Source organism: Xiphophorus couchianus, chromosome 3 (assembly GCF_001444195.1).
Source record: "Xiphophorus couchianus chromosome 3, X_couchianus-1.0, whole genome shotgun sequence".
In the NCBI taxonomy this organism is placed as follows: Eukaryota; Metazoa; Chordata; class Actinopteri; order Cyprinodontiformes; family Poeciliidae; genus Xiphophorus; species Xiphophorus couchianus.
The window spans coordinates 10,418,401-10,535,345 of NC_040230.1; the positions used below are offsets into that span (position 1 = coordinate 10,418,401).

At 40.0% G+C, this 116,945-nt stretch overlaps 5 protein-coding genes across 9 annotated transcripts; 2 read left to right on the forward strand and 3 right to left on the reverse strand.

Moving 5' to 3' along the window:
* Window positions 1–11,083: 11,083 nt before the first annotated feature.
* On the reverse strand, window positions 11,084–49,564 carry LOC114141815 (B-cell receptor CD22-like). 2 transcript variants are annotated; one of them, XR_003594912.1, is made up of 9 exons: window positions 38,086–42,346; window positions 37,124–37,453; window positions 36,691–37,002; window positions 33,385–33,648; window positions 32,768–33,076; window positions 32,612–32,690; window positions 32,424–32,499; window positions 31,806–32,285; window positions 11,084–11,986 (listed from the first exon to the last, which is right to left on the reverse strand). XR_003594912.1 is itself a non-coding variant. In XM_028012653.1 (9 exons), exons 2-9 carry the CDS (start codon window positions 48,378–48,380, stop codon window positions 42,354–42,356), a joined length of 1,761 nt encoding a protein of 586 aa, XP_027868454.1. In that variant the 5' UTR covers window positions 48,381–48,452; window positions 49,099–49,564; the 3' UTR covers window positions 39,017–42,353. The 2 variants fall into 2 exon arrangements, 1 of the variants encoding a protein (XP_027868454.1); XM_028012653.1 differs by lacking the exons at window positions 11,084–11,986; window positions 31,806–32,285; window positions 32,424–32,499; ... (3 more) ...; window positions 36,691–37,002; window positions 37,124–37,453 and adding exons at window positions 42,785–42,866; window positions 43,062–43,140; window positions 43,231–43,539; ... (3 more) ...; window positions 48,335–48,452; window positions 49,099–49,564 and having other exon boundaries at window positions 39,017–42,695.
* Window positions 49,565–50,613: 1,049 nt separating this feature from the next.
* On the reverse strand, window positions 50,614–69,272 carry LOC114141814 (uncharacterized). 2 transcript variants are annotated; one of them, XM_028012651.1, is made up of 22 exons: window positions 68,308–69,272; window positions 68,128–68,182; window positions 64,550–68,042; window positions 64,035–64,104; window positions 63,349–63,681; window positions 62,918–63,223; window positions 61,374–61,703; window positions 60,955–61,260; window positions 60,105–60,434; window positions 59,636–59,941; window positions 58,799–59,128; window positions 58,399–58,701; window positions 57,557–57,886; window positions 57,158–57,469; window positions 56,388–56,693; window positions 54,788–55,093; window positions 54,109–54,411; window positions 53,383–53,688; window positions 52,687–52,989; window positions 52,170–52,248; window positions 51,833–51,890; window positions 50,614–51,747 (listed from the first exon to the last, which is right to left on the reverse strand). In XM_028012651.1, the coding sequence occupies exons 4-22, from the start codon at window positions 64,078–64,080 to the stop codon at window positions 51,652–51,654; spliced, it is 4,989 nt and encodes a 1,662-aa protein (XP_027868452.1). In that variant the 5' UTR covers window positions 64,081–64,104; window positions 64,550–68,042; window positions 68,128–68,182; window positions 68,308–69,272; the 3' UTR covers window positions 50,614–51,651. The 2 variants fall into 2 exon arrangements, with proteins under 2 accessions (XP_027868452.1, XP_027868453.1); XM_028012652.1 differs by lacking the exons at window positions 58,799–59,128; window positions 59,636–59,941 and adding an exon at window positions 55,512–55,814.
* Window positions 69,273–75,113: 5,841 nt separating this feature from the next.
* Window positions 75,114–84,410, reverse strand: LOC114141817 (NLR family CARD domain-containing protein 3-like). The gene is made up of 7 exons (XM_028012656.1): window positions 82,001–84,410; window positions 81,010–81,093; window positions 80,400–80,450; window positions 78,115–79,921; window positions 77,830–77,916; window positions 75,913–76,080; window positions 75,114–75,814 (listed from the first exon to the last, which is right to left on the reverse strand). The coding sequence occupies exons 1-7, from the start codon at window positions 82,326–82,328 to the stop codon at window positions 75,496–75,498; spliced, it is 2,844 nt and encodes a 947-aa protein (XP_027868457.1). The 5' UTR covers window positions 82,329–84,410; the 3' UTR covers window positions 75,114–75,495.
* Window positions 75,614–88,545, forward strand: LOC114141816 (sialoadhesin). Of its 2 annotated transcripts, XM_028012654.1 has the most exons (9): window positions 75,614–75,693; window positions 84,390–84,458; window positions 85,094–85,495; window positions 85,708–86,019; window positions 86,100–86,363; window positions 87,059–87,331; window positions 87,597–87,705; window positions 87,792–87,957; window positions 88,075–88,545. In XM_028012654.1, the coding sequence occupies exons 2-9, from the start codon at window positions 84,416–84,418 to the stop codon at window positions 88,228–88,230; spliced, it is 1,725 nt and encodes a 574-aa protein (XP_027868455.1). In that variant the 5' UTR covers window positions 75,614–75,693; window positions 84,390–84,415; the 3' UTR covers window positions 88,231–88,545. The 2 variants fall into 2 exon arrangements, with proteins under 2 accessions (XP_027868455.1, XP_027868456.1); XM_028012655.1 differs by lacking the exon at window positions 88,075–88,545 and having other exon boundaries at window positions 87,694–87,705; window positions 87,792–87,924.
* Window positions 88,546–90,000: 1,455 nt separating this feature from the next.
* On the forward strand, window positions 90,001–116,608 carry xrcc1 (X-ray repair complementing defective repair in Chinese hamster cells 1). Of its 2 annotated transcripts, none has more exons than XM_028013332.1 (17): window positions 90,001–90,475; window positions 90,551–90,643; window positions 92,487–92,594; window positions 92,728–92,886; window positions 93,265–93,339; window positions 94,567–94,690; window positions 94,909–95,015; window positions 96,526–96,688; window positions 96,759–96,999; window positions 98,813–98,929; window positions 109,035–109,116; window positions 109,210–109,309; window positions 112,393–112,450; window positions 113,698–113,828; window positions 114,100–114,190; window positions 114,311–114,386; window positions 115,593–116,608. In XM_028013332.1, exons 1-17 carry the CDS (start codon window positions 90,425–90,427, stop codon window positions 115,698–115,700), a joined length of 1,884 nt encoding a protein of 627 aa, XP_027869133.1. In that variant the 5' UTR covers window positions 90,001–90,424; the 3' UTR covers window positions 115,701–116,608. The 2 variants fall into 2 exon arrangements, with proteins under 2 accessions (XP_027869133.1, XP_027869134.1); XM_028013333.1 differs by having other exon boundaries at window positions 112,396–112,450.
* The last annotated feature ends 337 nt before the right edge of the window (window positions 116,609–116,945 follow it).

The window sequence follows — 116,945 nt, forward strand, 5'->3', positions numbered from 1 at the left end:
GTGCTCAAGGGTACTCACTTGAATTGGAGCAAAAAGTGAGTTGGGGTTCGATGTGTTGGTCGAAGAGTTAGATTCCATGATGTCCGATGGTGGTTCTTTTTGGTTCCGGTGCTGTCGGCAGCGGCGGTGAAGGTTGAATGGCTCGTAGGCACACGAGAGCTCTCTCTTATGCAGAAGCAGGCTCCTCCTTCGGAGGGAGGGGCTGGTACTCCCTCTTTTTGCAACGACAAAGTGCTTTCAGCCACACCTCCAGGACGATTTTGCCAACGATTAAAGCCACGGCCACGCCCAGTAGGCCCAAGATGTATGGCCACAGCAGGCTCAGAGCATCTAGCAGCCACTGTCCGACGATGTGGAGGCCTCCCTCTACAATGTTAGCAACGCCTTCCACGACGTCGGTAAGGGTGGTGACGATAGCTGATCCCAACGTCTCGAACCAGTAACAATCATGTTGGTCAGACCCTTTTCCACATTTTTCCCAAATTTCCTTGGAGATTTCGCAGGTGAGATTGGAATACAAAAGGTTAGGCCCGACCCAATCAAACCCTGGGTCTGTGTGCCCATCACACAGATTCTTGCGGAAAGCATGTCCTTCGGCGATGGCCACCAGGGGATTTGGGATGAACAGAACAGGGAGACCCAGAATGCTCTTGCGCTTCTGGAGATGGTATCCCAGAATTGCGTCGGTGCAGGTCCGTCCGCTCACTATGGCCCTCCGCCAAGTACCATTGATTTTGCGCCAAGTAACTTCAGAAGAGTGAGTGTCATACTCGTCGGCATAATGTTGTTTGCAGTAGCTTTCCCAACCTCGGACCTCGTGGCAGGGTCTTCTGGCCAAACTGATGACACATTCAAGGACTTGTCGTGTGTTGTTTTTACAAGTCATGCGCCAGGGTCTCGGGTTGACGTAGTTTTCAGGTCTCCAAAAAATTCCAGGCCAAATCGCGCGGTCCTTAGAATAAACTGTGGCGAGGTACTGGTACTTGATCCAATAATTGGTGGACTCACTAAGACATGGTATAACCCAGGCTTGAAGTTCTTCCTGTTGGAGTCCCCACCATTCCCATTCGCAATCTCGATAATAATCCTCATAGCAGGCTTGTAGAGCCCATTTAGCGGTAGGAAGGGTTTCGGGATCAGGGCAGTGATACTTCCATACGGAAAATAAAGTATGGCTTTCTTGTAAGAGGTCACATCGTGGTGAAGATAGGGTGTTCCTCCAATAAGTATCGTTGAGGCTGTCAAAAATCCTCTTGTCGACACACTTATCAATCTTTGCAAAATCACCCTTAGGAGCATGAAGAAGATCTTCAGGAGTTGGAAGGCGTTGGGTACGCAAGTTGGCAATGTGTAGCTCCTCTAATCCAGCAGGAGAGCGAACCGCCCCCTCTGGGAAGTCTCCCACAAAGAACGTTTGGTCCGTTGCTATATATGTCCATGGGAATGTGTTATTCAGCCAGACTTCAATTTCTGTACGTACTGTGCGTACAGAATGCCATAAATCCGTCCAGTATTCTTCTACAGCTGTTACAATGTAATTTTGGCCCCTGCATTTGACGAACTTATTCCAGAGGCAGGCATTCAACCACCTAAAGTGGTGCGTATAACAATGTTGTTGGTCAGCTTGGTACATAAACCGTGTCGGACCTTGTCGAATCAGGAAAGCCGTAATATTAGCCAAACTATTGTTGGGGGGCGGCCTCGTGACCCAGTCACGAAAGTCGTTTCGGGAGGTTCTGTTGATCCGCGCTCGCTCTGTGATGTTGGCATCTTCTCTGCAATTTAGGTGATAGTCTCCCCAAAACTCCCCTCGTGGGAGCCAGGTTCGACAGCCTGAGGACCTGTGCGGGGCCGGGTATATAACTTCGGTATCCCAGTATCCCTGTTCAGGTAAAAGTAGTAGCGACCGACAGGCCATATTGCAATGCCATTGTGGAAAGCCTCGATCCGGATGAATCCAATTGCATCTCACGGTCCGTCGCTCCTGGCGCTGTAGAACCCGTATCCAGCAGAGCGCTCCGGTGTCGAGGAAGTCATAGGCGTAGATCTCCCAGGTCCGATTCAAGAGGTCGTCTAGGGAGGAGTCGTTCAATTTGTAGGCTCGGCGTTCCACATACTTTTTGCCGTTGTCTTTGGCGAATAATGCGGTTCGATTCTGGGCAGAAGTTTCGTTGTCCCATGGCATAAAAATAGCCGTGGTGCTTGTATTCCAGCAGTTGAAGGTGGCATACTTGGAATGTCCATAAGTGACCTTTGTATGCGTAAGGTACCACGGTCCAACTCCGATGAAGTAGAAGATCGTAGCGAGAACAGCAGCAGCAAATAGCAGAGCAAGAAGCGTCAGCAGCCCTTTCAGGCAAAGGGATTTTCCTGTTATCGTAGTCGTTTTCCGTAGCAAAGGTTCGTTAGAGGTGTCCGAGTCGTCGTCAGTGTCAGAAGAGCTGTCCGAATCCGATGTTGAGTCCAGCCAACCCTGGTCTGTAGGCTTGCGCCTCATGCCGATAGCATCCATTCTGGCCAGATTAGTGATTCTCTGGGATCCGGTGCATCAGGCTTTGTACAAATTTTTCTCAAAGCCTTGATACAGCCTTGGTGAGCCGGGTTCTTTGCAACCCGTCTGGTGGCTCTTCTTTGTTGCAAGGCTGTAAATATAGGAGAGGGGTAGGGTAAGTCGGGCTCCAACCCCCTCCACACCCACTTCCAGTGGAACACCCTCCAATAGTGCGGCCGAGGAAACGGGCCTTGGGCGGTGCCGTTTTTCAACGCCTGGTCATACCAAGATTCGTGATTGTACCCTATTGGGGCGGGTACTGAGATGTAGGTGTATAAAGGTTGCCCATGCAAAGTTAGTCTGGTGCGGTACCCCCAGGTTGACGGGGTAAAAATCCTCTGGTGTGGTGGGTTGGGGTAGACCCTGTCTATTTCCAATTTCAATGGAAGCCTGGTGTTATTAAATATATAACATTCTGGATTCATTTCCCTCTTTACTATGGTTTTTGCCATACTTGGTGATGTGGTCCAAATAATCATGTCATTAAGTGAAATCTCACAATACAGTCCTTGCAGTGGTTCAAGGTAATGGGGACCCCACCTTATCCGTAGTTCGATCCCCTGTACCCTGTGATACACTGTATTAAAAGTCCATGGCAGAGATCTTGGGCTCATAGGTGAAATTGATGCATAATGGACCGTGTTATTGGACCCTCGTCCTTGCCAAGCAGGCGGTGCGGTGGGGATGAATAAATGTGGCTTCGTTGGAGGGGGTGACGTGTACTCTTCACTTTCCCCCACCTGTTTGGTGTTCTGAAAATCAGTGGGTCGAAGATATATGAGGTACTTGAGAAAATATGCTTCGGTGAGCGGATTGGAAGGAGTGAAATCTTCTCTTGGCATATCCAGGAGAATAGAGGTAGTAGGGAGTCTCAGGAACGGACCTTTATCTGATAGTCCCGACGAGACTCCAGCTCCTACTTTGAACATTTTAGTTACAAAAACCTGTGTACCTGTCCGTCTTGTGGGTTTTGATTGACGTTGGGACTTGACGACTCGTTTTCCCCCTTCCGGTTTATCCGTTAGTCTTGGTTCTTCTTCCTCCATGGAAATGCTGAAGCGAGCTTCTGCCAGGCGTGGGTCTTGGGTTTCTTCTTAGGAGGCTCCGGTTCGGTGTAGGACACGGTGGCGTAATTCTGCTCGTCTGGCACCACTTTGATGGCTGCTCCGACGGAGTAGATTCCTTTAAAGGGGACGGTGATCATGCGCACTGACAGCTGAATCTGGCAGGAGGTGCTAGGATCGGAGGGCGTACCCGCTCTGTGGGCCACTCCTCCCGGGTGTTGCAATACTCCATCCCGAAACTGGGACTCCGCTGTTATCCAGTACAGGCAAGACTTTTCCTTAGGTCTTACCGCATTGCTGCCCCACCCGTCCACCTCAGTGGTGTAGTAATACATATCTGAGCAGCGTACTCCATCTTCCCTTGGCACGTCCGGTAAATCCACCACAGGAATTGTGCAGTCATTGATGACTTCCAAAATCAGATGTGACCATGTGGTCAGCTCCCAGGGGCCTGTCCAACCCCCATTAATGGCTTGGTCTCTGGCATCATCTGGGGGTGCACTTAGCCCCTCAGCTGATGGTTGGTACGCGTGAGGACGATGTACCCGGAAGATCACAGGGGAGTGGCTGGTGTTCAATGGTGGAAATGACAGGGAGGTTCCGGCAGCTTCATACGGCCAGGCAGCATGAACAGAATCCCACAGGACATCCTGGGGCCCTTCTTCCCTCCTCCACACCCATGGATCCGCTTCTTCTGGGGTGTTTGGGGGAGCTGAAGGTCTTGGTAATATTATTGGTATGGGGCTCCCGTGATTTGGTTGTACTTGTCCATATGTTCTGTAATATCGCAGCGAGCTGTAAAACCTCGTCACCTGCCATCCCTCAGCCTGACCTGTCAAAGTCAGTTCTCCTCTCCCCAGCTGGTCTTCGCAAGTAGAACAGTGGTGGAGATCGTCCCCATCCCAGACGCAATAACAGCTTTTTGGTTCTTCATTCTGCCAGCTCCATTGGGTCTCCAACTGAAGTCGGGGCAGGTAACCTACCCGGCAGTTCCCACAGATGGTGTTGTTCAAAACCGTAACCGGAGAGACGCGGAGATGTTGTAGTATCTCTGCGGTGGCTCCTTGTTGCCTGGGTTTCTCACGGCCCGGTCCCTCCCAGGTGATGGGGAGCGGGTTGTTTACTAAACAAACCGGACAGCGACTTTTAGCTCTTGCCCATATCAGCATCTCTCGCTCCTCCGACAGGACTCCCTTTTTAGCCCAATCCAATTTCTTCAGGGCTCGTCCTGCCCAAATCCCTGAAGGTGTTCTTCTAATTATAACCACCCCTTTCACGGTGGCCAGTCCGATATAGGGTGGAATGGTACATGATTCACTGGCCATTTCACCGGCTTCTGTTTCACTTTAGTCAGGAACTGGCTTGAGCTGCTCAACTCCTTGAATCCCTTTTCTTTTCAGCAATACTGTGTTCCTATCCAGTACTTGCTTGACGATGTCAGTGGTCTCAAACTTGGGTTTTACTGCTGCATTTACAGGTTGCTCTCTTGCTTTGACCCACACGCGCTGTCCCTCTCGGAATGGCACTCTGGGCGTCGGCTTCTCCTTTTTGTCGCTGGAGCTCCGCCCCACTTCCTTCGTGGTGAACGGCCGTTGGTTGAGCTCCATTGCAGGGGCGGGCCTCTCGGCTCTGCTTCTGTCGTTCAGGGCCTGCCCTATTTCCACCGCCTGTGTGCTCCAATTGTTGGTGTTAGCATTTTTAGCTATCCAGCTTTTCACTAACCCTATGGCTCGTTCTACCACTCCGTTAGCTTGTGGGGTATAGGGTGGAGAGTAAACTCGCATTACTCCAAACTTTTGGCACCATTGGTCAACCTGTGAATTACGGAAATGAGTCCCATTATCCGTGCGCAGCTCTTTCGGGATTCCCAGGGCACTGCATACTTGTTCCAGCATGCCGACAACACTGTTGCCGTTTGCTTTCCTGGCTGCTTTTGTAGTTACAAACCCCGACATAGAATCCACCAGCACTAAGAGGTACTTCTCACCTCTTCTTCCTGTTATCCCCATGGGGCCTGCAACATCCATGCAGACTGAACCCCAGGGGACCGTGCTTTTGATGGATAACCCCTCCATCCGCTGCCCTCGGCGACCTGCGTTGTATTGTCCACATACTTCACAGTCCCTTAGCACGCGTTGGACTTGTTTCACCGGGATCCAAAGATCCTGCTCCTCCAGCTCCTTACGGGTAGGTCGTACGCCTGCATGTCCAAGGGCCTCATGCACGCTCCGCACGACCTCAACCACGTACTCCTCTGGGACCTCCCGTCCTCTGGGAGTGCTGTCCCACTTCTCGGTACCGACAAAGACGATCTTTCTTTGCTGGACATAACAGTCCACTTCATCATTCCCACGCCAATGAGCTCCCTCATGCGTGTGTGCTTTTTGATGCTCAACATCTATTTCCAGTTGTAGTTTTAGCTCAGCAATCTTTTTCCACAAGTCTCTGTGTGCCACTGGCTTGCCCTTCGCTGTCTCGAAACCATTTTCTTCCCAAATGGCCAAGTCTTCTCTAAGGGCTTGAGCGCAGTAGTAACTGTCGGTTACTAACCTGGCATTCTTGATTTTCCTTTTCACCAGCTCCAGCAATCCTTCCAGTACGGCCGTTACTTCTCCGGCTTGAGCACTACCGGGAGCTTTTCCTTTCTGACGGCATTTTTCCTTGCCGTCTTGCTTCAGAATAAATCCCCAGTATGCCGACTGGTCGGACCCCTTTCTGGATCCATCGGTGTAGATTGTCCATTCCGGTTGTTTTGGCTTCTCAGATGTCTCTGGCGGTTTCTTCTTACTGGTGGGTTGTGCTGGCCCAATCTCAATCTCCGGGTCCAGCAGGATGTCTTCCCATCTTCCCCACCGTGTGTTAGTTGCTTTAGTACTTTCCACGGTACCTTTTCTTAGATACTTATGAACTTGGCTCTGTGTGATGACTTTAACTGGTTGTCCTTGTGCTAGATCCTTCAGCACACCCCAGTAACGAGCTAACACCGCTAGCTCTTTCTCTTCCTGCGGATATTTCCTCTCAACAGAAGTCAGGGTGTAACTCCACAGGGTAACCAAGCCTCCATTTTCATTACTTACTTTGATCATGGCATCGTCATTCTCACAGCTGATCTCTGCTACCAGTCGTTCTGACAAACTTCTTGGCTCCAGTCTCACAGCTGCTTGAATGGCTTTTCTCAAGTCTTCCAGGTTCTGTTGATTCGCTGCTGTCCAAACCCAGGGTCTTTTTCCATCCTTCTCGTCCTCCTCACTCTTTCTCAGGCATTTGTACAAAGGCTTGGCATACTTCTGATAATTGGGTACGTGGTCCCGGACGTAGTTGCATAGTCCTAATATTTTCTGTAAGTCATTCTCTGACTGAGGTGGTTGAATGTTCGTCAGCTTTTCTCTGTACCCGTCTGAGAGTCCCAAGTCCGACGTGACTTGGAAACCCAGATAATTCACTTGGAACTGTCCAAATTGACATTTCTTGAGGTTTAGCTTCAAGCCTGCCTTGGTGAGGTTTTCTACCACTTTTTGTAGTCTTTGTAGGTGTTCTTCTTCTGTGTCATCAGCAATAAAGACATCATCAATGTACACAGTTGCACCTACGTCCCCCAGTACTTCCATCACTGCTGACTGGAACACGTTTGGGGAGTTCTTGTATCCCTGGGGTAACCTTTGCCACACATAGCTCTTGCCTTTGTGGGTGAATGCAGTTTTACCTTGCGATTGTCTGGCGAGGCGTAGAGAGAAAAATCCATTGGCTAGGTCGATGCATGACTTGAACTTCTTGACTCGAAGAGTTTTCAGCGCTCCTTGGGGATTGATTAGACTGGCTCGGTTTGCTATTGTTCTCCGATTCAGGGCCTTGAAGTTGATAACTGGTCTCCAACCCCCCCCAGCCGATTCAGGTTTCTTCACCGCCTGGATGGGGCTGTTGGTGATCGGGTTGAGCTCCTCTCTGATGATTTCCATGGCGCTCAGCTCCTTCACTATCTTGTCCATCTCCTCGACTGCTCCCGGATTCAGCGGGTACTGCCGAACAGGTGGATGAACCCCACCTTCGATGTGATGAACAAACTTTGGACCCAAATCCCCACAATCGTTCTTGAACCGTGCCACTTGTGCTGTAACGATGATCTCACGCAGCTTCTCTTTCCCAGCCGGGGAGAAGTCACTCTCTGCGATCTTCTGTTCTGTCACCGTCGGTATGTCAATCGGTTTGTACCAGTCCTGCTGTCCGGATCCGGTTTGGGTCGGGCCGACTTTCACCAACCTTGCTTTCAAGCTCGTCAGCCTTCGCTCTAGTCGGCGATGTGTGCCTTTCTTTTTACTGAGTTCATCTAAGTCTTTTACTGTGAGTAGATTGTAAGGACCTTTCACCCACACTACTCCTTTCCATGTCCCGTACGGCATTTCTTCTATTTTTCCATTAGCAAACTGAACCTTCAGGTGTCCTGCTGTTCCTAGGTCTTTGCGGGTCATAGACACCTCCGCTCCGGTGTCCACCAGGTAGGGTACTCCCTCCACTTTGGCGTAGATTTCGTCCCCTTCCCAGTAGGCATTTTCTAAAATGACCCGCGACCTGGACGCCATTACTTTGGTGACCCTCCGGCCCCGGCTTTACGGGACTCACGGAGGGCCGTCCTTTGTTCTGGGCTCAATTTCCTATATTCCTCATCCGTCAGGAACTGACCTTTCCCTGGCTGATTTTGTGAAGCCGGCGGGTTGGTCGGTCTTCCTTTTGGTCCTGGTGGTTTCTGCTGGAACGGTCGGTTTTGGAAGTTGGATGGTGGTGCTCCCTGTTGAAACGGCCGGCCCTGGAAGTTGGGTGGCTTTGTGCCCTGCGGGAACGGCCTGTTCTGGAAGTTGGATGGCTGTCTGATGTTGACCCTTCCAGGTGGCTTGGCTGGTTGGCTAGCCTCCTTTTTCCTTTTGTCCTCGTAGTACTGCTGCTCCAGGTCGAATCCCTGCACTGCCACATCCATCTGGGCCACGGTTGTGCTTCTCACTGGTAGTTTCACAAACACAATCTCTCCTCTTCGTCCCTTTGTCACCTCACGCAGTACCTTCACATACCTCGCGGGAGAGACGGTTTGCTTTAGTGTGTGCCAAAGCGGTTCCAACCGGCTTCCTTTGTCCAGCCGTCCTCTAGCCCTCTTCACCTGGGACTCTTCGTCGTCCATGTCCTCCAACACTAATCTCTCATAGTTGCTCTGTGCTGACTCTGTTCCAACCATCGGGTCCGCAGTCACGCTGGTCAGCCACAACTTTTTGGCCCCTTCGTGGTTAGTGGTAGATAGCACAGTTGGCCAGACATCTTTCAAATACTCCTCATTATTTTCGTCTGCGTTTTTACTCCGAATCACCAGCCTTAGATTCTTTAGTTCTGCGTATGCATCTTGTCCGGTAGTAGTGGCCGGTGGCTGGGCTGACACTCCTTGTGGTCCCCGCGGGATCTGTGGTCCTGGCTCTGAAGACGTCGCCTGCGGCTCCTCTTCATCAGCCGACACCTCGTCTAGCTTCTGTCGAGTCTCCCTGGAGTACTTGTAGGCCGCTTTCTTCAGTCGTCGCAGCATCACATCATACATAATTCCCATGTATGCGTTCCTGAAGTTGGTGGTCAGGGAATAGTGTGCTGTCAGGGTAGAGCAGGATGGTGTCATCAGGATGTTAGCCCACTCCCCGACTGTCGCTTCTACCTCGAGCAGCACCTTGTCTCCCAGCCTGCTGGCCCATCCCGCTGGAATCTGGTACTCTGTCTGACCGACCTCTGGTACATACGTACGCCGTCCGTCTTTAGCCTGTACGGGGCCCCAGGTCACGTCTCTCGCCAGTCTTTCAGAAGAACCCTCGATGTCAAAGGTTTCTATTTCTTTCTTCTTTCCTCGGTGCTGTCCTGTTCGGAGTGTCTTATGCCCTGTCGGTGGTTGCTTTGGGTCGGAGAAGATGCTGCCGTGATCACTCTCTTCTTCTTCTTCTTCAGAATGTTCGATCTCCTGTTGCTCTTCTCCTTCCTCCGAGTCGCTGATGTCCTCATACTGTTGTTGTCGAAGAGGTTCCCTCCTGGGGGAGTTCAGCGGTTGAATCTTGGCTGGTTTCATCGGTCCTACTTCTCTCTGGACCGTCAGCTGCTCATCCTTGACTCTGTCCGCGTTGGGTTGCCTCAGTTCACTGCTGCTTCCCTCGAATGAGAATTCTTTGACGTATCTTGCTGCGTGGGACTCTGGCCCGACTGGTGCTTCCCTTAACTTTATCCGGAGTGGCTCCATAACCTTGGCCTTGCCGGTCTGGGTGGTGTTCGAAACTCCACTCTGGGGTATTTTTAACACTAGGATTACCAGGATTTTGAGAATCCCGCGGTGGGTGAGAAGGGAATTTTTTTAATTTTATTTTTATATATATATATATATATTTGATAATTTGCTCAATAAAGTTAGCAAAATAAAAAAATAGGAAATAATAATAATAATAATAATAATAATAATAATAAACAGAGACAACATGTAGCATGTAAATATATTTTAGAAATCATTCTCAGGACTGGATGCCTCTGGAAAACATATTTTTCTTCATGATTTTCATAACAAACCTCTACGTATTTGTACAGTTTTACTGAACAGTAGAAAATTAAGACAAACTGATTTAAGATCTGATATGAATGATACTGTAATTTTATTATGGATTGCACCAAAACAACATTTACATTCCATGTTTATTTCAAAGCTTGTGAGTGGCAGCTACAGTGGCTTGCAAAAGTATTCATAACTCTTGAATTTTTGATATTTTGTCACATTGCAACCATAAACATAAACATACTTAATTAGAATTTAATGTGGAATATCAACACAAAGTGGTATATAATTATAAAGTAGAAGGAAAACTATGATTGAAAACATTTTTCACAAATAAAAACTGAGTGCAACCAATTGCCTGATGAGTGTTTATAACTAAATAGTGTCCAACTCTAATTTCAGCACAAATCCCACCTAAACAAGGTTAAAACTTAGTGAATGTAAAAGACGAAATAGGTCTTCAGATATATACTGAGTTCAAGAAAATTGTGCTGGAAAATAATGATCTCTGTTAAAACCCAAGTAAATTTCATCCAAAATGAACAATTCAACTCATATAATAGGAATTTTGAAGTGTTATAAGAGAACAAATAAACTTACATAAAATATCTGACATTAAACTTGTGGTAAAAGAGCCATCTGGACTTTTATTTTGTTTCTTGAAGGCAGCAGTACAGGAAATAATTTACCCATTATGGCAGTGAGAAGCAGTGAAGTTCAGAACAAAGGTCTTAAATTTAATTTTGACTTGATTCACCTGAAATGTTTCATGAGTGTCCCCCAGTGAGGGAGTCTATGTCAGAGCTGGAATATGAGACATGGAGACATGGAGACATGGATCATATGACATAACCTAATCAAAATGTCATCTAACATAAAATACAAAAGAAAACTAAAAGAACTAGTGAAAAGTACAATCTCTTCTCTTTTATTCAGTATGTTAGAAAAATGTGGTTAGCATAAATAAACAAACACAAGAACTCCAAACATTTCCTTAAACATTTGACTGCATTTTTATTTACATTTACAAAGGTAACCTTTTTAAACAAGTTTGTAATTCATAATCTCCAAAAACAAGCGCAAAGTTTAACATTATATGTGGACACGCCTCACCTCAGAAGAAATCTCTCACAACTCCTTTCCCTTTTCCTTCTTAAATTGTAACACTTGTTTAAATATCTGTGCACTAATAACCCCAGGATTCAAATGCTCAGTAAAGAAGTCATCTTGCTTTAAAGTGAACTTACCATATTTTTTAGAAGCATCAGAAAATGTCTTAACAAAGGAGGAACTCATTTAAAAACTGACAAGTACAAAAGAACATGTACATGAAAACAGTTGGGAACAGCCCTATATTTATTTTCTCTCTGTGATCTCAACTTAACCATCAGTTATTTACTTAACCACCAGAGAAGGTGAGAACAGAGAAAAAGACTCTGCAAGCAATGGACATGCAAACCTCATTCATAAACATCCCAGCTCAGGTCTTTTGATGTTAAGTTGCAAATTATTGTGACAATATTAGCTCCAAAAAATCACACAGGGCTTCACATGCTTTTCAATGTCCAAGTGACCAAACAACAGGAACATCTCCGTCATGACAGACCTCATACCAAACTCACATAAAGCATACTCCATGTTAACTTTCGCTGCTTTCTGTATGATGCACCATTATATTTTTTCTGTTGTGTACTTAGGAAACATTTTAACAGAGAGTTTTATGATCCTACATGAACTATGAGTGCATTTTAGGATCATACCTACGTATGATCGTACCCCGAGCATACACATCTAGTGTAAGTCTAGATGTGTATGCTCGGTGTCCGTTATCCTGCAATAGCTAGCCCCGCCCACTTCATCACAACCCTCCGGGGCTGACTACTGACCAGTTCTCTGTCTAACAGGTCCGGAAAATCTCTAAGACCTGGGTATTACCTTAAAAGAGATCTATAAGAGATAATCTATTTAAACTGGTGTCGAAAGCGATTCGTCTAGCTCTAACTACCTCCAATCCAGAAGTTACGACCCTTTTCAGTTAAGAAACAGTCAGCTGAGTAGCCCTCACAGCTGCGTAATTCCAATAACCACTCCTGTTAACGGTAGCTCACTTTCTAAAATATAACTTGCTCTTGGAACCGGCTAGATTAAATTTAGTGACTTGGATGTAAGTCCCTGGGTCATTATTTTACTCTCGCCAAAGGAAATTATGAAGCCTCCTCTTTACTAGAACCATGTACCTTAGTTTTACCTTTATTAAAAGAACTAAAAAATGATTAAATGACTCAATTAATTCCAATGTCCACCAACCTCATTAGAATTTTAGAGTAAGAATTTATTAAGCAAGCTTAAGCAGGGATATGTGACATACAAATCAATAATCAATTGTATACAAGTCAAGAGCAGTGTAATAAGATCAACATGTATAATCATACCTTCCTGTCTCTTTCCCTAACCTATGTCACAGATTCTGAGATAGCTTTTTAGGAAGCGAGTTCAACTCATACCCAGTTGGTGGTGGATCTTTGGCAACAGGATCGTCCGAAAACCTTGGTCTGAATCTTTATCCTTTGTGTGAAAAAATCCTCTTTAGAATGGAAGCAAAGTAGAGAGGGTTCAATTGCTTTTGAAAACCCAACTCTTTTATCCCTCCGGGACCTTTGTCCTTTATCCAAGTCTGTTGCAATGTTTGGGTTGAGGTGAGACCGACGATCGAATCAGGAACCCGGGTTGGACGATTGGAACTTGTCTCCCTTTGGTGGCACGAAGCTTCAGCTTTCCCCGTGGCTCCAGGGTGTGGTCTGCTCGATCTGCTTCTTCTGTTAGCTCTACTTTGGTGCCGCAGACAAAGAACAAGAACTTCTCCTTTTCCGTCTGCTTATATACAGTTCTCTGCCATATATGTGTATGGGGAGTGTTAGTTTACGTGGTTTCGGCTCCTCCTGTCTGCTGGCTGGGATGGAAAGTACCGTCCTTTCCTCAGCGTGTTGTTCTTAGCCAACCATACTGCCCCACCCATCCTGTGCGTCTGGCCATCTGTTCAGAACTGCTTGCGACAGCAGGAACTCACAAGTTCCCCTTCTGCTTTTTCCCTTTTTCTTTTTAACATTAAAACCTATGTGCTTTCCTCTGATTAACTTTTAAACACAGTCAAATATTAAAAACTATGTGCTGATTTCCATTAAGCATTAATCACCTCTTTCACTTATTATAAATCATCAAACCTTAATCATTTCATTGTTGTCATGTTATTACAGATCATGATTCGTACACTTCAGAATCATTCAGTGAATCATTCAGTGATTACTTACATACAGTCATTTTACCTATTGTATTCATCCATGTTCAACTTAATCCTTATCAAAACACTCAATCATTATAAATCAAAACACAAGATTGCTTTATTTCCTTCAGGCTTTCATGCACCTTTTTCTGTGTGTACCTGGATAGATCTCAAACCTCATACCAGTTTTCTTGACACCCCCTCCTTGAGATCGGACGGTGCATCGCAGAAAACACAAAGTCCGAGGTCAAAAGAGGTCAAGTCCATCACCGCAATCAGCAGTCAAGATGTCCTGTTCGTAGCAGGCAACCGGAGATGATGATGGTGTCCAGGTATCCACAACCTCATACTCCGTCAGATTGGACGGCGGAGAAATCCAGCACTCGGCGTCCAACTGTGGAGGAAGTGGAGATCCTGCTGATCCGGGAGGGCTAATGTCCTCCAGGGAAAATTGCAGAAGCGAAGACAGATCCATCTCAGAGTCTTGCAGTGTCGGTGGGTTGTCACAGAATCCCTCCAACTCAGTCAGCAGATCCTGAAAATCCATATCGGTTGAAGGCGGATCCGGTGAAGGAGATGACACGAAGAGGGTGTCTTCTGTCTGGCACGCTTGGTGAGATGAACTGAGAATCTCAGTTTGGGTACCTTTTCTGTGAGTCGCACTGCTGGTTTGGCATCCGACATCGATAAACATATCCGGCGACACGGGACACGCTGGTGGAAGGTACTCGCCCACTGCCACAACTCGTCCATCGAGAAGGTGTAGAGTTGGCAGGCATTGTCGAGTAAGCTGGTGCTCCCATAATTTCTGGATCACGGGCAGCAGGAGTCCCGTGTGCATTGGAGATGTTATAAGGTCGTCGTCTTCTTGGCCAAAGGCAGAGGTCCACACTATTTTGTGCACCCGTTCCAGGGATCGAGATGTGGAGGCCGCTATGTAAGGCAAATCTCCTTGCCCTGTGGCGCAGAGAATTGCCGTTACATCGGTGATACGGCTGCTCACGCAACGGTGACACCAGCGGGAGGACGATGCAACCCATATGAATCCATAGGACTCTGCGGCGATCCCACATCCCACACAGCGGGTTGGTGCCTGAGAAGAAACAGCAACCTAGGTAACTTCACGATTAGGGGTTTCGGATTAACAATAACACAACAAATATGCAAAAGCGAAAGCGGAGAGTGTAGCTGGTTTAAGCTCGTGTGCCTGCTTGGGCTGCCAGCCAGGGAGAATTAATCACAGGAACCGGAATGTCATGATCTGGAGCTGGTTCGCCCCTATCATAGACATGAGCGGAATCATGGAATATTGCAGCATAGGTCATCATCCATACAACGATTGCTAGGTCTGAGGTTTCCTGAAGCCAGTAGAGGACCACCAAGATCCCCCAAACCGTTGCCCAGAGAGCCAGAACTATCCACTTTTGCAGCCATATGCGCCTGCCCCGACCTTTGATGGACAAGGCTTGGCGCGCTAAGTAGACGAGGATAGATACTGCGAAGAGCCCTTCTAGAATAGCTGTGAGGATCTTAAGTGGGGCGGTTCGAGTGGCTTGACGACCCCCAAAGACCAACTCCAGTATCAGGGCTGTGGTGTCGGTGACGAGCCATAGGCAGACCACAACGCCCCTGCGCCAGTTGATGCGGGTACGGCCCATCAGGTAACAAGCGAAGAGGGATGAAGCTAACCCCCATTTCTGGAGGATGATGGGTCGTAGGATAAGCTTCACATATCCTTGTAGCGCAACGAAGATCCTCATAGGATGTCCCCTGGGCCAGGAACCAGTGTGGCAGTAGAGTACCCAGGCCAGGGTAACCCCTAAGTGCTCAAGGGTACTCACTTGAATTGGAGCAAAAAGTGAGTTGGGGTTCGATGTGTTGGTCGAAGAGTTAGATTCCATGATGTCCGATGGTGGTTCTTTTTGGTTCCGGTGCTGTCGGCAGCGGCGGTGAAGGTTGAATGGCTCGTAGGCACACGAGAGCTCTCTCTTATGCAGAAGCAGGCTCCTCCTTCGGAGGGAGGGGCTGGTACTCCCTCTTTTTGCAACGACAAAGTGCTTTCAGCCACACCTCCAGGACGATTTTGCCAACGATTAAAGCCACGGCCACGCCCAGTAGGCCCAAGATGTATGGCCACAGCAGGCTCAGAGCATCTAGCAGCCACTGTCCGACGATGTGGAGGCCTCCCTCTACAATGTTAGCAACGCCTTCCACGACGTCGGTAAGGGTGGTGACGATAGCTGATCCCAACGTCTCGAACCAGTAACAATCATGTTGGTCAGACCCTTTTCCACATTTTTCCCAAATTTCCTTGGAGATTTCGCAGGTGAGATTGGAATACAAAAGGTTAGGCCCGACCCAATCAAACCCTGGGTCTGTGTGCCCATCACACAGATTCTTGCGGAAAGCATGTCCTTCGGCGATGGCCACCAGGGGATTTGGGATGAACGGAACAGGGAGACCCAGAATGCTCTTGCGCTTCTGGAGATGGTATCCCAGAATTGCGTCGGTGCAGGTCCGTCCGCTCACTATGGCCCTCCGCCAAGTACCATTGATTTTGCGCCAAGTAACTTCAGAAGAGTGAGTGTCATACTCGTCGGCATAATGTTGTTTGCAGTAGCTTTCCCAACCTCGGACCTCGTGGCAGGGTCTTCTGGCCAAACTGATGACACATTCAAGGACTTGTCGTGTGTTGTTTTTACAAGTCATGCGCCAGGGTCTCGGGTTGACGTAGTTTTCAGGTCTCCAAAAAATTCCAGGCCAAATCGCGCGGTCCTTAGAATAAACTGTGGCGAGGTACTGGTACTTGATCCAATAATTGGTGGACTCACTAAGACATGGTATAACCCAGGCTTGAAGTTCTTCCTGTTGGAGTCCCCACCATTCCCATTCGCAATCTCGATAATAATCCTCATAGCAGGCTTGTAGAGCCCATTTAGCGGTAGGAAGGGTTTCGGGATCAGGGCAGTGATACTTCCATACGGAAAATAAAGTATGGCTTTCTTGTAAGAGGTCACATCGTGGTGAAGATAGGGTGTTCCTCCAATAAGTATCGTTGAGGCTGTCAAAAATCCTCTTGTCGACACACTTATCAATCTTTGCAAAATCACCCTTAGGAGCATGAAGAAGATCTTCAGGAGTTGGAAGGCGTTGGGTACGCAAGTTGGCAATGTGTAGCTCCTCTAATCCAGCAGGAGAGCGAACCGCCCCCTCTGGGAAGTCTCCCACAAAGAACGTTTGGTCCGTTGCTATATATGTCCATGGGAATGTGTTATTCAGCCAGACTTCAATTTCTGTACGTACTGTGCGTACAGAATGCCATAAATCCGTCCAGTATTCTTCTACAGCTGTTACAATGTAATTTTGGCCCCTGCATTTGACGAACTTATTCCAGAGGCAGGCATTCAACCACCTAAAGTGGTGCGTATAACAATGTTGTTGGTCAGCTTGGTACATAAACCGTGTCGGACCTTGTCGAATCAGGAAAGCCGTAATATTAGCCAAACTATTGTTGGGGGGCGGCCTCGTGACCCAGTCACGAAAGTCGTTTCGGGAGGTTCTGTTGATCCGCGCTCGCTCTGTGATGTTGGCATCTTCTCTGCAATTTAGGTGATAGTCTCCCCAAAACTCCCCTCGTGGGAGCCAGGTTCGACAGCCTGAGGACCTGTGCGGGGCCGGGTATATAACTTCGGTATCCCAGTATCCCTGTTCAGGTAAAAGTAGTAGCGACCGACAGGCCATATTGCAATGCCATTGTGGAAAGCCTCGATCCGGATGAATCCAATTGCATCTCACGGTCCGTCGCTCCTGGCGCTGTAGAACCCGTATCCAGCAGAGCGCTCCGGTGTCGAGGAAGTCATAGGCGTAGATCTCCCAGGTCCGATTCAAGAGGTCGTCTAGGGAGGAGTCGTTCAATTTGTAGGCTCGGCGTTCCACATACTTTTTGCCGTTGTCTTTGGCGAATAATGCGGTTCGATTCTGGGCAGAAGTTTCGTTGTCCCATGGCATAAAAATAGCCGTGGTGCTTGTATTCCAGCAGTTGAAGGTGGCATACTTGGAATGTCCATAAGTGACCTTTGTATGCGTAAGGTACCACGGTCCAACTCCGATGAAGTAGAAGATCGTAGCGAGAACAGCAGCAGCAAATAGCAGAGCAAGAAGCGTCAGCAGCCCTTTCAGGCAAAGGGATTTTCCTGTTATCGTAGTCGTTTTCCGTAGCAAAGGTTCGTTAGAGGTGTCCGAGTCGTCGTCAGTGTCAGAAGAGCTGTCCGAATCCGATGTTGAGTCCAGCCAACCCTGGTCTGTAGGCTTGCGCCTCATGCCGATAGCATCCATTCTGGCCAGATTAGTGATTCTCTGGGATCCGGTGCATCAGGCTTTGTACAAATTTTTCTCAAAGCCTTGATACAGCCTTGGTGAGCCGGGTTCTTTGCAACCCGTCTGGTGGCTCTTCTTTGTTGCAAGGCTGTAAATATAGGAGAGGGGTAGGGTAAGTCGGGCTCCAACCCCCTCCACACCCACTTCCAGTGGAACACCCTCCAATAGTGCGGCCGAGGAAACGGGCCTTGGGCGGTGCCGTTTTTCAACGCCTGGTCATACCAAGATTCGTGATTGTACCCTATTGGGGCGGGTACTGAGATGTAGGTGTATAAAGGTTGCCCATGCAAAGTTAGTCTGGTGCGGTACCCCCATGTTGACGGGGTAAAAATCCTCTGGTGTGGTGGGTTGGGGTAGACCCTGTCTATTTCCAATTTCAATGGAAGCCTGGTGTTATTAAATATATAACATTCTGGATTCATTTCCCTCTTTACTATGGTTTTTGCCATACTTGGTGATGTGGTCCAAATAATCATGTCATTAAGTGAAATCTCACAATACAGTCCTTGCAGTGGTTCAAGGTAATGGGGACCCCACCTTATCCGTAGTTCGATCCCCTGTACCCTGTGATACACTGTATTAAAAGTCCATGGCAGAGATCTTGGGCTCATAGGTGAAATTGATGCATAATGGACCGTGTTATTGGACCCTCGTCCTTGCCAAGCAGGCGGTGCGGTGGGGATGAATAAATGTGGCTTCGTTGGAGGGGGTGACGTGTACTCTTCACTTTCCCCCACCTGTTTGGTGTTCTGAAAATCAGTGGGTCGAAGATATATGAGGTACTTGAGAAAATATGCTTCGGTGAGCGGATTGGAAGGAGTGAAATCTTCTCTTGGCATATCCAGGAGAATAGAGGTAGTAGGGAGTCTCAGGAACGGACCTTTATCTGATAGTCCCGACGAGACTCCAGCTCCTACTTTGAACATTTTAGTTACAAAAACCTGTGTACCTGTCCGTCTTGTGGGTTTTGATTGACGTTGGGACTTGACGACTCGTTTTCCCCCTTCCGGTTTATCCGTTAGTCTTGGTTCTTCTTCCTCCATGGAAATGCTGAAGCGAGCTTCTGCCAGGCGTGGGTCTTGGGTTTCTTCTTAGGAGGCTCCGGTTCGGTGTAGGACACGGTGGCGTAATTCTGCTCGTCTGGCACCACTTTGATGGCTGCTCCGACGGAGTAGATTCCTTTAAAGGGGACGGTGATCATGCGCACTGACAGCTGAATCTGGCAGGAGGTGCTAGGATCGGAGGGCGTACCCGCTCTGTGGGCCACTCCTCCCGGGTGTTGCAATACTCCATCCCGAAACTGGGACTCCGCTGTTATCCAGTACAGGCAAGACTTTTCCTTAGGTCTTACCGCATTGCTGCCCCACCCGTCCACCTCAGTGGTGTAGTAATACATATCTGAGCAGCGTACTCCATCTTCCCTTGGCACGTCCGGTAAATCCACCACAGGAATTGTGCAGTCATTGATGACTTCCAAAATCAGATGTGACCATGTGGTCAGCTCCCAGGGGCCTGTCCAACCCCCATTAATGGCTTGGTCTCTGGCATCATCTGGGGGTGCACTTAGCCCCTCAGCTGATGGTTGGTACGCGTGAGGACGATGTACCCGGAAGATCACAGGGGAGTGGCTGGTGTTCAATGGTGGAAATGACAGGGAGGTTCCGGCAGCTTCATACGGCCAGGCAGCATGAACAGAATCCCACAGGACATCCTGGGGCCCTTCTTCCCTCCTCCACACCCATGGATCCGCTTCTTCTGGGGTGTTTGGGGGAGCTGAAGGTCTTGGTAATATTATTGGTATGGGGCTCCCGTGATTTGGTTGTACTTGTCCATATGTTCTGTAATATCGCAGCGAGCTGTAAAACCTCGTCACCTGCCATCCCTCAGCCTGACCTGTCAAAGTCAGTTCTCCTCTCCCCAGCTGGTCTTCGCAAGTAGAACAGTGGTGGAGATCGTCCCCATCCCAGACGCAATAACAGCTTTTTGGTTCTTCATTCTGCCAGCTCCATTGGGTCTCCAACTGAAGTCGGGGCAGGTAACCTACCCGGCAGTTCCCACAGATGGTGTTGTTCAAAACCGTAACCGGAGAGACGCGGAGATGTTGTAGTATCTCTGCGGTGGCTCCTTGTTGCCTGGGTTTCTCACGGCCCGGTCCCTCCCAGGTGATGGGGAGCGGGTTGTTTACTAAACAAACCGGACAGCGACTTTTAGCTCTTGCCCATATCAGCATCTCTCGCTCCTCCGACAGGACTCCCTTTTTAGCCCAATCCAATTTCTTCAGGGCTCGTCCTGCCCAAATCCCTGAAGGTGTTCTTCTAATTATAACCACCCCTTTCACGGTGGCCAGTCCGATATAGGGTGGAATGGTACATGATTCACTGGCCATTTCACCGGCTTCTGTTTCACTTTAGTCAGGAACTGGCTTGAGCTGCTCAACTCCTTGAATCCCTTTTCTTTTCAGCAATACTGTGTTCCTATCCAGTACTTGCTTGACGATGTCAGTGGTCTCAAACTTGGGTTTTACTGCTGCATTTACAGGTTGCTCTCTTGCTTTGACCCACACGCGCTGTCCCTCTCGGAATGGCACTCTGGGCGTCGGCTTCTCCTTTTTGTCGCTGGAGCTCCGCCCCACTTCCTTCGTGGTGAACGGCCGTTGGTTGAGCTCCATTGCAGGGGCGGGCCTCTCGGCTCTGCTTCTGTCGTTCAGGGCCTGCCCTATTTCCACCGCCTGTGTGCTCCAATTGTTGGTGTTAGCATTTTTAGCTATCCAGCTTTTCACTAACCCTATGGCTCGTTCTACCACTCCGTTAGCTTGTGGGGTATAGGGTGGAGAGTAAACTCGCATTACTCCAAACTTTTGGCACCATTGGTCAACCTGTGAATTACGGAAATGAGTCCCATTATCCGTGCGCAGCTCTTTCGGGATTCCCAGGGCACTGCATACTTGTTCCAGCATGCCGACAACACTGTTGCCGTTTGCTTTCCTGGCTGCTTTTGTAGTTACAAACCCCGACATAGAATCCACCAGCACTAAGAGGTACTTCTCACCTCTTCTTCCTGTTATCCCCATGGGGCCTGCAACATCCATGCAGACTGAACCCCAGGGGACCGTGCTTTTGATGGATAACCCCTCCATCCGCTGCCCTCGGCGACCTGCGTTGTATTGTCCACATACTTCACAGTCCCTTAGCACGCGTTGGACTTGTTTCACCGGGATCCAAAGATCCTGCTCCTCCAGCTCCTTACGGGTAGGTCGTACGCCTGCATGTCCAAGGGCCTCATGCACGCTCCGCACGACCTCAACCACGTACTCCTCTGGGACCTCCCGTCCTCTGGGAGTGCTGTCCCACTTCTCGGTACCGACAAAGACGATCTTTCTTTGCTGGACATAACAGTCCACTTCATCATTCCCACGCCAATGAGCTCCCTCATGCGTGTGTGCTTTTTGATGCTCAACATCTATTTCCAGTTGTAGTTTTAGCTCAGCAATCTTTTTCCACAAGTCTCTGTGTGCCACTGGCTTGCCCTTCGCTGTCTCGAAACCATTTTCTTCCCAAATGGCCAAGTCTTCTCTAAGGGCTTGAGCGCAGTAGTAACTGTCGGTTACTAACCTGGCATTCTTGATTTTCCTTTTCACCAGCTCCAGCAATCCTTCCAGTACGGCCGTTACTTCTCCGGCTTGAGCACTACCGGGAGCTTTTCCTTTCTGACGGCATTTTTCCTTGCCGTCTTGCTTCAGAATAAATCCCCAGTATGCCGACTGGTCGGACCCCTTTCTGGATCCATCGGTGTAGATTGTCCATTCCGGTTGTTTTGGCTTCTCAGATGTCTCTGGCGGTTTCTTCTTACTGGTGGGTTGTGCTGGCCCAATCTCAATCTCCGGGTCCAGCAGGATGTCTTCCCATCTTCCCCACCGTGTGTTAGTTGCTTTAGTACTTTCCACGGTACCTTTTCTTAGATACTTATGAACTTGGCTCTGTGTGATGACTTTAACTGGTTGTCCTTGTGCTAGATCCTTCAGCACACCCCAGTAACGAGCTAACACCGCTAGCTCTTTCTCTTCCTGCGGATATTTCCTCTCAACAGAAGTCAGGGTGTAACTCCACAGGGTAACCAAGCCTCCATTTTCATTACTTACTTTGATCATGGCATCGTCATTCTCACAGCTGATCTCTGCTACCAGTCGTTCTGACAAACTTCTTGGCTCCAGTCTCACAGCTGCTTGAATGGCTTTTCTCAAGTCTTCCAGGTTCTGTTGATTCGCTGCTGTCCAAACCCAGGGTCTTTTTCCATCCTTCTCGTCCTCCTCACTCTTTCTCAGGCATTTGTACAAAGGCTTGGCATACTTCTGATAATTGGGTACGTGGTCCCGGACGTAGTTGCATAGTCCTAATATTTTCTGTAAGTCATTCTCTGACTGAGGTGGTTGAATGTTCGTCAGCTTTTCTCTGTACCCGTCTGAGAGTCCCAAGTCCGACGTGACTTGGAAACCCAGATAATTCACTTGGAACTGTCCAAATTGACATTTCTTGAGGTTTAGCTTCAAGCCTGCCTTGGTGAGGTTTTCTACCACTTTTTGTAGTCTTTGTAGGTGTTCTTCTTCTGTGTCATCAGCAATAAAGACATCATCAATGTACACAGTTGCACCTACGTCCCCCAGTACTTCCATCACTGCTGACTGGAACACGTTTGGGGAGTTCTTGTATCCCTGGGGTAACCTTTGCCACACATAGCTCTTGCCTTTGTGGGTGAATGCAGTTTTACCTTGCGATTGTCTGGCGAGGCGTAGAGAGAAAAATCCATTGGCTAGGTCGATGCATGACTTGAACTTCTTGACTCGAAGAGTTTTCAGCGCTCCTTGGGGATTGATTAGACTGGCTCGGTTTGCTATTGTTCTCCGATTCAGGGCCTTGAAGTTGATAACTGGTCTCCAACCCCCCCCAGCCGATTCAGGTTTCTTCACCGCCTGGATGGGGCTGTTGGTGATCGGGTTGAGCTCCTCTCTGATGATTTCCATGGCGCTCAGCTCCTTCACTATCTTGTCCATCTCCTCGACTGCTCCCGGATTCAGCGGGTACTGCCGAACAGGTGGATGAACCCCACCTTCGATGTGATGAACAAACTTTGGACCCAAATCCCCACAATCGTTCTTGAACCGTGCCACTTGTGCTGTAACGATGATCTCACGCAGCTTCTCTTTCCCAGCCGGGGAGAAGTCACTCTCTGCGATCTTCTGTTCTGTCACCGTCGGTATGTCAATCGGTTTGTACCAGTCCTGCTGTCCGGATCCGGTTTGGGTCGGGCCGACTTTCACCAACCTTGCTTTCAAGCTCGTCAGCCTTCGCTCTAGTCGGCGATGTGTGCCTTTCTTTTTACTGAGTTCATCTAAGTCTTTTACTGTGAGTAGATTGTAAGGACCTTTCACCCACACTACTCCTTTCCATGTCCCGTACGGCATTTCTTCTATTTTTCCATTAGCAAACTGAACCTTCAGGTGTCCTGCTGTTCCTAGGTCTTTGCGGGTCATAGACACCTCCGCTCCGGTGTCCACCAGGTAGGGTACTCCCTCCACTTTGGCGTAGATTTCGTCCCCTTCCCAGTAGGCATTTTCTAAAATGACCCGCGACCTGGACGCCATTACTTTGGTGACCCTCCGGCCCCGGCTTTACGGGACTCACGGAGGGCCGTCCTTTGTTCTGGGCTCAATTTCCTATATTCCTCATCCGTCAGGAACTGACCTTTCCCTGGCTGATTTTGTGAAGCCGGCGGGTTGGTCGGTCTTCCTTTTGGTCCTGGTGGTTTCTGCTGGAACGGTCGGTTTTGGAAGTTGGATGGTGGTGCTCCCTGTTGAAACGGCCGGCCCTGGAAGTTGGGTGGCTTTGTGCCCTGCGGGAACGGCCTGTTCTGGAAGTTGGATGGCTGTCTGATGTTGACCCTTCCAGGTGGCTTGGCTGGTTGGCTAGCCTCCTTTTTCCTTTTGTCCTCGTAGTACTGCTGCTCCAGGTCGAATCCCTGCACTGCCACATCCATCTGGGCCACGGTTGTGCTTCTCACTGGTAGTTTCACAAACACAATCTCTCCTCTTCGTCCCTTTGTCACCTCACGCAGTACCTTCACATACCTCGCGGGAGAGACGGTTTGCTTTAGTGTGTGCCAAAGCGGTTCCAACCGGCTTCCTTTGTCCAGCCGTCCTCTAGCCCTCTTCACCTGGGACTCTTCGTCGTCCATGTCCTCCAACACTAATCTCTCATAGTTGCTCTGTGCTGACTCTGTTCCAACCATCGGGTCCGCAGTCACGCTGGTCAGCCACAACTTTTTGGCCCCTTCGTGGTTAGTGGTAGATAGCACAGTTGGCCAGACATCTTTCAAATACTCCTCATTATTTTCGTCTGCGTTTTTACTCCGAATCACCAGCCTTAGATTCTTTAGTTCTGCGTATGCATCTTGTCCGGTAGTAGTGGCCGGTGGCTGGGCTGACACTCCTTGTGGTCCCCGCGGGATCTGTGGTCCTGGCTCTGAAGACGTCGCCTGCGGCTCCTCTTCATCAGCCGACACCTCGTCTAGCTTCTGTCGAGTCTCCCTGGAGTACTTGTAGGCCGCTTTCTTCAGTCGTCGCAGCATCACATCATACATAATTCCCATGTATGCGTTCCTGAAGTTGGTGGTCAGGGAATAGTGTGCTGTCAGGGTAGAGCAGGATGGTGTCATCAGGATGTTAGCCCACTCCCCGACTGTCGCTTCTACCTCGAGCAGCACCTTGTCTCCCAGCCTGCTGGCCCATCCCGCTGGAATCTGGTACTCTGTCTGACCGACCTCTGGTACATACGTACGCCGTCCGTCTTTAGCCTGTACGGGGCCCCAGGTCACGTCTCTCGCCAGTCTTTCAGAAGAACCCTCGATGTCAAAGGTTTCTATTTCTTTCTTCTTTCCTCGGTGCTGTCCTGTTCGGAGTGTCTTATGCCCTGTCGGTGGTTGCTTTGGGTCGGAGAAGATGCTGCCGTGATCACTCTCTTCTTCTTCTTCTTCAGAATGTTCGATCTCCTGTTGCTCTTCTCCTTCCTCCGAGTCGCTGATGTCCTCATACTGTTGTTGTCGAAGAGGTTCCCTCCTGGGGGAGTTCAGCGGTTGAATCTTGGCTGGTTTCATCGGTCCTACTTCTCTCTGGACCGTCAGCTGCTCATCCTTGACTCTGTCCGCGTTGGGTTGCCTCAGTTCACTGCTGCTTCCCTCGAATGAGAATTCTTTGACGTATCTTGCTGCGTGGGACTCTGGCCCGACTGGTGCTTCCCTTAACTTTATCCGGAGTGGCTCCATAACCTTGGCCTTGCCGGTCTGGGTGGTGTTCGAAACTCCACTCTGGGGTATTTTTAACACTAGGATTACCAGGATTTTGAGAAATTCCTATCTCTACCAAGAGGGGCCAGATTGGGTATCTTCTTAGAGCTACCGAGAGAGGGCCAAACTGGGTTATTAGCATCCAAATGTGGCCAAACTGACGACTCTGAATGGTCTAATTAGCATCCCTGTAGATGAGCAGGGGGGAGGAGAGCCAAACTCACTACATCAACTTTCACGCTGATTGTCCTTGGAACAGGATAGAAATTTTGAAAATAACTACTTCTGGTGGTTCCCAGATCTGGGAGACTTTGTACATGCAAATTTGCATGCTGCCTTTTGTGCTGTGGAGTATAAATATCTGGACATTCACTCAGCTTTTTAGTTTGCAAGAATCAAGATGGCGAAGAGGACACAGAAGCTGATGAATGCTGAAGAGGCTTTGGAATTACTTATGCAGAATTCATCCTACAACCCTGGTCGACACATCACTGTTGATGAACAGCTTTTCCCCACTAAAACCCGCTGCTGTTTCCTTCAATACATAGCAACAAAACCGGACAAGTTTGGCATCAAGTTTTGGGTGGCTTGCGACTTGAAATCAAAGTACATCTGCAATGTCTTCCCATATCTTGGCAAGGACCCCAGTCGTCCCAGCGGGGAGAGACTGTCCGAGACTGTAGTGATGAGGCTGATGGAACCGTTCATGGACAAGGGCAGAACTGTAACCACGGACAATTTCTTCACATCACTGTCACTTGCGCAACGACTGCGTAGCCGGAAAACCACCATCCTCGGCACAGTCAACAAGTGTCGCAGGGAAATTCCACAATCCACTAAACGTAAGGATCGCACTGAATTCACCACTCAGGTGTTTTCAACCTCTGATGCCACGCTGACTGTGTATGTGCCCAAAAGGAAGAAGGTCGTTTACATTCTCAGCAGCATGCACAGCGTGGTTGAGACTGAGGATACCACCAGAAGAAAGCCAAACACCATCAAACAATATAACAAAGCAAAGTGCGGTGTGGATGTGATGGACAAAATGGTGCGGGAGTACAGCGTGCGTGCAGGAACACAGAGGTGGCCAGTTGCCGTGTTCTACAACATGATTGACATGGCAGCACTGAATGCGCATGTGCTGTATCAGGCATGCACTGGGGTGCAGGAGAGACGGGTGGACTTCCTGGTGGAGCTCGCAAAAGAGTTGGCTAACTCTCATGTGAGTGAGAAGAAGGCGTGCAAGGAGCAACTGCTTTGCCAACAACCTGCCACACCCAGCCCAGGCAAAAGGGCGAAGTGCCAAATCAACCGTCGATGCATTAAAAATAGTACAAATAGGAGATGCGTTGACTGCTTCAAATACGCATGTGGCAAATGCAGCAAGCCCATGAACTGGCAGTGCCAGATGTGTGCCGACAGTGCAGACAGTGCACAGAATGAGGGCTGAAATGCCACTGTGCCTATTGCAAATAATTGCGGAATTGTTTTATTTCTTGTATTTTTTTTATTGTTATTAATGACAAAAATAAAAAGCATTCAAACAAATAACAGTTGTTCTTTTGTATATTTTTTTTGTATATCTTCTGTATACTCTTCTCCATCCTGCTTCTTGCAAACTAAGAAGCCTCTTGACCTCTTGACTTAGACACAAATACATCTGGTACCTGTCTGTAAAATTTCTAATTCTCCATTTAAAATATTAAAATAATTCATTGTGCTTTTTTGCTAAAATAAAACTAAGCTAAATATAACATATATATAATCTTTATATTATATAAGCAGGGAAATTACTTCGCTTTTGCAGCATAGAGACTATCTACAACTTGAAGTTGTAGATAAAATAAAATAAAGAAATAACATGAAATTTAAATTGATTAGCACTAGGAGAGGGCCAGGTTTTCGATTTCTCCCCAGACTGGCTGAAACAGGGCCACAAGACCCTGTCCAAACTGATGACTCTGATGGCTCAAATTAGCCTCCATTCATCCATTCTTCTATTCTTCTATTGTTCTATTGTACATGTGGTCGTTGACCGTCAGGCCAGAAGGTAGGGATGTGAATAGTCCATGTTGGGGGTGGGTATCTATGATACCTACGACTAGTCAGTTTAGTTTTGAAGCATACATGAAGTGTTTTTGGAGAGATGTGACTTTTTGCAGCTGATCCATGATGTTGTGCTGCATTATCCAGGTCATTTTGCCAAATGTACATAGAGTTTGCAAAACATACAATCTGTTTCAAAAAATATGCAAAGGTTTTTCTAAAAGAAATTAGTAATGTTTCTCTTTGAAATAAAGCTAAGAGGGTATAAAATGACAGTTTAGAAATAAACTAACCAAATTAATTGTGTTGATCCACCTCAAAAAAATCATGCAAAAAGTGTAAGCAAAAGAAATCTGGGAGACTTTGCACATGCAAATTTGCATGCAGCCTTTTGTGCTGTGGAGGATAAATAGGTGACTGCTTCACCTATTTAGTTCACAAGAACTAATGGCATTTATTTCAGTCATAATCTTGCGGGGGGTGACTAAGGTTCCATCACTATGTGACAGCTGGTCAGCAAACCTGGCAAACATGATTGACATGGCAGCACTGAATGCACATGTGCTTTATCAGGCATGCATTGGGGTGCAGGAGAGACGGGTGGACTTCTATTTTACTGTCAGTCCTGCACTTTATATTTTATATTTAGATTTATATTCATATTTTATACTGTATTTTATTTTACTCACAACATTGGAACCTCAAACATTGTCCTGAGCCTGAAGTGTTCAATGACCCTTCTTATGGAATGCAGAGTTCAGCTTTGCCCCCCTCTTGTGGTGCGTCAGTAATGGCCTTATTTACATAACAAAGGCGCCTCTTCACACCCTCTCTCGGAGGGCCAAACTGGCCCCTCTCTGGTAGCTCTAGGGACAGGGCCAAACTGGCCCCTCTCTGGTACCTGGACGAAGATTCCCATTTTGGGAATCTTTGGTAGTCCTAGTGTTAAGGGATATTTCTTAATCTCCTTCGCTGGGTGGCTGATGCGGCATTGTTCCTCCATTTCAGTTGCCATTCGCACACCTTGCTCCGTACGGAGTCGATGCATACGGGGGTCAACCACCACCACCACCTCTTTGAACACAAAGAAATGACTGTTGGTCTTGGCTATGTTCACCACTCCGTTCTCTGTGACCGCCCTGGCGGTGTCCCCTGGCAAATCTGCCGATCTTAGTCCCTGCACGCTCACCATCACCCTTCTCATGCTTTCGTTGCTGGCGGTCACCAGGCCCCTTTCGAGTCCATGCCACATCTTCTTCCGATACTCCTCCAGACTCTCTCCTTTCTTGTAAACATCAATTGGGACCAGGATTACGGCACCATAAGGAAGACTGTAGCCCTTCATCATCACTACGTCTCCTTTAGTTTTTACACTACAGGAAGCTTCCAACACCTTTGAATCCTTTTTGTAATATTTCCCAGCCTGGTTTTTAAGGCTGCGTCGGAACTTTCGATTGTGGATCTTGTATTTGTCATTGGTGAACACAATCAGTCCGTCACCTTCAAGGTCCCATATTCCTCCAATAAACTGATAAATTATGAGCCCGGATTGCAGCCTTATGCTGATGGTTTCTGATGGTATTTTGGCCAGCTCTCGGGCCATCCTCCATACATCCGATTTCTGGGTCTTTTTCTTGGGGCGGCCGGGGTCCCACAGCTCCTCCTCCGATTCCTCCTCGTCCTCGTCAGAACTGCTGCCCGCTAGAGTCTCCGTAGGTGGCGGTGGCTGCCTTCTCTCCGTGCTGTGGACTCGGGGATGAAACCCGACCCCCCGATCCCGTTGAGGGGACCAGTCCCTGGCCGCTTGCTCCAACTGCTCCTTGGTGAAGCCGTCGATGAGCGATCCCTCATGATCTTCCTCTCCTGACTGTTCAGAGGGGATTTCGTCGTTTCGCGATGATCCCGGTAGAGCTGGGATGTTGTCGTCGTCGTCCGTCAGGTCTATCAGGTCCTGCGGAGCTTGCTTCGGCTGGTTTGTCGGTGTTGTGGCTCTGCTGGGCAGTTGAGAGGGGGCCTCAGCCACCTCCGATTCCGCTTTGTCTGGGGCCTGCTCTTTTCCTCGGGTCTCTTTGAAGGCCGAAAGTCTCTGCAGAACCTCGGCATATTCTTTGTATTTGCGCACCCCACTGGCGAGAGGGTTCACCAGGATCCCTTCGATGCCCGCTGCCAATGTAGCTGTCTTCACTAGGCTGTCATATTTCTCGGAGGGGCTGTAGACCATCCGCAGCTCACCAATCGTCCATCCTTCAAGGAGTTCAGCGAACCATTCCAGCCATTCTCTGATCTCCGATTTCTTGGTTACCTTTAACGGGCATTTAACGACTCCCAGTCGGTGACCATGTTTAAGCTGTGTGCAAAAGTATATCCGAGTCTGCACCAGGTACTTCATTAAGTTCCGTGCCATGTCCTCTTTGATGGTGTAGTGAGATTCAAAGAAAACCCTCCTAATTACCTCAATCCAGGAATCCAATCCATCACCGAGTAATATCAACGATACAGGCAATTGTGATAATGTGGATTGGGAAAGATGGGATTGATGACTCTCTCCATCCCGGCTGATGTTGCTTGCCTCTTGTCCCTTTGCTGGCTCTTGCAGGGGATCCAGTTCCCCCCTTTCTTCTTCATTCATTGTTGTCTTTGTCTTCGAGTTGCCTATTCCCCAAAGCCTCTCTTTGCGCTCTCGAGTAGGGATGGGTCCAGGCTGTGTTGGCTACTGGCTTCACTGTCTGGATACTATCACTTATCCTCAGTAGAAGCTGTCCCTCACCTGCATGCTATACAGTTACTGCAAGGGTTGTGACTGACGGCCTTATCAGTCACCGTTAACTCTATTCCCTCAGAGTTAACCATCCAAGTGAGCTATTCAGAATCATACTTCTGTTTTTACTGACTTGGTTTATTAGGGCCCGCCTACTTGGCTCCGCCCCACGTTGGGCGCCATGTCCGTTATCCTGCAATAGCTAGCCCCGCCCACTTCATCACAACCCTCCGGGGCTGACTACTGACCAGTTCTCTGTCTAACAGGTCCGGAAAATCTCTAAGACCTGGGTATTACCTTAAAAGAGATCTATAAGAGATAATCTATTTAAACTGGTGTCGAAAGCGATTCGTCTAGCTCTAACTACCTCCAATCCAGAAGTTACGACCCTTTTCAGTTAAGAAACAGTCAGCTGAGTAGCCCTCACAGCTGCGTAATTCCAATAACCACTCCTGTTAACGGTAGCTCACTTTCTAAAATATAACTTGCTCTTGGAACCGGCTAGATTAAATTTAGTGACTTGGATGTAAGTCCCTGGGTCATTATTTTACTCTCGCCAAAGGAAATTATGAAGCCTCCTCTTTACTAGAACCATGTACCTTAGTTTTACCTTTATTAAAAGAACTAAAAAATGATTAAATGACTCAATTAATTCCAATGTCCACCAACCTCATTAGAATTTTAGAGTAAGAATTTATTAAGCAAGCTTAAGCAGGGATATGTGACATACAAATCAATAATCAATTGTATACAAGTCAAGAGCAGTGTAATAAGATCAACATGTATAATCATACCTTCCTGTCTCTTTCCCTAACCTATGTCACAGATTCTGAGATAGCTTTTTAGGAAGCGAGTTCAACTCATACCCAGTTGGTGGTGGATCTTTGGCAACAGGATCGTCCGAAAACCTTGGTCTGAATCTTTATCCTTTGTGTGAAAAAATCCTCTTTAGAATGGAAGCAAAGTAGAGAGGGTTCAATTGCTTTTGAAAACCCAACTCTTTTATCCCTCCGGGACCTTTGTCCTTTATCCAAGTCTGTTGCAATGTTTGGGTTGAGGTGAGACCGACGATCGAATCAGGAACCCGGGTTGGACGATTGGAACTTGTCTCCCTTTGGTGGCACGAAGCTTCAGCTTTCCCCGTGGCTCCAGGGTGTGGTCTGCTCGATCTGCTTCTTCTGTTAGCTCTACTTTGGTGCCGCAGACAAAGAACAAGAACTTCTCCTTTTCCGTCTGCTTATATACAGTTCTCTGCCATATATGTGTATGGGGAGTGTTAGTTTACGTGGTTTCGGCTCCTCCTGTCTGCTGGCTGGGATGGAAAGTACCGTCCTTTCCTCAGCGTGTTGTTCTTAGCCAACCATACTGCCCCACCCATCCTGTGCGTCTGGCCATCTGTTCAGAACTGCTTGCGACAGCAGGAACTCACAAGTTCCCCTTCTGCTTTTTCCCTTTTTCTTTTTAACATTAAAACCTATGTGCTTTCCTCTGATTAACTTTTAAACACAGTCAAATATTAAAAACTATGTGCTGATTTCCATTAAGCATTAATCACCTCTTTCACTTATTATAAATCATCAAACCTTAATCATTTCATTGTTGTCATGTTATTACAGATCATGATTCGTACACTTCAGAATCATTCAGTGAATCATTCAGTGATTACTTACATACAGTCATTTTACCTATTGTATTCATCCATGTTCAACTTAATCCTTATCAAAACACTCAATCATTATAAATCAAAACACAAGATTGCTTTATTTCCTTCAGGCTTTCATGCACCTTTTTCTGTGTGTACCTGGATAGATCTCAAACCTCATACCAGTTTTCTTGACATCGGGGTACTAATGGGTGAATGAAATGAATAAGTGCAAACCATGAGGACCTTGTTCTTTTTAAACCCTCCTTGATTTTCAGTGTTAAACTTTTATTTCACTTGAGTTTATTTTCACTATTATGTCCAGAGAATGATCATTTACTCAGACTCGGGTTTTGGTCTGAAATTTAACCTGCGCATATACAACCTCTGATTCCTTTCTTATGTTTTTAGTCTTATCTTCAGCATGCAGACTTCCTATTTCTTCTTCATTGCTCACAGAATGTTCTCCCACATTCTCACACTTTTTCTCATTCAAACGGGAGACATCGGACAGTTCAAGATTCACGTAAAAGCCTTCTTCCTTCGCTTTGTTATTTTCTCTCCAATTTAAACTAGCATACATCACATCTTCACTTTTGTCTGCTGAGCTTTTACTCATTTTTTCCAGATTATTGCAGCTTAGATCAGTTCCAGTTGAAGGTTGGCAGTTGTCGGCCTGAAAAAAGATCCACAGAATATGAACAACTTTTCATATTGTTTTTGGCTACTGAAATGGAAGAGAAGCCTTGAAAAAACAAAAATATTTTAGAAATTAAAAAACTAAATAATTTGTAACAAAGCAATGTCAATATACCTTGGTTTGCTCTTTGGCTCCATGTTGACCTGAAGCTGCTGTGACACTTTTAGGTTGATAGTGAGTCCTCTGAAACCTACAAAAAATGCAGAATATCTGACATCAATCGTGTCTTTTATTGGTGAACAACACAAGGCTGCAAAGAAAGTGAAACAGACTTATAAAAAGAAAAATGCTGCATATCCTACCCGACAACAAGCAGCAAGGCGCATATTATAAGTAGAAAAACTACAACAATGGCAATGGAGACAGGCATCCAGATTTGACCTACAATAAAAATGGAAGATAAAATTACTCTGCTCCAGCATGAATTTTATTTGCAAATTTAAAGAGACAAGACATACCTTCATTTTCTCTTGAGTTGTCAAGGTAGCTGACACAAAACCCTTTACTGAATGAACCCAAAGAATTGGAGCTGAAGCACTGCAAGGTGGACAGATCTCTGTCCTGTGGTTCATCAACAGTGATGATGCTCCTCAGATATGAGCTATTTAGAAACTCATGTGTAATCACCATCTGGCTAGATTGAATCACTGGCTTCCCATTCAAGTACCAATGTGTTGTTGGAGACGGGTTTCCTACTGTTTCACAGGAACAGTTGACCTGATTTGAAGTTTTCATGCATTTAGATGAAAATAATATCCGTGAAGGAACTGAAAGGAAGAAAGAAAAACATTTAAATATGCTGCATATAAAAATAAATGCAATAATACAAAGATCTAATATTAAAAATAATTGTAAAAACTGAAACAAAACATGAAAATGTATTTTAAAATCTTGTTTGGCAACTATGTAAAATAGCTTGATCAAGCTCACTTGTTTAAGGTTAATAAATTTGACAATTGGCCATAAAGCCTATGAAAGTCGATTTACGGTTTGTAAAAACAAAATTATAATTTTTTAAACTTATGATCTTCTTAACCTTATAGATGGTTTTGATCTCATCAGATCTCATACATACACAGAACATCTATGTCACTGATGTTTGAAGGTTTTTCGCCAAGATCATTTTCAGCCATGCAAAAAAACCTCTTTTTGCTTGTAGACACTATGATGTTTAAAATCTTTTCATTTCCAATGACAATTTCCTTGGATCCATCAACTCCATGCCAGGTGTAATTCTGCTCTGCTGGGTTGGCATCACTGTTACATGTCAGAGTCGCATTGCTGTTCTCTACAACCGGACCAGAGGGACTGACTGAAACTGTGACATTCTTAGGGGAATCTAAAAAAAAGGCAAATGACACATTGTTAATAATGGACACTAATCAAATATCTTTACAAAGCTGTGACAATTCAAGGACACTAATTGTTTTCTGTTTTGCTAACACTTGTGGAAACTTCTTGTTCATTGCAAATATAATATAAATTAGTGATTTAATTAAGTCTTATACATACACAGAACATTCATTGGACTAATGTCCAATGTCATTTTCAGCTTTGCATTAAAAAAGTCTTTGTGCTGCACAAACTTTAATGTTTAAAATCTTGTACGCCAACATCTCCGTATGTACCAGGTATAATTCTGCAATGTTGGGTTGGCAATACTGCTGCAAGTCATTGGTACATCACACTTCCTTAGAACTGTACAAAAGAAACTGACTGCAACTTCTGTATTTTTAGGGAAATACAAGAAGAGGAAAGCAAATTATTTGAACCCCATAATGTATAGGAAGTTCATTGCAGGTACTTGGTAAAATGAATAAGCTAGTGTGACAGCCCCTGCTGTGCGGTCCTGTGTGTGTGCAATGTGGCAAGTAAACTGTTTATCAATTAGGTCCTCGATTGTTGGAGGTGCTTCTAATTACGTGGCCACCTGGAAGGTACATAAGGAGTGCTGTTCCATTCATGGGTGTGGCTGGCCGACGCAAGTACCAGACGCAGACGACCCGGAGATTAAGGCCTCCCCGAGATCCGGACTCGGAGGCGGCGCTAGCAGAGTAAATTCAAAGTTTTTATATTGTGAAACTAATCTCAGTGGGGAAGAAAAACAAAACAAAAAAAACTTTTAATGTCTTTCCTAATGCAGGATACATATTCTCCCTGGGCGTGCCTAATTTCTTTCTATGTACTCCTGTACTTTTTCACAATGCAAAGACATGTATGTTAGGCTGGTTGACAGGCATGGTATGTTAACTAAATCAATTGGATGAAGTGTCCATTTGGGCTTATTTCTATCTGTCTAATGAGTAACCCTATGATGGACTAATGACCTTTTTAGCGTTTGCCCTACCTCTTATTGAATGATTGCTGGAGAACTAGGTTCTAGTTACTCTACCATGTTTAACTGCAGATAATATGTGAAATGTAGTTTCTCACTACATGTAACAACAAATATGTTGTCAAAGGTATTTGTAACATAAAAATTTTGGGGGGGTTAAGACAGGTCTTTATTTACTTTTAAGTCAGCAGTGGAGGAGCTCAGCAATAGATACTTGTTTTGTTAATTCATGGCTGAGTTATTGATGCTGTTTTGAATTAATTTTGGTCGACTATCCACTCCTGGGAAAGCTCAAAATTGTACCACATTTCCTCTATTTTGGCATAAGAGCTTCGATTGTGTGTTGAGATTTTCAAAACCTTAGAAACAAACTTCATGTTTTCCAGATTACTAGGTGTCATTTCCTTTGTTTTACACCTGTTGTTGAATTTCTTTAGTAATGGAATTGATGTATAGCCTTTTGAGATCTTGAGCCCAAATACTTCAACCAGAAATGTTCTATTTAAGATATTTGATGTTTGGTCAAATTGGTCAATGTTCAGGTGTGGTTAGTGATGAATTAGAAATGAACTATTAACTAATGAATGCATTTGGAATTAAGTACAATGAATTTATATTTTTTGATGTCTAACAGATTCTAACTTAAGCAGAACATGGTAATTTGAACCTACAATAAATCTCTGTATTTAGCTTCAAATTTGCTCAGTTATACATAACTGATCTGAACGTCATCTACTATGTTGTGACAAAATGCTTTCAATATAATCCTTGATACAGTTAAGAAACAAATTCTTTATTAGGTTGATTATTCTTTTTTTATTTTTAATATTTCTTCTGACTGGGATCAAAATTTTACTAAGGCCTAATCTAAGTTGCTGACTAATTGAATACAAAATCTGTGAATGTAGCTGAAGTAAGGTGGTGACAAGTATGCTTTTCCACCTAAAAGACTGGGTGCTAATTAACATAGATCAATTGTAAAAACACCACTAGAAACAATTAAATTGTTGCACTGATTATGAAATAAATATGAATAATATTTGACATTCTACTTTTTATTAAAATGTAAATAAAAATAGATTTTACGTTTGATTTGAAAGTCATTGCTTTATTACATTTTAAGTTGTGCATGCCTCTTTTATTATGAGGAATTACTTTCTTGACTGAATGCAAACAATTTTGAATCTCCAGAAGTATGTATATACAGTAGTTAACTTTGGACTTAACTATCTGTGTTTATTATGCATTAACAGTGGGATGCACTCCCGACCTTGTCTCAATTGTGGTTTAAGTGGAATTTGCAATCTAAGTCTGTGGTCAATAATGGTAACAAGTGGTTAAGAAAGGAGGGAATTACTTTCCTGTGAACTGTTAGATCAGTTTAAATAAGTAAAATCATCCATTAAAAACCTAATGTTTTATGAGATCAATCTATCGTCATTAGATGATCAGCTTGATTAACTGAAACACTGACTTATCTAAAAAGTTTTATTTCCTGCAGGCTTGAATGAAGATCAAAGAAATTCAAGAAATCTAAGAAATTCAGTGAATTGTCCAACCATAAATTTTATAATGATGACTTTTTTGTTTTACTGTATTATTATTATTATCTCTAAAAATTTTGATAAATATTAAAAGTTTTTAGCCCAGTGCCTACTCAGGGTCATCCAACAAGGTCAATTCTCCCCAGTGGAAAGCTGACTGTTAAGTCCATTAATTTACTATGTGATTTGTTGATTTAACATTTTTGTGTGGTACACTTTTCCGGCTTATGTTATAAGTTTTAACTGTTTCTTTTTACTCTGATGAAGGTTATACGGCAGTATGTTTGTGTGGTAACAAACATGCTGACTTTAGTTTTCTCCACATTTAATGTTAAATATATTTAACTATTAATCTTGCTGTCTAAATAGCATTAGATTCCATCTTAATTTTTAGAAACTAAATAAACGTCTTCAAATATTGTGTTTAATATCTCTAAATCTAAAAGCTAGATGTAAACAAATACCCTGAGTTGTGACTTTAAAAGAAGATAAAGAAACTTACACAAAACATCTGGAATTAAGCGTGTTGAAAGACCAGCATCAGAGCTTCCATCTTGTTTCTTGTACACAGCAGTGCAGGAAATGTTCTGTTTATTGTGGAGGTGAGAAGCAGTAAAGTTCATAACAGACGTCTTGAATTTAGTTTTGTCCAGATTCTCCTGCAGTGTTTCCTGAATGTCCCCCAGTTTTGGGGTCCAAATCAGAGTTGGAGGATGAGGCAGACATGGAGCCGGAGCAGAGCACATCAGACTCACTGACTCTCCTTCTTTTATCTTCAGTGTGGACGGAGTCAGAGTTGGTGAGGGAAAATTATCTGGTTGGAAAGTTCACATGCAATTCATTATTTAGCGTGTTAGTAAAATACAATAAATTCAAAGTTAGCTGCCTCAACATAATTTATCCAACAAAATTCTGCATGTGTATGTCAGTCCTACCTGTGACATCAATTTTTACATATGGTGGGTAAAAACTGTATTTTAGAAAATTGCTACAGTCGATTCTGAAGTAATAATCCCTGGTGTGACCAGGCTGCATATTGTTGAAAGTTGTGGTGCAGTTTTTCTTTGTTAAGTCTCCTGTTTGTGGATTTCTGTCAGCAAGCTGTTGGGCATTGCCTGTGCTTCGGGAACGCCAAATAGCTTGACATTGGTTATTTAAGGCGCTTTGATCCGCTACATCAAAGGAGCAGGGCACCGTCAGACATGATCCTGTCATAACTTGTACAATCTGTGGCAAGTTAGCCTCATATCTGTTAAAGTTGGAGCCTGAAAAACAAAACAGATATAGCAATGAAAAAAATGCTGCAATCTTTTATTTAAACTGTATCATGACTTCAAAAATAGCAATACGTTTAAAAATGAGACTTTGCAGTTCATCTTTCATTCAAGATAATGTTAAAGTCATGATGTTCTTGTCTAAAATAGTTTTTGATTTGTCTCACATTTTTGCTATGTAACTTGTTTCATAAACGTTTACACTGTTCATTCATGTAAACACTGTGTAAAGATGGGTCATGTTCCTCAGTAATTTGCAATTTATGAAACTTTATGTTAATTTGAGTTCAAACAACCAATGAAGTTGGAGTAAACAATACACTGAAAGAATGAAACTGATTAGATATTCAGGTGTTCATTGATTTTAAAGTTTTTTTCTAACTTCTGTTTATATGCTGCTAATAGAAAAGCTCAATAGAATGATATTGAACCATTATTTACAATTTGATGTATAATTTAAATTCGGATAAGCTCAGTCTTCTTATGAAAACTCCATTATTTATGTAATAATTTAATTTGGATAATTTTACACTCTAATCTAAAATGATTTAAATACAATATATTGTATATCCAGTGTTATAAAAATTTCAACAAAGTTTAAATGTAACCAATTAGAAATTCACCTTGTAGTAAAGAGCCAATGAGAAGAATCATCAGAGGTCCAGTCATGTTTGTTGAGCTGATGTCAATCTTACTCTGCAAACAACATAAACCATCTGTGATAATCTTATTTATACACTTTAAAAGAAAATTAAATAAATTAATTGACGATCAATATGAACTTAGATTTATGTAGTGTCCTTTTACCATGTAACTATCTTCTAGTATTTCGAAAACATAATTTGGCAAGAAGTGTCATTCAGTAGTTAAATAAATCAAAAGGACTAATTATTATGTGGAAATAGACCCCCTTACATTTTTTTCTCCCATATATTGAAAAAACAGCAGGTTAAGACAGACAAAATAACAGGAACTTCTTACTACATTGTTTAATAACAACAACAACAAATAAATTAGCAATATTTTATGCAATTTATTAGATTTTAATCTTCCTTTCCAGGTATGTCCAAAAGTAAAAACACTGACAAGCTGAAACAATCAATATTTAAAAATTCAAATGTCTCACCTTGTAAATGAAATGCTGGAACTATTTGTTTTCCTTGTTTGGTTTTACAAAATAATTTTATTCCAGTAAATAAAATTATCATTGAAGATAATATTAACCTTCTTCAAATATCTTTACTTCTAGTGTGGAGTATCAAACAGACAATGACTGTTTATGATTAAGCAGTCATCTTCCTTAAAATGTGCACACCTATTCAGAAGCTGCAAGTACTGAAAAAGAGGTACCAAATTAAACATTTACCATATGACAATGACAACTTCCCCAGAGAAATGTAAACAGTCCCATCAGATTTGACTCTGTAATCTTAGCATCAGTTACTCATTAATTTAATGTGCAAATGTTTCATCCCTGATGTAGACCTACTGCTGATATTGTCTAGACAATGTTGTAGCTGCACGACTCCCCCAGCCTCCCTTTCCCACCTTCTTCTTCTGAGAGGATGAGACGCGCTACCAGCTCTCAATCTAACTGCTAAATTGAGTTTCCTAAGTCTGCCGGGTATGACCTTGTCCAGAACTGAGATAAACTCTCTGTAAGCTGGCCTCCATCTGAGTGTCCCATCCTGCTTCCCCCTGTGAATTAGCCAGGCTCAGCAGCCTGTTTCACAGAGCACACCTGTTAACAGTCTCTCTTCCTCTTTGTTAGAATGTGCACTTGTTTCTGAACCAGGTTCTTTTTAGTGACTTGTGCGAATCCCAAGAATGTTGTTTTACATATAATTTATTGGTCTAAGGCAACCTATTAAAACTTTAACCACCTTTTTCTCTCCAGAATTAAGCGTCATTGCTATTTTACAACCGTCACAGAACTTTGAGGTGACACTTTTTTAACTGAATGTCCACAACTTCCTTTAGATTTTCTTTATGCTAAATAGTTTATTACTAAGGCAATTTTAAGAGGGTCAGTACAGTTTAATTTCAGTAGCAGAAGTAATCAAATAAAAATCCATCATCTTATCTAACCTATCTTTTCTTAATGCTGACACTGAGAACTAAAAGAGAACCTAAAATCTCCTGCATGGGAATAATGGGATGATCTCGGGTTATCTTGACAACGAACATGTGTTAAATATTAACCACATAACACATAATGTGTGAAGCACACACTTATTTCATCATGTTGTAAGTGAACAATACATACTTGTTGAAACCGAACTGCTTTTTGTCAATATCAGTGTCAATGGAGATTTAGCTCACTACAGAAAAGTAGACAGTCCACTCAAGAACTGAAGAGAAAAAACAAAGCACATGCTCATACTCAGAGTCCTTATAAATTAAAACTACATACTTCTATGTATACAAATGAAATGTATGCATTTACATTTAGTATTATTTGTAAATTTCAATAAGACCATAATTTTGCTACATTTTTCTGCTTGACTCTCTTTCTTTGTCATAAACATTTTAAATGGTTTATGGTTGATTTTATAAATATACATCCACTGATGACATAGACAGCCGTAACAGTCACTAAAATCTGGCTGCTGGTTTATCTGGGTGCAGCACAAACCTTCATATAAGAATAGACCTCACACAATCACTCTGCTATGGTCTCAACCATCAGTTACTACTGATGTAACTGGTGGGTAATTGTACACTAGCCAGTTTGATCCATGTTATTTCAAGCCAATATTGACTTTTTATTTCAATTGGCATAAGCAATGTTGATGGGACATGGGACATGGGAACAAGTGATTTATTGGGGTTAGGTTTTGCATTCAACACTGGCTGTTGAGTAATACACTTTAAACGTTTTGTAAGATATTTCACATTGTTGCTTTCTATAAAAGCGGGAAGGGAAGAAGGGCATTCAAACAATATGTTGCCTCCACCATCTTGATGTCCCACTTTTTTGTTTAACTAGAGTTTTTTGAGACTCTCTTGTGATCATCCCCTGTGCCTGCATTCATATGAAGGTATTCTTACTTACAGCCTCTTTCTTGCCAGAACCTGAACTCAGGTTCTTTGTGCAGATTCTACCACATCATGACTGAGGATGTTTGATAATTGCTGCTCACGAGTTCCACCACTTAGTATCATCCTAATACCTACTGAGCTGATTTCTGAATGTGACAGTAAGGAAAGCCGACTCAAAGTTTTCTTTATAACACCAATTATTCACAAACTCATGTTTTATAGAAAAGCATTAAGAAAGAAAATGAAAAAAAATTCTGCTGAGGAACAAGGTACACTGTATTGTGGCTGAAAACCCAACTTAAAAGTGTTGAAAATAACCTTATTTACATCAAAAAGAGTAAAACTGTCCATAAAGAGATCCTTCTCATGAATGGCCTCTTTCAGATCTAAATAATCATCCATCCATCCATCCATCCATCCATCCATCCATCCATCCATCCATTTTCTATACACCCTTGTCCCTAGGGTTGGGAGGGGTGCTGGTGCCTATCTTCAGCGAACGTTTCGGGTGAGAGGAGGGGTCTAAATAATCAAGAAGTTTTAAATTACATACATTCAATAATACAAGTGGAACTGAGGTGGAACTAAATACTGTTTGTCTTAGCCTTAAATTCTCCATCATTGTGTCTCCTCCAGTGTTGCTTGATGTTTTGCAAGTTTAAAATCATGTTGCAGCAAAGCTTTTAAACTGAAGAAGGGAGTTTCACTATAAACTACTGAATTATTATTTTATTTTAGAAGCTGAATAGAGGTTTTATGTTTCCATTATAGAAAACCTCCTGTTATGGTGTGGTAGATTGACACTAGATGGCAGTGTACACATATTTTACTGAAAATGAGTGTGTTGATTTCTGTTGTCTAAAATAATAAATAACAGGAAAACATATAACTATATTAAATTGTATTGCACTTTATCAAGATTATATGACAGAACGGATGCTAAAATGCAAATTCATAAAGCATGGATAGCTCAAATGGTCAAATAAACACTTTAAAACAATCGCAAACCAAATGTAGACCATGCAATAGTGATATTAATACTGCAAAGTACTTGATTTTAAAGCATGTGATTGAAGTTAATTTAATGAAGTATCAAACTATAACTAGAAAAGTTTGGCTCTTTAATTGCAACTTTAATAAATGGTTTATAAATACAGCACAAAGTACTGAGATATAGCACCCTCCACTACTGCTGGCATCACAATAAGGAGGGGAACAAATATTTTAGGGAAGCCTGGTACTATCAGCATTGTTTTTTGACAGCTCATATAAAGCCAGAAGACTGCAGCTGTTGCTTTAGAAAATACAGATGGTTCTAAAATATTCTGTCAATTTCAAATTAAGCGAACATATCATATATTGACAAATTGCATCAGCTAGCGAGAGTTAAAATGAGATCTAAATATATTGTGTGGATACAGAACAATTTGTTCTTCTCTGCAAAAACAAAATGACATAATTTCTTAGCTTTGGCAGTACGTTCTCGAGACATCACCTGAGGAAAACGTTTTTGTTGTGTGCTGTTACTATTGTGTGAGTGGTGAGAAAATTGGATTAGGTATGGTTTCTACACTGACAAAAGCTGGAGTTGAAGATAATTGTCATAACTTTCCAAATGTTATAAAATGTAAGAAATGCTTTGGCCAAAAAGGTCCTTGGCCAAAACAAGAATACCTTAAGTAAAACAAATTCATAACAATATAACATATTGTTCTTAATTCAATGTCAACCAGCAGGACATTTTTTTCAAAACCTTCTTGACCTTGTACTAGGACTTTAGTTTGTTTCATCTGATTTTTAGAACCACGCCTGCCACAGAGTGATAATTTATTCTGTATTGCACATTTGTTCATGAATTTAAGCTGAGCATATTCACTTTTACATTTCTGGTCTTAACTTCTGCATACAGACTTCCCATTTCCAGTGCAGAGCTCAAAAAAAGCATGTCTCCCCTCTCAAATTTCTCCTCCTCTGAAAAGGAGTTGCCAGTGAGTTTCATGTTTGCATCATTCTCCGGCTTCTTTGCTTTCATCTTTCTTGACCAATTCACACGGGCATAAACCAGATCTTCACTTTTCTTTCCTGAACTTTCACTGATTTCGTTGTCAGTTCCATTTGAAGGTTGGCAAATTTCTGCTTGACTAAGTTCAGCAGTGTTTGCATAAATTGCATCTTCAATCATGTTTGGTACCTAAGAATGAAGGAAAAACTTGAGCAATAAACGCCTATCAGACATCATAGTAAAGAAAAACATGACAATAGCATTGTTGGTTAACAAACCTGACTTTCCTCCGTCATTAGATATGCATTTGTATCAATATCACCTCCAATCCCTCTAGGTTTGGAGTGTGTCTTTTGAAACCTGAAAAATATGCTGATCATTTAATATCTGCTTATCTTTCTCCAGAAAATGCAAGACCTTCTTCCATGGATAAAATAACATCCTACTTTATCTTCTACTATGTAATCAAAGGAGAATTGTTAATACACTCCAAAATTTCAAAATGAAAACGAAAGACAACAATATGTCTGCATAATACTCAGCTCCTTCACCTACCAGATTAAAACCAGGAGGGCAAATACTACCAGTACAAAAGCAACAACTGTGGCAATGAAACCAGCCAGTGTGATTTGACCTACAATAAAACAATATTATCAAAATTACTCTGCTGCAACATGAATTTGATTCACAAATTTAACCAATTAAAGAGAGAAAAAAGTTAGACCTTGGTTTTCTCTTGAGCTCTCAAGGCCGCTGACAAAAAACTGTTTACTGGCTGATCCCAAGGAGTTGGAGCTGAAGCACAGCAAGGTGGACAGATCTTTGTTCTGTGGCTCATTCACAGTGATGAAGCTCCTCAAAGGTGAGCCATTTAGAAACTCTTTTGTAACCACCACCTGGCTAGATGGACTAACAGGTTGCCCATTCAAGAACCAATGAGTCATTGGAGTCGGGTTTCCCACCGTTTCACAGGAGCAGTTGAGCTGATTTGCAGTTTTGGTGCAGTTTGATGAGAACAGGATCTGTGAAGGGACTGGAATGAAAGCCAAGAATCTAATCAGTAATGAATGCACAATAAATTTATGTACAAATTTGTTTGTTTGTTTTTTTTAAGTGACATTAAAAAAATTACTAAACAAAAATCAACATTTATTTTAAAATCTTGCTTGGATACTTTGTGAAGCTCTTTAGTCATTATTAGTTGTTTTATTTTGACAACTTCAGCAGAGAAAATGAAAAACAAAACCTGAATGAAGACAGACAGTTGAGGTTATGTGGGCAGTAACACATTTCACCATCAAGCAGCCAAAAAGGAAGTGGAAAAGCAGATTAATCAGCACAAATTTCTTCAAAGGAGGACTATTGTGTAAAAATCTTTGTGGAACTAAAAATAACACAAAACCGACTCCCAAACCGGGTGTCTAAGTTTAAACCAGGATCCTCTTTATTGTGCTTTAAATGTAACATGACAGCAGCCTCACACACTGTCGTTGGTTGTGCACTAAAACCCAGCTAACATTGATCTCGATCCAGTGTCTCTTCTTCTTACTCTATCAACTAACCATATTAAAAACAAAAAAGAGTAAGTTGTGTAATATCCTAAACTTTTGTGGTTGAAAGAATATTATATTTCCAATACGTTCCCTAGTATTATTTTGGAATACATCCCACTTAACTTTCTAACATGCCTCATCCACTTAAAACCTCTTTGCATGGAAACCCTTCTTGGACTATGAAATGCTGAAGATATCTATGCCCCCTAACTTTAGTTTTTTTTTTTTTCTTCTTTAAACTGCACTGCTGAACTTTTGCTTTTTGTTGTTTTGTCCTTAAAAACAAAAATTAATAAACATATTTTGAAAAAAAAAACAAGCAAATTGTCATGAAGTGGTGCGGTGAGGGTTGGTGAGGCAGACTCAGCGGACCCAGGTAAGATGAATAATGAAATTTAATGATGAAAAGCACAGTCCAAACAACTGGCAGCACGCACATGGACACATTGACAACGAATTGACAATAGCAAGACATTGACAAGAACCCGACGAGGAACAAGGAACACAGGTGGCCTTAAATACACGGGAGGGTAATCACAGAAACGAGACACACCTGGGAACAATCAAGGGGAGGACAAGACAATGAAGAGACTCAAGGACACAGAAAACTCTAAATAAACACAGAAAAACACAGATCCTGACACAAATTACTTAAAACTTTACAGAGATAATTCTGGACAATGTTAACTAATTATTTACATGTTTTATTTACTTCTTGTATCTATTTACTTTTAAAGGACTTTTACAAACCTTTCATCAGGAGCTGTTATATTTTAAGACTGAACTAACCAGACATACATTTTTTTTCTGTCTTAAGGTTTGAGGGACATATGAAAGCCTGCATTATGTGTAAGACTGTCTTATTGTTGCAAGTTGTAAAATAATTTATATCTACTTTGTTTGGAAAATCTTCCGTGTTTTCATCTATCAAATAAACTGAATGTGAAACCACACATCTGAAAACTTTAAATTTTACCAACACTGATGAAAACCTGTTTTTTAATGTAAGCAATGCAAAAATGATAAGACTTATACATACACCAAACATCTATATGCCTGAGTTCGGAACGTCCTTCTCCAATCTCATTTACAGCTTTGCAGAAAAAAATCTTCTTGTCTGTTGAAACTTTAATGTTCAAAATCTTTCCAGTTCCAATGACAGTTTCCTGTCCTTCATCAGCTCTATACCAGGTGTAATTCTGCTCGGCTGGGTTGGCATTACTGTTGCATGTCAGAACCACATTGCTGTTCTCTAGAACCGAACCAGACGGACTGGCTGAAACTGTGAGATTTTTAGGGGAATCTAAAAATAAAAATAAAAAGAAAAGAGAATGACACATTGTTAATATGGACAAATAAATATATATTCGTAAAGTTGACAGTTCAAGGACATTGTTTTGCTACTATTGATAAAAACATTTTGTTTACTGTAAGTGTTATAGTAAACGTTTGATCTTTTAAAACCTTATACATGCGCAAAACATCTGTGTCTGAGGTTAAAACATTCTTCTCCAATCTCACTTACATTTTTGCAGGAATACATCTTCTCCCTCAATAATTTAATGTTTGCATTTTATTGATTGACTTACAGTTTTGATAGATATTGAAATATTGTAGACTGAATCCTACTCAGGATCACTCAACCAGCTAAATCCCACGGTGTCAAAAGATAGGTTATTTTATTTATATGCTAAGTGATTGGCTGATTTAAATTTTTTATGTAGTACACTTTGATAGTTAAAGTTATACATTTTAACTGATTGTTCTGTGTGACTCTGATGATGGTAAAATACCAGAATATGTTTATTTGGTAACAGTTTGTTTCTTAGTACAAGTGTGATTTTAATCTTCTCCACTTAGTTTAGTTATTTATCATGTAGTCTAAGAAGCATTAGCTTACAACTTAAGTTTTTACAAACTAAATAAACTTGTTTTAATTGTGTGTGGAACAACATAACATTGATTACATCTGACTACTTTATACTCAGATATAATGAATTTATAGAAACATAGATAATTCTATATCTATACAATTCAGATATAGTAAATTGAAAATAGAAAGTTTTATTTAGTTAAGCAACTCATTACGCTCTTTTAACTAAATAACATATATTGTCTGAGTTGTCATTTTGAGAGAAGACAAAGGAACTTACATAAAACATCTGGCATTAATCCTGTGGTAAAAGCTGCATCAGAGCTTCCATCTTGTTTCTTGTACACAGCAGTGCAGGAAATGTTCTGTTTATTGTGGAGGAGAGAAGCAGTGAAGTTCAGAACAGAGGTCTTGAATTTGGTTTTGTTCCGATTCTCCTGCAGTGTTTCTTGAATCTCGCCCAGTGTTGGGGTCCAAGTCAGTGTCGGAGGATGAGGCAGACATGGAGCTGGAGCAGAGCACATCAGACTCACTGACTCTCCCTCCTTTATCTTCAGTGTGGACGGAGTCAGAGTTGGTGAGGGGAAATTATCTGGTTGGGAGATTTCAAGTTGGTGTTTAATAACAGTAACTCAGTAAAATACAATAAATTTAACTGAGTTGCATTATAGCCAAATTTTGACCTACATTAAACCTACCTGTGACCTCAATTTTTACTTTTGAGTTTTGGAAACTGTATTTTAGACCATTGTTGCACTCCAGTCTCAAGTAATAAGTCTCGGTGTCATTAGTCTGCATTTTGTTGAAGGTTGTGGTGCAGTCTTTCTTTGTTAGGTTTCCTGTTACTGGATCTCTATCAATTAGTTGTTGAGCTTTGGGTTTAGATGAAAACCATTTAACTACACATTGGTTATTTAAGTTCTTTTGATGTTTCTTCGTTACATCAAAGGAGCAGGGAATGGTCACACATGATCCTGTCATAACATGTACAGTCTGCGCCAGATTCACTTGAAAGCTGTTACAGCCTGAAAAACAAAACAGACACTGAAAGGAGAAAACGCTGCAGTAGTTTATTTAATCTTTAACATGACATATAAAACAGCAAAAACCCTTTATTTGAATTTGCATCTTTCATTCAAGATGCTGTCACAGTCATGGGGTTCCGGTCTAAAATAATTTTTGGTTTGTCTGAGCTTTGCTTTTGCATTTTGTTACATAAAAGTGCACATTCATGTAAAGACTGTAAAGATGAGTCTGTATGTCAGTGGAAGAGTGGAAATATTCAAGTGTACACTGTACACCTGAATATTTGTGTACTCAGGTGTACTCACGGTACAGTACTGTGTACACTCAGGTGTACTCACAGGTGTACTCACAGTACACCTGAGTACACAAATATTCAGGTGTACACTCTCTAAAGGAGCAGTGGAGGTCACACAGACTCCTTTCATAACTTGTACATCCATCCATTTTCTGTACACCCTTGTCCCTAATGGAGTCGGGAGGGGTGATGGTGCCTATCACCAGCGAACGTTTCGGGCGAGAGGTGGGGTCACCCTGGACAGGTCCATAACTTGTACAGTCAGAGGTAAATTAACCCCACACTTGTCAGTGTTGGCACCGGCTAAACAAAATAAAGCCTTTAAAGCAGAAAATGCTTTGATATTTAACATTGGAGAAAGAACAGCTTTTTTACTGACTGGTGGTCATTTTAATTAGAAATGCTCTCACAGACATTGCTTCATGATCAACAGTCAATTTTGTGTGTGTTTGTTTGAAAATAATAACTATTTTCTGACTGAAAATGCCAGTAAAGTCAAAGTAAAATATGATGAAACAGCAACACTGATTACATATACAAGCTTTTGACATTTTTGGCATCAGTAAATCCAAGATTAGTAAAGAACATTATTGCGACTTCATGTTTCAGATCAAACATCTTTCAGAAAGGTTACCTAAGTATTCAGATTTTTTTTTTTTAACTTAACAGAAATCCATAATTCCTTCTTTTATGTGTTTGTATTATGAATAACATTGATCGCACTTAATATGGACATTGCAGGAATATTAATTAATTCTCAGTGTGACTTAAATTTTCTTTTGTGTTGCTCACAGATATCAGCACTTTCCTAAAATAGTGGCCGAAGTCATTTTTTACCAAATGTGACTTTTGCCACCCTCACTCCCTCATTGCCAAAAATATTGATTTAGATTTAAAAAAAACTAAAAAGTTTATTTTTGAATGTGAAGATATGATGACAGCGACACAAGAACACAATAGAACTCAACCATGAATTAAACAATAATTGCAGATTATGTACTTTATACACACTGAAACCTGTGATGGAGTTTGTTTTTTCAAATATTTCAGCAAAACTAAATGCTATGCATAAGAATCTCACCTTGGAGTACAGAGCCAATGAGAAGAAATATCAAAGGTCCAACCATCTTTGTTAGTTGGTTCCTATCCCCAACACTTTTGTGGCTGGACGTTTGGTTCACCTTGGGCTGATTGCTAGTCTATCACATGGAAACAAACACAAACGGACACAAATGACAAACTACTATGCAAAACCATAGAACAATTTAGAACAACAAATTCACCTAGAATGCTTGTTTTTTGTCCTTTTGAATGCAGGTAGTATACCCAGAATAAACTGCAAATTCCATGCAGAAAAACCCCAGTCAGGAATTCAAACCCTCTTCTTGTAGCAAAGTAATAGTGCTAACAAAAGTACCACCAACATGAAAGCTACTCAAACAAACCTGGCATTGGTGGCAAGTGGTAAAGCTACTTCTAAGGTTTTGGGACTTTAGCAAGTGAAATTCTTTAAGGCTGTTAGAGTTTCTAAGCTATCATGAAAAAGGCAGTGGTAAAAAAAAGCAAAAAAAATGAAGGAAGGAAAAAGAATAAAAATGACCAACTTACATTTTCATTTCAATATGTCAGAAAAATGTGAAGCCAGATTTGAAAACTTTTTAAATGTATTGTTTAAAAAATACATAAATATTTCATGCAGTTTATTTAACTGCCAACATTTTTTCTTCTTTTACTTTATCTACATGCATAAGACATGTTTATTTCAAGACTAAAAGAGATAAATCCCCCAAAACCCAATAGACAGATGGCATGAAAGTTTAACAATTTGAAATGTAAATGTCTCACCTTTTACCAGAACTTTTGCAGCTCCTTATCAGTCTTTCAGAAGATTTTACATAATCAATTCAGTCTATGTAGATGAAATAAACACTGCTCATATTATATTGGTTTGAAATCGCATGCAATAGCAAAGAGACAAAGATTACTCCAAGTCTTCAGTCACAAGAGACGAAAATAGGTTTAAATTTTTTTTTGAAGCGTTAGCAACAGACCTAAAAAATGTGGAAGTAATTTAAGAGTTGAGAAATACGACGGGAAGTTCCCCAGAAATGGTTTTAAACAGCACCGTCTTCTCCTTCCTCTGTGGTCTTTGCTTCACATCGCAAATACTTTTTTGAGGCTCAAAGAAATTTGCTACTGAGGTGTTATTGCAATACACGGTTTCATTTTATACTGGGAAAATGCACATTTAATCAAAGAGAGTGTTATTTTGGTTTCAAGGTTGCTGGACATTTAAAAACCATATCACCTAAAAATTAAAGTTGTTTATTCTGGTGCACAGTTACAGTGAGATGTAATTTCTAAACTCTGTCATGGGACTTGTAAATTGCAATGAGCATAAGGCATACTGCTGCAGCATAATTTATCTATTAAAGCTCTGTGTGTGGACATAACAACAACTTGTGATGCAACTTTCCACAGGTTCAGATGCAATAGTCCATCTTAGGATATTTTTACAAGTTCTGCTTTGACCAGGCTGCATAAGGCTGTGGTTAATGTTTTCTTTGTTAGGGTTCATGCTGCGTGAATAAGTGTGTGAAAGGGTGTAGTGTGAAGCACTTTGGATCCTTTGCACTTGGTAGAGCACTATACAAGTAAAAGCTATGATTACCTATGATGGTAGCTCTAGTCTGCTCTAGATTTCTAGTGAACTTCTTGTGTCTCTTGTATCTCCAGTCTCTTGTTGCCTTGTTTCCTGTGTTCCAGGTATACCTGAAGCTTTTGTGTTTTCTCCAATCCACCTAAGGGATAACTTACTGTATTTGTGTACTGCCAACAGCAGCCTGACATTCTCAGCTCCTTCACCAGCATCAAGCTCTCGTCAGGATTAAACCCAGGCAGCAGGTCAAAAACAGATGGTTTTGTTTTAGTTTTGTTCTAGTTTTTTCCCTTACATGTTGGTGTGTTTTTGTATTAGTTGTTAAAAAGAGGCTAAAGAGGAAGTGGACAAAATGTGGCTGCAAAAACCACATCAATACTCTTAAAAAAGACTTGCTGGCACAGCTGATGCTTTCATTTCTTTTCTTTTGCTTGGTTGAGAAGTTTTAAAAATACTACTATGAATGAAATAGTGTTAGAGGCCTAAACAGGCACTAGGCAACAATTCAAACAACATTTTCAACCACGTTTGCCCTGGGGCAGACTGACAATCGGTGGGCTCTTTGACCTCCACCAGCAGGCAAAGCAGGGGGAATGTTTTTCCCAAGGACATAATAACAGAGCAGGAGTTCAAACTGGCAACCTGCTCGTTACAGGACAAACTCCTACTTCTCACCAGAGTAATAATTACTACACTTAAACTTCTGCAAGAGTTAAACAATTTTATTGGGACTTTTGTTATGTACAGCATTAATTTTGGAATTTGATACACAAATTGCTTTAACTCACCCTTGTACAGACAAGATAGAAGCAGAAGATTAAAAAATAACTGTGTTGCAGGTGCTACCTTCAAAAGAAGGTAATTTTGTTTAATAATCAAATCTTACCATGAGAATCAGAAACAAAATTTAAGAAAAAGTAAAGAAACTAAATACAAAGGCATGAATTGATAAGGACTAAAGAACAAGGAGATAATCAAAAATATAAATACAAAAGAAAACCAAATCTAGAATTTAAGGATTGTGACATTAATTCTGAAAAGAAATTATACAATTATGTGGCTTAGCCAGAAGTAGAGGGGGAACCAATCATTATTTTACAACCTGAAGAAAAGCTCTGCAGCATTTTTCACTGGTGACAAAATGGTGAAACTGACCCTGAAATGGTCAACTATGATTCAAGCAAATGCATTTATGATGTAATTAATTGTTGTAGTGACACCAAAATCTAAACCTGGAAAAAAATTCTAGCAAGATGTAATATTCAGCAATATTTTTTCTTTTTGGAAAAACAAAAATGTAAATGAAAACAAGCTACAACAGCTAAGATTCAGAGCAAGTTTGTTATATAAAAAAGATGCATTCCCATCTCCTGCAAACATAAAACCATAATCAGTGAATTTACATTTAAGCAGCAGAAGTCTGCAAGAATATTTACTTGTGTTTAGAGAAATAAATATGGATAATTTGAATCTCACTTAAAAAAAAAATCAGGACTGTTTTATAAATAACAATACCAGCTTTAAGCTGTTTGGTACCTCTAAATCATTGGGATTAATTTTGATCTTGAGCCCCAACAATAATAATGAGTGGTGAAACATAATGTGATTATGAATCCCAATGGCAATTTACTTTAGAAGGAAAAGCAGCTGCTCTGTGACCACATAAGTAGAAAGTTCCTTTATCTATAAATGTTGTCGGATAATTCTAATGCCAGACTTCTTTTTCTTCTGTATAAAAGCTACAATGAATCATCAACGTCATTATTTAGGCGTCCCTTTTTCATAATCGATGTGATTTCTTTTATACTGATGTCATCTTCACTTGTGTTTTGTACCTAAAATTGAACACAAATATTTGAGCTAAAAATATGATGGGAGAAAAAAAGAAGAAATAAAAGACAAAGTCTAAAGACAATTTACCTTCGTCTGTTTGCCTCCAAATATATTATATAGAGGGTAATGGTGAGTCTTCTGAAACCTGTAAAATGATATCTAATATGCATTCAGCTGTTCATTATTTGATGAACGAAGATCACAGAGAAGGCAATCATGTCTTTGCAGACACAACAATCTGTAATCTGTAATGCTGAAAATATAAAAGCTAAAAAGTTATTTGTTTGGTGGGTGTGGAGGAGGAGAACAAGAAGTGTTTGAGAACGAGATATTGTACAGGAATGGCATGCAGCTGTCAGTCAGAGAGTATTACAAATGAAAAAAAGACTATTTTGATTTGATTTGATTTGAACTGCTCACCTACCTGATAACAAACAGCAAGACACACACTAAAACTAGTAAGATGACGGTTGTGCTGATGAACACAGAAATCTGCCCTTTACCTGAAATGCAAGATGGGAAAATATAGATTAGCACCATTACAAAGTCCTTTGTTCGTGTCATGATAACCAACAAATCATTAAATCATTAAAGTGTTAATGATCACTTTACAAATCATTTAATAATTATCTTCATAAAAAAATTTCTAATCTTCATACTCTCATTTCAAATCAACTTCGGCCACAGGATCATTAAACAGTACTGATGAGGTGTCACTGGATGGTAATTCAGCTGAAGAAAACAGCAATTATTTAAGGACAAGTATTCAGAATATACTCCTTACAACCTATATAAATTTCAAATCAGTTGGTTTTAAGGTGGACTTAGTTGAGTTGCATATTCACAACAGATCATGTATTAAATCAATTTATAGATAATAATAATAACAGATAATAGCAACAAAAAACTACACATTTATTTATATCAACAGACAAACCAACCTTGATTTTCTGCCAAAATTTGAGGGGATTTGATAAAAAGCTGTTTACTGTCTGATCCCAATGAATTGAAGGTGAAGCAGAGCAAGGAAGACAAGTTTCTGTCCTGTGACTGATTCACAGTGATGGTGCTCCTCAGATATGTGCCATTCAAAGAGTCAGTGATGACAAAAACCTCAGAGTGGTTGACAGGCTGCCCATTGAAAAGCCACTGTAACATTGGAGGGTTTCCCACAATTTCACATGAACATTTGATTTTGTTTGTTGCATTGGTGCAATTAGAAGAGGGCAGGATCCTTGGAGGAACTGTAAAAGAAGAAGAGCAAATTGTCACCTGAAAATATGACAATGCTTTCAAAATGTCAGGAATTAGGGATATGCTCTCCTTAATACAAACTTAATAAGGGAGATAGATTTGTTGTCCAGTCATTCTCTAAATTGCAGCTATTGCAGCTATCTGGTGAATAATCCTATTCACCAGAGACATTATTGTGTGTTATGCCTTTTGTATGAAGAAACTGGGAATTTAGTCACTTTTTTCTGAGTACTATGTTTTAATATGGGTAAATAACAAAGTAAAGCAGAAACACTGACCAGTGTTCAAATGTAAAATAACAAACGTTTTGCAATAAACCATATGTGAAATACTCAACTGTAAAATGTTGATGAAAATACGTGTTAATAAAATGAAAAACAAACCTTGATTTTCTCCTAAAATCCTAGGTGAGTTGATGAAAAGCTGTTTACTGTCTGATCCCAATGAATTGAAGCTAAAGCAGAGCAATGACGACAAGTTTCTCTCCTGTTGCTGATTCACAGTGATGGTGCTCCTCAGATATGTGCCATTCAAAGAGTCAGTGATGATAAAACCCTTCCCAGATTGGTTGACAAGTTGCCCATTGAAAAGCCACTGCAACATTGGAGGGTTTCCTACAATTTCACAGGAACAGTTGATTTGACTTCTTGTTTTGATACAAGCGGAAGAGGGCAGGATCTTTGGAGGAACTGTAAAAAAAGTAGAGCAAAAAAGGTTTCCAAAGTGAATTAATATGTCTAAATCAACATTTGACACATTTTTGAGGAATCTCATGTTTTCCAATTAAGCTAAACTTTTAAAAGCTAATAATTTATATATATAATTAAAAGTTTTCAGTTCTAGAATGTGATGACAATTATCAATTAGCAGTTAACCTGCTGCTCTGTTTCTGCGGATATTAATGAAAATTAAGTCAGTTGAGGGCAATGGGAATTGGTGAAGTATAAGTAATCAGTGTTGGTATCTAACTGCTAAACCACCAGGACAGTCCAACAAGCTTTTAGGATGGACTTGACTTTTTGTGTTTCAGTATTCAATACATTTTCTGTAAAATAATTGATTTATGAATAAAAAACAAACAACATATATAAATAAAACAATGAACTAACCTTGATTTTCTCCTGAAATGTGAGGGGAATTAATAAAAAGCTGTTTACTGCCTGATCCCAATGAATTGAAGGTGAAGCAGAGCAAGGAAGACAAGTTTCTGTCCTGTGACTGATTCACAGTGATGGTGCTCCTCAGATATGTGCCATTCAAAGAGTCAGTGATGACAAAATTCTCAGATTGGTTTACAGGTTGCCCATTGAAAAACCACTGCAAGATGGGAGGGTTTCCCACAATTTCACAGGAACAGTTGATTTGGTTTGTGTGTTGAATGCAACTAGAAGAGGGCAGGATCCTTGGAGAAACTGTAAAAGAAGAAGAGCAAATTGTCACCTGAAAATATGACAAGGCTTTCAAAATATCAGGAATTAGGGATATGCTCTCCTTAATACAAACTTAATAAGGAAGATAGATTTGTTGTCCAGTCATTCTCTACATTGCAGCACTTTTTCCTATTCACCAAAGCCATTATTGTGTGTTATGCCTTTTTTATGAAGAAACTGGGAATTTAGTCGCTTTTTTCTGAGTACTATGTTTTAATATGGGTATATAACAAAGTAAAGCAGAAACACTCACCAGTGTTCAAATGTAAAATTACAAACGTTATGCAAAAAACCATGTGTGAAATACTCAACTGTAAAATGTTGATGAAAATACGTGTAAATAAAATGAACAACAAACCTTGATTTTCTCCTAAACTCCTAGGTGAGTTGATGAAAAGCTGTTTACTGTCTGAACCCAATGAATTGAAGCTAAAGCAGAGCAATGACGACAAGTTTCTCTCCTGTTGCTGATTCACAGTGATGGTGCTCCTCAGATATGTGCCATTCAAAGAGTCAGTGATGATAAAACCCTTCCCAGATTGGTTGACAAGTTGCCCATTGAAAAGCCACTGCAACATTGGAGGGTTTCCTACAATTTCACAGGAACAGTTGATTTGACTTCTTGTTTTGATACAAGCGGAAGAGGGCAGGATCTTCGGAGGAACTGTAAAAAAAGTAGAGCAAAAAAGGTTTCCAAAGTGAATTAATATGTCTAAATCAACATTTGACACATTTTTGAGGAATCTCATGTTTTCCAATTAAGCTAAACTCTTAAAAGCTAATAATTTATATATATAATTAAAAGTTTTCAGTTCTAGAATGTGATGACACATATCAATCAGCAGTTAACCTGCTGCTCTGTTTCTGCAGAGATTAATGAAAATTAAGTCAGTTGAGAGCAATGGGAATTGGTGAAGTATAAGTAATCAGTGTTGGTATCTAACTGCTAAACCACCAGGACAGTCCAACAAGCTTTTACGATGGACTTGACTTTTTGTTTCATTATTCAATACATTTTCTGTAAAATAATTGATTTATAAATAAAAAACAAACAACATATATAAATAAAACAATGAACTAACCTTGATTTTCTCCTGAAATGTGAGGGGAATTAATAAAAAGTTGTTTACTGTCTGATCCCAATGAATTGAAGGTGAAGCAGAGCAAGGAAGACAAGTTTCTGTCCTGTGACTGATTCACAGTGATGGTGCTCCTCAGATATGTGCCATTCAAAGAGTCAGTGATGACAAAATTCTCAGATTGGTTTACAGGTTGCCCATTGAAAAACCACTGCAAGATGGGAGGGTTTCCCACAATTTCACAGGAACAGTTGATTTGGTTTGTGCGTTGAATGCAACTAGAAGAGGGCAGGATCCTTGGAGAAACTGTAAAAAGGTAGAGCAAATTGTCACCTGAAATTATGGTAAATATGGTTTCCAAAATGAATGAGCACTTTTAAATCATCTGTGAAAACATTTGTGATGAGTCATATTTTTTACATTTTCTTAAGCCATCAAAAAAGTTGCATAAATAAACAATAACAACTTAGTTTGTGATCGTTCTTATGTATTCTTGTCAGTAGCTAGCTGAATTATAAACACAGCAATCTATGTAAAAAATATATATTGTAAAATAGAAATTTTCATTAAGATCTTCTAACATTTATGATATTATGGCTAAATACGTCGGAAGTATTTAGAAAAATTATAGAACGTAGAATAAGAGAAAAAACTTGTATGGGTCATGAATTATTCTCTGTATCATATTGTGACCACTGGGTGTCACTGTGGTTCAACAAAAATATGGCGGACCTTTGTACAGAAGAGAGGCTGCTAGACGGGAGAGCAAACAATTGGTTATGTAATCTTGTAAGGATTGGTTATTTGTTTATTTAGCTTTATTTTAAGAGGATACAAAAACCCATTGAAATTAAAAACCTCATTTGAAGATGAACAAACCTTGATTTTCTGCTGGAATATGAGGTGAGTTGATGAAAAGCTGTTTACTGTCTGATCCCAATGAATTGAAGCTGAAGCAGAGCAATGACGACAAGTTTCTCTCCTGCAGCTTATTCACGGTGATGGTGCTCCTCAGATACGTGTCATTCAGGGAGTGACTGATAGCATAAACCTTCCCAGATTGGTTGACTGGTTGCCCATTGAAAAGCCACAGCAAGATAGGAGGGTTTCCCACAATTTCACAGGAACAGTTGATTTGACTTGTTGTTTTGATGCAACTAGAAGAGGGCAGGATCTTTGGACGAACTGTTAAGATGCAGAGCAAATTATTAACTTTAAATATGGTAAATAGGGTTTTCAAAATCAGTTAAAGCATATTTGAAGTAACAAATGCATAGCCTGTTTTTTCAGCATCACTGCAGCAGGAAGTATGCAATCTTGGCACTATGTAAAAGGTGAAAAAGGAAATCTTAAAAATATGATATTACATAGCACGTATGTAATATCAGTTAGCTTTCACTTCTGGCTATATTCACTGCATTTAAACACCCTTCTCTTCATAGCTCTTTTTTTCCCCTCATGCTGTCTCTAAACCACTTCCCACTTTCTTCCCTTTTTTGTCTGATGTCAGATTTAACACAATTTCCACTAGCCTCCTTATGGGCAATGACATTGTGTAGTGTGGTTTCTCTGGGATGAAGTTTAAAGTTAGCATAACTGAAACAAATGTAGATATAGTACTTAAAATGTGAACAAAGAAACTAACTTACACAAAATCTCTGTTTTCAAACTTGTAGTAAGTGATGAGTCAGAGTTTCCATTCCCCATCTTGTAAGTAGCAGTACAGGAGATGTTCTGTCTGTGATGGAGATTGGTAGCAATGAAACTCAGGACAGAGGTCTTAGCTGTAGATTTATTTGGGCTCATCTGCATGGTCTCCATAATATCCCCCATTTTGGGGGTCCATGTCAGAGTTGGGGGATGAGTTAGGCATGGAGATGGAGTAGAGCACGTCAAATTCACCCAGTCTCCCTCCTTCCCCTCCAGTATGGACACAGTCAGAGTTGGTGAGGGAAAATGTTCTTGGAGGAAGGTTTCATCATATCATTTAGTAGGCAAAAATGCAAACATAGATTAATAAATACAATAACTCAAATTTAGAAACCTACCTTTGACATCAATTTTTACACTTGCTTCTTTAAACGTGTATCTAAGAGTTTTGCAATCCAGTCTAAAGTAATATAAGCTGGAATGATTAGACCGGACATTATAGAAGGTGGTGGTGCAGTTTTTCTCTGTTAGGTTCCCAGTTACTGGATTTGTATCTGTTAGTCTTGCGTCAGTGCTTTCCAAGTAAACCCACAGAGCTTTGCATTCCCCATGCAAGTGTTTTTCATATTCTCTTTGCAGCTCAAAGGAGCATGGAATAGTGACACAGGTCCCGCTCAGAACTTGTACAGTCTGCGGCAGAGAGATCTCAAACTTGTCACACTCAGGGCCTGAAGAACAAAACAGTTTAGAAAAAGAAAGTCAAATAATCATAAACGAGAAGTGTTGATTTTTGCCTTCCTCCAAACTTGATTAGTGCCTTAGCAGTCTTTTCACAAAATATGTTTTATTTTATTTGAATATTATTTTAAAATAATACTTTAATTATATTTTTTTGGAAAAGTAATGTGAAGCAGATTTACTCCTACAAGAGAAAATGTATTTGTCTAGCTAACACTGCTCACTGGTCTATTTCTTTATGTCTTACACAATAAATAATAAAAATTGCATGCATTATAATTTAGGTAAGTTTGAATATAAATTAAATGACCCTAAATATTCAAATAAATTGAACAAATTTTTACAAGCTACTTCTTTCGTTTTGTAAATAAAATTTAATGGAGAAGAATATACAGTATATAAATATTGTATTTGGAACTCAAGGAAGATAAATTCAATACAATTACCCAAAACACATAATTGCTTTAAAATTTTAACAGTTTAGAAAAATAATACAACTCACATTGAATATTTGCTCTTGTGGAAAAGGTTACAGCACGGCTTTCATCTTGTTTCTGGTAGGCAGCAGCGCAGGAGATTTGTCCATGATTCTGACGAGAAGCAGTGAAGTTCAGAACCGATATCCTCATGGGAGTTTTCCCCTGATTCTCCAACAGTTTCTCCTGACTGTTATGTAGTGGGGGGGTCCATGTCAGATTTGGAGGATGAGACAGACAGGGAACCAAAGCAGAGCAGGTCAGACTCACTGAGTCTCCGTTCTTCACCACCAATGTGGATGGAGTCAGAGTTGGTGTGGGAAAATTATCTGGGAGAAAAGCGACAATGATATCATCCAGTACGTTTAATAAGTAACTTGTCAAACACAACAAATGTTAATGTTAAAAAAGTTTAAGAAAACCTACCTTTGACTTCAATTTTTACACTTGCTGGCTTAAAAGTGTATTTGAGACCATTACAATCCAGTCTAACGTTATAGGTGTTGGAATGGCCATGCTGCATGTTGCTGAAGGTGGTGGTGCAGTTTTTCTCTGTTAAGTTTCCTGTCACTGGGTTTGTATCTGTTAGTCTAGGATCACTGCTATCTGTGTAAACCCACAGAGCTCTGCATCCGCCATTTAAATATTGTTCATATTTTCTCTTCATGCCAAAGGAGCAGGGGACGGTGACACAGGATCCTCTCAGAACTTGTACAGTCTGTGGTAGAGAGATTTCAAATTGGCCACAGCTTCTGCCTGAAGAACAAAAGAGGTTTAGATAAAAGTAGTGAGATAATTAATGGGGTTTTTGCTGATTTTTTGTCAGCCTATTCTTATAGCATTTTAACAAAAAATGTAATATGTTGTTATTAGCTGTAAGAATAGCATTAGTATTTTTTAGTGAAAAATTAAATCTTTCAGGGTACTGTATTTGCAAGTTTTAGACTTCTTCTGTGATCAGGTACGTGAACATATGTTCACATTATAAATGTTTTAAGATTAGACAGAAGCATAGCCTAATAATATCTGTCAGTTATATAATTCATGTAATTATTTACTCTACTTATTATATTACATTACATTATAAATAAACTCAAGTCTTTAATTCCACAAAGACTCAGAAAGTTGTCCAAGTTTTAAAATAGGAGTTGTAACCAACTTCCTTCAGTCATCTTCCAAAAAGTTGTTTTATTTCAGTATGATTAAGTCACAGCATTAATCAAGTTATTATTTTACCATGTTTAAAAGAAACAGCAAACTTACACAAAATAGTTGTTGTTGAGGTCAAAGTTGTATCAGAGTTTCCATCTTGTTTCTTGTAGACAGCGTTGCAACTGATTTTCTCTCCATCATGAAGGTAAGAAGCATTAAAGTTCAGAACAGAGATCTTGACCAGAGTTTTGTCCTGATTCTCCTGCAGTGTCTCCTCACTCTCCCCCAGTGTGGGGGTCCATGTCAGATTTGGAGGACGAGACAGACAGGAAACGGGAGCAGAGCAGGTCAGACTCACTGAGTCTCCATCATTCACCTCCAATGTGGATGGAGTCAGAGTTGGTGAGGGAAAATTATCTGGGTGGAAGGGTCAATGATAACATGCATTGAGCAAGAATCCGAGTGTGTTGCTTATTTAAATTTTGAAATGTAGTGACAAAATGATAATAAAATGGAAAGATAGAAATGAAGTAAGAAAACTATAGTTAGTTGATACAAATAATGTTGATAAAACATTTACCTTTGACTTCAATTTTTACACTTGCTGGCTTAAAAGTGTATTTGAGACCATTACAATCCAGTCTAACGTTATAGGTGTTGGAATGGCCATGCTGCATGTTGCTGAAGGTGGTGGTGCAGTTTTTCTCTGTTACGTTTCCTGTCACTGGGTTTGTATCTGTTAGTCTTGGGTCACTGCTGCCTGAGTAAACCCACAGAGCTCTGCATCCACCATTTAAATATTGTTCATATTTTCTTTTCATGCCAAAGGAGCAGGGGACGGTGACACAGGATCCTCTCAGAACTTGTACAGTCTGTGGTAGAGAGATTTCAAACTGGCCACAGCTTCTGCCTGAAGAACAAAAGAGGTTTAGGTAAAATAGTGAGATAATTAATGGGGTTTTTGCTGATTTTTTGTCAGCCTATTCTTATAGCATTTTAACAAAAAATGTGATATGTTGTTATTAGCTGTAAGAATAGCAGTAGTATTTTTTTAGTGAAAAAGTAATCCTTTCAGGGTAATGTATTTGCAAGTTTTAGACTTCTTCTGTGATCAGGTACGTGAACATATGTTCACATTATAAATGTTTTAAGATTAGACAGAAGCGTAGCCTAATAATATCTGTCAGTTATATAATTCATGTAATTATTTACTCTACTTATTATATAATCAAACTTCTTGGCATTACATTATAAATGATCTCAAGTCCTTAATTCCACAACGACTCAGAAAGTTGTCCAAGTTTTAAAATAGGAGTTGTAACCAACTTCCTTCAGTCATCTTCCAAAAAGTTGTTTTATTTCAGTATGATTAAGTCACAGCATTAATCAAGTTATTATTTTACCATGTTTAAAAGAAACAACAAACTTACACAAAATAGTTGTTGTTGAGGTCAAAGTTGTATCAGAGTTTCCATCTTGTTTCTTGTAGACAGCGTTGCAACTGATTTTCTCTCCATCATGAAGGTAAGAAGCATTAAAGTTCAGAACAGAGATCTTGACCAGAGTTTTGTCCTGATTCTCCTGCAGTGTCTCCTCACTCTCCCCCAGTGTGGGGGTCCATGTCAGATTTGGAGGACGAGACAGACAGGAAACGGGAGCAGAGCAGGTCAGACTCACTGAGTCTCCATCATTCATCTCCAATGTGGATGGAGTCAGAGTTGGTGAGGGAAAATTATCTGGGAGGAAGGGTCAATGATAACATGCATTGAGCAAGAATCTGAGTTGCTTGCTCACTATTTTTCAGCTTACATTGTAAAATTAAAAATTTATAAAAAACATTTAAACCTACCTATGACTTCAATTTTTACACTTGCTGGCTTAAAAGTGTATTTGAGACCATTACAATCCAGTCTGAAGTTATAGGTGTTGGAATGGCCATGCTGCATGTTGCTGAAGGTGGTGGTGCAGTTTTTCTCTGTTAAATTTCCTGTCACTGGGTTTGTATCTGTTAGTCTTGGGTCACTGCTATCTGTGTAAACCCACAGAGCTCTGCATCCACCATTTAAATATTGTTCATATTTTCTCTTCATGCCAAAGGAGCAGGGGACGGTGACACAGGATCCTCTCAGAACTTGTACAGTCTGTGGTAGAGAGATTTCAAACTGGCCACAGCTTCTGCCTGAAGAACAAAAGAGGTTTAGGAAAAACAGTGAAATTATATTTTTTAAGGGTCTTCTAAAATCATGACATTTTCCATGATTTTAGCTCTTTATATAATTATTAGAAAAATATGAAAGTGATGAAGTAAGTTCTAGATCATCTTGCCACAGATATGAGTTCTGGAGAAAGATCTTCAAATTTGCCAGGTTTGTTTGTAATTTTTTTTCACTAAGAACATTGTTTTATGCATATGATGTGTGTAAATACAGACCAGGTATCTCAAGTTGAGAAGCTATATAGTAATAATGAAATTTGTTAGAGAAGTTAGTTTGTGGCCTATGAATAGTTGTGCACTGACAGATTTATCATTCAGAGCAAATCCGTGCTTAAAAGGGTAAAACACAAGGACATTGCATTCTAACTCAACATCATGCAAATATGTCTGAAAAATAAAGGTTTGTGGCTTTTGCAATACCAGACGACCAAAGTCTACATGAAAAGACCTGTCAGTGACACCTAGACATAAAATCATTATCTCAGGCGTATTTTTGTAGAAATGTAAAAAGTTCAGCGCAGGCTTTTAAATACTTCAGACAGTCCTTTAAATCCATCATGCAATAGTCACACTTCTGTTTTATGCAAAATAAATCTGTGTGTCGTATGCATAATTAATAAAAGCAATCTTACACTGTATAAAAATGGAGCTGAGAAGTAGGAAATACATAGTGCATAAAATAGTTTCAAGAATGAAGCCCTGCTTTAGCCCACATAACCAAGGAGAGAGAACATAAAACGTTCTCTCTGGTAGGTATGGCATGAACCACGCTAGTGCATTACCTAATGCTTAATGAAAATTGTGCAGCAGTGAACAGATTGACCAAACATTACACAGCAGATACGCTTTCACACTGCTGCTGGAATATTTAGTGTGTAAAAACACATGTATATGTTCAGAAAGTACTACACCAAAGATCATCATGTTTGAAACAGATAAATCATAAGTTAGGAGAAGGTTTAGCATATGAGCACAAACATGTAGATCCAGACACCACGGTGAGAAATTAAACCCAATTTGACTTGAATGATTTGTCCAAATGGCATGCATGCATGTTAAAATGTTCAATAATAAGGAATTGATCATATTTTACCATGTTTTCTACCAAAAATATAAGTAGGCCACAATATTAATCAATCCATAATTCTGACATTTTAGAAACAGAAGAATTATCTCACACAAAATATTTGCTGTTGTGGAAAATGAGGCATCAGCACTTCCATCTTGTTTCCTGTACACAGATGTGCAGGAAATTTTCTCTCCATCGTGGAGGTAGGAAGCATTGAAGTTCAGGACAGAGGTCTTAACAAATGTTTTGTCCTGGTTTTCTTGCAGTGTCTCCTGACTGTAACCCAGCGTGGGGGTCCATGTCAGATTTGGAGGGTGAGACAGACAAGGAACCGGAGCAGAGCAGGTCAGATTCACAGAGTCTCCATCATTCACCTCCAGTGTGGATGGAGTCAGAGTTGGTGAGGGAAGATCATCTGAGAAGAGGGTTCAGTAGTATAATTTATCGAATTGTATTATTGGCAACATGCAATACAATAAAAAAACATCCTCTGCATACATAAATATTCTTCTAGCTAGCTATATCGATAATAACACATACCTGTGACTGTGAGAGTCACACCAGCCATGGTAAATGTTCCTCTTAGAGAACTGCTGCAATCCAGTCTGAAGTAGTAAGTATTACTATGATCAGGTCGCATGTTGCCAAAAGTGGTGGTACAGTTTTTCCTTGTTAGGTCTCCTGTCACTGCATTTGTGTCTGTCAATTGTGGATTGCTTTTATTCTTGTCCACCCATTTTGCTTCACATTGTTCATTTAGGTTGCCTTCATATTTGCTCGGTATGTCAAAGGAGCAGGGGACAGTCACACAGGATCCTCTCAAAACCCGTACAGTTTGCACCAAGGACACCTGAAACGTACTGCACAGGACACCTGAAAAACGACATCATTTGAAGAAGAAAAGGACCAACTATATTGTAATGTATGTTATGTTTAATATTTTAAAGTAAAGAATGAAAGCTTTGATGCCATAAATATTTGGAAAATACCTTATACAAAGCAACATTAATATGCAGTCTAGTCATTAGCAAATATGAATATGTGTCAAAATCATCTACAAATAAAGTCACTAATTTCACCCACAAATGAGAAACTAATAACTAGATAATAACTATTAACTAATCTTGCATTCCTGTAATCTGTAGTCTGGCCCATCATGCGTAGGATTTGATACAGTATAACTGTATTTTTTATGGAAATCTACATTTTATCATTTACAAACTCACCATACAGCGAAGAGTCAATGAGAAGAAAAATCACAAGTCCAACCATCTTTGAATAATGAATGTTTAGAGCCTACAAATCACATGTAAAACAGTTACTATGGTTGTTTTATAAAAAATACTTTAAATGTTAAAGAATATAAAATCAACAATTTTAATATATTTAGTATTAAATTACTTGAATGAATAATAAGTAAAATGACTCAAAATGTTCCATCTGTATTCTGACAATATGATCTGGTAGGGTTCACATTCACATAGCACTTAAGTGATTATAAAAGAAACAACAAATTCCAGTGATCCTTTGCTGATTGGATAATATTTAAATGCAAAATGAAACAAATTAAAAGAGAGCTAGAGTGCAAACAGGACATTCAAACAGAAACTTTGCAACTAATGTCTTTGAAGCAAATCTACAAACATTAAATTTATTTACCCGTATTATCTTAATGTACAAAGTTCACATTTAAGTGGAAAATCAGTGGACTGACAAAAATTTAGAAAGGAGAATATCTCACCTCTTATTAAAGACATCCACAACTTTTTTTCCTCAGTAGTTATAGTAAGCCATAATATTGTTGTTTAAAATTTTATGGCTCACATCTGCCCTACATTCTGTCTTTAATGCACACAGAATGTGGAACTAAAAACTGAAAAAGGAGAAACTAACCAAACAGCTGACAGATGCAAAATAAAATATGACCTTAGAAATCTTTTGCATGAGGCTTCTTGAATTTAATTTTAAAAAAAAGTCCCAGTAGAAGAAAAATTAAAAGGCATGTAACTGGCTGCTTTCTGGTGGACAGATCCAGAGTTTGGTGATAAAACTCAGTAGTGATTTCTGCCTGAAAAGTAAAGAGAGCACAGGGAGTAAAACAAATCTAGGCAAGCCAGAAGAAATAAAAATCCTTTCTCAAAAAGATACTTGAGGAGCTCAATTTCAGGGTTACTCTACCAGAAAGCTTGACTATCAAGCAAAGTCAGGTCCTACTCCTAAAATCCCTCAAAATCAGGCAAACTAACTTCAGCAGGAAAACACCAATACACCAGGAACCTGACATTAGCAAACTTCAAGTCTCCCCATAATTCCCAGCCTGAATGGGGAAATTCTTACGTTTTTAGCATCAGAATATCTTAATCTTGTGTTCAGATGTTTTCAGACAGAATGCAGTTCCATCTGCAGTAGTGCTTTGTTACATAGATTTGAATTTGATGTCCTGATGAAGTTATACAAGTTGCAACACTGCTGCGACAGAAAGTACTTTTGAAGTACATTCAGTTGTGTTTTTCATGAAACAGGAACAAGACATCAGCAGAAAGTAAGAAAGACAAACTGACAGCAAGTAAATAGTTGTCCAAGTGAAAATGACATTTAGACAGGACTTCCACATTTATTTAGCATTTCTCCATATTCTAGGTGCTTTATTTAGCACCTAGAATAAAGATTAAATAAAAAAAAACTTTTCTTTGTATGCTGTGTTAAATATCAAGAGCAGATTTTAACCCTGATTAAAAAAAATAAGCATGGAATATTCACAAAAATAAGGAATGGTTTTGTTTTACAAACCATCATTGTAAAAATTGAGTGGTTACAGTTTAAAACCCACAAACCATTCCTCATGTCCTGTAATGCATTTGTGATTTTGCATAATTAACATATCCTTTAACAATTTATTGTCCATTTATTAAAATGAGGAATATGATAAAGGAGATAATAAAGGTTTTAAGGTTTACTTACAAAAGTCAAAACAATAAAACATGAAATGTGTGGAATGGAGTCCACTTCTAAGGATCAGGATGCAGCTATGTCTGGAGGATAAGAGGTAATCTATGTGTCTTTGAAGGTGTCTGATGATAAACAAATTGTTCACAGAAATGGCGGCTACTAAATGGTAAATGGCTTGTACTTGAAGTCCACAGGACTCCAAAGCACATACTTTGGAGTTACTGCATTGCAGCCACAATGTCTGACAGAAGCAAGGCACCATGCTCTGGATAATATGAGGAGGTTTGTGGTCTAGATGAGTGCAGAGGTAAACAGTGAGTTTGAGATTCCAAAGATAATCAGACTTAGATAGTAGGGAGCTTGTACTGAGAGCAGGGACAGCAATTACCAAAATCCTGGTGGAGCTCAGAGTCTGCTGAACTTACATCTAGGCGTGGTGAAAACGATGCTTCCTGAAGCACTGAGCCACTTTAAGACAGTTGCTCAGACAATGGCCTATTGTTCTCTATACGTTCTATAATAGTGACATCTAGTGGTAGTTTTAATGTACTGCAGTTGTAAATAAAATTGATAACTTATTTGAAATCAGAAGTCTGTTTTATTCATACCATTTTCATTAAACTCATGTTCTCCAAAGCAACCTGTGTTTTAATAGTTTATATAAAATTGAAAGGAGGATGTTGCAATAAACATTACCTTTTTAACAATAGTGACACCTTTTTTTCTGTTGAACTGTAAATAATTATTATTCCATGAATTATTCTTTTCATTTTATTTCTATCTGAGGACGATGATGTCATTATAGTGATTCATATAAGAAGAGACTCTGAGTAACATTCAAAGATTTTTATTTAAAAAAGGCATCATTTCCACTGTTTTGGGCTTCAGTTTGCTCCTCTTCTGGCTCACTACCTCACCAGCATTAGAGAAGACCAGCTGGCAGGGCGCAGATGAAACTCAGACTCTCACACAAGTTTTTTAATGCACTCAAAATCACACACAACCACTCAACCTGTCTAAAGTGCCTAAACTCAGATTCTCACGGACTCGAATCCATGCACACAACCACTCAAGTTCAGACGCTAACTATATCTCGTGATTTCTAACTTATGCAAATGCATGTCCACCTTTTCAAAAATCCACAGTTTAAGAGGAAATTCAGTTTCATTTTAAAGCCTAAAATGAAACTACAAACCCTGCCCATTCAGGATTCCTGCGAATCAGCACACGAGGAGCTACGTGTCACAAGTAGTCCGAGACACCAGAAAAACGAGGCCTCTTTTAGGAGCGGTCACATAATTTTTGGCATGTTGACACGGCGATCAAAACACTGCATAACGACACTACCGGTTCATTTGGCTCCAAACTGGTTTGAGCAGGAGGTTTCGTGCAGCACATCACTAATAATATGAACTACTTCTCAGTGCAAAGCTCCTTAGAAGGGTTGTAAATGCCACAATGGAGTAGCGTTGTAGTGATGATGTGCTGAAGATGTAGAGGTGAAAAGAGTAGAAGCTTCTTGAAGAGACAGAGCCCAAATTCAAGGTATCAAATTGCAAAGTCAAATTTATTCTAAGTTGTATTTTATATATATTTACAGCATTTTTACCACAACTGGATGTAACAAAGTTACTTGACTGTGCTTAAAATGACAATGCGCCTAGAAAACGCATAATGCTCCCCTTTTAACAAACTGTTGTAGTTTGAAAGCCCATTACACAAATCAGATATGTAAAACAGTAATGCAATGTTGTTTACTTTCAGCTGTGTACCTTAAAAAGCCATGGATTACAAATATCACAAAATTGTAGAGATGATTAAAAAAAAGTCTTGATAATATACGGCAAAATAGATTAAATGTTGAGGCAGCTATTTGATGACCAAATTCTGAAAGTATAAATTCATTTACAATATAGCATATTCTGTCACAGCCTAAAAGCAAACCAATTAAATAAAATAAAAAATCTTAAATTAGCATACAGCGTCTTGAACATCTTTAGATATGTCCAGTTAATACCACAATTACAACAGACAGACAGCACTAGAGTCAAAGAAATTATTTTTAAAACTCACCCTATTACAAACTTTTAAGTTGTTGTTGGTATGTGGGTGTGTTTACAAGTGTTCTTCCTAATTTTGATTTTGCTTGATTAAAGACAGCGAAACATCAAAGCTGAATTTTTTTTCCACAGCAATAAAAAAGCAGGTTATAATTATCTAGCTTATTTTGCCTGTTTCGGCCTCCTTGTGTTGACATAGATGGGATCTTCTTCTGTGTGTGGTATCTAAAGTTAAAGAAGAAATATGAACAAAACTCATTATTTCAAAAGCTAAAGATGTAATAAAAAGCATAAACATTTGCTAATATACCTTTTTCCTCTACTTTGCACTATTATTTAGACTGTTTTGCTGAATCTTCAGATACCTGAAATAAGATATTGAAAGATGTTGTCAATTTTAATGTTTTGCTGCACACCTATATATAATCATAAAAAAGTCGTAAAACACAAAGGGGAAACTGAACAGGCTTCCTCTGAACTACTCACTTACCTGATAGCAAACAGCAAGACACAGACTAGAGTTATTAGGACGACAGTAGTAGCAATGAACGCAAACATCAGGTTTTTATCTGAAATACAAATTTGAAAAATAAAGATCAAGATATAACTCTGACAGAGCTTATTAAATACACTTTATCCAGAGAAATATATTTTCACACCTTTGTCAAAGAAGTCATAGGGAATGATGAAAAAATGCTGAACAAAGGTAGTTCTTACACTAATAATCATGGATATGTATAGACAGAAGCAATGTTGGGTTTGTAATGTCGAGTAACATGTTTCTATTAATGAGGAGGAACACAATACAACAATAAATGCACAATGCATACCAAATTACTTTGAGCAATAAACTGTTTTAGACATGTCATACACAATTATATTAAGTGGGGCACTTCACATGTATATGCATTGAGCAAGGGGCAGCTATAAAAGTAAATCATATCATGAGATTATACACCAACTGTCTGATACTAATTTTAAATATGGAGCTAAGTTTAGTTTCATTGACCATATCCAGTATTACAATCTAAATCTTCCACCAGTCTTCAAATTCAGTAAATTTATGCTGAATAAATTATATGTTATGTCACATTTAATTTCAAAATTAGAACCTTTTCTCACCGTTGTGTTGCAAAATACTGTAAGGTAAATACTCAGAAGTACCCTATATCTGCATTTATTTAAGCAAACACACTGTACAGACATAATAGACACACTGTGATTACCTGTTATGCTGCATTCAGTACAAAACTGTTTCCTGGCTGATCCTACAGAGTTGAAGCTAAAGCAGAGCAATGATGACAGATTTCTGTCCCGTGGTTCATTGACAATGATGACACTCTTCAGATGTGTACCATTCAGAGTGTCAGTGGAGATAAAAATCTTGTTAGATTGGATAACCTGCTGTCCATCCACAACCCATTGTAACATGAGACTGCTTCCAACAGTTTCACAGGAACATGTGACTTGATTTGCAGTTCTGGTGCAAATAGATGAGTCCAGGATCACTGGAGGAACTGTAAACCAGGAGACAAAACTGTAACTTGAAAATAAGGTAAATAAAAATGGCAAAACTACTGTATATACAAAGGGTCATAGGATGAATAAAAACAGGTGTGGAAATAATCACACAGAATATTTGATCAATACTGGGGGATCTCAATAAATTATAGTTCCATTGAAAAAATCTTTTATTTCATTAATTTAATTTGGAAGGTAAAGCTCATGTTAGATTAATCAAACACATCATTATTTATATATATATATATATATATATATATATATATATATATATATATATATATACAAAATAGTCTTACAGCTCTTAAAAAACCCAAACTGGAAAAATAAATGTGTTAGAAAAATGTGCAGAGATGACAGGATGACTGAAACCTTGAGGAGAATGTGAAACAAAATCATTTTAATAGGTTAAGATAGTTTCACAAAGTGCTGAGTGTGCCTGGAGTAAGTGCTTACTGTTGAAATGCTTTTGACCTCTGAACCAGTGACAACATCAGCATCATCTTTCATGGACTAAGCTCTGTCATTTTATTTGATGTTTTATTTTTAAAAAAACTATTCATCCCTGATGTCCAGCATTTGTTTCAGTTGTAGCTGGTGTGAAAATGATACAAAAAGCTATAATCTATATAAATATCCAAGAATACAATTGTGTTTTGACATTCTTGATATGTTTTCAGAGACTGAAGTCACCAGTGGAGAAAGCTTTGTTCTCATCACTGAGTAGCTTGCTTGAACAGTAGCAATATACTGTATTTCAAAATAGCTCACATTAGCAGCTACATAGGGTTAATTTCAAAGGAGGTTTGAGTTAAAATAGTAAAGCATTATTTTAGTGTAGGTTAAAAAAAAAATCAGTGATATAACTAAAGAGTAAAACATGGCATAGATTAAGTAATGATGTTATTAGTTTCAAGACATGAACTATATAATTTTTGTAGATATGACCATATATGTCACACTTCTACTTTTATTCTGTTTAATTCTTCGTGTTTCTGTTGGGCATGTTTTTCCTATGCACATGTAAATTAGCTCCAGTTGCTAAAGTTTCTTTTCAGTTTGTACTGTTTTCTATGTGTCTATGAGATAATTAGAGTACTTATTGGGTCCAAAATTATTAGCCCTCCTATGAACGTTTTTTCTTTCAATTCTTCACTGCTGTTAAAGAAGATTTTATTGAAATCATTAGTGATTTTAATAAAAGGCAAAGATGTAAATTCAGTGGGCTAATAATTTTGTCCTCAACAGTATGAAAATGTTAAAATTTGGGAAAGGAAAATTACTTACACAAAATCCTTGCTGTTAAATCTGTGGTAACAGATACACTGGGGTTTCCATCTTGTTTATTGTAGACAGCTGTGCAGGAGATTTTCTCACCATCATAGCTATGTGAGGCAATGAAGGTCAAAACCGAGGTCTGAAACAGAGTTTTGTCCTGATTCTCTTGCAGTTTCACCTGACTCTCTCCCAGTTTGGGAGACCATGTCAAAGCTGGAGGATCAGACGGGCAAGGAGCTGGAGCAGAACATGTCAGTCTCACAGAGGTTCCCTCTTTCACCTCCAGAGTGGATGGAGTCAGAGTTGGTGAGGGAGGATTATCTGAGAGGAAGGTTGAGTGCTACGGTTTAGTGGTTGAGCATGACATTTAATACATCTTTATCTAGACAACAGTACATTTAATATGGGCTAGTCAAACATATTTGATCCATAAGATCTTTGCTTTTCAAAACATACCTGTGACATTAATTTTCACAGAATCATTTGTATAGGTCCATATGAGCCTGCTGGGACATTCCAGTCTGAAATAATAGGTTTTGCTATGACCAGGCTGCATATTGTTGAAGGTGGTAGTGCAGTCTTTCTTTGGTAGGTTTTCCGTTGTATGGTTTACTAGTTGTGTGTTTTGATTGTAAATGACTCACTCTGCTTTACATGTGCTAATCAAAAGGCCTTCAAATTCATTCTGGATGTCAAAGGAGCAGGGGATAGTCATGCAGGATCCTTTGAAAACTTGTACATAATATGGTAAAGAAATCTCGAACTTGTTACACTTGGTACCTGAAAAAGAAAAAAAAGGAAAAAAAGATGAGTCTATAACTTCGGTGGTCATAGCAGCTGTGCGCCACCACAAAGCATTTGTGTGTAGGTTACCATAATGACTTACAACAGCCCTGCTGACCTGCAATATAATTCTTAGGGAGGCATACAACACTGTGTTACATGTTTGTATGTAAAAATGTCACTCTACCACAGGAATGGATCATCAGCATCCACTCAATTTTGTTGAGTTTATTGAATTTTCCTGGTGTATCCTCTGTTACAACCAAGATGATGTGTATATCATTTTGGTTATATACCTGGCATACATGACTAAAAGCTAATTTATTTGCTGAATGAATGATGCAGAAATGACAGCACAAGAGAAACAAATAATGTGCAATCTGGGAACCTGCAACTTCTCAATGCCATGTCCTTCATCTGAGAACAGCTGGGCTGAGCGGTGCCAGATTTACACATGGAAAATGAATCTGGTTGAGGTGAACTGTGGAAAATACCACAAGTTCACTGGACTTCGCCTTGTAGATTTGTCTGGACTGTGATTGGCTGGTCTGCCTGTCAATCATGATCAGCGACAACCTATCAGAGCCTTAATGTGTTGGAACTTTGTGGCAGACCCGGTGTTTTTTGTAGTAGCTTGCAGTAGTTCAATAGTTAAGCAACTGTGTTATCAAAAAGGAGTTATAAGTGTGATATTTGCTGATCATTTTGTTTTGTTGCATCAAGAATTGTAAGTTGAGCGACAATAAAAGGACGCCACATCTTTGAACGGATGCCTGCAGTTTTTTCAGATACAAATCACCACGCCCTTTAGTTCATGAACTGACTGAGAACAGACCGGTTAGAGAGGAAAGTGTCAAGAACTCACAATAAGATAAACCATAACAATTGGTTTATTTGTCCTTTTGACCTATATTAGACATTGTAGATGTCACATTAAGAGTGGCACAAGTCTCGAGAATATTTAACAGTTCTTTTTACTTCACAAATACAGTGTATGTTTTTGAACGCATTTGTGGTATTAAATAATACTTATCACAAACAAATTTTGGTTATGACTCACCATGCAGGAAACAACCAGCGAGAAGAAAAATCAGAAGTCCAGCCATTTTTCTAGACTAGAAATTACAGATAAGACATTGTTCATGTTTGTTTTACAAACTTTCTTCAATAGGTTAGTGTAAAATATGACTGATGTATTCTTTATCTTGAGCATCTACAATCTTTAAGATAATTACATCTACAATTATCTTGAGAATTGAGTCCTGAAAAAATAAAGCAGGAATCCAGTCAACATGCTTGTAAGGATATAAAGGGAGCATAATAAACAACCTTTTCCAAGCATTTTTTTTTCTCAATACCATGTCCCTCACTTATAAATGGGAAGACCCGAAGCTTTATGTTTCAATGGATCAGATAATGAGAGACAGTTATTAATATAAATTGGCCTCATTCACTCATCCCTGTTGAAACTGGTGGACTACACAGTGGGAAAACAGTAAAAATTTCTATAGCAGTCAAAAAGGAAACATTGCAGTCATATGTAACAAAATAGGTATAGCCTATTAATGCCAAAGTGCTACTCAGCCAAATACTTCCCTGACTTACAGCTTGTCGCTGTTAGGTGACTTATTTATCTAATATTCCATCACAGAAAACCAAAATCAGTAAACAAAATATTTTTTAACCTAGTATGCCTTACATAGAGCAGGTCAAAATGACTTACTGTGCATGTTCATGAGGTCTGCAGAAAAGGCATCATTCTCTATAAGTAACTCATATATACACGGAGGCACTGACTTTTAAAGAGGAAGTAAAACCAACATGACAAAAACAATTATCACCACCACCTTTCTATTTTTACTTAGATATCTGATCTCATCCATCCAACCAATATGGTCACAAAACATTTAGTTTTGTGGCTTTCTATAACAACTCACAAATCTTAAAATAAAACATGCATTACACAAGGTTGAATTACATAATTAATTTCAATCTATGGAGGCTTTGTACTAAAACACAAATAAACAGTGTGGGAATTGTCCTTCACAGTCACCAGAGAAGGGGTCATTTTTGATGGCAGGAGCCACCTGAACCACCACACAGGGACTTTAAGTTCTGCCCTCAATTGGTTGGTTGTTGTGTCCTTGGAAAAGACACTTCACTCACCTTGCCTGCTAGTGGTGGTCAAAGGACCAGTGCATGGTAGCACTGGTGCCCCTGACTGTGTGCTACTATCCAGTAGCTTCCCACCATCACTGCGTGAATAAGTATGTGAAAGGGTGTAGTGTGAAGCACTTTGGATTCTTTGCACTTGGTAGAGCACTATAAAAGTAAAAGCTATGATTACCTATGATGGTAGCTCTAGTCTGCTCTAGATTTGTAGTGAACATCTTGTGTCTCTTGTATCTCCAGTCTCTTGTTGCCTTGTTTCCTGTGTTCCAGGTATACCTGAAGCTTTTGTGTTTTCTCCAATCCACCTAAGGGATAACTTACTGTATTTGTGTACTGCCAACAGCAGCCTGACATTCTCAGCTCCTTCACCAGCATCAAGCTCTCGTCAGGATTAAGCCCAGGCAGCAGGTCAAAAGCAGATGGTTTTGTTTTAGTTTTTGGATGTTAAAATTATCACAGAGTTTCCTTCCTGAAACTCCTCTTCTTCCTGCTGCTGAGAACAGAGTTAACAAATTCTCTATAGTAAAAACATTAGTTATCATACCAGCTTTAAATGTGTTTCAGTCTCTCATGGCTGGATGGAAAACACCAGTTCATAGGTAAAACAAAGACACATAGGCAAAACTTGAACAGTTGAACTTAGAAGTCATTTTTACAGAGGTCAGTTAACCTAGCAGTCATGTTATTGTACTGTGGAAGCAGCCCAGAGTACCCGGAGAAACTACTGTATGTTCTATGCATACATAGAACATAGAGACCTGTGCACAGGACTGAAACCCAGAATCTTCCTGCAAGGCAACAATGTTACCAACTTTGCCACCATATCTACTATAAAGTCTGTAAAATGGGCTAGAACAGGAACAAGGTCTTGACTTGCTGTAGAAGCTGGTCATAAAGTGTGAAAATGTCAGAAATAATATTGAGAGTAACATCTTTGCTTTGGCAATGATCTCAGATAGCAAATCTCACACCCATTTCGGAAAACTTCTTTTTCTCAGTACTAATTGTCATTACACAGAACATTCTGGTTTATTTTAAGTTTTCTTCACTACAAGAATGTTCTGTTAAACCCAACATATTTTGGGTTTAGCTCTTGTATGTTGCAACTTTACCAAACTTATAAACACAAATATCTAATTCTATGACGGATCATTTCTGCTCCCCTCCCTCTCCAGCTTGACTGCTACCGCACATTGTGTCGTTCAGATAATACATTTCTTCCCTGTTGTCATACTATTATTATTAAGAATCCAGAGATTTATTTTTTTTATCGCCCCGCAAGGGGTCTTTTTGTGGGCTCTAGTGTCCCTTTTTCAAAGTAGGCTGACAGGAAAGGGGGAAGACATGCGGTAAACGTCGTCGGGTCCGGGTGTAGAACCCGCGACAGCCGCGTCGAGGCTACGTTGCCTCTGAATGTGGGTCGCGCTAACACCCTCCGCCACCACGGCACGCCCTATGATTTTTTTTTTAAGTAAAAGTCTTTCCGTTTCATTTAGAATATTTTTTATTATTATTTTACATATCTATTCATTTATTCTTTTATTTATTTTTAGTTCTTGGGACATTTTCAGCCACCAAACATTCTGGGACAAAGCACACAATAGAGCGCACAATAATTTTTCTCTTTCAATGAATTATGGACTAGGAAATACTCATTTTTTATGTTTGGCATCTGCAATAATAGTAGTTCATGATCAATGTCTAAAAAAGGTGGAGATTCTGTTAAAGACAAATAAGTTTGATTATATCTGCATTTACAGAACCACCTGAACTTACCCGTGATTTCTAGAGCTTCTTTTGAAAAAACTGAATAACACATGCCACATAAATTCAGAGATGCCTGCTTTAACAGACTAAAGTCATTATGTCAATTTGTTTAAAATGTTTTTGATTATTCCAACATAATATGAAACAAAAGTTAAGTTCAACTCCCTCCAATCAAATGTGATTTTAGCAGCTCCTCAATCTTTATCTGGAGCTCCATAGCTTTATCTGCATTCTCTCCTTTCTCCATTTCCCCCCCACTGTTCTGCAGGCCTCTCAGCACTGACTGCAGAGCATCAACATTCTTCACTGAGTCCATCTGGTCCCTGTCGGCACGGATCTCCTCCACCCAGCCCAGGTAGGCCTGGAGCAACCCCAGGTCGTCCACAAAGTTTGCAATAATCCTTAGATCTGGTCTCAATTTCTCCAGTTCCCTGAGCCTTTTTCTGCCCAGCTCTCCAATGTCATTTCCAACAATTCTAAAGAAAAGGGAATAAAACAGTGGTGGAATACTCAGTCTCCACTAGATGGCAGTTGTGGATACCACATAGAAACAGGTTAAATGTGTTTGTCTTACGTCAGAATCTTAAGGGAAGTGTTTTTGCTGAGGCAGTCAACAATATTTTCCGTCCCTTTCTCTGTGATACCAGTGATGTCCAGATAGAGCTCTTCAACAGTGGTGTTATTCTCCAGGGCGGTCCACAGCTCATTAACCCCTTCAGGACCCAGGTTGTTTCCACACATACTGTAAGAGTGGTTTGACAAAAATGTATTAAATACGTTAGTAGATTGTATTTGCTCCTTTGTGACATGTTAAGGTTTCTTTTTCTTCCTTAGATTTTTCAAAGACAAATAACCTTAACCCTTTCAGATAAAACACATCATGTGCTGTGAAAAAGTATTTGCTTTTCATCAAACTTAGAATCTTAAGATCCTCAAATGACTTCAATATTGATAATTCTCATAAAAAACTTATCAGACAAAACAAAACAACAAAAAAATACTGCAATAAAAATAAATAAAAAAAATCAGAAGGGCAATTTTTTGTCAAGGGGAGTTGCTCATGCAACTACTTTCTAGACTCCTATTCTTCCAACATAGAAAAGGAGTTAGACCAGAGGATACGTACTTATACTTATCTACCAACCCTGAATAGCAGTATCTAGTTTATATACTTTGGATCAACATTATTAGACTACGTTTTGGACTCTTTTTCTCCCAACCGAAGAACAGAAGTTCTAGCAACCCGGAAGAGGAGCACCTAGTTTACATACTTTACATCAACATTATTTTTTCTTCTTTTCCTTTTTCCTTTGGTTTGTTATTTTGTTTGCGTTTCCTTTAAATTTCTGTAAATCACTTTGTATTGCTTTGTTGCTGAAAATGTGCTATATAAATAAAATTACCTTTACCTTTAGTACCATCTAGTGTCTATCTGTGTACACTGAATGCAAAAATGCATATAGAGAGTTCTGACGTTTTGGCGCAAGCTTCTTTGAAGTCATCATAAATAGTTCCCATTCTTCTATTAGAGAGACCAGTTAGAAAAAAATTCTAAATCAATTGAGATTCATAACTGGACTCTAGATTTGCCAAGAAAAAAGTAAAATCTTTCCACTACAAGCAACTGAACTTTTAGTGTTAAAAAAAAAAAACCCTTTAAGATCAGTGGTCATGATAAAATGATAATAATTAATGAGTGGGAAAAAAAAGTAATACTTCTGGCAAAAATCATTGTTGAAATCTAAACATTTTGATCATTCCTAAAGCTTTTTGGGAAAATATTGACAGGCTTGACGAGACTTGTATAAAACTAACAGCACATCAGAAAAATCATATGATACAGTCAAAATTGGTGCTGAATGGTGTTATGGTGAGGGGTTGCTTTGCTTGTTCAGCATCTGGGCAGCTTGCTTTAATTGATGGAAGTATGAATTCTGTTCTCCACCAGAAAATGATGTAGAAAATTACTTGAGTAATACTTCATGATTTGAAGCTCAAGTCATGTGGGTTATTAAATCTACGTCTGTAAGGTTCAGAGTCTGAGTTTAAATCTGGTTGAGATGCTGTTGTGTGGCCTTAAATTAGCCAGTCATGTTAAAAAAATCCTCCAGTGTGGCTGCTGCCAGTTACTTTAAACACTTGCCAAGGGATAAACAATCTGTTATTACATTACTTTTTCATGCAGGATTATGTTGGTTTTCTTTTTTCTCTTAGTAAATGAACTCATCAATTCCACTGAATGAAAATACAAATGAATTTTGTATTTACTCATCTTTACTAATATTTTTCTACTATAAAATCTATTTGATGATGTGCAACACACAAGTGTGGCAAAGAACAGAAAAGGAAGATATCTGTCATCAGCAAATAATTTTTCAAAGCACTGAATGTCCTTTATAATAAGGAGTTAAGGTTGCATAGTTTATTTGAAAATTCCAATCTTCTTAAAATTAATAATTTCAGTTGCCCTTAAGATTCTGAGAAGACTTACAAGAGTTTCTTGACTTGGCATTCGTTTGATTTCAGAACTGCAGATTCTAATAAAGCTGCTTGCCAATCCAGACAGTTGTATCTCAAACTGAAACAGAGGAGAAAAACATATGTGCACTTGATTTTTGTTATTTGCTGGGGATCAGACTTGTTTCCTGTCAAGTCTGTCAGGATGTATTTGAAAGAAGAGCGAGGAGATCCCTGGATAGGTTTAGGTCAGACTAACACAAAGAGTTAGTTTGTATTATTCAAATGTTGACATGTGAATATAAATTGAAGGACTCACTAGAGAGATTCACAGCGATGGAGGATTGGCCTCAGTCGGTTGAGTCCTCTGTTTCCAATGTTGGAGTAACCCAGGTTGAGTTCCTGAAGCGTGTGTGGAGAAAACTTCAGCACATAGTGCATTGCTGCACAGTCCACAATATTCAACTTCATTTTAAACAAGTTAAGCTTCTTAATCTCTGGTGCTGCGATGGTAGTGGTCTCGTTCGTGTGAAACTCCATCAAACAATGCAAAAGATTCAATGCGGTTTCATTTTTCATCTCCTTGTGTTTAAATTGGTCTTGGAACCATAATCCCAGACTGGTGGGGATTCCATTCTCTTCCTCCTTGGAGGGGTTAACAAGGCCATCTAGTTGCTTCGCTAATCTCGTTCGTAGAAGTCCCATAAAGAACCTTGTGAACATTTGAAGACTATCCAGGATGTCCATGTTAAGCTCTATGTTTTTTAGCAATGTAGAAGAGACAGATGGTGGATGTAACCCAAAGCACCAGAGGTTTAAAGCTTGAGTTATATCCTCCTGATTGAAGAGGTTGAGGGCACAGTAGAGAGCTGCCAAATGTTCCTGAACAGTCAAGTGGAAGAAGGAAAACATCTCCACTGCCTCCTCTTTGAGAGGATGAAGGATCTGACAAAGAAAGGTGCTTTGAATATTAACTGGTGTTACACCATAATTCTCCAGGTCTTTTCTGCTGAACATGATCTTCCTCTGCAGGAGATTTTCGTAAGCCAGTTTTCCCAGGTTTGTCAGCTGTTGCTTTGCTTGGGAGAGAACTTCTGATCTTGAAGTTGACCTTTCTGCACTTGCCCTCAGTGCATGGTGTTTGACTGTTGTAAACAGATAGCAGAAGTAAACCTCACTCACTGTTCTGGGTGGGTTTAACTCCAGAGATTTAAAGTCACCAAGATCCTGAGATCCCAAGAAGAACTCCAGCATAGCAGTACAGATGATGTAACAATAAAGTGGAATAAAGGACAACACAAAAATGCTGTCATTGTTCGAGATGTAATCGTAGACTTTTTCTGCGACTTTCCTGTCCTTGTAGAACTTGGTGGTATACTCTTTGACCTGGTTTTCCTCGAAGCCCAGCACCACACAGCATCTCTGAAAGAAACGCTTTGGAGCTTCTGTAGATGGCCTTGTTGTGAGAATGATGGATGCCTCTGGGAGAAGATTTCCTTTAATCAAAGCAACTACCAGCTCAGACACGGGCAGCTTTGACTTTATACCAATGTTTTTGTCCCTACTTTTCCAGTCTAAAGAGAATCTAAACTCATCTAAGCCATCAAGGATGAAGAGCAGAGATCCTGGTGCAGTGAACAGATCAGGAAGAGCATCCTTTAAGTGCCGGAACTTCTCTCCCAGTAGCTCCAACAAACTAATAGGAGCTTCAATTAGATTGAGCTCTCTGAAAGATAAATCAAAGATGCAGGTGAATTCGCGCATGCTCTTTCCGATTGCCCATTCATAGACGAGCCTCTGGACCGCTACACTCTTTCCAATACCAGCAATACCCTTCACTTTAACCCTTTTAGGTGGCTGTCCTGTTGTCTCTTGAGGACTCAGTAGTTGGCTTGGTCTAATGCGCTGGCATGATTGGTGGACATAGATACGGGCTCGTCTGCTTGCTAAGTCAAAGTACTCATGTTGACTGCTGTCAGTGAAGTCGTTGTCCTCTGTCACGAAGAGGTCAGTGTAGCGAATCTCAATGTGAGAAGTTGAGTTTGAAACTTCTCCACTGCCCTCCGAGTAACACTTCAGCTCCTCCATGCGCTTCAGGAAGGTTGTTTTGTGGATAGAAATTTGAGCTGGAACAGAACATATGGTAATTTTCTGAAATTTTGTTAATAAATTACATTTCTCTGATCTTACTTTATAACATGGGTTTTCATCATTACATTTTCAATATTAGATCAAGGCTTCTTTTAAAGATGATAATTATGACCCAGTTTATTTTTCCACAGCCAGCGACATACCTGGAAGCCATGACCATATATCACCTAAAAGGTCTCTGCCACTAGTTCTGATCAGTCCTAAATTAATCTCTAAAAAAATTGTAGAAAACTGTAGTTCAAGGAGATTCTTTATCAACATAAATTACAGCATTTGTCAAGCTATCTTTGCAAACTGATGTTTTAATTCACTTTTGTTTGTTGTTAGTCTTCTCAAATGTGCCTCCAGCACAGAAAACTCTGGTTGTTTTGTGCTGAAGCTGGTGCATGTAGCACTGGATAAGCTCTGCATTTTTTTGATATACAAAATCTTTTTGTGTTGTTTTGTACTTACCTTTTAGGTTGGCCACCCTTTGACTCCTTGTTGGTTTTAGATCTTTCTTACCTAAATGATGACATATATAGTTATTGAATCAATATAACATTGGTATCAACATACCATTGTTTTAAAAAGTAAGTCTTAAAACCGCTAAATTGCATTGTTGTAGGATTCCTGGATTAAAATAGTATTAGCAATGACACCAATATTCAGCAATGGCATCAAAGGGAGCAAGTAGTCTTTGTTGCTAAATGTGTGACCAGATTTTATTCTGATTTTATGAAGTTTCATGGCACTGACTCTAAGTAATCTACTACAATAATTCCTTGCCTTAATAAATCATTATTTATTTAGGAAAATAAATAAATGAATAAATAAATAAATAATTAGTGCCTAAATAAATAATTATTTAGGCAATGAAATATCTATACATACAATGTATAGACACAATCTATATGTCTATACATTTTGTATGGACATATTCATCCATACAAAATGTTTCCAGTACCATAAACTGTGGATGTTATATTTAGGTATTAAAACTGGTATTTTCTCATACCCTGCCATACATGTCAAAAAGTATTTTGGTAGTACTTTAGTTCTTGTTAAAAAATGTTATTCATACCTCTAACCTCCTGTGTTATGGAGAATCCTTTGTTCTTCCTTTTGAATAGTTTAGCAATGGGTCCTCTAGGTTTCTTGTGCTTATCTGTCAATTTAAGAAAATAATTTATGTAATTAGACATATGTTATATATAGAATTAGTTGACTGTTGGCATTTAGGCCTGGATAGTTTCACATTTTTCTGCTTACTTCACCTGAAAATCCACAATATCTGTAGTTCCAAATTAATTTCATAGATATTGGTACATCAAATAAAGAGAAGTGAGTCACTGTTGGCTCTGGATGAAAAGTTAACAAAGTGCTGCAGTGTTGAAATGTTTCACACAGACTCAACCTCAAAGTTTATTAGCATACCACATTTATAATCATCAAATTATGAAAGTGCTGCACAAGTCATGTTATCAGTAGTAAACAGCTAAATTAAGGTTAGAATGAAACAAGAAGACACAACCAAGTAAAATTAGTGAAATAGATTTTTGTTTTATGAAAAGAATAACAGAAAACGCTAGAATATTCAGTTCAACTAGAAATCAAAGCTCAAGTAGAGAAGTAGGTTAGTAAGGAGCAACAAAATGATTATCTGCGTTGTTCAGATGAGCAAAGGATTGAACCTACAAATGAGCAGTGACCTACCCACTGGTTAAAATAAAGCCAGATTTTTACAAATGGACTGAAAGAACTCCTGTTTCTCAAGAAAGATTTAAATTAGTTTAATGCTGTGCCTTTAATAACACAAGTGTTAAAGGTATAGATTAGTTTGATGTTTCCTGTGTTGTCTTTGTGCGATTGCAAAAATCATCAAAAGCGTCTTGGCAGAGCATCAAAGTTTTGCCAACTTTGATGTCGCTGACCAGTAAATTGCATAATCTACCTGTGCAAATATGACCTTACACACTAAAATTTGCAATCATCATTCACCTGTACTTCAACTCTACATTAATGTAGTTTGAAAACATAACACAGTTATGAGTAACATTCCAAACCATCCTCACCTTCAGCTTCTACCACTTCAGATGGTGGTTGCTTGTTTGCAAAAGATCTACAGTGTCTATCAACCCAAATGTGCAGATCCTTGCAGTAATAATCTTGCACTTCTTTCAGCACCTGCAGGAACCGTTGACTGCTCTCCTCTGAGGCACATGCTGTCTCCAGAGCCTGAGCCACAGCATCAGGTGGGGGTTTTTCTAGTAAAGATAGGTAGGAGCTGGGAGAGAGCACCTCATCGTCATAGAGCCAACGTAACAGGGGAGCTGGATGGTCGCAAGTCCAGTTCAGCAACAGTTCCCTCTGAGATCGAAGCAGCTCCTGAGCTGAGGTCATGGTTTCAGAGAATACTGCCAAAATGTTGATTCAGTTCAAATTACAACTTACACATTAAAGTTTTCTTACAAAGCCGAAATAGTCAGACTTTTACTTTTAAATGATAGAGGTCTGCACATTCTTCTAAAACCTTACCATAAAGTGTGGTGCTTCGTTTGTTATTATCTCCTCAGTCAGGTGAGTGTTGCTCCTCCTGCAACACTCCCCTTTTTCTGCTGAGTGTTGCAGCAACAGCAGTTAGCCTTTGTCTTAAGTACTAGTTGAAGGTGGCAACTCTCCAAAGGTTCAATGTTCAGGGTTTTGCACCTGATTTTGCCTATTTGTTTTAGTTTAAATATGTGGAACAATGCTTTCATTTTCACCCACTAAACATGAGACACACTAAACATTCAGAATGTTTCTTGAATAGTCTTAGAGGACAGAGAAGGCTTTCCTGTTAAAATACTCAAATAATATGTTTTTCTGTTGTGCTTTCCTTTCAGTAGTGACCTACTGGCATTTCTATATGTTGCCAGATGGCAAAACTTCAGTGTCAGACAGGTTAACTATTAATCATTTTTGATATTGTTTTTATAGTCTTATTGCTGTGGAAAGTTTTCTACAACCTTTTATCATCAACACTGGAGGTTCATTACAATACCTTGCTAAAGTATATGTATCCCTTGAACCTTTTCACACAATGAAAAACAAACCATTGTATTATAATTTTTGTTACAGACCAACAGATATTCTATTTTCTTTACAAATACAAATCTGAAAAGTGTGGCATGGAAAAGTGTTTAACCCCTTTACTCTGATAAGTCTAAATAAAATCCATTGCAGCCAGCCGACTGCTATACTCCACCTCGATGCATTTTAATAACAATACAATTACAGTTATAAGATCAACTCCAAGATTTAAACTCCCCACAGAGCTCTGTTTAATTAAATGCAAACCTCCTAAGACATGACCATCCACCTAAACACATGGAAATCCTTAGCTTAACAAACACAATCTGTTGATAAGACAACTATTCTTGTTATGCACACCACAAAATTGACCTCCATGGAATAGTAAGATGAAAAAAGAAATGGTTGAAAAAATTCCTGAAAAGTCCTGTTTATTTCTTACTACAAAGCCAAAGCCAACAGGTGTAAAAGTTGCTCTGGTAAGGTGAGACCAAAATTACCTTTCTGCAAAATGCATTGCAATATCAGACATCTATTGCAGTATATCACCTTAAATTCACCCTCACCTGTGTAAAACATGTTGGTGATAACCTCATGCCTGCAGAGAAGCAAGGTGGAGCTTAGTTCACGGCAATCCTGGAAGAAAATCTGTTAAAGGTTGCAAACAACTCGGAACTAGGACTGAGATTTACCTTCAAGCATACAGCCAGAACCACAAGAGAGGCTTAGTTCAAAGCATATTTACCTGTTGGTATAGCCTAATTCAATTCCAAATGAACATCCAAGTGAGAATATGTGACAATACTTGAAATGTGCCAGTTACAGATGCTCTACATCACATCTGACAGATCTTGAGCCGTTTTGTACAGAACAATTATGGTTCTACAAAGTATTGGCACAGGGAGACGGAATACAAATTCTCTTCAAACTTTTCAGATTTATATGCATAAAAAATTCACACTCTTGCAGTACTTTGTGTTGATTTGTTAAATTAAATTCCAATAAAACATATTTACATTTACAATTGTGACATATAAAAACAGGAGGAAAGAACTTAGCACATTTGGAGCCTTTAGGGAAATGACTAGCAGCATGAGAGTGACTCACTCCTTGTCATGTGTTGTCTTGCTGATGTCTTTCTTTCCGAAGCAAATAATTTCCACTTTTTTGGATATATTTTAAAAAATAAAATCTAAGTTGCTGTGCAGTTTAAAATGAACTATTTTCTGGTTAGCAAGACAAAAAATCATATTAACCATGTTTTGGAAGATTCAAACAGATTTTAAACAAACCATTTGTTAATAGCATTTGCATTGGTAGCTTGGTAGACAGTGGTGACACAATGAAACAGGCCAACTTCCTCTTCTTTGCCCCTTTCATCCCCTTCCCCAGTCTGCTGGAAGAAAACTGCTGCAGCCATGCATGGAGACGCAAGCCTTTTTAAATGTCTCCAACTTATTGGTGAGTAGTGAATTAATTTATTACTATCTAGTGAGTGGATGTTTGTTTTGTAGAAGTTCTAAAGACTTTTATTGTTAGTTAATATGCATGATAAACTGATATAATCAGTAAGGTAGCTGGTTAAATCAGTCATGATTATTTTAACAGTGGAGACATTTATTTTGCCTTACATTAATATTTTCTGCAGTCTTCAGTGGCAAAGGTGAAATTATTTTGTGAATTATGTTGTAAACTTTTCTGATTTCTAGTTCATAGTACAAAGAATTTAATTCAAAATGCAACATATTTTTTTGAACAATGTGCAGAGTGGATACTTCTTACCAGGGCTAAGGGCACAATTACGCTGTTCCTTTTTTCTAAATATATCTATTGCACAACTATTTTGTGTTGGGGATCCAAAAAATTGCAATTAAATACAATACTATAACCATTACATTATCATTAATCAATGTGAGGAATTTCTATGGCTTAAGAGTGATCATTCCCAAATACCATAAGAGATTATTGTTTTACAACTGCTTGGCCATAGTGTTTTTTAAGTATCCCCTGTTAATATTCCTTTAACTTATAATTATAGTCAAGTAAAATGGTAATTTTCTGCTTTCTAAATTATTTTCTTTTCTTTATTACTGAAGCGGTCTTGTGGATGGCAGTCCAGGCTGTCTCGCCTGTGCCCTCAGTCCCTGACCGTGTACAGGGTGTGGTTGGCTCCTGCATGGTGATTCCTTGCTCCTTCACCCCTGCAGACCCTCACCCCAACAGGGGACGGAAGGAGAGGGTGGATGTGCGACTCAGATTCAGAGGTGGTGGGCCTTTTTTCCCTCTCAGGAGCACTGCTTTCAACAGTGAGAGCAAAGACCAAGTGAGCAGGGATTTCCTCGGCCGGACTTTTCTCTATGGCCAAATGTCCGATGGAGACTGCTCAGTGAAGATAGAACAGCTTAGAGTGGATGACCCAAAGGTGTTTGAACTGGCTTTGAAGAAAGGCAGCGATTTAGTCTGGGGGGTGTCAAGGAGTGTAAATGTAGACATCATCGGTGAGTGGCATAAAAATACTTTGCTCTGTCTGTTTTTGTTTTATGTAAATTAATTGAAATTGTTTGAGAGGTTTACAGCTTACAATCTCATGAGAGACCAAAAATAAAATGGGCAACAGTCATTGACAGTTATTGTAGTTTTGCTGATTTACTAGTTAAATAAATTCTAAAAGAAAAAATACATAGATGTTTTTTTTTTTTCTTGCTGATAGACAACCCTGAGCCTCCTGTCATCAGCGGCGTGTTGTCAGCCAAAGAAGGACAGTTGGTCTCTCTGAACTGCTCCGTCAGCTACCACTGTCCCTCCAGACCCCCAACCCTGCAGTGGAAGTGGGACCAAGGAGCCGACCTCAACAGCAGTGAGCTAGGAGAGCTACAAACCCTCCACCCAGGTCCCCACAAGTGGATGCTGCTGGCTTCTTTGTCTTTCATCGCATCCCACCAGGTGAAGCCCCAGCTCTGGTGTGCAGTTAAATATCCAGAAACCAAAATGTTAGCGATGGTGAAGGACCTTCATGTGACATGTAAGCAAAACTATGCCCCTAATATCTTTGTTTCTTAGCTGAGTTTAATCTAACCTGGTTTCCATTACCCATGCTTTTAGTTCCACCAAAAGATGTGAAGGTGGAGGTTCAGACATTGATCGTTCAGCAGGGGGGCAACGCCTTGCTTGTTTGCTCATGCAAAGCTGACCCTCCAGTGACAGAGTATCGCTGGTCCTACACTCAACACGGCCACACTGTGCACCTTCACCACCGATCACACAGTCTGCGATTGTTGAACGTGACCAAAGACATGAGAGTCCGCTGCTCAGCCAAGAACACCATTGGTCGAGGAGAATCCCAGCCCACGTCGCTTAATATACAATGTAATTATATCCTTTATGCTACTTTGTTGTTGCAATGTTTTCCTTGACACCAAACACTTTCAAAAACAGAAAGATTATTTTCTTAGAACCAGATGCTGGATTTTTGTGGTTTTAGGATGTCCATCTTTCTATTGTGTTTGGTTGGGTTTTGCACAGATGACACCTGCTTTACACTGAGATATCACATATTGCACAAGTGGAACTCTACCTGAGTGTCTTACTGGAATTCACTGAAATCCTAAGAGATCCCCATCTTTTCGCAAATGTTTGTGAAGCAGTTAGTACCTGTAGCCATGGACGAAACATCTGAATTCAATAATTTCGATAGATATACAAATAGAATAGAATAGAATAGAAATATATTTTTTGTCAAACGGTGAAGAAATTCAAGTGTACGAGCAGCATGTTAAATTTAAAGGAAAGTGTTTATTTTTAACACTTCCATTTAAAGGTAAACACTGTAAATGGTAAACAAAAAAATAAAAAAATGACAGACTAAATGAAATGTTCAACAGAGTAGGGTAATTTGATTTTTTGTATATAGAAAACAGCAAGAGACTATTTGAAAGAAATAAAGCTTCTATGAAAACAATTTTCTGCAACATTTTTTGGCTCTATATGCCAACATTAAAAGCCATGATAAGGACTATTGGGGTAGTATAACACTGCAAACACATGCCTTTTGTTTCTTTTAGATAAGCCTTCCATCTCACATCTCTCTTCCACCTGTGTTGTGGAGGATTCTGAGGTGTGCTGTCGCTGTTTGGTCGACTCCAACCCCAAGGCAGCTGTCACCTGGAGCGTCAATGGGACTGTTCCACCTTATGATTACAACGTGTCTGTAACATCAGAGCCCGACATGCTCACAGTGTCTCTAAGGGGATACATGGACAAACCATTGAGTGTAATCTGTTTTGCATTCAACGCACTCGGAAATGACTCCCTGGTTTTGCTGCAGGGGGAGGAAGGTATGTCTCTATTCTTGCTACACTAACAAAAAGAACATCTTCCTCTTGTTTTTCTTTCCATGTGATGCTGGGGTTGAACTATGTACACAATATCCCCACAGCCTACAAATATTTTAAAAATGAAGAAAACTCTGTAAACAAAAGCTTGAGGGATTTTGTTTTATGTCATAAAGTGGTCTTACTGGTTTCCTAAAGTCACTGTAATTGGTATGGATAGTATACAGTAAAGCTTTATATGCTGATTTATCCTGCTTTTGTATTCAAGATCCAGAAACTGCATCTGTGGTCTGGATCATTTTACCTGCTGTGGTCATCTCACTGTGTGTATGCCTTCTGTCCCTGCTTGTCTGCTTCTACCGAAGGAGAGCTAAAAGGTATGTGTGAAACAAATTTACCTATAAAATAAAGATGTTATTTCTACATATTTATAATACAAGGCTTTTGGTCTTCTCCCTTCTAGACACATCATGATCAGACATCAATCTGTCTTCCCTGAAGGACTAGGAATTTATCAGAACAGGATGCCTCTCTACATTAACTGCACTGAAGTGACAAATATTTACACTAATGGAAGCTACCAGCTTGTGTACCAGAACTCCACACCTGTTTTTGTTCATACAAAGCAGGTATTATATATTTTGGTTCTTAAAGAAAAGGTCATACTTACTAGGAGATACATCCCAATTTTTTTTCTTTTACGTACTGCCCACTTTGTATTTTAATGATCTGCCTCTGTTTTTCAGGTCCATCCAATGGGCCGAAGAGGTGGGGAGAGGAGAAGAGGTAGAGATGTTGCAAGAAGAGACAGAGGAGCAGGTGTGGGACTCAGGGATACATCAGAGGTCCAAAGTGCTTCTCCAGGTGATCCAGAGACAGCCATCTATGTAGAGATCCTCTGAATTTTAAAACAAAAATTAGCTGGAAATTGATTCTCTGATGTTTGGGACAATTGTCCTAGTGTTACTCCCTGTCTGCAATGTATATAGTGTTCAATACTGTGTTACATGGGTTTTATGAATTTTTTTAAGGAAGAGTTATATTCCTGCTAAAGTTTTATTTTCTTAAGTCTGCAATGTAAGAATATAAGATATTCTTTACTTACACTGTACTTTAAATATTCTTGTGAATGTTTTTGTTTTTTAAACATTGATCAGTGTTTGAATTCTAAAGAGGACAGCAAATAATAAAAGTAAAACTATGACCATTAACATTCAGTTTATTGTCATGTGGATATTTTTTTTAAATTATTTTTAAGGGATATGAAGCAGAGGCCAAAAAAATCTGATTATGCTGCCAGAAAGTAGCATGCCCAGGCCCCAGCCCTCAGATCTGCATGTCACATGATTGAGACATTCGTTCCTTCCCATGAGTTGTGGGCCTATGTAGTGTAGTGATGTCTGGCCAAGTCCCAGGAGACCAACCATCAGGCATTCCACTGCAAGCTTGTTTCCCCAGAATTGTCTCCAGGATGGTCCTGGCCATACTTCTTGTAATTGTGGTCCACTATTCATAAAATTGATCAACTCACTCTTGCTCTGACCTCTCCCCTGAGGGCAATTTACCATGGGTAACCCTAACTTTAGTCAAAGCCTTCAAAAGCAATCACCCCATGGTATTTAAATTCCTCTACCATATAAATGTCTCAAATCTGGAAAAAAACTAATTGTTTCCACCAGATCATCTATTTTCCCTCAGCATATGAATTCAAGTTGTCTTGTTTATGAGTGACAGTAGGATGAGGCAGGAGTCAGATGATTACAACATTAGAGCTTCATGTCCTGTAATGATTATACTAATATGGTCCATTATGGAAAAAAAGAGATAAGTTAAAAAGTAAGCACTTGAATGTTTGGTTTGGCAGTTCATCTACTGTACATTCCAGCTGTCAAATGTGGTCACTGAATGTGGATCATGACTGAAATCTCCTTCTTGCAATTTTTTAGCCATGATCCAGTGGGAAGTTTTGAGGCATATTTTGATCTCTGGATTATATTTCCCTTCTGGCCTTGACATGCACTGAGATCCCCCAGAATCAGTAATTTTCTTTAAACTAATTTTTCTCACCCCAAACTCCACATTGAAACAATACCAAAGCTTTGTAATTTTTTACAACTGACATACATTGACTCAAAAGGTTTGGCTTCTTTTTAGTATTTGAATAAGATCAATTATATCCTGAATTAAATTAAATCAGTCAATTAGTTAGTAATCATGTTTTTTATAAACACTACCAGAACATAAATAATAAAAAAATATATACATAAATATTGTGAATATTTATGTTTATCAATGCTATAAATAAATAGAAATTGTATAATATATAGAATTTGTAGAAGTATAATAAAAAAATAATAGCAAAAAAAAAACAATATATAAAGGATTCAAGTTTTTTTTTTTAATTTTCATACCACCTTGGATTCAGGTTACAGATTAATAATAATGATTTAATAATGACATAAAACAACTTACATGAAGTGGAAAAACAACAACTTAACACGAATGTTTTTCTCCACAATAAGATATATCGACATTTTGTTTCACTTCGAACATTTTCTATGACTTGGAAACTGCATACGTTCCACCACTTGGTGGCGAATTAACTGCATGGTGACATAAATTGTGCAGTAGAAGAAGAACGTGAAGCTCTCATTGGTTAAAGACTCCTGGAGTCGGAAGTTACGACAAATTGACATTTGCAGCCTTTTGGTGGGAAAATGTGTGCTCACTTGCGCATATTTAATGTTAAATTCAAGTGGTCGTTATATAAATCGAGATATTTACTGTAGCAATAAAAGTATTGTGTTAAATGTGAAGCTTAAAACAGCGTGGGAGATTATTGCACTACAGCCCTTCACGATTGTTGAATGATCCGACATATGTGGGAAAGTTCACTGTCTTTTGTTTACTAGCATGCTATCTGGTTAGTCAGGAGTCGTTCTATCGCTGTTCTGCAACAAAGTGAGTTTATTGTAGTGCCACGAAAAGCAATCTGGGTGTGTTTTAGGGTTTGGCTGTACGTCGTATTTTTTTTTAGAACGCCCGGTTGACGGAAATTAACAGGAAATTAATCGCATTTCGAAAAACAAGACAAGTATGCCAGAAATTCAACTCAAGCATGTAATTTCTTGCTCCACCGAGGACAACGTAAGTTGTTTTATGTCATTATGTTCGTAAAGTCAGCTGCGCTTTGCTCAACGTTTTTGTTTCAATTCAAACCAGACTCATAAAGCAGACAATCTGCTGAGCTCAGACACATACAGAAAGTGGAAAGCAGCAAAACCCGGTGAGAAGCAGACGTCCGTCATCCTCCAGGTTTGTCTTGTCTCTAATTATTCTGGTGTTTGTTTCTTTTTTTTCTTTCTCTGAGATTCTAGAATAATACATGCTTATCATTCATCTTAAGTCACCAACCTATTCGTTGACAAATAGCTCAGCGACCAGCGTCTACTAAAAACTCCAAAATATCTTTAAATGAAAAATGATACTTTAAAAGTTTCTCCCCCATTCCTATTAGCCGTCATTTTTGACCTTACACAAACTAAATCATCGTTTAAAATGACGTTTCACCAAATTAGCGTAGAGATACAACCTGTTTTATTAGTAAGAAACTAAAAAACAAAACAGCATAAAGAGGGAACATTGTAATGATGGAAAACAAATAGAACAGCGAGTGAATCTGGATCAACAATAGTATTGCAATTGCATATTTTCCTAAAATGTGGCACTCTGCAGCTGGATTTCTGTAAATTGCTGTATGCTGGATGTGAGAAATCTTAAATCTAATCCCATAGATTTTCTAAAATCAGCTTTGCTCCTTCGGGGAGAAATTACTCAAATCAGATTCAACCTGTGCTAGCTGCTCTACACTGGTTTCCTAGTGTATTGAATGTAGTGTAGTGAATTTCAAGCTCTTTTTGCTTTACTTTAAAAATCTAGCATCACATTTCTTTGTATATGATGCTCCACATAGCACATTAGGTTCACAAGTCAAATGTTAGACACACCTAGATCCAGTATCAACAGATGAGGTCCAGGGGCATCTCAGAGGTAGTGCCAAACCTGCAGCCCAACCTGCTTTTGCACTTTAGAGCTATATATATATATATATATATATATATATATATATACAGTACACACCAAAAGTTTGGACACACCTTTTAATTCAGTGAGTTTCCTTTATTTTCATGACTATTGACATTGTAGATTCACACTGAAGGCATCAAAACTATGAATAACACATGTGGAAATATGCACTAAACAAAAAGGTGTAAAACAACTGAAAATACCCCTTATATTCTAGTTTCTTCAAAGTAGCAACATTTTGCTGTGATTACTGCTTTACACAAACTCTGCATTTTCTTGATGAGCTTCAAGAGGTAGTCACCTGAAATGGTTTTCACTTCATAGGTGTGCCCTGTCAGGTTAATAAGTGGGATTTCTTGCCTTATAAATAGTCATGAAAATAAAGAAAACCCATTGAATTCGAAGGTGTGTCCAAACCTTTGGTATGTACCGTATATGCACAGTATATACTGTATATATTGGTTGTATATATGTTTATATATATGTTGAAGTTTGTCTCTATTTGCTCTCCATAAATCTCTTCAAAAGTAAGGGTAAAAATGTTTTATATGATGCATGAAAATGGACTTACTTTTGGGTTTGTCACAAAAAGATATTTTATCATTCTTGTGTGACTGTGTGATGCTTAAGCATTCGGAAAGCTTCTTTTTGTCTGAATTTGTTTTAGCTTTTAAATTGTTTGTCAGACTGTTTAAGCTGTTGTGAAACGTTTCACTCTTTCCCTCTAAAGTAGAGGCCCACAAACACAGTACTCTTGTAGAGCAGCCAATTTGAGATCCTTATTGCTGATTACGATGTTCGGCCGATGTAACACTTTTTCCAGTTATTTCGGGTATAAAATAAGGCTATGCAACAGTTTTTTTTTTTCCTGTGTCAGAAAATATTGTGTGTTTACAAACTCAAATGAGTAGTCATGCTAAATAACCAAGTTTCTTCATTTTGATTGAAAGTGTGGGGGGAAACATCTTTGTACTGTGAGGCTGACGCAGCAGTCAATTTATTGACTCTTTACGATTGATCTTCTTTCTTTCCCTCTGAGAGCTGTCTCATATTGTATTTACTTTTTCTCCAGTTTGAAAAAGAGGAGCAGGTCCATAGTATTGATATTGGGAATGAAGGATCAGCTTTCATCGAGGTGTTGGTTGGGAATTCTTCAGCTGTCAAAGACCAGGACTATGAGGTTTTTCTCACAAATCACACTATGATAGTTTTCACTTCCTAGCCATTTTAATCTTTGCTTAATAAAAAAAAAAAAAAATTCTTCCTTTTTACCTTTGCTTCTTTCTTTTTCTATCTCTCTCGCTTTCTCTCAGGTTCTTCTCGTCACATCTTCCTTCATGTCCCCCACTGAGAGCCGTAATGGCACCAACATGAACCGGGTTCGTTTCTTCGGACCCAACCAATTGCAGAAGAGCACCGCTCAGGAGAAGTGGGACAGGGTGAAAATTGTGTGCACCCAGCCGTACAGCAAGGTGAGGAACTTAGTGATTTCAAATCACTGACATATCACTGTTAGGTGACAGCAAATTTATTGGTTGTATATTTTTTCCAATGTAGAGATGGTGGTAGGGATTCGATATTCATAAAAGGACGCGTCAGATCCACTGTGCAGTACAATAAATCCTTTCTGACTCTTACAAAATATGGCACAACAAATTTCTGAGCCTTTAAATAAAAAGGTGTTTATTGTGGATAAGCACACTAAACACCTTTGATAAAGTCAACAGTACTTCCTGTGAACTGAAATATTTTTAACAGGAGTCTTTTTTCTTTGTATGTTTATCTAGAATTTAAGCTGCACACAGGTTCTTTTAACAGAATGTGTATTTGTGTTGTCTTTTGCACTACAGAACATTGCATATGGCCTTGCTTTTGTCAAGTTCCACTCACCGCCTGATAAAACCGATCCTCCAACCTCCTCCCCTGTAAGTCATCCACTGTGGTGCTCCATTTTAACCATTGCTATACAAATAACTCTGTAAATGAGGATAAAGTAACAGAACTTTGCTTTATCTATAAAAATACAACTCTTTTTTATTTGATGTTCCTTGTCTGAAGCCACATCATCACATCATCTTAAATTACACAGTATTTCTTTTTTCTAATAGCTGTAATACATCACATAGCATTTATTATTTTATAACCGAATAGTCACAGACAATCCAGTAAATGTAGCTGTAACTCACCATTATAACTGGGCAGGTTGTGTGTGTGTGTGTGTACGTGTAAGTGCTGTATGAAATTAAACATGAATTTCTTCACATTTAGATTTTTTGTGAAACATTTTGTTGTAGTTTCATTTTCTGTTGAGATTTTTTTAATTTTCTGGTAAGCTAAATTGGAAATGTGTTCATTTATGTTATACAATTGTGCCACAGAGTCTCCATGACAACCATTAAATGCCATCAGCACGCGGTTGTCAAAGAGGAATATAAAAAAAGCTTAGACTCCTTGTATTAGCATTTTGAATAAATATGTGGACTGGTTCACATTCTCACTGATAAGTACGGTGGAGGATATGGGATGCTGTGGGCCTGTTTCTCTTCTCAAGGCTTCAGGAACTTTGTTCGAGTGCAAGGAATTAAATTCTTCTTGAAATATCAGGATATTGTTCAAAATCTTGTGGACTCTGGCATTAAAGGAGTGTTGGCTCTTTCTTTTTTTGGAGGGTGTGTTGATCTAATATAAACGGCCCAATCAATACAAGAATGGTTCTGTTACCCCAAAATAAACATTATCCATGGATACCTCATGGATACCCCATAAATCCGATAGATAGACTGTGTCCTACTGGCAAAGGACGTTTGTGCATAGTAATAACAGCAGGTCAGACAATAATCTAAAAAAATCTAACACCCCAAATAAATAATAGAACTCAAATGAAAGCCCAATTGTTTTTCTGAAATTTTCAGCCTGAATTAACTCTACTGCATTAAAAGACAGATATATTTTAAGGCTTTTTGCTCCTCTTAATGCCACAAGGCTGGCATGGAGGGATTTGATTTGAATCTAGGGTGAGCTCAGTTGGAAGTGTTTTAACTATGAAATCATTTGTCAGATTGAAGGCCTCCTTTGTAATTGGAAACAAAATCACTTAATTCAGTCCCTGAATTTTCTCCTTTGGCGTTGAACTCATCCTTCCTTCCTGCCAGAAACTGACGAAGCTGGGACAGTTCAGGGTGAAAGATGAGTCTCCTTCATCTGGGCCCAGCCTTCAACCTGGCAGCCTCTTCTTCAACCGAGACAATTCAACAAAGCCAAGCACTTCACTCAAAGGTAGAGCCATTTATTTAAATTTACAAGCCCTATTGATTCCTTTCAGGTCTTTGGGATTTTAAAGCAGTAATGAGTGTACTCTAATTAGGTTTTATTTTGGGCTGCCTAACTTTGCTGAGGGACATGCGAGTTGAAAGACAGGCTTTTCTATTGGGGGTCCTTTATGCTAATGGCTGTCTTGTTCTTCCTCACTGTCTGCTTCTCTTTTCTATCTTTAGTCTCTCCACAGAGTGACAAGCTGAGCTATGCTGCTGCTGCTCTGCAGGCAGGAGGTAGCTCTCAATCACCAGGTCAAGCTTCCACCTCCATCTCTGCCTCACCACAGGTACTAAATATCCCCCCATCATGTTCTGCTCTAAAGGGCACCCACCAAACACCTGTTTATCAGTGAGCTGTAGCCCTTCTCTTCATTTAGACCACAAAGAGGCAGAGAAGGCTGTAGAGGAAATGAAACCAGACAGAAAAGTCTGATGCAGCTCAGGATCTGTAGGTGTTTGAAGGTTTTTATGCACTTTTAATATTCTTATTGAGTCAATTAACCATTATTTAACCCATAAAAATGGGTTATGAAGAACACATTTTTATTTGCAATAGCAACCAAATAATATGTGATAAATCCAATAAGTCTAACTTAAACTGAAGTGAATAGCTTTCATGTATTTTTCAATGTATGCACATATTTATACCTGAAAATTACTTTATAATATTTTATGTAAATTTAAAAAAAAAAAACCTTCCTGAAAATCAGCCCAATGTTTCTTTTAACAGCAAAGATAGAGCAACCTTTTCTGCTTGAATCCACATTAGACATGCAATCAAAATACGGTGCTCTGAGTGAGGAGTTTGTTTATTTCCTCTTTTTATGCAAACAGCTGCAGAGTGTTTATACAAAAAGGCTGACTCAGAATATTTTGCCTACGTTTGTTCATCTTAACGGAGCAAAAATCCCCAAGTTAGCAGATATATAGTTTTTTTTCTAATGATGCAATAAATAGTTTGATGGAAAAGTTGCCTCTTGACTCTTGGTAAATACTCATTGCCTTCTGATGACCTTTCTCTGGCTCCAAAATAAAGTGAAAGTAACTTATTCTCACTTTTGCTTTACCAACATGTCTGCTTTTAATGGATAAATGCATTGTGTTTTATTGTAACCTTATCTTACAATTTAAAGAAAACTTCTAATGAAGCATCAGAAAATGTTGAGCTATTAAACAACTTGTTTCACCCAGAGATCGTTGCTTTGCTCTTGTCCAGGAGAAGTGAATTCTGCAAGTCAATGACTCGATGCAATCTGCTGGGTTTCATTGGATAGAAACCTTTTAAACACCTATGAATAAGTAATTGAGCATACTCTTTGATAACTGGGATCAGTATGAATCTATGTATGATTGAATTGAAATGATCTTTTTCTAAAGTTCCTTTAGATGACAGTTGTTGTGAATTGAAGTGATTTCCTCAAAGTAGTGTGGATTGGACGCGGTTTGGACGAAGGTTTCTTTTGTATTTTCCAAACCTGAAACTTTCTCTTTGTACTCTTTCTGGACTTTCTGCCAACAGACTCTCTACTCACAGATGTGTCAGTTGACAAAATTAGGATAATCTCAATAATGGAATTTTCAATGCAATTTTCATAAAATAGACTAAGTCTGAAGGTTTGATTGACAATAATCAGTGAGTTATATGCTAAAGTAACCACTTAATACAAGTTTGTCAAAATGAACTGGTTTGTAGTAGATTCAGCTCCAGCCAAGAATCTGTTCAGTGAACCATTTAGTTTTTTGTATTAATTTTTTTTTACATACTTGCTACAGTAATTTGATACTTTTGTCATCCAGCCACCAGCAAAAAGGAAGTTTGAGTTCAGCAAAGAGCGACAGTCTCCCTCTGGACCTCCCCCAGCAAAGAAAATGAGTCCTGGGGGCTCGCCTGAGACCAAAGCTGCGACCCCTAAATACAAACCGAGTCCTATCAGCACGCCAAGCCCAAGCACTGCCAAAGGTAGCAGATCATTAATAAATGTATTTATGTTATAAAACAAACAAACCTCAAAACTGAGCTCTTTCTGCAGCATCATCAGCAAAGAAATCTGCTGAGAAGAAGCAGGAGAGCCAATCCAAACCAGAACCTAAACCCAAACCGAAGACAAAATCTACGAGCGAGCAGCAGGTTCCGTTTAACCGGATCTTGGAGGGAGTTGTGTTTGTGCTGAGCGGCTTCCAGAATCCCTTCAGAGGGGAGCTGAGAGAAAAAGCGCTTGAAATGGGAGCCAAGTACCGGCCTGACTGGACACCTGACTCCACACATCTTATGTGAGTATTTCCTTTCAGGTTAATCACAAATTAGATGATTATTCAGGTTCACAATATTTTTATAGTTTATAAGCATTTATACTGCTTTATTGGATGTCGCATGTTTTAGTACTGACCTTAACCAATCTGCATTATTAGCTCTGTTGTCCTCTTGACAACAATGCATAGATTTTCAATGGGATTTAGGTCCTTGAATTTGCAAAACATGAAGTTCTTTTTGTAACCTCCGAGTAGAAAGGTGTGCCGGTTTTGAACTTGAGAAACACAGTAGACCAACTCCAGCAGAGGGCATGGCCCCTCAAATCATTTCTGTTTAAACTTCACACCAATCATCTCAAGCTGGTGTTGCTCGTGAACCTTTTTCTACCATACTTTTTTCTTCCACACAACCTTTCATTTTATAAACTTAGATGCAGCAATCTGAGAACGTCTACCTTCTTTAGCAATTACCTTTTCTGACTTACTTACTGTCTGAGATTGTCTTCTGGATAGCTATGAAGTCAGTAGTTTCCACATTAGTGTGGAGGTTGACATGTTTGTTAAATTTATTTTTAAAATGAACAAATAGACGCATAAAATATAAATCACTTCATGTATGTAATGAGTTTCACTTTTTGAATTCTATTTCTGAAATAAACTTTTAAATAATGTTCTAATCAACAAGACAGACCAGCCTGGTCTCTCTGGTGACTGATTTTAAACATATATCTTTACAAAAAGACCTTTAGGGACATTTTTGCATTTCCATTAAAGATTTTCAACTAAATAAGTTCCTATTATCTTTTCCACTTGAATTGATTTTATGCTGGAAAAGCAACTTTACTCTTGTTCAAAGGCAAACAAAATATAGAGATGCACTTAAGCATGAATGGTCACCAATCTGCCGGCACAGCTCTACTGAGATATATGGGTGACGTTTTAACAATTTAGGACATATGGTAGTTTCATATCAAAAGATGAATCAGAAGAAAGATCACACTGCACCTTTTCTTCATTTATAGGCTATGAAGGATTCCACACAGTTTGTTGTTTTGTTCAAACAAAGTGCAAATTAATAGGAAGAATGAGTCCTATGGTAGACGTTTCAAGGACACCTGATTTGAATGGATAGGTGACGGATACACGAATAAGAAACAGGAAAATAAATCAGTTTTTGTTTAGGGGGTGTTCAGCTGGCATACTGAGGAAACCCGCTGTGAGCACAGAAACTTCAGTGATATCACATTTATAATGCCCACCGTGTCAAAGCTGTTAGGGAAGCTCCACGCTGCAGTTCTCTGGAGACGAGCACTGCTTACAGATACTGCTGTGCAAAGAGAACTTGAAGAGATAAACGAGGAACAAATGCTAAAGAGCGAAGAGATAAGTCAACCGATCAATGCACTGAGTAACTGCACAGTGTAGGATAAAAGAAAGTAGAGGAGGAATAAAGCCCTATTGTAGCTAAAATGTTCTTCATACTTTTGTTTAGAGGAATTGCCTTTAGATAAAAAATAAAATAAGGTGCACCTCAGCATCTTTTCTTTGTTTAATCATTTAATGCTGGTAAACACATTCAAAATGAGACAAATTATTCCTAAAGAATATTTATTTTTTGGTCTAACATACAAAGGTTTCTTTTAAATACACTTTTCTTAATTTCCCCTCTAGATTTTTATGCGCCATGGTTCACATGGTCAGAACATCAGTTTAATGGCTTTTTGTTTGCAGCTATTAGACCAGACTGATTTGTCAGCTTTCCTGTTGTGTCATAAATATCTTTTTTGTTTGTTTTTCCGGATGCATGTTCCTGCCTCGGCCCATTATTCTACAGCTGTGCCTTCGCCAACACCCCCAAGTATAGCCAGGTGAAATCAGCAGGCGGCATTATTGTCCGGAAAGAATGGGTGATGGACTGCCATAAGAGGAAACAGAAGATCTCACATAAACGGTAAGAAAGCCATAAATGAGTTTCAGTATATTGATTCCTAAATATCACTACAGTATTTAGAATGCTCTTATATTTCTGGTAACATGATGTGCTTACCAACAATATATTGTCCAGTAGGACAGGCACTCTCTGCCCCTTAATGGCAATAAATATGACGATGTTTAAACTCAGAGATATGAGTTTAACAGTTATATACTTCCACTTAACTTTCCAGTAATATGCTTGAAAGCATAACTGCCATCTTCTTTAGTAATGACTTTTTTGGATTTAGACTCTTTATGAAGTGTGTCAATAATCGTCTGCAAACATGGCCAGCACCTATCTCCCTTGACGTGGCCATGACATTTTGCATAAGAAAAATTTATGTTTGTTGATTTTATTACACATTTTGGAATGTATATATTTCAGTGTATTTCAGTATATATTACTGTAGGATTTATAGTATAAGCAAGTTCATGGTAATGAGCACTTGCTGTGCAGCTGAAGAAACTCATTTATGTGAGAAATGTGTGTCAATATTAGTGAACTGTGGTATGTTTATTTAATTATTCTTGCTGAGTACACAAATGATCCACAGCTAATGCAAGGTTTTTATACACCAGTAGCTTAGATATTATGGCAAAGTTATGCAGAATCTTGTCTGTCTGGCATCCTTTCAGAGAAAGGATAATAATAAGAAAACCTCTAGCTTCTGAAGTAGGAAATGTTTTTTAGGCAGCTGTTATTGGTTTCTCAGTAGCACAGCTGTTTTAATTAAAACGATGTTAATTATGAATCTGTACGAGGTTTGTAATCTATTACTGGCCGTTTAAGTGGAAAATTAAACAAAAGATCACAACTAGCACTTCAGTGTTTGAGGTGAAACCATTTTCTTTCATGTAGTGTGATCATTCACTGTTGAGTTGATTTAATCTTCCAAGGCATTTGATTTTAGAGTTTTGCCAAATTATAGAATTATACTTAAGGAAGCACCTTATAGCCATATAAGAGTTCACTTTTTCCTACTCCTTTCAAACAGAAAAGTAGTAGCAAACTAATTATTTTGTTCTTGATTATGTATGCGCATGTTTTCTCTGCCATACTGATTGCTTTAGTTTCTTGTTTTTAAAAACCTGTTTGAAATAAATATCCATCCATCCATCCATCTTCCTCCGCTTATCCGAGGTCGGGTCGCGGGGGTAGCAGCTTCAGAAGGGAGGCCCAGACTTCCCTCTCCCCGGCCACTTCTTCCAGCTCTTCCGGGGGAATCCCGAGGCGTTCCCAGGCCAGCCGAGAGACATAGTCTCTCCAGCGTGTCCTGGGTCTTCCCCGGGGCCTCCTCCCGGTGGGACGTGCCCGGAACACCTCACCAGGGAGGCGTCCAGGAGGCATCCTGACCAGATGCCCAAGCCACCTCAACTGGCTCCTCTCGATGTGAAGGAGCAGCGGCTCTACTCTGAGTCCCTCCCGGATGACTGAGCTTCTCACCCTATCTCTAAGGGAGAGCCCAGCCACCCTACGGAGAAAACCCATTTCGGCCGCTTGTATCCGCGATCTCGTTCTTTCGGTCATGACCCAAAGCTCATGACCATAGATGAGGGTGGGAACGTAGAGCTTCGTTTTTTGGCTCAGCTCTCTCTTCACCACGACGGACCGGTACAGCGCCCGCTTGACAGCAGACGCTGCGCCAATCCGCCTGTCGATCTCCCGCTCCCTTCTTCCCCCATTCGTGAACAAGATCCCGAGATACTTAAACTCCTCCACTTGGGGCAGGACACCCCCCCTGACCCGGAGAAGGCACTCTACCCTTTTCCGGCTCAAGACCATGGCCTCGGATTTGGAGGCACTGATCCCCATCCCGGCCGCTTCACACTCGGCTGCGAACCGCTCCAGCAAGAGCTGCAGATCACGATCTGATGAAGCCAAAAGGACCACATCGTCTGCGAAAAGCAGAGATGAGATCCTAAGGCCACCAAATCGGATCCCCTCAACACCTTGGCTGCGCCTAGAAATTCTGTCCATAAAAGTGATGAACAGAATCGGTGACAAAGGGCAGCCCTGGCGGAGTCAAACTCTCACCGGAAACGAGCCCGACTTACTGCCGGCAATGCGGACCAGACTCTGACACCGGTCATACAGGGACCTGACAGCCCGTATCAAAGGGCCCGGTACCCCATACTCCCGGAGAACCCCCCACAGGGCTCCCCGAGGGACACGGTCGAACGCCTTCTCCAAGTCCACAAAACACATGTAGACTGGTTGGGCGAACTCCCATGCACCCTCCAGGACCCTGCCGAGGGTGTAGAGCTGGTCCAGTGTTCCACGACCAGGACGAAAACCACACTGCTCTTCCTGAATCCGAGGTTCGACTATCCGACGGACCCTCCTCTCCAGGACCCCTGAATAGACCTTGCCAGGGAGGCTTAAGAGTGTGACCTCTCTATAATTGGAGCACACCCTCCGGTCCCCCTTTTTGAACAGGGGGACCACCACCCCAGTCTGCCAATCCAGGGGAACTGCCCCCGATGTCAATGCGATATTGCAGAGTCGCGTCAACCAACACAACCCTACAACATCCAGAGCCTTAAGGAACTCCGGGCGGATCTCATCCACCCCCGGGGCCTTGCCACCGAGGAGCTTTTTAACCACCTCGGCGACCTCGCCCCCAGAGATTGGAGAGCCCAACCCAGAGTCCCCAGGCTCCGCTTCCTCAGTGGAAGGCATGTTGGTGGGATTGAGGAGGTCTTCGAAGTACTCTGCCCACCGACCCACAACGTCCCGAGTAGAGGTCAGCAGCACACCATCCCCACTATAAACAGTGTTTGTGCTGCACCGCTTTCCCCCCCCTGAGACGCCGGATGGTGGACCAGAATCGCCTCGAAGCCGTGCGGAAGTCTTTCTCCATGGCCTCTCCAAGCTCCTCCCACGCCCGAGTTTTTGCCTCAGCAACCGCCCGAGCCGCATGCCGCTTCGCCCGCCGGTACCCATCAGCTGCTTCCGGAGTCCCACAGGCCAAAAAGGCCCGATAGGACTCCTTCTTCAGCCTGACGGCATCCCTCACCGAAGGTGTCCACCAACGGGTTCGAGGGTTGCCGCCGCGACAGGCACCGACAACCTTGCGGCCACAGCTCCGATCGGCCGCCTCGACAATGGAGGCACGGAACACGGTCCACTCAGACTCCATGTCCCCCACCTCCCCCGGGACGTGTTCGAAGTTTTGCCGGAGATGGGAGTTAAAGCTCCGTCTCACAGGGGATTCCGCCAGACGTTCCCAGCAGACCCTCACAACACGTTTGGGCCTGCCAGGTCTGACCGGCTTTCGCCCCCACCACCGGAGCCAACTCACCACCAGGTAGTGGTCAGTGGACAGCTCCGCACCTCTCTTCACCCGAGTGTCCAAGACATACGGCCGCAGATCCGATGAAACGATGACAAAGTCGATCATCGAACTGCGGCCTAGGGTGTCCTGGTGCCAAGTGCACATATGGACACCCTTATGCTTGAACATGGTGTTCGTTATGGACAATCCATGGCGAGCACAGAAGTCCAGCAACAGAACACCGCTCGAGTTCAGGTCGGGCGGGCCGTTCCTCCCAACCACGCCCCTCCAGGTCTCACTGTCGTTGCCCACGTGAGCGTTGAAGTCCCCCAGCAGAACAAGGGAGTCCCCAGGAGGAGCACTCTCCAGTACCCCCTCTAAGGACTCCAAAAAGGGTGGGTAATCTGAACTGTCGTTCGGCCCGTAAGCACAAACGACAGTCAGAACCCGTCCCCCCACCCGTAGGCGGAGGGATGCTACCCTCTCGTTCACCGGGGTGAACCCCAACGTACAGGCGCCGAGATGGGGAGCAACAAGTATGCCCACTCCTGCCCGACGTCTCTCTCCCTGGGCAACTCCAGAGTGGAAGTATGTCCAGCCCCTCTCAAGGAGACTGGTTCCAGAACCAGAGCCATGCGTCGAGGTGAGACCGACTATTTCTAGCCGGAACCTCTCGACCTCACGCACTAGCTCCGGCTCCTTCCCCACCAGAGAGGTGACATTCCACGTCCCAAGAGCCAGTTTCTGCAACCGAGGATCGGACCGCCAGGGTCCCCTCCCTTGGCCGCCACCCATCACACAGTGCACCCGACCCCTATGGCCCCTCCCACGGGTGGTGGGCCCATGGGAGGGGGGGCCCATGTTTCCTCTTCGGGCTGAGCCCGGCCGGGCTCCATGGGTAAAAGCCCGGCCACCAGACGCTCGCCATCGTGCCCCCCCTCCAGGCCTGGCTCCAGAGTGGGGCCCCGGTGACCCGCGTCCGGGCGAGGGAACACCAAGTCCAATGTTTTTACTCATCATTGGGGTCTTCAGGCTGCACTTTGTCTGGTCCCTCACCTAGGACCTGTCTGCCTTGGGTGACCCTACCAGGGGCATGAAGCCCCAGACAGCATAGCTCCTAGGATCATTGGGGCACTCAAACCCGTCCACCACGATAAGGTGGCAGCCCATGGAGGAGGTTTGAAATAAATAAATAAAATAAAATCAAGTAATGGTGCAGGTGAATAAATGGAAGAATCTCTGCTGCATGAGAACATGTGTGACTTTAATTTGATCTGTGCAGTTCTGCACAATGCTGGACTGAATAGCTGGGTTTAAGTTTAGGCCCTGCAATGAGAAGAACATGCCAGTATATGGATCTGAAAGCTGTCAAAAAGAGACGGGAACCTAACACATGCTCCTAGCATTTAACTGTTGAAAGCCTGTTTTAGTGAGATATCGATTAAAACAACAACATATTATATTTCTAGACACTTGAAATGTCTGCATTTGCATCTTGTGCCAGTATTATGCAGTTCTAACTGAAATATAGAACAAAGCTGTGAAAAATCCCAAAACTCATGTCAACATCAAATATATTAAACTGCACCAAGTTTCATTTCAGACCTGCAGAGATGCTGGAACTCGTCCAAACGAGCAGCTGGTAGGAATTAAGTAGCACAGAACATGTGACTACAGTATGATTCCATGTCTGATGAGAACTCTCTTTTGGGCTGTGTCTGTTTGCCTGCGTTGTACAGACTGTTCTCAGCAATCTCACTGATTGAAACATCCAAAAATACTCCCACCACAGCAGGGAAGACCACTTGCTACAGAGAGCACTGTAACCTTGAGTAGAAGATCCCTGCTGTGATCACAAATTCTGCCCACTGAGCTCCTGCAGCTCTCTAATTATATGGCTCATTATGGGGGTTTTATAGAACATCAAGGTCCTCTGTCATGGTTCCTGATAAATCTGTCTGTACTGAATAATGTAGGGCTAAAGACATTGGGAGATCCAAATTTAATTGGGATCTTACTGTATTATCTGTGTGGAGTTTTGATTTGTCATTAAGAAATTCCCACATTCATACTGCCCCCCACTGTCTCCTCTATGTTAGCTTTTATGAATAATAAAATTCTGAGACATCAAAGTGAAAAGTTCACTTATTTCAGTACTTTTAATTTACTAAAGGAAACATATTATTTAGATGAATTACAAACAGAATGTTTTCAAACCTTTATTTCTGTTAATTATAATTATTTTCTGCTTAGAACTGATTCATATCAGTTTTGTGGGGAAGGGATCTGTAACCTTTGAATTTGGCAGTAAAAATTTGCTCTAATTTATTAAAAAAAAAAAAAAAAAATCTGCGGTGTCGGATCAAATATGTGCCGTTCTTGAATTACAGTTGGGGGGGCTCACAACATAAGTCCATGTACGACACTTCGTCTTGATGCTTCCTACCTGAAAATCAGCTGTAAGATGCATTTAGATCAGACCATTTAACGCCTTATAAGTTAATAAGATTAAGATTAAGATTATCCTTCCACTAAGCTTGATAACAATGCTTGTTTAAGTTCAAACTCGGCCTCAGAATGTGACAATATGCTTTAAGTGATTTAGAACCTGGTATGTTTGTTTATATCACATGATCTGTACATAGTGTACATACAGACCCATTCATTAAATTAGAATATTACTGAAAAGCCCATTTACTTTAGGAACGTTATCACTAATGTAATTAATCTACATTATGTAGATTAATTATACCCAGGTAATTGAAAGCCTTTATTTATGTTAATTATGATTATTTTCCACTAATGATAAAAACATCACATTTAAGATTAGAATATTAAAAAGCTTTTAATACAGGAATGTGCTATTAATAAAAACTATGTTTAATACCTTCTTACAGGCAGTTTTTTTTTCAAAAGGTACTTTTAATCTGACGATCCTTGTTGAAGTATAGATTTTAATTTACTGAATTCAGCTCCAGTGGTGTCATAGGTCAAATATTAGAGTGAATGAAGAATTAATATATAGTATTTTTCAAAGTTTTCAACTTTGTTATATCTTAAATGTTTAGTTTCTAAAATAATTGTACCATTTTATGAAAGTGATTGTCTTTCCGTTTCAGCTTTGCGTTCAAATATAAGATAGGAAAATTCACAATAATCAAAAAAAATACTTTCTCTTTAGCCTGTAATTGATGTCTTTTTCTAGTTCAAATTAAAAGATAAGAGATCATCACACTGCTTGTCATGGAAAGAGCAATTTGATAACTTTTTCTTACATAACTTTTCAAACAAAGATGTATGAAATAAAATGCCATTTCAATAAATGAAGCTAAGTAAATTAAATATTGCTATGCAGCTAAGTTTTTATCTGTGAGCTTTATTTAAAAAGAAAAATTCAAGGAGAATAAAAGTAAAAACTTCACTGCAACCTGCCATTCTCATTCATGTTCGCCTTTCTCTGTAAATTTTCTATTGTGCCGGTGAGAACTCGCCCCTGGGCTCCCCTGCCCAGCACCGCTATTGTGCTGCATGTTGAGTGTGCAGCTTTGATGATGTATTCTTTATTTAAAAGCTGCATCTGCTATGGGTAATTAAAAGAACCACTTACTTTGATGATGACAAGCACCCGTACAAATCTGCACACTCACGCTTTAACTGTTGTTGCTGAGCATCTGGAGGTAAAACGTGCAGCTTCGCTCGGCTCCTGACATGCATGCAGGCTGTGGAGTGTTTGTAACAATCAGATTGGGATATCAGCTAAGAACCCCAGCCGACACTGAATATATAGTCATTTAACATTATGAATCAGTGAGCAACAAAGGACACATAAAACAAGAAAATGAGAAATACTCAACCAGCTCTGACACTGGCTAACAATATAACCAAATTAGGAAGCAGATTTTAAACCACTAAACAGAGGATAATTGGGTCCAAAATATTAATGCAATCAGGTTTTAGTATTTTTTTAAAAAGGATATGGAAATAAGTCTGAAAATAAAATCTTGCATAAATAATCTACAGCTCATAAAAGTACCTGCTACATAAAGGAATTATGATTTTACTTTCAAGGTGATTCTCCTACATAATGCATTTGAGCCAGAAGTTTAGAACTACATTGTCATCAGTTGTGGTTGCAGTAAATAATAATACTAGATCGGCTGCATTAGTGAGGATTGTGAATTATGCTGGTGATTTGATATATATTAGAAATATATTTGAGGTCAACATGCTGCTGAAATGTGCTATACAAGTAAAATTTGATTGAGTGATTGATTGATGTAAAATCTATGAAAACTCGTCCTCCAACATCAGAATTTTTGTTTTTAACCTGAAATGTTCTGATCAACTGGAGCTCTAATTGATATTTGTAGTAGTTTTTCTGCTCCAAGTAAACATTTTAAGTAAACATTTGTAAATACATAAACAAATTTAGTTAAAATACACTGCATGGCTTAAAAAAAGACAAAGCCTCCAGATAGATTGATCATTATTTGGACTCATAATGTTAATGAGCCTGAGCCTGACCACCTGCAGCCCAGATCATAGCGCTGCCCCACAGACTGCTACTGTAGACACTAGGTATGGTGGCTGCATCACTTCATCTGCCTGCAGAAATCTTTTAAAACAAGCTCTTAAAGCAGATTTTGTTTGACCTCCACATCTCAGCTCTCTTACTTTACAAGGATGGTGTAAACAAAGTCATGGTGTAGTCATTTCTACACCATGACTTTGTCCATTTATTTTATCGGATGTGTCCTTTAAAGTTAGCTGGCTAAAAAACCCGTGCGGGCAACCCTTAACAGAATCTGTTCATCCATAATGTTAGAACCAAAATAATGTGTGATTTAGCACACAAATCATTTCTCCCATCTAAGAAGAGGCAGGAATAACTCAAACATATTGATCAGTTTTTTGTTTTTTTTTGTGATAGCTGCTCTTACTGTCACAACTTCATTTACTCCCTTTTCCCATAGTCTCATTTGTCATTTTCCAATTTCCTGGCCTAAGCAGAGGTCAGTGAAATGTCCTTCTTCATTGTGTGGTAAAATGATTTCACCTTATCTACAGTATATCACTTCTGTGCTTCAGATACCCCCCCAGATAATTTTTAGCTGACTTTATAGTGGCTTGAGAGGATTGTCTGGGAAAGGTTGGCAGATGATTTACTCCTAGTCTGCAAGTCATTTTTTTAATGCAGTTGTTTCAGAACAGCTGGGATAGTTTCTTCTGGTTCTTCTGGAGTGTCTCAAAAAATTTTGTATGAATAAAATATTCTTTTATTTCAGTAATTCATTTAATTCGTGAAGTGGAGATCTTTTGGAGTTGATAAATCTATTCCAACAGCTTTAATGAAAACGTTTCACTTTTTCATTCACCTCTATGCCAAGGTTGGACTCATGTATAGAAAATCACCAAAGCCTGTTCCAAAATTATTGTCTATCTTGTAAGAAATCTGTCTTTGGTGATTTGAAGGATCCTTCCTTACCTTATGCTCTCAGTTTTTCAGTTGCCTGAGATCCAGGAAAAACACATTTGTCCCAAGAGCTGTGCATTTCCTGAACTCAGATCCGTTCGTACCTAAAACTGTTGTAATTCTTTTTTAGCACTTGCCTGCTTATTGCACTTTTTATATTGTTTTTATGTGGTTTGGTGTCTGTGTTTTTATGTACTGCTGTTGCTCTCTATACCTCTTTAATTGCCCCATGGGGATGAATAAAGTTATATTGAATGTAATTGTGTTATATTGTGCAGCCCTAAGTATTTATATCTCAACAGCAAGGTTTTATTGAAAAAGTTGCTTCTGGCTGACATCAACTGTTTTGGGATTAATACGACTCAGTGTTATTTTCCTAATGACTTAAACATCTTACCACCACAAACTTCTTATCCCTCCTGCCATGAAAAGTGAAATATGAGAGACATAGAGAACCCTACTACTCTCTGGGACTGATAAATGTCAAATAATTAGTTAGCATTTAGATATAATATGTTGCACAGTTCTTCCTGAGATCTTTATTTTTAAAAGAAATCCAAAGTTATTTGCTCAGGTCAGATGTTACTAACGTATCTGGTTCAGGAGCAACTTAACACGAAGAAATGCAACACTGCAGCATGTGTGGTGGCTCTTTCAGCTGTCGCCAACTATTTGTGAATCTTCTCAAATTCTTAAATGGACTTAGCTTCACTATATTCTACAGGTTGTGGTTATCAGTGTTGCTTGTGAATCTTATATACCAGCATGTTTCCCCTTCAACTCAACCTCAAATTAATTTGTTGAGTTAGAATCCTTTATTGGAACTGTATGTCTTTAGCCTTTTTTTATTGGTCTCATGCTATATTTTGATTTACAAAGTAACTAAAGTTTGAGTTTTTAATTAGCTTTAGACTACAAATGTTGTAGTCTAAATGTTGCAAAGCTGTAGATCAAATAAAAATGTGATTTGATCATTGCACGATGCAAAACCAACAATATTTCTAATTATGAGGCCATTTTGTGTTTGTTGATTTCTTTGTTTCAGACAGATTCCTCCCTCTCAGGAGGAGTAAATCTGTCCTAGGACTGCTAGATTTAAAAGTACGTTACTCAGAGGTGCTGGTGATGTTTTAAACATTAGGACAAGGGCTCATTCATCTGGAGAAAAAAATGTCTGAAACTTGCGCTTTGTTGCAGAGGCTAGCAGGTAAGGGCCTCACTACACTTTGAATCACGTTGTAAAACAGATGGGGAAACAAGATATATTACCCAGTTGTTCTTTCCCCTCTGGCATTTCATCATCCTGACACATTTTGTTTCTTGCTTTCCATCAGCTACTTGATGGATGGGGCGGAGTCCAGCTCCGAGAGCGAAACGGATGGTGACGACCAGAGTGAGGAGGAAATCGAAACTAAGGTCAGTTTGTCTTATGAGTGAGCCAATAAATATAATCGTGGGATTAAAGAAATATGTGAAGTTTACAAATCTAGAGTCCGGCTGTTCTTGCAGATTCCACAGAAGCAGGCGAAACAAGTCACTCCGATAAAGACACCAGAAAAAAAGGATGAGGATGATGAATATGGAGGCTCAACTGACGAGGATGAACCAGGTAATAAGTCAAAATTTGTCAAGGAAAATCAAATGTTAAAAGCTTATTTTATTTGATCTGCCCTGTTGTCTTTCTTTGTACCTTTATTTGGATGTCCCTTTAATTTGATATTTGGGTAGAGAGGTTTTTATTTAATTGCCTGGAAAATCTAAAATAGGGTTTTAGCTGATTTGTGACCAAAGTTCACCTAAGACTAATAATGGAATGAGGAGATTTAATTATAGAGGTGGAAGTTTAATGGAAAGGGGGATACAGAGGAAATTGGGTACATAAAATATCTAATTGGGAAGTTAGTTGAATAAAGAGAAAGTCCACAAGCATCTTAACGTTTTCTTAACTTTAAGTTATTTTGGGAGTTGTAGAAAAAGGTTGAGATATGTTTAGAAAAACAGTTACAGTAAACGTATGTGAATGATTGATTGACGCTAAATGTAACAACAGAAAACGGAGGTAATATGTAAAATTTCCTTTTTTTAGCTTTCATCTTATGTTATTTCCTCATCAATTACATACATGGAGTGTTTTGTTTTCCTTTCATGCATGTTTGAGAAATCCTTGAATTTCCCTTGGCAGCCATTTGGGGGTGCCTAAATGCTTGCTCTCACAAAGCCCCGCCTATTTCCACAAAGCTCCTCCTTGCAGCTGCAGCTTCCAGCTGAGCTTCTGCCTCACAAAGCACCCTTCCCTCACACAGCTTCATCCCCTTTAAATAAAAGTAAAAACTGAAGGTAAAGCATTTACTATCCAAAGAACTTTGAAGTTCCTTCTAGCTGCATGCACTAAATTCATTCATGATTTACACAGGAACAATCCTGCAGGCTTCATATTTTCCATTTTTCCACATTATTTTTGCATCAGATTGCTTTGAATATCTTTCTTTTTATCTTTCTCTTCTGCGACTGCATGAGGCTCTCTTCTCATTATGGCTTAGTTTAAATTTTCCTTCTAAATGTACCAGTGTTGCAGACCAATTCATACCTCAGTAGAGTATTCGTATAAAGTTCCTGTCAGCCTGTAGAATGCGTGACTGATGGATTCCCTACTTGTTTGCCAAAATAAAGTGATTTATTTGTTCCTTTTTCCATTCTCTAGCTCTTCTCAAACTCCTAAACAACAAATAAAAACATGAATTTATTATTTACATGATTCTCAACTGTACATAGTTTTTTTGTTTTACTTTACAAATATTTATCTTCTATATATATATTTTTTGCATGATGCCTGTAATAGCCTTCTAATTTACTGAAGGGTCAGTACTGACAGCAATGCATTGTGTCAATCAAAACTCCAGTTTCTAACATCAAAGGCTATGCTAATTTGGTCCATTCACTGAGCTCAGCAATTGCTGATCCTCATTATTTATTAACTAACCCCCAAAAGTGCAAAAGCAGAAATTAAACCTTCCGGCAGAATATAAATCCTTCTCATTTTTTTTTTACGTTGTTTTATGTTACTGCTGAAGTTGTGTCACCTGTCACACACTACTTCATAGCTCAATTTTATTTCAATAGCACAAAAAGACACAATATTCCAGCATCGCCTTGATGTGTATTTGATACTGCAGATTACACTCTTTTTTTTTTTTATTCCCCTCAAAGACAGGCTGATACTGATTTTTGGACATGTCAAAAAATGATGTTGCGTCATTGTCAATGGTACAGCATTCTCCATGTTTAGCTCTTGTGCACTGCTGCTACAGAACTGAAGTAGCAGTGACTCAAATACTATAACTTAAACTCACACTACCCAATGCAGACTTCACTGATGTCAGCATGTTGGATGCTTGAAACTTAAAATATGACCTATTTTCTTTTTACTTCTCTGAGTATCTGACCAGAGCATTTAGTTGTTATTCCCAGAAATAATCATATTCTTTTCATGTTTTGTAATTTTGTTGTGCTCTGGCACAACAACAATAAAAGCTTTCTGATCCTGATACCCTTGATCCAATAACAAAATATGGATATTTTTTCTACTGAAGCCTTAGGAACCTGAAAACATAAATCAAAACTGAGGAAGTTGAAGGTAACTCATTTAAGCTGTTAAGTAAGTTAAATACCAAGGGTGTAAAATAAATTATAAGTCATGCGTTGAACTGTAGTATATAGTAAGTTGAAATGACCATTTTGGTCCAACACAGAATTGAAATTTGAAAGAAGAAAATGTGAAGACATTTTAGTCATTGAGCTCTGACATCTAATCCAATAAGAAAACACATATTGAATGACAGAACAATAAATCTCCTTGGCATAAACGAGTAAGAACATCTCTGTGTGGAACAAATTCAAGAGCCGATATTAAGTGATTTATTTGAAGTGATTGATTTTATTCCCTCAAACTACCGGAGCCTGAAAGAGGGCAACAGCACAGCTGAAGTGGACTAAATGAATATAGAGGGAGCTACGGGACAAAATGAGAGTCATAGGATTAGACAAAGGGGCTAACTATTATAATCTACTTGGGAAATGGATGAGTTTACATCATCACTGCGAAAAGGGCAAGAGTAAGAAACCATGCAGCTTGGGTGGAAAGTGAGAACGGAGTGGAGCAGTAATGACTGCAAAGGGACTTGTGCATGATTCTCATTTCTATGTTAATGTGAGACCCAGAGTAAAGTGGTGAGGTGCATCATTAAGGAGAGACAACAACCTCTGACCCACCAACACACCACGTTACATGCAGACTGCATTTTAAACAGAGCTGCCCCCCCAACTAGAACCCTCAACAACACAGCCTGGCAAGAACCGGGCTGTGTTGCCAGCAAGCTTACATGGAATGAAATGCTTATGTATATTTCATAGAAATGTGGACTCACCTGGCATTTTAATGAGACATTAAACTCCTCTCCACAGATGGCAAGGAATTTAAAGCAGATTTAACTCTTGCACATATTAAAGTTAATTAGTTTTAAGATTAGGGCCACAGAGCAGTCAGCACATCTCGCCCTCGTTGAATTTATATGTTGAGTTGCAAAAACAAACATTTAACTTAAAAATATAATTCCCTGCAATACTTTTCTTTCATTAGAGTAAATCTGGCATTCCAGGGAAACCACTGATGATTAACTTATAACTTTTTTTTAGCAGGAGAAGATGAAGGTGATGATGAATCAGGAGTAGATACAGAAGACGAGCTGCAGAGGTAACTGGAAGCAATATCACAGACTGTGATTGTAGTTCTTAGCTTGGCTCAGATTAGTGCCATAAATGTACTTTTATCTCATGTTCTAAGTGCCCTTTCCAACTTTAAGCCATGTTCTATGAATTAATTTCTAAATACACTTATACAATACTGCATACATGTATTTTAGTGTTAAAAAGTAAACAACCGTGTCTTCAAAGAGGAGTGTTGCTTTTAAAAAAAAAGGAAAAAAAGCTTCATGCGAGTCGAAACCACCGCTCCTTTTATAGAACCCACATCTGGCCAGCAGTAGTTGGCCAGACGTAGGTTATGTTTTGCAGTAGTTATTCGTAATAGTAATCCAGTTTTATAATTGGCTATTTCCTATTTAAAGCTGATGAGATGTCTGATGAAAGAATAACACAGATGCGCTGTGAATGTCAAAACATTTTAAAGCACATCTATCATTATAAAAGCCAGACTCTCCTAAAGCGTTTCAAACTGGCTGGCATTAGAGATGAAGAGGAAAATTGGCTTTCTGTAATAGTTTTTTTTTTGTTTCTTTGTTTTGATTTTCAGCTTGACTTGCCCTGATCAGTGTTTATCTGGTCTGAAACTATAAAGGGAAAAAAAAAAATCAGTGTGTTGGTTTAAATATTTACAGATTACACTGAACACTCTTTGGTGTGGAAGTTGTTTTTGAAGAAAAAGTACTCAAAGTTGGATATTTTATTACCAGTAACATTAAGGAAGCACATAATGTGTAGGAATCAGTATTCTCTACCACATTTTGGGACACTACTACAGTTTGTTCAAGGTGCTAGAGCTACGGAAACTTGAGCAAATCAAAGGATGACAGAGCACATTTTATCAAAGTTCCTCTTTTTTACCCTTTTGGTCTTTGAGTGTCTGTCCTGGAACAAGTCTGGCTGACATGCTGGGACGTTGCCTGTTGGCACAGTACTAGTTCTTGTTTAGGAGTGAATTCATTCATTCATAGGTCAAATCTGAGAGGCTTCCTATCAATTCAGCCTTTTTCTGCACTTACTAAAAAAGCTTTGGAAATGACCAGGTGTTGACTGAAAAACAAGCAGGTAATGTCATTGAACAGTCTTCACAGATTTTGCTGTTAAAAAGTTTCTTTGGGGGAAATCTACAGAGAATGTGGGTTGGTACAGGACTCTAGCTGTGAATAAAAACTAACCGTATTTTCTATTGTGTGATGAGCACTAAAAGATGCGGCTTACATTGTGTTCTCCTTGTCAAAGGGTGGAGAGCAAACAGAAGAAAGCAGCTGCAAAAGAATCACCAGTAAAAGAAGAGGATCCGTATGGGGGGTCGACGGATGAAAACACAGATGCTGAAGCGGAAGAGGATCATCCCATCCCTGAGCTGCCAGGTACGTTTGCCTTTGCTCTTATCTAGGCATCTTCCTGTTTCTGTTACTCATGCTCCGCTTGCGAGAACACATCTGTCTCTGATGGTCTGATGCATGGGACGCTGCAGCTGCTCACAAAATTGATGGCCAAACACAAACACCAAAAGTGTCTTCTGTTGCTTTTGTGCTTGCTCCCCTTTGACAAAAGACATCTATAAATTCCTGTCCTCCTTATTGTCTAGTCTGGCACCTGCCTTTTTTGATTTTCTTTTCATGTTTTATTTCTTTCCAGATTTTCTTCACGGAAAGCACTTTTTCCTTTATGGAAAATTCCCAAACAACGAGAGGCGACTACTTTTACGGTACATCGTTGCCTTTAACGGGTAGGAGCAGACTTTTTTGTGTGCCACAAGTCATTTTAAAAACTGAACGTTTTACTCCAGAAACCTGGCATAGATGTTTCTTTAGTTTATAAGTGCACACCACTTCTGTGCTTTCTTCAGAGTGATCGAGGAGTACATGTCAGATAAAGTGCAGTTTGTCGTGACGAGTGGCGGATGGCACGAGTCCTTTGAGGAGGTAAGTTCCCTCCGTTTGAAATGTAATTTAATAAAGATGTCCAACATAACATTTAACATTTGAATGAATGGATGCACTTGCCATTATGTGCAACTTCTAAAAGACGGTAGCCTGACAAATTGCTGGAGGAAATGTTGCTAGTTGTTGCTAAGTTACACAAAGGGCACTTCAAAAATGCCTTTTAAAAGCCTCAGACCTCCCTAAAGATGCAATCCTAGAGTTCAGTGCTGTTATTATCATTTTGAAAGGTAGAATAAAACCATCAAGTAAATTGGGGCAAATTATTTTTGCCTACCTAGAGAGCCCTTAAACATGTATAAAATTGTTTAGCTGAGTTGGATTTCAGTAGATTTGCCGAAATCAAGCTTTTACCGGCTGATGCCGATTTGTGGTTTTCTTTGAAGTCTGTCCTTCACATTCGTCCATTTCAAATTATCTTTCAGTAGACTGTAACAAATTCAAATCCTTTGTGTCCACTTTTTTAAAACTCAACTATGACATGCAGCAATCAGATGAAACAAATGTCCTGGAGGTGTTAGACTGGAATACTTAAGATTGCAGGCCCAGGCGTATGCCTTTAATAATCATGGACTGGTATAAGACTCACACACCTTGAGTATAATGTACTACTATATCAAAACGCTTATGCAAAAATTTGTAACGCGATATAAAAGCTTTTATTTCTACATAAAAATATTACTTCTTCCTGTTGCTACTAAATTGATGCATTTTTACAGGTAATATTTCTAATTTTTGACTTAAGCAAAAGTGTTGAAGTGTTTCTTATTAGAGTAACGCCAACCAATTAGCCTAATAACGGACAGGTTACCCTTGATGTGACCCGCAGTTTAACCTGCCTGCAGATCAGGCAGGGTAAAAATTGTAGATTATCTTTATTAAACATGTCAAAGCTAAAGCCAACAGTTTGAAAGCAAGACATTCTCTGTTCACAGAAAATTAAGTTCTATGTAGTACATGGATATGAATGCCTTTTTCTCTTACTTGTCATTTTTAGTAAGTTTTCTCTCATAGAACAGACTGTTGATGATTTTACATACTGTAATGGTGTGAGTTCTGGTCAAGGAAGAATTGCCTGATTTCAATTACTGTCTAAATTCAGGCGATTTAACATCATAATCATCATTGGCACAAAGATTTACACATGTTTCTGTTTGATTTGTTTTTTGTTGCTCACATCGATCACAGGCGCTGATGGAGAATTGCAACCTGAACTTTGTGAAGCCTGCATGGATTTATGCGATCAATGAACGTCAGAAAATGCTGCCCTACCAACCTTACACTGTTGTGCCCTGAAAAATACTCTATAAGCGCACACTGAGGAGTCTGGCACACTCTCTTCCAGTCCTGATGAAAATGCAAATGGGAAAAGCCATAGATCTTTTTCTGATTAGCCACTTCAAATGAGCAATAAACCATTAAGTGTTCACTTATGTTTTTTACACTGACTTATGTGATGGTCATAAAATAACTTTAGATATTTTCTCCAGAGAGCTGGGACTAAAATGCTTATTAAATCATCTCCCTTGAGTTAAGCGATAGATTAGTTATAGATTTATTTTTATTATTTGCCCTTTCTCCTATGAGTTGTTCGTCACAGTCAGGCGAGAAAAGTCATCCTTCATATGAAGCTCATCTCCTGGACATTAAGAAGAAAAGAAGCAAAGTCCCTGATTCAGGCCTTGTTGGAGTTTCTCGATCCAAATGCAGCTGCTGTTTGCCTCTGCTCTTCACTGCAACCTCAGGCTACAGGACTGGAATGAGTAATGATGATGTCCTGACTGCCAGTGGCACTGATAAGAGACTCAATGTTGCAGACTGTTAGACTTTATGAGATCAACCCAAAGTCAAGTGAAAGGTTGAGGTTACTTAATGCTGCAGTCAAGAATTGGAAAAAGTTACATCAGGAATACAGGAGTCTAATAAAAATGACCTGAGTAGGGGTGGGTTTGTTTTCTGTTCAATGACTGCTTTCTGTGTGTTTGGAAAAGATGAGCTTGTGTATTAAAAAGGACAGTCCGGATTTTATATCATATCATTGTTGTTATTTTTAAAATGCCAGTCTTAATTTATGCAGTTTTCTATGGCATATTGGGTTTTCGCATGTCTACAGCGGCTTCTTTGACTCTCTGTCTTAAGCTATTTTTCCTGTTGCTGTGGTACATAATTATTTTGTCCGAATAAAAAGGGTTTTTAATTAAAAACATGTCTGTCATTGCTTATTAATCCGACTTGCTTTGCACTCGGCCGCCCTCATTTCTCCCCGACTCCGACTCTGCTTGCTGCTTGAGCGACTCTTCTTTTTCATCCCCTCTCTGATCTCGAGTTCTCTTTCCACTTTAATTTATTGCTCCTCCTTTTTTCAAGCCCAGAGCCACTGGGTCTCCCGCACTTCAGTCAAGGGGATTAGAAGGACGGTATGTGGACGAGAGATGGGGAAGTAGCAATGGTTACAGGGGAGACTGAATACAGGAAAGATGAAAAGGTCTGAGTTCTCAGCAAGGACGCATTTTTAAAGCAGCCAAGTATTGGATTGTCTGT

Bases quoted from the DNA above. Each gene is read 5' to 3' on its own strand.
- LOC114141815 (XM_028012653.1), bottom strand. From the start codon at position 48,380: ATGGTTGGACCTTTGATATTTCTTCTCATTGGCTCTGTACTCCAAG. The intron at 46,525-46,630 runs GTAGGTTTAATG...TCTCCCAACCAG, and splicing joins AGTAAAAATTGAGGTCACAG to ATAATTTCCCCTCACCAACT. The intron at 43,141-43,230 runs GTCTAACTTTTT...GTTTTATTGTAG, and splicing joins GAGCTCAAGAGAAAACCAAG to GTCAAATCACACTGGCTGGT.
- LOC114141814 (XM_028012651.1), bottom strand. From the start codon at position 64,080: ATGGTTGGACTTGTGATTTTTCTTCTCATTGACTCTTCGCTGTATG. The intron at 55,094-56,387 runs GTTTGTTCATCT...CTTTTTTTACAG, and splicing joins TATTCCAGCAGAAAATCAAG to TTCCTCCGAAGATCCTGCCC. The intron at 54,412-54,787 runs GTTTGTTGTTCA...CTTCTTTTACAG, and splicing joins GAGTTTAGGAGAAAATCAAG to TTTCTCCAAGGATCCTGCCC.
- LOC114141817 (XM_028012656.1), bottom strand. From the start codon at position 82,328: ATGACCTCAGCTCAGGAGCTGCTTCGATCTCAGAGGGAACTGTTGCTG. The intron at 79,922-80,399 runs GTAAGTACAAAA...GTTCTGTTCCAG, and splicing joins AAGGGTGGCCAACCTAAAAG to CTCAAATTTCTATCCACAAA. The intron at 77,917-78,114 runs GTGAGTCCTTCA...CCTCTGTTTCAG, and splicing joins CATCGCTGTGAATCTCTCTA to TTTGAGATACAACTGTCTGG.
- LOC114141816 (XM_028012654.1), top strand. From the start codon at position 84,416: ATGCATGGAGACGCAAGCCTTTTTAAATGTCTCCAACTTATTG. The intron at 85,496-85,707 runs GTGAGTGGCATA...TCTTGCTGATAG, and splicing joins TGTAAATGTAGACATCATCG to ACAACCCTGAGCCTCCTGTC. The intron at 87,958-88,074 runs GTATTATATATT...TCTGTTTTTCAG, and splicing joins TTTTTGTTCATACAAAGCAG to GTCCATCCAATGGGCCGAAG.
- xrcc1 (XM_028013332.1), top strand. From the start codon at position 90,425: ATGCCAGAAATTCAACTCAAGCATGTAATTTCTTGCTCCACCGAGGAC. The intron at 97,000-98,812 runs GTGAGTATTTCC...ATTATTCTACAG, and splicing joins CCTGACTCCACACATCTTAT to CTGTGCCTTCGCCAACACCC. The intron at 109,117-109,209 runs GTCAGTTTGTCT...CTGTTCTTGCAG, and splicing joins AGGAGGAAATCGAAACTAAG to ATTCCACAGAAGCAGGCGAA.